The sequence below is a fragment of the Osmia lignaria genome, chromosome 4, assembly GCF_051020975.1.
Source record: "Osmia lignaria lignaria isolate PbOS001 chromosome 4, iyOsmLign1, whole genome shotgun sequence".
NCBI classification, from domain to species: domain Eukaryota; kingdom Metazoa; phylum Arthropoda; class Insecta; order Hymenoptera; family Megachilidae; genus Osmia; species Osmia lignaria.
In genome coordinates, this window is record NC_135035.1 from 10,560,038 (window position 1) to 10,703,921 (window position 143,884).

General features: G+C 39.0%; 10 protein-coding genes across 24 annotated transcripts; 5 read left to right on the plus strand and 5 right to left on the minus strand.

Moving 5' to 3' along the window:
• Positions 1–67,288: 67,288 nt before the first annotated feature.
• On the plus strand, positions 67,289–68,954 carry SrpRbeta (signal recognition particle receptor beta). Its single transcript, XM_034322578.2, has 4 exons — positions 67,289–67,525; positions 68,129–68,295; positions 68,371–68,510; positions 68,578–68,954. The coding sequence occupies exons 1-4, from the start codon at positions 67,432–67,434 to the stop codon at positions 68,909–68,911; spliced, it is 735 nt and encodes a 244-aa protein (XP_034178469.1). The 5' UTR covers positions 67,289–67,431; the 3' UTR covers positions 68,912–68,954.
• On the minus strand, positions 68,402–73,235 carry LOC117603420 (histidine protein methyltransferase 1 homolog). The gene is made up of 7 exons (XM_034322577.2): positions 72,490–73,235; positions 72,086–72,331; positions 71,850–72,010; positions 71,548–71,777; positions 71,361–71,476; positions 71,219–71,286; positions 68,402–68,542 (listed from the first exon to the last, which is right to left on the minus strand). The coding sequence occupies exons 1-6, from the start codon at positions 72,527–72,529 to the stop codon at positions 71,240–71,242; spliced, it is 840 nt and encodes a 279-aa protein (XP_034178468.2). The 5' UTR covers positions 72,530–73,235; the 3' UTR covers positions 68,402–68,542; positions 71,219–71,239.
• Positions 69,175–71,225, plus strand: LOC117603422 (pyridoxine/pyridoxamine 5'-phosphate oxidase). Of its 2 annotated transcripts, none has more exons than XM_034322579.2 (6): positions 69,175–69,669; positions 70,089–70,245; positions 70,317–70,416; positions 70,484–70,537; positions 70,728–70,927; positions 70,995–71,225. In XM_034322579.2, the coding sequence occupies exons 1-6, from the start codon at positions 69,615–69,617 to the stop codon at positions 71,158–71,160; spliced, it is 732 nt and encodes a 243-aa protein (XP_034178470.1). In that variant the 5' UTR covers positions 69,175–69,614; the 3' UTR covers positions 71,161–71,225. The 2 variants fall into 2 exon arrangements, with proteins under 2 accessions (XP_034178470.1, XP_034178471.1); XM_034322580.2 differs by lacking the exon at positions 69,175–69,669 and adding an exon at positions 69,676–69,971.
• A 791-nt stretch (positions 73,236–74,026) lies between the features above and the next one.
• Positions 74,027–77,211, plus strand: LOC117603473 (peptidoglycan recognition protein 3-like). The gene is made up of 6 exons (XM_034322678.2): positions 74,027–74,147; positions 74,252–74,578; positions 74,696–74,899; positions 76,338–76,498; positions 76,691–76,853; positions 76,937–77,211. The coding sequence occupies exons 1-6, from the start codon at positions 74,045–74,047 to the stop codon at positions 77,119–77,121; spliced, it is 1,143 nt and encodes a 380-aa protein (XP_034178569.2). The 5' UTR covers positions 74,027–74,044; the 3' UTR covers positions 77,122–77,211.
• Positions 77,203–78,275, minus strand: LOC117603423 (uncharacterized). The gene is made up of 4 exons (XM_034322581.2): positions 77,882–78,275; positions 77,668–77,810; positions 77,461–77,586; positions 77,203–77,395 (listed from the first exon to the last, which is right to left on the minus strand). Exons 1-4 carry the CDS (start codon positions 77,943–77,945, stop codon positions 77,264–77,266), a joined length of 465 nt encoding a protein of 154 aa, XP_034178472.1. The 5' UTR covers positions 77,946–78,275; the 3' UTR covers positions 77,203–77,263.
• A 9-nt stretch (positions 78,276–78,284) lies between these two features.
• On the plus strand, positions 78,285–91,574 carry LOC117603414 (uncharacterized). 6 transcript variants are annotated; one of them, XM_034322569.2, is made up of 21 exons: positions 78,285–78,406; positions 81,072–81,224; positions 81,294–81,503; positions 82,082–82,283; positions 83,829–83,998; positions 84,068–84,196; positions 84,265–84,444; positions 84,541–84,783; positions 84,848–85,315; positions 86,134–86,346; positions 86,667–86,830; positions 87,011–87,158; positions 87,246–87,360; positions 89,927–89,986; positions 90,054–90,181; positions 90,249–90,383; positions 90,456–90,660; positions 90,747–90,895; positions 90,981–91,196; positions 91,271–91,372; positions 91,433–91,574. In XM_034322569.2, exons 1-21 carry the CDS (start codon positions 78,353–78,355, stop codon positions 91,514–91,516), a joined length of 3,528 nt encoding a protein of 1,175 aa, XP_034178460.2. In that variant the 5' UTR covers positions 78,285–78,352; the 3' UTR covers positions 91,517–91,574. The 6 variants fall into 6 exon arrangements, with proteins under 6 accessions (XP_034178460.2, XP_034178461.2, XP_034178459.2 ...); XM_034322570.2 differs by having other exon boundaries at positions 83,838–83,998; XM_034322568.2 differs by having other exon boundaries at positions 91,271–91,516.
• On the minus strand, positions 86,929–94,099 carry LOC117603417 (uncharacterized). 2 transcript variants are annotated; one of them, XM_034322573.2, is made up of 6 exons: positions 93,096–94,099; positions 92,518–92,969; positions 92,321–92,461; positions 89,546–92,237; positions 87,197–89,480; positions 86,929–87,128 (listed from the first exon to the last, which is right to left on the minus strand). In XM_034322573.2, exons 1-4 carry the CDS (start codon positions 93,713–93,715, stop codon positions 92,083–92,085), a joined length of 1,368 nt encoding a protein of 455 aa, XP_034178464.1. In that variant the 5' UTR covers positions 93,716–94,099; the 3' UTR covers positions 86,929–87,128; positions 87,197–89,480; positions 89,546–92,082. The 2 variants fall into 2 exon arrangements, with proteins under 2 accessions (XP_034178464.1, XP_076544251.1); XM_076688136.1 differs by having other exon boundaries at positions 86,929–87,141.
• Positions 94,100–94,179: 80 nt separating this feature from the next.
• LOC117603419 (uncharacterized) lies at positions 94,180–96,003 on the minus strand. Its single transcript, XM_034322576.2, has 4 exons — positions 95,552–96,003; positions 95,107–95,469; positions 94,730–95,033; positions 94,180–94,653 (listed from the first exon to the last, which is right to left on the minus strand). Exons 1-4 carry the CDS (start codon positions 95,684–95,686, stop codon positions 94,394–94,396), a joined length of 1,062 nt encoding a protein of 353 aa, XP_034178467.1. The 5' UTR covers positions 95,687–96,003; the 3' UTR covers positions 94,180–94,393.
• Positions 96,004–96,673: 670 nt separating this feature from the next.
• Iml1 (GATOR complex protein Iml1) lies at positions 96,674–107,353 on the plus strand. 8 transcript variants are annotated; one of them, XM_034322559.2, is made up of 25 exons: positions 96,674–96,964; positions 97,038–97,422; positions 97,500–97,562; positions 97,692–98,163; positions 98,233–98,429; positions 98,493–98,776; positions 98,889–99,109; positions 99,187–99,399; positions 99,456–99,602; positions 99,672–99,818; positions 100,453–100,461; positions 101,383–101,600; positions 101,680–101,885; positions 101,958–102,132; positions 102,208–102,408; positions 103,098–103,193; positions 103,663–103,736; positions 104,959–105,066; positions 105,138–105,345; positions 105,412–105,520; positions 105,588–105,818; positions 105,879–106,039; positions 106,114–106,282; positions 106,354–106,670; positions 106,730–107,353. In XM_034322559.2, exons 2-25 carry the CDS (start codon positions 97,072–97,074, stop codon positions 106,925–106,927), a joined length of 4,575 nt encoding a protein of 1,524 aa, XP_034178450.2. In that variant the 5' UTR covers positions 96,674–96,964; positions 97,038–97,071; the 3' UTR covers positions 106,928–107,353. The 8 variants fall into 8 exon arrangements, with proteins under 8 accessions (XP_034178450.2, XP_034178445.2, XP_034178448.2 ...); XM_034322554.2 differs by having other exon boundaries at positions 96,675–96,964; positions 97,500–97,625; XM_034322557.2 differs by lacking the exon at positions 103,663–103,736 and adding an exon at positions 104,505–104,575 and having other exon boundaries at positions 96,675–96,964; positions 97,500–97,625.
• tum (Rac GTPase activating protein tumbleweed) lies at positions 102,206–110,758 on the minus strand. Its single transcript, XM_034322290.2, has 10 exons — positions 110,357–110,758; positions 110,058–110,260; positions 109,839–109,990; positions 109,360–109,771; positions 109,120–109,289; positions 108,931–109,057; positions 108,639–108,871; positions 108,269–108,566; positions 108,010–108,185; positions 102,206–107,931 (listed from the first exon to the last, which is right to left on the minus strand). Exons 1-10 carry the CDS (start codon positions 110,439–110,441, stop codon positions 107,868–107,870), a joined length of 1,920 nt encoding a protein of 639 aa, XP_034178181.1. The 5' UTR covers positions 110,442–110,758; the 3' UTR covers positions 102,206–107,867.
• Between the last annotated feature and the right edge of the window lie 33,126 nt (positions 110,759–143,884).

Below are 143,884 nucleotides of genomic sequence, written 5' to 3' on the forward strand. Positions count from 1 at the left end.
TTTGAAAATTAACGCGTTAAACCTCAGAAATTCAATTTAAATTTATGCAAAGAGAATCCGGTACTTCTTGATCGTCCAAATATCGGATCGAATTTATCGATACCAAAAGAAGAAAGAAAAAAAAAATAAAGGGACGGCGAGAAGAATTTCAGCGCGACACCTAGCAGGCGAACGAAATGCAGCAAGGGCATCGATGCACAGCACGGATCATGATTTATGTAGTGGTACCAGGCTATATGGCCTAGAGTATATCATTGTTGCCATCACAATGGCACGAAATGCAATACTCGTACTCTATCGGGTGCGCTTTCGCATAATGTGTCATAAATAGGCGGCACACAGTGCCGCTTGCATACCGTGCTGAAACAATAACCATTGTGGTGGATGGTGGTGGGCACTACCTATGGGGCTCCACCATCGTGCCGGCTATGAGAAGCGCAAGATTTTTATCTGAAAAGGGCCTTGACGTGCAGGTGGTCTTATCAGCTCGTCGAGAAACACCTCTGTTCGGTGACTGTAAGCTTTGTGAGCTTAAGAATTCATTCAATACTTCTATCGATCTCTTTCTATTTCCTTTATAATTAATTATTTGAAATTTGATTTATTATTTCTTTTAATGTATTCTATATTAAGAATACTATTCGATCTCAAGGACTCGATATTCGAACACTTAAGTTCGCTTTGATGTCCGTGTGTACATATTGGATTTGATTCCATCACTAACTGCAGCGAAGGGGAAACGCGGCAGCTTGCATTGCTGCACCTGCATGTTATTGCACGCCGATTAGAAGCACCGATGCAGGCTAACTGCAAGAACGCTGCTGCGTGATGCAAGAAACGTGAAATAATCGCGAGTGCAATCGCGATAGTGCGAGATGCGTGATCGTAAGGAGAATTTGTGTACACACGGCTGCGGATAGTAAGTGGAAATTAGCCGCGAAAAGGTCTTCGGCTTTTTAGACTCGTGCTTTTGCGATAACTTGCCAACCTGTCGGACGATTTTATCTTCTCCGAACTTTTTCCAGATGCGGCAGAGTATTTCGCAAATAAAATGCAAACGATCTTTACTTTTAGAGCAGTCAATCGCACTGACAGCCAATGAATTCACGCGATCGTTATTCAACTAAAAAACCATAGATAGAAAAATAGAAAAATTAATAAGAAATCATGCAGTGAAGGGTTGCAGAAAGAAAAGTGAATTCCAGAAGGATATCGGTATGCGGTGAGACCGGACGAATGTTTGATTGAAAATGAAACGCAGCGGAACTGAAACTTCCATTTAACGGTAAGAGTGCGGTCGATCGCTTAGTTTTACCTGGGGATCAGGCTTTTTGGATGACGATCGTGTTTGCGGTCGGGAACTAGTGGCGCGTGAACTTTCCTGTCCAGCCAACAGACACGATGCGTACAAGCAAGTAGAACAGGAATTCGCTGACGGTGTATCGCAAAACCTCCATTATTTCACGACTTTTTCCACCCCGTCGAGCCGCTTTGAACCGCAACCTTGTACCGAGGTTTTTGCATCGAACCCTTATTGCTTTATCGGTTCAGTAGCGAGCATTCAATTTTCAATTTCATTAGCCCGCAAAATGCCACGGACAAGATCGCGTTACAACCGTCAACATTGTAGCATCATTTCCTATTTCTAATGTTGTCGATCAAGAAAAGAAAATTTAAAAAAAGATCTTATTCAATTTATGTTCTCATGCAAAATTATCTTCTCTTCATCTCTGTCATCGTGAGACTCTATGTGTCATGCTTTAAGATTAATAAAAATGATCATAACAAGAAAGGACAACATCCTACAAAATCCACACACGTCATTAACACATTTTCGTAGAAACATGACGGTTCCGGTTCTCGCGACAACGGAGGTGAATACGTTTCAAGGAGCATCGGGGCGTAGACATTGTGAGGATTCTCTTTCCCTAAGCTCCGTCTACATCCTGAATAATCCTTTTCAACGTTCTCAGCCGGCGGCGGGCCGTAATCCTTGCAACCTCATCCTCGTTTCCAACTTCTACATCCGCGATGTGGGAGTCGACTGGTGGCCGACTGCTGAGCTCTCGTCCGTGGGTGTTGGAATCCTTTCACGGATGTTGAAGATGGTTTACGGTCTTGCAAGGCCCCCGACCTTGTTCATCGCGGCTAAAGGTCGAAACACGAGCGTGGGGAATATTAGATTTTATCGTAGCTCTCGTACGATACGTGTCGTTTTTCTTTCTACTCGAAGAAATCCAGTGAAATCATTGCAAAAATATAGTGGCCAGCTATATGTATCGTTGAATGGTGGATTTTTCTAATCCACGCATCCGGGAAGAGTTAGTAAAGGATTCGTGAATGAGGCATTATACCTGAATGAAATTTGAGCTGAATGGTTATTCTTTGAAAACACTTAACTGTGGATGATTCACAATGGAAATCAATAGCGTTAATGGAAAGGATCGAGATTTTCTTGAAACATCCTTTTGAATGACGCACGAATTTTGTAAGCGGTAATAATAAAAAAATTTGTAGTCCCAAGTATCACGAATTGAAAAATACAAAATTTATAATGTTTTACATTCGTAGAGTTCGAAAACTTTAGCAGAACGGATTTAACAGTGTCTTAGATAATCGCTAATGAGGTTTGCTACTGACCTAAGCTAATGGCCACCAGCGATAGTACCATGGTAATGACCTTCTAACTAATCGCATGATAAGTATACTTCTAGCATGATAACTATAACTTCTGCGAAGAAAATGTAGGATACACTCGTCCATTCACTGAGGAAGCAGTGAAAGTCAAAGGAGAAAACAAATTCGATAATCTTAGTAGCTCCAGAATTTCTTTTCCTGCTTCTATGTGTCGGCTAATTAACGGCACTAGTATGCAACTAGAGGTGTCCATAAACGAGGACATGACTCAAACATAGTGTCACCAACAGACCTGCTGGCGTCATCGTTGCACGGATTGACTCATGTACGTGGGTTAAAGTATGAGAAATGCGTACGACGATCGCGCGAGAAACGACACGCTGTTCCCGCCCTTTGTGGGACACCGATAAATCCGCGTGTGTGTCGATAGAATGTTTGGATCGGTGACAGTGCCGTGAGCAAACGGAGAATAAAGCGCGAAAAGGAACTCTATAGAATGTTGAATCACGATAGGATATCATATTCATATTAGGATAACAAATCTTAATGACCTGACACTTTAGAATTTTTTTTTTTTAAAGGGAAATTTTAAAATTAATTTTGATTAGTATTGAAATTTTGTAGTTTGTAATGTATATAATTGATATTTTAAAAATTTTTATCAATTTTTCTTTGCCAACGTTGAGCGAGAGGGAAACGTCTCGACTGAGAGGCAAGGTGGGTTGCAGAATCTCAGGCGTCGAGAGATCTCTCCTCGAAAAGGCAATTTTTCAACGGTTAAAGTTATGCCGATCTGAAATTGTACGAGATCAATTCACGAGCGTCGAAATATGCAAATGGTCGTATGGAAATCGCTTGATTTTCGATTCGAACGCGAGTGAGTCATAAGAGAAATGGGAATTCAATTTGAAGGCTGCACAGTCTCGCGGGTACTGCGCCAATTTATAACGGCGGCCGTTTTGAAACCGTGGGTGTGAGCAATTCTCCAGTTCATCTAACAATTCCTCAGACTCCCACGCGAATTCTGGACGACGACGACGTGACTCCGGGCGTCGACGTCTGTTCCCTTTGTGTTTGACCAGCGAGCGTAACCGAGAAACGCGCACTGACTTTATCTTCACGCGACACGGCAATTCTCCCCTTGACCCGTGTCGATCAATTAATCTCCCTGTCCAGGCTAATCCGAAAAATGAATCATGACACGCAAATTTATGTTCACCAATTGCACTTTGTCCAGTTCAATAAATTCCATTGAGCAGTTTCAATTTCTTGTTCATATTAGGTTAGCGCAAATGAAACATTATTTTTCCACTGATAATAATAGGATTTAAATGTTATTTGATAGCTTACTGTTGTATCTTGTATCGAAGAGAAAGTGAAAGGGTTCTATTCTTGAAAATGTTGTATTCTTCCTTATGGACATATTTTATACGATGGCACACACCTACAATGTAGCTCCCACATGAGAATCTTAAAGTACCTCTCCTTAGAAGGCAGCAAACGTGTGTAAAATTGTTATATGATTGCAAATCGAGCTAATGCCACTTCTAGAGGTTCGACTTTCCCTCGTGGAAAACTTAACTTTCCCACGGCCGGATACTGGCAACGCTGTTGGTAATTATTTATAGATGCCTTTTATAATACTAATTTTAACTGCGATTATAAATAATGTTCCTAATAATTCACTTTCCTCGGTCATTAGTGCTACTTTCTCTATGTATCCTCTCTACTTGCTCTAAATCCTGTCTGCATTAAACATATTCAGTCTGACAAATTTCCAGTCATTTTTATTTCAACATCTTTGAAATTTATTCGTTTTTATTATCAGTTATTCAATTAAATCTGTGCACCGAATCAAGAGAGATACTTAATTCTTCGAGAAGAGGATTAATGATTGCGACAGGACGTCTGTGACCACATTTCACGCGTGTCTCAATAATTTCGCGGAATCCGGGCCACGGCGATAAATCAGCCCGATGTAGATGAAGTTGGTCCATGGGAAACCTGTTCGAGCCAAGGCAAATGGAGACCATGATTTGTCATAGGTATGCTGACCGGCTTAATTGTACCGCGACCGTACAATTATCCGCTGCTTACGACTAATTTAGTTGATTGAGATCGCATAATCGACGCAATCCGGTGTTGCTTAGAAATCATTCTCGTTTCTTCTTCTTCTTCCTCTCATAGTCATCGTACGTCATCTAGGTGTTTTATAGTTATTCCATTAAAACAGATTTATGTGACGCGAAAGCGTTACACGAAATTTCTACCCCGCCGAACGACTTCCTCCTCGCAAAACCGTGAGAAACGCGTTTCCATGTATTCCGGGAAAGTTGATAAATGTTCCTTCTGGCGCAACTTGTCATGTGCAGCATGTAATCGGTGAAGTTGCGGGTTCGTTGATTCCTTTACTTCATTTTCTTCGCTAAATTTTAATGTTTCTTTAATGCCCGGTTCATTCGTTTCTTGCTTTCTTTCCTTGATAAAAAATGTTGACTGACAAATGACGAAGTGATATCTGAAGCTTGAAAAATTTCTCCTTCCTATTCATTTATATTTCTTCAGGTCTAAGAATAAAAATAAGTAACGAAGAGCTTATGTATTTATCAAGTTTCAACAATCGTCCAGGAGATAACGAACAATGCTACAGATAAATCGCGATCTAACCAAAGGATTAATACTCGAGGCAACCTGTCGGGTCAAGATCGAAAGCATCGATCGTCGACACAGCGCTCGGATGTCCGAAACAATGTAGCCACGATTCGATTACGATTCCACAGTTCATCTCTCATTGCCGCCTACAGGATCCGTGTCGGGAGGAGGGCTGTCTGAAATTGCCAGCTGCGGCTTCAGATTTATAAAGGACCGGTCGTTCGTTCGGTTGCTCCGAGACTCGAGCCTCTGCGATCCGATCTTGTCGATCCTCCGACTCGTTTGCGAGAGTGTGTGTCAATCGAGTAGCTCTCGCTAGCGCTGTGTTACAACCACGAAAAAAGTTGGGTTGGTTCCCATGATGCCAGTGTCGGCATGCTGCGAAAGACTCGACCCTCTCATTCGTATTCCGCGCCATTCACTCCGATGGTGTGTTCTATTTTAGGACCGACTCTATATGATTCGGACAAATTGACCGGCGTTGAGAATTCGGTGTGAAAACGTTTCTCAGAGTTTTTGTGTTGTTCGATGATCGCTGTAGCTGAATTTCAACTATATAACTTTGTGGTTTTATTTTTTAAATAAGATTTTACTGACATTACTTCTCAATTTAATTGTTCAAAAAATGTTATAATTTCATCAAAATTCAAATGCAGAAATAGTGCTCGGAATGATGAATTGTCACAACCTAGTGTCACGACATAGTCGTCGAAAGATAGTGGAAGTTGTTAAGGTAGCTCGTTGAAAGTAATTAGAACTCTTAATTATCAGAGGCGTCGCGTACTCTATCGTGCTCAAGCCGTGTTTCCACGGCATTCTCAGGGATCGTAACGAGGCAGCGACAAAAGAAAGGGCGGTGCAACGGACAAACGAGCCTTCCCCGATAGAACGAAGAGGAAAAATAAAAGAAACGAGCTAACCGATAAGCGAAGGCGCTGCTGCCGATGAAGTGGCTCTGGCCTAATTGGCTTCCGTTGCTTTCTTCATGGGCCGCTACTTTTCCCATAAATTAACTTTGCGCCACGCTTTAATTAAAGCGCCGTAGCTCGCCAACACGAGTGCATTTCAGCGGGAAAATGAGACATCCTACACCCGAATCGCATACCTTTCATTTAAGTACAAATCCTAGGTTGTCTGAGTGAACCTTAATTTTATCATTCGATGGTAGTCACAATCTTAATGACGGGACCCCATAGACACCGGTAGCCTTCGTTTTTTTTTTTCTATTTAAAAACTGAGAGAAGAAACAGTCGATTAAGAGACTTGATAAAATATATTTTTTGCTAACCATTGATTTGTTGAAGAAATAAAATAAAAATCGTAGAAGTAACTGTATCGAATTCTGATATATTAATTATTAACTCATCAACGCAAACAGTCAAGGTAAATCAGTTTCATCAATCAAAGCCGAATATCTAATGAAACCTTTCGACTGGAAACTTTCAGACCTACCTGGTCCGAAGGAAAAAGTTCAAACGTCAGAACGAATTACCATTCGACGTATGATGAATTTATCTTGGTCGTCGGCGTAAATTGAGAGTTTTTTAAGGATGGAAGACGTCGCGGTCCGGTTAGACGAGCGTGTCAGCTGGTGCTCGCGAGGGACACTGCTCTACGGAAGGTCCTACATCACGTGTGTATAGAATTCCTTGTCGTATACTAAATTAACTTGGACGAGCTACTTTCGGTCTGCCCTGTATCGAGTTCCACGCTACCGGTATACACCGGGGTCATTCGATCCCCACGAAGTTTCACCAATCTGGCCACCTGTCATCAGCACACGCCTAATCCGTCGACGCAACATGATAGAAAACGTGCTTGCAAAAAGAGGACCAATAGCGTGCAAAAAACGAGCTGACATTTCCATTCGATATGCTTAGCGAAGTAAATTATAATTATGGCAATGATAATTTGCAATAAATAATAAAATTAATTTACGATTAATATAAAAATTAAATCCTTCCAGTACAGAATTTACCTTTTCCCTGAAATAACCTTTCCCAACTTCCTAGCTCGATACTTCCAAGAGAACTTAAGTCCCTTTATCTCACACCCTCATCCCCTTACCCTTATCGAGCCACCCTGGTTGCTCGCGTTTACAAGTCAGCAGTGGCTGCCTGTTCCTTTCAGGCTCGGCTTTATCCACTGAAAATCAGCCGCACCCGCGCACAGCGTGCATCAACGGCGAGATAAACGCTCGAAAAACGAGCAGGAAGAGGTCGCGCGGGTCTGTGAAGGGTTAAAAGAGGACGTGACGAGGGGATCCGGCCGAAAACGAAGCGGAGATCGGGCAAGATGGTGGAAAAAGTGGGGAAGAAAGGTACCTCGGCTACTACCGCTACCGGCGATAGCATGCCAACATGGAGCCCAATTAAGGGTCCTCCAGGTCCTATCTATTCGAAGAGAAGAGACACCACGAGCACTGCGGAGCAAACTCGGAAATGTCGAGCGAACGCGTCGTTAGATCGTTAAAATACCGCTCGACCGTAGAACTACCGAAAACTGGAGGCATTCTAACGGCTAAGATCTTGTTTTCATGACCGTCGTTCTGCTGGATAGTTCATAGATGTTCAAGATAAGGAAATTAATTTCCCAACACTCCATGATCTCAAAATCTTGTCTTACCGACACGCGATTGCAATGCAACATGGATCATAGTTACCATGAGGGAACTATTAAATACGCCTTTTGGAATTCTTGCAGAATGTTTAAAAGAATCGATCTACGTAAAAAAAAAATCCAAAAATTCGTTTTTAAAAAAGTAACAATTTTTTCTTTTTTCAATATTTTACCCTATTGTGTTATTATCCTGACTTTGAAATGAAATGTATTAACTTTCCTTAGCTAAGGATTAAATGATTTTTAATGTGCCACTTTCTATCTAAATATAGCATAATATCTACGTTTATGCTAAAATGCTATAAACTGTGAATTTGCTTGATTCCAACAGTAATTACAAGAAAATGAACCCTCGAAGACATTATCTCACTGTTCATAAATATAGTACTTCAGCTAAATAATCATTTAAGATGATTTAGATGTGCACCATTTCTCGGTGATGAGTTTCGCAATCAATGGAATCGGCAACTTTATGCAGAATTATCATTTCCTTCGGACAACTTGTCTTTTTTAAATCAATCATATTATTATATTATTATGGAACATTTATAGTCTGTTTTAAAAGAAAAACAAATGATGAATTGAAGTTTTCAAATCATATTCAAATCATAATCTTTCAAAGCACAGCTACCAAAGACAGTTTGTTCCTAGAAGGAAACTCAATTATCCCAAATTGCCGATGGACATTAAATTTTAATATAAAACCCACAAGCATTAACCCTAAAATAATAATATATATTAAACATTCTCATCAAACTCTCAATTCTCACCACGATCATCCCAGCTATCCAAGCGTGGACCAGAAATGATCCTTTCCGAAAGTATTAAAGTTGCTTAAAGTCGGCTCAATGCTTTCATGTATAAAATATATCTCCCTCCCTCCCCCCGGGCCGGGTCGTAGACAGTGTTCCCGAAATCCCAGGATCTTCGAAACCGCGGTTATTTATTATGCAAAGCGTGGCGAAGCCCGGGCCTACGGTCCCGTGCTCTCTCAAATTGAAATTCTGGATAGCCCTTCCGCGGAACCTTTACGGTACGAGGAACTATTAGAGGGTAATGAGTTTCTCCGGAGCTATCCTATCTCTATGCTGCATGGTAGCACGGTAGTGGCTCCTCTTATCTTACCTGGGATCCAGTTCAGCCACTCCTTTCTCTAGTATCCTTCAGGCGTCTTTTGATCCCTGCGAGGACTCCAACCACGTAGGACCGTACACGATTCTGTCCCGACAATTTAAGGCGGCCATTCCGAGCTTGTTGTTCAACCTCTCTAGGATGGAACGGCCAAATATCACGTATTTCGTCTCCGATAAATTCTCCGACCCTCTTTGTCGGCGCTCGAACGCCTTTGGCTTCTGCATTAAGGATGATAATCTACCACCGATGTGTCCCGGTCAATGTTTCGAATAGCTTTTTCGTGTTACTTTCACCATCCGGTCCGGCATTCACTTACTAATTTCTCGACATTCTGATCGTTTAAAGATCTCCGATACTGTTCGTTTCCTCATTTCCCGATTGGTAAGCACAACTCCTTAGGATCTTACGAAACAAAAGAACCGTTGTTCATCAAACCGGACAACAAACCCTGAGTCACCCTTTGAGCCGATGAATCCGTTCGATAACAGCACGTGTCCAAACCAATTGGCAAGTGGCCATTGCTTGCGGATCGGCGTCGATCATGGATCGATCGAGTTAAGTCGTATCCCGAGGTACAGGTGGCTGCGAGAGCGGAGGGCGAGGATCCTTTTCCCCCCGGGGGCAAAAGGATTAATATTTCGGGCACGCTCGCGCAAATACAATGACTCGCGTAAAAAGGCCCAGGTGAGGCAGCGTTCGCAAGGATCGCCGACAACTGTGACTGTGAAAGAGGTGGGCAAAGGGTGGAGAAGAGGGTGCTGGGGATCGTTGAGAACGCGGCGTGCAAGATTGTACCAGTTTTTCGATCGGCTATTGATACCATTCAAGCGGTTCCCCCCCCTGTATATGCATGAGCTTGCGAATTTCTTTCGTGCCCGCACGCCCTTCGTGGCCGTAAAACGAATCGCCGTCTACGTACAGCTTTATGCGCGTTTTTCGACGATTCCACGTCAAGCTGTCCTGCGCAAGATGGCCGTGGAAAGAGAGAAAAAAGGGCACCGAGCGAGAACAGATACCATCTCTCAGCCGGTGCTTGTTGCGCGATGAAATTTAAATGTCTCCGCGAGGACGGCAATATTTGTTCGACTTAAATGTTGCGACTGTTGCCTGTTTTACTGAGCTTTTTGCGCTTTTCTCTTTCGAGACGATACGAGAAGAGGGACGTGATTGAACGCGCCATCGAAGGACCATTTTGATCATCCAGGAGTTATAGCTGTTGGATTATAACTTCTGTCTGAGAGTATTTGAAGAAGTTACATATTCTGTACTTTTTTGATAGGGTTTTTTAGAAATAAATTACGAAGACAGAAAACTAGGTGTGATCAAGTTCACACAGAGTGTCATTAATGTTCCTCAACATTCAGGCAACAGGATGTGTGAATAACAATGGTTCTCCATTTTCTCACATTCGACGATCTTCCACCGTGAGAAATCACACTCCTCTCGACTCGTGTGAAGTAGTTTTACGATCGCTAACCAGCGACACGACATTTTCATTAATGGTAAACGTTAACCAACCCACGCGTAATTAACCCCTTCGTATCTCTCGAAGACTGTAGGTTTATAAATTCGGAATACCCGAAACCAATTATTTATTCCTGGTCACGAATACAAGAGCATGTTTCTCTCGTTCTTCAACGTGTCCTACGCGAGTTCGTGTCTCTGAATCTTTGTCCGGACGGCAAAGAAGTTGAACAACTGCATTCGACACCTTCGCGGCCTCATTAACACCGGCCGTGTTAATTATGTTCTCGAGAAACCGCCTAATTGCCGACGATCTTCGATGGAATGGGACCGTGGGGCGGTTTGGGAGGAGGTTGCACGATCGAACGAGGAAATACCGTTCCGAGTTGTCTCTAAACGAGATCTTGTTACGTGTTTACGTCCTAAGCAGCCTAATAGAAGAGATCCAGAAACTGGTCATCTTGCTGATTTCTAGGAAACGATGACTTCCAGAGAATTTAATTGTATACACTACAACTACCGTCGATTGATGTGCACTTATTTCAAAGTAGAAAACAACGTAGAAAATTAAATAAATGTCAACAAAAATACCTCGATAAAATTTGTAATTTAAAATAAGAAAGTTGAAACCAGTCATTTTGACTGGTTTGGTAGTTCTAGTGTTAATAGGAAGATTCCTGATACAAATTTTTCATTGTCGAAAGGTCTCGATACAAAAAACTCATTTCGACCTTACAATCGATTTCTATCTATGATTTGACGTGGGCCACGTGCATCATATTTCGCGGGCCAACATCGATGAATTAAAGATACAACGCAGGTGTCGATGGAACCTCTCCTCGACCGTTCGATACGTGAATCTTGATTTATTGCTCGCGTCGTGTCTCGTGTACTTTTATTAAAATGCATAAAACGTGAACAAGTTGTTTCGCGTTCTGTTCTCAAATAAAAAACGAATCTGAAAATCATCAAAAATCTCCAGAACTTATGAGAATCCCTGGTTTTGAACGAGGACTATAAACGCTTCAGGCATCGTCAGGTGCGTTAAGAATTAATAGGTTACATCTTTACAAGACCTCCTTCAGATAACTCGAGTATATTTTTATCAGGAATCGAGAACGTAAACGGAATAAGAACAAGTGAATGACGATAAGAAGATGCGGGCTCTTGAGGGACAAAAAAAGAAAGGTGTCTCTCGTATTCTGGGGTGAAAGAGTGCCATTTTTGCGCCGGCTAACTTCGTCCAGTTGAAATAAGAGATACTGGAGCATTTATTAGGTGCGTTTAAACGGAGATACTACCAACGAATCCTGGACGAAATTGGAGGGAATTTGGCGAGAAGTTGGCTCGTTTCGAGCTCTCTTCCAAGCGTAACGACGCACTTCGAATTCATTAGGACGCTCGAAAATGAATTCCTCCCGACTCGAGTCCGCTTCACGCTCGTCTCTCCTGCAATTTCCGCGCCCCAATTAAAGCGAACAGACAGTTTAACCCCTCTTACTTAAATCTGTCAACGATACGAATCGACAACGCGAATACCCGGTGATTCCGTGGACCGTTCTCGATTTTTATTCTTCTCGATTCTCCTATTAACTCTTGGCACCTCGTATCGCATTCGTTATTATACTTTCTTCGAAATTATCGCCCGTGGCCGACAAATTGCCTCATCAAATACAGGGAATTATCGAGTGCTTACTGCGAAAGCTACGAAACGTAATGAATCAAACGACAAGAAAATAGGAGTAAATTATCGAAAAACCGAGATATTTCAAATCGCCTTGCCAATTTCTCACACAAAGGATGCTTCTTCGAACTATGCACCTGCTAACACGCTATTATACCGTTTCTTTTTTCCCCAAAAGAAATGTGTTATAACTAAAGAGGCTGTTTAAAAAGAAGACTTAAACGCGTGGAGAACCGATGACTTGCATAGAGAGACGTACGAGCGTTCCCATTCAAATCACAATTACCTTGACCTGGACACGGAATAAAGTATTGCCGATCTCGAAACACGGTTTTCTAGTCGAAAGGAGTGCAGCTGTTAGGTCGATTTAGAAAATTATCGACGATCCTGAAGCGCCTCTGTGCACGTAACTTGGCGTGACTATCGCACGCGACCACAGCCGCACAATGGCCAACCATAATCGTTTACCTCGAAAAAAGGAAGCCGCTCGTGGCCCGGAGCTCTCTTTATTATAATAGGAGGAACGATCTTGACAGGTTCTGTCCCTCCGACGCGAGCCACACGACTGCGAATCAACTTCGACAAAAGAAATCGTTCGTGTTTCTTGGATTTCCTCACAAAGATATATAGTTTTTTATGGATCCGCTCCTGGATCGGGATTACGCAAACGAAGCGTTATGTAAGAGAGAAAAAGAAGTGGAGATTTAATGGTAATTGGATCATTTACCAGAATTGGAATACAGGATCGAAGAAACGTTTTTACTTTCGAACACTTTGTGCCCCAGTTTCTTGTCCCTCTATTTTGTGAGGAACTTATATTTTTGGCCTTCGGTACCATTAGATGGTACCCTACCAAGAATGCGTCCGGAAGGTCGGCGACGCACGGTACTTAGAATCCTTTCCCTCTGTCTCCAGATTCTAGACTTTGGGACTCAAAATATAAAACTGGTGCAACTTGCAAAAGCACTTGCGAGGAGAAAGGAACTTATGGTGTTTACAGGTTCACTGTCAGCCACGGTTATGGGTGGTAGTTTATACCCGCACTTGCTGGGTCAGATAGCCGTGTTTAAAGGAGCGATGTCTGGGCGTAGTGTTACGAGGATTCGTGGGGCAGAGCGGTTGTTCTTTACACCTCGTTGTTTCTCGCAAATTCTCATGCTCGAGAGTGGTAAATCACCGAGGCAGACAGTCGTCGAGTTGTAAAGCTTGCCAGTTGGCTAACCGGCGTAAGTTCCGAGCCAGAAGCCCCCTCGTACTGATGGAAGGATGCACCATGGTCCGTGTAAAAAGCGTAAGAAAGTATCCGGGAAAAATACTGATACTTGAGAAAGTCTGCAGCCTTACGACTCCCAAGGGTTACCTTGCGTTAATGGGCTCGGTATGAAGCAACCTTCGACGATTTTTTTTTTCTTTCACTGGTATCATTATACCACTTGCTGCATTAATAAGACCGAGAGTGAACATACGCATCACTTATCATATTTCTCTACTTCGAACAAGAAATTTGGATTTTTAATGGAACGAGGCATTTAAAATTAAAACAGCACATTACATAGTGATTTGCATCGGTTTTGTCGCGATACAGTGTTATTAAATGCTAACCTGTTTGCAGCAGGGTGCATAATGACGAACACCTAAGATAATAGAGCAAAGAAAATGAGAGGCGAAAATAATTTCAAGCTTCGAGCCATTTATTACGGGATTCCGACTGTCGGAATCTCTGGTTCGAGTGCAGGTGATGAATACCTCAGAAATGTTTAGTAACGAGGGTATCAAAATTACGCTGGTCCATTCAGTTTCACCTGCCCTCCGGTCCACTTTTCAAGCTTATCATTTGCAGCATTAATATTCACACTTTTTTCGTATGCAACAAAATTTCCTCAAATTTTACTTAACCTACCATTATTCAAAGTGTGGCCAATCTTGTGATTCAATTTTCGTTCGATAAGTATGCGTGAATGAACGGTAATGGGTCTTCATTACCAAACGGATGAATAATTTAGAGTTTCATTACTTAATAAATTATCATTCGAATTTTCTCTTATAAATTTCGAAGAGAAGTGATTAAAAAGAAGACTACGATATTAATACCAAAGTAATTATGAATTGTTATAATCACAATGTCTTCATTAACACAGTTGCTCAAAACACAATCATCCACAAAATTAAAAAATCAAGTCTTTTCAAAGGAACCCTATATTCTTTCCTCCAGCAAGACCCATTAATCCTCGTAACATTCTATAATTAATTCGCCTGTACACGCGACCAACATCAAGAATAACCCACTTCCTTAACGAGAAATTTCTTTTCCTGTCCAACCTGATCTTCCCTTTAATCCCATTTCAAAAGTGCGGATGTTCTGTATAACCTATCTACGATTCTTTCATCGATGATCGTTCGACGATCACAGTGATCGAGAATCATCGACAAATCGCGTAATTGATGCGGTCGGATCCTCGCGTCGATATTAAAATTGATCAATTAACCGTCGTTAGCGAAGGCAGTTGGCTTGAGGCGTTGCACGCGAGCCGCACATTTCATCCAGACCATATAAGTCATCGAATCAATGCTGGTAATAGAGAAGAGATTCGCGGGTAACGCGTTTATTAGTCGGCAATTCCCTCGGGAATGATACAACGAAAGGACGAAGAAATATATTTAGGCGAAATTACTACTGACCAAAGTGATTTTATACGAGAACCTGGTATTATGGAGTAGAATTTGGCTGCGTTATTTCAAATAGAATTGGGTCATCATAAAAGTTCTCGCGGTATATTATTTTTCTTCTCGCTTCACGAAAGGCAAAATTTATTACCTGCAAATAATTCTATTTGAACAGAAAATAAATTTACTTTGTCTCCAGTTGTAATATCATTTCTTTTTCCTCGGTTCAATTTTCAACAAGACCGAACTGACACATGGACAGATGGGGATTGTTGCTAACAAGGGCATCGAAGAAATTGCAGTGGCGTCGATTCGTTGGCTAAGTAGCCGAGCCCAGAGGGCCGATATGCAAACGGGCGTTTCGACGAGACCGAAAATCGCATTCGTACCCTCGTTCGTCGAAAGACAGTGCCTGTTTCTTCCTCCACCTTCTCTACCAATCTCCTTCCCTATTCACTCTCTCGCTGCAATCATCCGGCTGGATTCTGAGAGGAGCTATCATTCGCACATTTGCAAGCCCAACTGGCCGAACGGTGTGAAAATTACAGGCACGAGGACTGCCTCGCTGAACAAGCCTGTCCGCTGGGCACAGCCCTAGAACCGAGATGATTGCGCCGGCTGAAAACTGTTCGAGACACGCGTGCACTCGGAGATGTTATTCCTTTTTTACAACAATAAAAAATTTGAAAATTTGTTTTTCGGAGTTGGTACATTTGAAGAAAACTTCAGTTCTATTTCTTGATAAAAATTATGAAGGTTCCGAAATTTTTATTTGCAAAATAATCAACTTTTGTATCTTCCTCTAGAATCGAAACCCAGCATTATATTTTTTCAATGGCTTTGGAAACAATCTCAGGTATACACCGTATAATCTTTCACCGATAATGGTCTTATTTCTTTGCCAGACGTGCAACCTCAGTTTCTAAGGTACAGTTCTGCACGTGTTAGAACTTCAGCAGATTAGCCACCATTAGCTAGTACCTACATACCACTTAGCCTGATTGTTCCAGACTGACCCACTGTTTAGAAACTCGTATTTGACCGATCCGGTTGCGTGCAACCGCGGGATCTCGCTGGCCGTTTCGTGTTTTACCACCCTTGCGTTTGTTTTATACGCTTTTAATTAGGACGGCGAGCTGAGTTAACATCAGAAATTAAAACGGTGCGTGCGGAGTCCTGCGGGATTAATTTAATGCGCGGACAATTACCGAACGAAACTCGACCCAGGCTCGTGGAAATCAGATTTTCTCGCGTGTTTCGCGAGAAATACAACCGCCCGGGTTCGTTAATCTCGCTGTGTACAATTTTGTCAAAAGCGTCGGTGAAAGGAACGCGTACAAAGTTGACTGTAGTCGTAAAACATCGCGGATGCTGAAACTGGTTCGTGCCGAGTATGCAAATAGTATAATCAGCCTTAGTAATTTATTACGAAAATTATATAAATTACATTAGCGAGCTGCGTCGTAAATTATCGTGCTCTGTAATTTTCGTGGCCGAGCAGGATCGTTCGATCGGTTACGCTAGAAAATATATCAATGTTAAGATTTTCGGCCGAAGCGTCTTGTCACGCTGAAACTTTATTGCAAACGTGACCTTTCCTTTTTATGTGAGCCCCGAAGACGAGCTCCCTTCGTCAATGACTAATGAGACACTTTCGTCCCGAGATAAAATCGTGCAGAGATAAAAAATCAAAGGACGAAACCGTCTCGAAGGAGCCAATGACGAGACGAAGACAATTTGTCAGCGACGAGAACCTTCTTACTTTCTGACAGGATCCTTTTCCCTCCTCGATCCTACGAAAATATACCGAAGAATAATAGATCTCGATCGGTGACTCCTCGCGGACTAATGATCCCATTCATCCTGCAGCAGGACTTTTCCGAGGCGAAAGGAAAACAGCAGGTCCTATTCAGTGAAACCTCTTCAGAGCTTTTCTCTCGCCATTGTCGATTGCCAATTCTGACAGGTAGCATTGTCCTTGGCCACGCTTCGCCCACTTCGTGGCAAGCTTGGTGCGTTTTTCTTTGTACCCGAAACAATGCAGGAAAACGAGGAAGATCCTCTGTGTGATTTGCATGATCTTAAAACGTTGAACACCTTTGGTTTTGGGAATCATTGGGCCGGGTTTGCACCCCGCAGAAATGTGTAGTGACTCCTTCGATACTCCAAGATTCTAAGATTCTAAAATTCTAAGGTTTTTAAATTGAAAAATTCCAATATTCTATAATTCTGAAGAACCTGTTCCACCCCCTAAAAAATCCTAGTCACGCCAATGAGTGGCATCCTTTCCAAAGGATAATGGAACAGGTGCTCGAATGTATAGCTGAACGCGTCATAAATTTCATTCTGAAATTATCTGAAAATTGCAAAGGGAAAGAATCGAAGAAGCAAAATACAGCTCGATGGCCTGAAGCAATTTTCTGACAAACTTATTGTTGAAGCATCTGTTACGTAAAATGAAGCACGAATTTGCCAATGATATATTCGAGTAAAAAAGGGGAGCACGCAACGAGATGTTCGTATGAGGAATCATATAAAAGCGAGCGGGAACGATTTCCTTTTAAACCGATACCAGACCAGTCTGCAGGCACACGTGTATAACGGTGATCCATTTGGTACTCGTTAAGAAGGCGTATTGAAGCCACGGTGAAAGAAAGATTAATCTCGTTGTAATTACTCCCTCTTGGTCAGTTTCTGCTCGCACCTTCATGATTTTTCATTTGTAATCGCCGGTAATATTCCATCTGGATGGACCGTTAGGACCATTCCGGGCGACTTTCTAAACCGGAGGCAATGTGGCCTCCGAAAAAATATGTACTCGTATATATATAAACGTACAATAACACGAACGGGTTTACATTATTGATACGTTGTTGGATCAAGAGTGTCGTTCATTAGCATGCTTCCAGGCGATGAAAGAGAACATGGAATAGAGTTACGAGGAGTATATCCCATTTGTTATACGTTCTTTATGAAGAGGTTGCTGTTTAAGGATGTGCTGAGAAGAGATAAAATTAAAGTGGTACCATGTACCTACTAATTTTTATTCCCATGAAATTTTAAATTCACGGTGATATTTTAAAGATAACATTCAGTCGTTCGTGTAAGAGATTTTTTTAACATCTGAACACCTCCCATCGTACATGCCTACGTTGGTATAAAGTTATTTTTCCCGACGGTTTTTTTTCACACATAGGCATCTTTTAAATTCTCATTCTCAAGATCGATAAGTTATCCCTAATCACCCCAATCGATAGCTCGTCGAATCTTCGACAAGATCTATTAAAATCATAGACAGTCGACGGTGTCCGCAATGAAACGCACGTAGCCGTTGATCACAGGCAACTATCGAGCTGCATCGTCCTCGTAATAAGTCGATAATAACGGTAATGACCGCGATAAGAGGGCCCCTAAACGCCCCTAAACGAGGTCTAATTGCAGATCCAGCCCGGCGTATCGTCGCCGTAGCAAATCGGCCGAAAATTGAAGCGAAAGAGAAAGCGAAGCCTGGAAGATTTCACGGGCCCGGTGTGTCATTAATTTGAACACCTTCCGCTAAATCGCGACGGAGAAACCTAACCGCGACAGCGGAACGAGCCGTGGCTCGATCGGATACCAAAACGAGCCACGGATCCGTTGCTCCTCGACGTGAAGATAATCTGTGTGCCCCTAAGTGGCGGGTATAACCACTTAACGGAGTACAGGTGGCACTCACGCATTAAGGACAAAGTGGGCAAGGGACGTATTTTTAATAAAGATTATCACCGCCTCGAGCTCATCCCTGATACGATGTAAATGCTTTCCGCGACGAGTGGCCTCGATTTGTCTTCCCTGAACATCCGTTTCTGACGGATCACGAAATAGAACATTCATATTCCGGGCAAGATAATTAAGATTTTAAATGAAATTTACTTTCGACCAAGGGTGCATTGAAAATTACAATGTAATTTTCTGTTTTTAAATTTTCTGATATTAAGTTGTAATCGTTTCTGGGTACATCAATTTCCATGCCAATAAGAGTTTGATTGCAACTCAGCCAGATCCATTTACGATAAAATAATCTTAAAGATTATGTACTTCAGTTTCCTGATACGTTACTCGCCCATAATATTATTACGAAGCACGTAAACCTATAACATTTCCCACTTTTTAAAAACTTTCTCGATGCACGAGAGAGACAAGATACAGAAATTAAATAGATTAGTATCGAAATCATTACAAGGTTGAACAACCCTAAAGATTAATAAAATCAAAATTTCAAATTTTATCTTTTCGATGAATAATAATAATTTTCTTGTTCTAACGTAATTAAAACATTGATCGTTACAGGACAGGTAAACTAGTAGAGTTGTTGATTAAATTTATGGAAAGCTGTATCAGAAATGAAATTTGAATATCATTACGTGATTATGTACGAGAAACCTGTCGAATTAAAATAAATCGGTGTAGCGTTAAACAGGAACGATCGAGCCACCGTTTCAGACAAATTGGAACGAAAAGAAAAGTACATATATGGAAGATACACATACGCGAGTGTACAGCTACTTGGAATCGATCTACCTGTTCGCGTATCTTCATTATCAATGATTATCATTCATTATCGCATATTTGCCCTTAAACGGTCCAATCGGCTCTCTTGAAAGGCGTTTCGTGCTGGTTCATGTAAATTCAATGCACCTGTCGATGCTCGGGCGACACAACAGGGGTTCCTTATCAATTTACTCACGCAATTTGCGTTAAACTATTCGATGCAATTGGATAAAAAGAATGTTAAAGTGTTTTAAGGTAATGGAAAATAATAAATTTTCGAAGGATTGAAAATTATATCGTGGGAAATCGAATCGTGAAACGATAGTTTGAAGCAAGCTGGATAAAAATCTTGTAACTTAGCGACGTTGTTGGGCGTGACTCCTGGGGAGAGGCTTTTCTATAGATCTGACCCTGTTCACCTGCCAGCAGCACGACCAGAAGAGACAATGAGACTTTGACGAAATAAAGGCAAGAAGGTGCAGCCTCGTGGATCAAGAACAGTCCGAAAGACCTTTGTTAGTCGAACAATAAGGGTCGGGAAGAAAGTGCAGGGGGTGTGATGCAAGGTGCCACCAGCTGCATTGTTTCATTGCAGGTGGACAATGGTTGCTCGCGTGACACCAAATGCTTCGAGCACCGACGACTTTGGCCTCGAAACCGGAAATCGTAAGTAAGGGTTGACACTCTTACCCTCGTTTAAAGGGAAGAAATCAATGCATTCATATCGTTCGTTCAGAAACAGTCCAAAAAATCCTCCAACAACGTTCTTGTAAGAAGAAGAAAAGAAAAAGAAATATCAAAGACCTTCGGTTCTTCGTTAAATAAAAAAAAAAAAAATACGACGTTAAGGAGCGCTCGTAGTTCGCGCGCCCTTTTAAGGTGCCGATCAATGGCGACCAGAGGGCCCGCTAAATAATAGCCACTGATTAGAAGGCCAGGAGGCGATAATAATTCAGAAGGTGGTAGTTAGGTGGCCCGCTGCTCCCGTTACCTGTTCCTTCTCGCGTTCGGTCATCCTTAGGCCTCGTTAAGGAACACCTTTGCTCTGATCTCGATAGAAATTAATATTTCGGCGAGATGAAACGGCCTTCCTAGGGCGATGTCAAAGGAGCCACGTTAGCCGCCAATGAATACGATCTTTGTAATTAACGCGGGCCCCAACTAATGACCAACCGATCCACCTGTAACGTCGGCTACCACTCGAATCAAAGGCGGATTCGAGGGTATTAAGCCGAATGACTCCGCGCCTAGACACCGACGTGACCCCCTACGGTAGTCCGAACGGTTAATATCTAATTATTTCGAGCATGCTCGCTCCCACGTGAAAGATGATTCCGGAATAATCACCGGGATTCGGGATGATATCACAAAAAATTCAACACCCTGTGGTTATCAAGCGGGGGAAGCTTGTGAAGTATCGTGACTTTCAGAAGGAAGATCCCTTTGTTTCGATGTTTCTGGAGCAAGAATTATGTTCTTCTTTAAGATAAATAAATATAAAATTCTGGGCACCTACGTCTCTGACATCTTCATGAATAACGATCGAATCAAAGGATGAATCAAACTCCAACCCTCATTCTAACAACAAGAATAGGGGATGTATAGTGGAAAGAAGAAAATCCCTGACAAAGGGTCGCGAACGCGAACGAATTCGTCTCATTGTGACGAAGACATCCCCGACGCCCCCTACCTTCCTGCCCGAACGAATTTGCTGCAAGTGCGGTTTATTGTAAACTGTCTAGGTCCACCAGCTGCCCCGTAATCCACCACCCCCTCCAGACCTGGCCCTCTGAGAGCACGTCAGAGGTCTGTTCGCGGTGAAAAGAGGGGTTGTTATCGTGGTCCTATCTGCGATCGGTCGGCACGATATTTCTAACAGGGCCCCTGGGTCCTAGTCCGTGGCCCATAGATCATGGGCAGATAAGGTGGTGCGGTGTTCGCGGGGCCCACCAGGGGGCCACACCGCCTGTCCATTGTGTTCCGTGTCTTCTACGTCCTCCGCAAGGATCGTACAGCCGAGGCCGACACTCGTACCTCTTTCCACCTGGATCACCGCTGATTGCTCGCGTGCAATTACACGTCTCTCCGATCGTACCGTTCACCATTCGTATCGGATTCCATTCCTTTTACTCGATTTCCATCGCTTTCAGATCTCGTTTAGTCGGCTTTAGTCTCGCGTGATTGCTGGTTAATTCGAGAGGAAGCGGGTAGGGGTATCTTTCGACGAGGATGGCTGCTCTCATTCGATTTGGAGAGTAAATATGTTGATGAATTGTAAGATTGTTTGCTTGTTTCTTTTAATTAACTGTAGATCTTTTGATTATTCTCCTCTTAGATCGTACTATACTCTTGATTGATTTATGATTTTGAAATTGGGTGTATGGGTGGTGTGTTTGAAAAAAAATTTAAGAGAATTTTTAATTAATTCAAAAATCTATACCCTATATGCCACTTAGAGTAGATCCCTTTCAAGTCCAGTTTACCATTCCTGGCTCCAGAGTTGCTCGAGATAAAGATAAGGACTGTATGATAGTCGCCGAGCAATGGCTTCGAAAAGATCAACATCAGCAGCATCGATCGAGACGATCGCAGACGGCTTTTGCGGTACTCTCTTGGTGCAAATATAACAGTATCTGGCAGATAACGAAAGGTGTCTAAAGCGTAAGGATCCAAGGATACTTTGGTCCCCTATTTCTCGGTATCTCGGATCGCAATCTCGAGAACGTGGGTGTTTCAATGATGCGACCGGTCACGATGCCGATGATCAGATAGCGTTCATGACACCGCGACAGTTCAACAGCGGCGGCTTATTGACGAAACTCAATCCCTGTTCTTGCACAACTTGTGCCAAAAATTTACATAATACACTTTTTTATTTTTATTCAAATTTACAACGAAAGCTATTGATAATTTTGTGCAAATACAGCTACTGATTATATCTTGAGTAGTCGAAAACAAAAATAGTCAGACTAATTTATTTGATAGAAAAGGAAGAGGAAAAGAATCATCTCACAAAACGTATTAGATTTCGACAGGGACGTAGCGATCGTGGGGCCATTTCTGGAGCTACTCGACTGTGTCCGCCCTTTCACGGATAATTTGATCTCGTTGACGATAAAGACGTACAATGCCCGGCCCATTCGCCCCTCGACGATCAGATATCTCGTTGGATAACGAGCGGATTGTACGAAGACTAATTGGTAAAGTGGCGAGACGATGCCGCGTGTTTCGCATTTTGAACGCGGAAGCGACGAAGAACAGGGAAGTCGTTTCGCCTTGGCTACGTTCTAGAGGTCGACACGATCTTCCGGCTCCTTCGTTTCAAAGGACAGAGATCGGTGAAAGGAAATCGGTGAAACACGACTAAACTATAATTCATCGAGAACTATCATTTACCAAGATAATTAAGCAAACCTGTGAAGAAAGCAAACATTTTCAAATAAAAAAATAGTGCACCCTGATAATTTCCTTCTGAATTTAAAATAGGAAAAATTCATAATTTGTCGAATAAAATTACTCAGCTGCGTTTTCATAACATAGTACACAATTTCATTAATTATTGACCTATAGTATGATTATATAAATGGTAACTTTGCAATCGTGTACACTCACCATTATCATTAACGACCTAAAACCATTAAAACAGTATCGAGGTTCCTAATGACCGCGGTTACTATTAATAAAATAAATACGACATAAAGGAGAACGAGTTGGAGCTCTGGGTTTCTAACTGAAATGGCATCGTTAACTCTCATAGAACGAGTTTCGAGCAAACATTCATCGCGCAGATGGTAACGCCCAAAGGACAAGCGAGCTCGAGGTGCGTCGCTTCCTTGGAAGTGCAATTAAAACTGAAAACGCCACAACGATGGCACGTACGTGTCGTAAAACGAAAAGAGGAGCGACTGGTTTGAAAGCTTAGAAACTCGAACGCGTACGCGGGAATAAAAGCGACGATTTCGAGCAGAGTTTCCCTCGGCCAGGAAATTTAAATCTTCTTCCAGCCAGCCACGTGCCTTTACGGTCGGCTATAAAAATCTTTTCGGACGGATGGAACGAATATGATCTGGTTAACGGGGGTTTACGTAACACCGGTTCTCACGATTCCATTTCCTGTGAAATATCGCGAAACTAGAGAAATTATACCCGCTGCTTCAAAGGAGTGCTTTTACATATTTCTAATAGAATAAAATTTATCTCTTTGAAAATGAAGGAAAATAAAATTTTTAATTTCTACCGCAAGAGAAGGTATCTGGAATTCCAAGAACCCGAAGATGGAGAATGACAAATTTCCGACACGTCGGCTGTCGTTATAGACAGGCGTAGAAAAGTGTCCGGTGTTGTGAGAAAATAGAGGCTAAATATTTTCTCGAGAATAGAATCGACGACAAGCGACACAATAACCAGGACAATGACGAACTTTTAACGCGGTCGTACGACAAGCACGTCGTACAGGCATAATCCACGGGGTTCCCTCTGCTATCTTCGCTCGATCTTGATCCTGCCCTCGGATCTCCAGGCACAAGATCGCTCCAGATAGACCCAACTACTTCACCAGCTGCTCCCTGCTCAAAGTCGACCCCTCTGAGGCCGCATACAAAAGAGAAAATCGCGAACTGCTTGCAGATTTCACGATAAAGCTCAACTTTCAAAGTCGAACTTGTCCGGTTGCCTGCTCTCTTAATCAACGACGATTAGGTGTGATTTATATTTCATCGATTTCTTTCATTTTTTTTTTAATAATTCAGTAACCCAAATCCCATATAATATTAACATTCGAACTACCGACGAAAAAATTGAAAATATTATTTAACATATAAAATAATATAGAAAATTTTAAATAGATAAAGGATAGAATAAGAAAGTTGATGACAGTCATTTTGACTGGTTTGGTAGTTCTAGTGTTAAACAGTGTTCCTGGTAGCAGGAACCCGACCACCGTTCGCGAAGGTCTCGCGATCACCGTCGTCCCTTTGCCCTTCTGCTCTTTTTTATTCTTTCCCTCTAACAAGGGGAACAACCAAGCGGGTCTCTGTTCGCGTGTACGTTGGCCACATTACGCGAGATTTAAGGTCGCCCTTAGCCATCGACAGCGTCCAAGGGGTCCGAACAATGGCTGACCATTTTAAGAGAGAACCTCCTGGAGGAACATTTTATTCCTCCAGGAGCGTAACGAGCGACGCACGTGAACGGGGCACCATCTTGAAATGCTACGAATTCCACGATCGTATTCGTGAGACGAAAATAAAAGGTATCGAACTGTTAGGTTCCGGTTGGAATCTGAATTCGACCCACCGCTGCTTCGTTGCTTCTGAATTATACGGAGACGAGGAGGGAACAAAAGGCTCGATATGCAAACAAACGTTTCAATTATTCAAGTCTGCCGGGCGTCGTTTATTCGATTCCTTAAAATTACCCCGATTACGAAACCGGCAACACAATGTGTCCTCAGTGACCCGGACCGCGATCGATTTTAAAGGGAACACTGCCATTCGTGAGATATTTGCATAATTACGAACGAATACCTCCGATACGACGATGTTTCGGAATATTTTCTTAAATCCATTCAATTCAGAGGATGCTTGAAATGCGTTTAACCCTCGTGCACCTCGATAAAAGTTTCGTAAACGTAGATTCGTTAATTTCACGATCATCAAGATTACACTTTACTATTTTCGCTGACTTGTATAATCCTCCAAGTCTACAAGTCCCTAGTTACCCGCATCCCCAGGCTCTTTATATTCGCAATCGGATAGGGTGAGAGGTTGAACGAGTGGCTAGGATTATCCATAGCAATCAGACTCGGCGATCTATCGCCGAGGAGAGATCGGAAATCAGCCGATGCAAGTGTCGCGAAAAATCTGATAATCTTCGAAGGTATCGGACGAAGATACGTTCCGAGAGATAATCGTTAAAGTCTATCCGCTACCAATTAAGAATCCAGTCAATAAATGAGTCGTATAAATGAAAATCAGTCTCTAATGAGTCAAATCACCCACGTCATCAACTTCTAAGAACAGGTATACTAACCTAGATCTCCTCCGTAGCTATCAAAAAATGATTATGAAAAGTAGTCGAACTAGAATCAAGGGCCTGTAGTCGCCACGCGGCACTAATTCGAAGGAATGATATTAAAAAGAAAAAGAAACGTTGCACCTGTTTGAAAAGCAGGAAATTGATACCCCTTTGTAACCTGGGTTTCAATCAGACGCCATAGCGCTCCGAGGCGTCCGCATCTCGTCAGTCGTTTAGATGTCATTAAGATTTAAAACTCCACGGAATCGCTTTGTTTTCAACAGGTTCGCGAGTTTCTGCCGTTTTGCAGGCCTTGCGGCCTCGTTCCTCGACACCTCCGAAGCGAGAATGTATGACATTAACGATCGGAATTGCGCGAACCGAATAACGGGCTGCGTGGCCGGTCACCTTGATGCTGGTAATTTATGCTAATGGCCGAGCAGAAAATTTCGGGGCCCTTACGAATTTGGCACCGGCTATCCGCTCGATGATGATTGTTAGATCTGGTTTCGAACCATGTTCGATATAATGATGGGACACCTGACTATGGTACAGTGTTGCTTTCAAATATTTTCCTGTATTTATTAATCAGGTGTTTTTGAAAAATTGTTGAATCGAAAGCAAACGTTGTGCAATCCTCCGAAAACAATGCAACAAATCATGATGATTGATTCTGATAGAAAGTAGGGTTTAAAAGGGACAAAATCGAGTTTACCTGCAGCAAGGTATGATAAACGGTTCGAAAGTTACAGGGTCCTCTCTATAAAACGAGCAGGAAGATGGTCAGTCAGTGTATGAAATTCATAATGGACGTCGGCCCTTTTCAAAGCGTGATCTTCCCTCTCTCTTCCCTCTGCCGTCATAGTATTCAAACATCGACTAAAATTGGAATCTATCGCGTAATCGAGCGAGGGACCGGGGTCATTAAGTAAATTCCAAAATTACGCTTGCAAATTTCGAAATGCAAATGTTCCATCCACGGATAGGGGTAGGGGTAAGGGGGTTGGGGGTGGTTTACGAAAGGGACTCGTCTACGCTTTTTGCGACTATAAATTTCCGGTTTAATTGGATCGGATTATTGTAATTCCGTCGGGGCTTATTTATGAGGCCGTTTCAGACTTTAAACATGGAACAACCTCGCTCTTCATTCTACTCGGCTCTCGTCGCTGCCGTCTCAAAACTAAAGGCCGAATCGGTTATTAAATTATGGTTAAAGCTTCGATCTCGTTTTTGTCGGCAGGTGAACACACGGTTCTGCCCTCTTTATGCATACCGAGGACGAGAGCTTTGTTAAAGGCCAATTTATGGAAGAACCGAGGAGCGAGGGGGGATTAAATCGCGTTCTGATGCCGTCGTGAATCAGGATCGCTCGTGTCGATGGATGATTTTCGAGACTTGACGTGTCCATCTTGCCAAGCTACGCTAACTACCATAGCCATCATCGTGAATTTATTATGTACATGGCAGCTTTAAGAGGTGAGACCTAACGACGAGGAAACGCGGTTGACACCTTTCGTAAAACGATACCACCGTTCGAGCAATTTATGGTGGTTGCTTCTTAAATACGATATTTGTAACTCCAGATCGTGCAAGTGTTCAAAATTTATATAGAAAAAATCATTATGGGCTGAAAGATATTTTAATTATTCCCAATCCCATTAAAAAGATATTAAAAGATAATTTTATCTTTAAAATGACAAATATCTTATTAGTTCATGAAATACTTCGAATATTTATAACTACATTAAAAATAAATTTCACCCCAGCCAAAGTTTCGGTACCTATGCAACCGTTTCCACGTTCGTACATTAATGATCGTCAACGGTAAGTTTTACTACTCGGGGTAAAAAGCGAGCGTCTCCTAGTATTCTGCATGACTAAACGTCGGAACAAAATAGTGGCACCCTTTTACAAGCCATCAATCAATAAATAAGAGAAAAGGTTGATCGTCGAACCGGTCGAAGTATCGTGAACTTGGATGGTGTCTTCCCATGCTGACTTGCACTAATAAACCCCATTTATCCGTTAGGGTGAAGCACTCGCAACGAGGAAATTTTTAATGGCACCATTTCGCTCGTTTAAACACAATAAACGTCAACAGATCGGGTTGAGCGTCCTTTTTACCCGATATTTTTCTTTTTTTTTTTTCGCGAGTCATTACGATCCGGTCGCGCGAAGAAGCATCTGGCCGGAGGCGTAGAAATCTTACGGAACCCCCTTTTACAGCGGGCTGATATTCAAATGCGCGAAAATTATAATGGCACCGTGATATTGGAGTTTCGTTGAATCGTTCTAATGACGCTTCCGTGGAAAAGGGGTTGCTTCGATGAAATATTAAAATTCATGAATGCCGCGAACCGAGAGGTGCGCCGAATGAATCGAACCACCGTCTGTTCATGATTTCTAATGGATTCTTTTTGCATCGAACAATATTGCATCTGGATGCGTGTGGAAAGTTATGCAGATGTTCAGATCTGAATCATCGTTGCTACGTCACGAACGATCATGAAATTTATAAATGCTATTTTTTATTATTCCTCGAATAAGGAAGGCAAATTCGATTCGAAGAAAGAACGAAAAGCTGTAGGTATCCCTGCGGAATTATTTTACATGTACATAGTATAATATGAACGTCACGCGTTGAAGGAAAGAAAAACGCTTGGATATTATGCCACGCAACTGGACTCGTGCCAGCTCGGAAATGGAAAGTAGACGGAGAAGCAAAAGGGGAAACGGTTACATAAGAAACACTTCGTTGACTGCATTTTGCTGCGTCTACTGCATAGCAGAGACTATCCTGCTGGTGTTTTACACGGGTCGGTGCATCGATTAACCTGCATTACGAGGGGTACGTCGCTAGTCATGCAGGCTGCATCGGTAAGTCACGAGTACAATAATGTGTATGGTAGAAAAAGGAAATCGTCGAATCTACAGGGTGTGATTTTGATATCTCTCAAATAAAATTCTGTTAATTATCACTTCTCTCTGTCCTTATGCAATCAAGCCATCAAGCCAAAAACTAAATAAAAATCTGAACTATTAAACTTCCGTCGTGCGTCATTTTAAGAAGCAGCAAAAAATTAAAGTGCAAAATCATATAAAACTTTTCCTACTAATTTGTATTGCTATCTCGATTGTATCAGAATTCTATAAAAAACGTTTTAAATATGCAGAAAGAAATACATTTAACAGCTTCCTATGCATCAATGATATTATTTATGCTTCCACGTGCCGTTCGGACAGAAAATCGTCCTCTCACTCTCGAAAATGTCTTATGCTCATTAAAATAGATAGAGAAATAATTGTCCAAGAAGGCAAGCACGTTTCATTGGAAACAGAGAAGCAGAGATTCGATACATGGACAATATTAAAACTTCCCTGCCAGGTTGCTGCTTAGGGTGATCGAAGACACGCGTGTTCACCTGTTATGAGTCAGCTGAACCTGAACACCTTGGACCCGAGTTGAATCACGTTGTACGTAACATTTTCTGTATTGCTTCTATGCAAACGTGATAGGCTAACAACCTCCGTATCGTCGTCTGATCATGACACTACATGTTGATCCACCCATTGATTATTATTAACGCTTATATTCAGACACAATGTACTCGTTGTTTGATTCAAATCATTAATCACTTGATATGGAAACTTAATTAAAAACATTGATTGCACGGTGCTGTAAGACATGACAGTGAGTGGGTATATTAAAAATAATATTCAAATATAATGAAGAAAAATTCAAGAGCCTCTATAGAAAATATTACAGACAACTGGATATATTTTCCCTCCATCGACAGTTTGTTCCTGGTGTTCCGTTGATCGTGATAGCCGGCGTGGTGAAACACCACGAATCCGACAAAGGGCGAACCGAAAAGGTTGAAAGCTTAATTTATATGCGATTTCGCGGTCGTCCGCATTCTCACAAAACCTTCTTCCCCATACAGGGAACTGATTTCGATGCAGCTATTTCGTGGCTGCTCTAGGAGACCCAACCCGACTCTTTTTCTTCTACAGCCGGTTCCAGTACGCCTCCGATGCTAATAGAGGCGGATTTCTGGATTATTTCGCTAGCTTCGGCGAAATCGAAGGGAGCACGATAGAGAGATATGCCTGGAGCCACCCGGGTCGAGGGCGAAATACCAGGAAGGCAGATGTCGGAACTCTATATGTCTCCTAGGAACATATGGAATTTACGTTCACCGGACCTTCCGCTTTGTTCTAAGACCCTACGATCTCTCCTCGTAGTATCTAACTAGCTTTACGGGGATAATACGTTCGCGCAATGGTTCGTCGAGTGACGACGGTATCGTTGCGGAGTGGAATTCGAACGGGTGGGTGTGAACGAGGTGTCGAGGAAGTTTAGCGATCGTTAACACGTTATTTGAAATATCTAATGCTTACATTTATGGTAATCTTCCACGATATTAATTAACAATTATTTCCAATCTCACTTTATCTGACACACATTTTAAAGCCTTTCAGATACATTATTCAACCAGTGGATCGTTTGACTCCAGTCCCCTCTAATCATAAAACTAATTGAACTTCGTTGTCTCGTTCCTGCATGTCACAATTTTATCGATACTCGAACAACAATTTCCCAATGTCTTTCATCTCCGCACGGTTTTCACGAGACGGGGTTAAGTCGGTTAAATGAATCGTTAAATCCTGCTCAATATTGTGACGCATCGTAATACCGTGGATTTACATAAGAGTTCGTTAACTGGGCACAAAAGACGAACCGTCTAATGGACGAATATTATTATTCAAATGGCTGCCGGTCGTCGCGATAACCAGACGATGATGTATCGTGTATTAATGACGGGACCGAATATTATATGCAGATCGGATTATAGATTAGACGGGGCGTTAAATGCCGACCTACCTGATGAAATTAATGAGAAACTCGGTATCTTCAGCCGTCGACTAATCGATCGGTCGTATCAGTCCGTTATGCACGAAAAGCTTCGATCGTAACGTCCTGATAAATCATTCGAATTCACGGAGAATTAGAACGATTCTACGCTCATCTTCTAAGAGGATTTCGTTTAGACGTTAATCCTACCGCGCTTATTGCGATTCGAACGATCTACCACTTTGAATTATCTACCAAGTTATTGTCAGTCTTCCTATTGTACGCTTTGAGGATAATAGAGGACGACTGAGAGTAGGCGAACCTAATGTACTACTATAAGGTTGCAAATTTGCAATATTACAAAATTTATAAAAGAGCCAATTACGAGAATTAAAAAATATATTTTGTTAAAATTATGCAACGAAGGTTACCGTTCCGAAAGTTCTAAATACCCGATCTTTGCGCCCTATAAAATTCATACGTCCGCCATAAATTCGCGTTACAGCGTCGCATATTTACCAGACCAGAACAAAATCCGACCGTATAAATCTCGATGGCGTTTTTCTTTACGGCGCAACCACGGCACACCTAAGCGATCCAGCTTGAAAAACGAAAGGGTGACAGTATAAAAATCCCTCGTGTCACGGCACACGTGTCGCTTCTTTTTTCCGCTCGTCATACGTTTGCCTCACCTGCCCTCTGCCCTTTTGTCGCGCTGCCTAAAACGATCCCCGTTGGTTTCGTTTAATTGAACGAATAACGCGGGCATCGGGGTGGTTACCTAATTTCTTTCTACCCCGTCCCTCGAACGAGCATAAATTAGCGATCGGTTTTATGCATTCTTCGCCCACCGAGATCTTTCCACGCACTTGCGACTGCATTTTTTGCTCTATCGCATCGAACAGTTGTGATCAATCACGCGGCTCGTGTAACCGTTTATTCCGGCATTCATTTGCATCTCGATTCGATTTACAGTTTCTACTTTATTTGCGATCTACCTGGCTCTTCAGGAGATTCTTCAGGGTTCGGCGAAAGGCAACCCGACGTACAGGTATGCCTGCAGTCGGCTCGGATACAGGAGCTCCGAACGGATCTCTTCAATTTTTTTATCGTCGGTAGTTTTTTAATAAAATTTTGTTAAATTTAAACGGTGGCGGAGGTTCACATTGTAATTTCTTCGACGCGTGTCAAATTCGTCCCCTTCTTAAGAAACGGCAGCGACCTAACATGCCCGTCGCAGTTCCGTGAAAAATTAATTGGCAACCATTTTCTGGTCGACCTCCGTAAAGGGATACTTAACGAAATTATCGAGCTGCCCTTATTTCCAGACTTTCGTATTCCACCAGCCAGCTTCAAGATAATTCTAGCCTGTCCGGACAAAATGGTCCGCAAAATGGAGACCCATTAACGACGCTAATGACGCGCCCTATCGTTCACGATTCTTGTAAAATCGCGCAAAAGTTTGTATTATAAATGAACCTTCACGAGAAACTCGGGCTCTCTGATCATCGATGATCCAACCGCCTTCGCGAGCAATCGAATGAATCTTACGACACGATTTTGCTCCAGAAACTACGCTCGTAAATTCCGAGGTTTATTCGGTCCACTGATACAATGCCATTCGGCCGAGTTTTACTGCTACGAGATGCTGAAGAGCAGCGAAACTTTCGAAAAGAAATCGAAATTGAAAATGGATCGCTTTTGTGGGCGTCTTTTATCGAGTGGCAATTTAATTTTTAATAAAGCTAATCATTTTTAAAAATTATTTTTATCTTTCATATTCGAACGATTCAATATTTAAACACTGACTTTACAACGCTACAGTTTGAATCTATTTTAAAATGGGCGTTGATTTACGTGTATCTAATTGTTATATTTCCATCGGAACCATCAATTAACAGGCTATACCTCATTTCGCGTGTTTCTTCTAGTCTATCATTGCCCGTTTTCCAGAGATCGTAGATAAAGTCGGAGGCTACGAGTGTTTTTCTCTGGCGAACGCGATAAAGCCTCTCTACACGGGACAGGACACATCGTGTCTCCTCTAGAAGTCTGTCTAATGGGAGTTGCACAAACTACGTAATTGCTTGGGATTACAGGGCTCGGAGACCTCCTTCGTGGAGCCACGATCTTCCTGTCCGGTAGTTAAGTTGCCTTTTCCTTCGTTGCACCGTAATTACCGCAAGGTGCAAACTCGGAAAATTTTTCTCCTTCCTCCGTCGTTCCGTGTAATGTCAGGGTACATGTGCTGTTTAATGGGACGTTAGCCAGCCGAGGCTGATTTTCTCGGTTGGACGTTTAAATCAAACGCGAGATTGAACGATTAAACGAACGTCACTGCTTGATAAGACATGCAAGCATGGAAAGTTACTTTGTGGTTGAAACATGAAATTTATCATGTTTAAACATTTTTATTTTTTTGTTTTGAACGGCAATTGAAGAGCCGATAATTTAAGCCTAGACGCACCGAGGTTAATAATTTCAAAAAAGGAAAAATCATCCCTCTAAGATGAGCCTAGATCGCAGAATTCGCTAGTGTCAAAAATTTACGTGAAAATTTGTTCGCCATTGATTCGAATCTCCGAAACTATTGATCGGGAAGGAAAGCGGTAACGACAGTCCCTTTACCTGTTTCAATATGTAAGCTGACGCCTGCGTTTCCTCGCGTTTTATGTTATTCAAACGTGTCGACGAGACGTCCTTACGTATCTGCTGATTAGCTTAAAAATGAGACTTTTGGCGCCTCGACGGCTACGTCCCGAACGGACGTTCGTAATCAAGTCTAGACGCACGAAAGCCCGGAGAGGGTGGCAAGGGGTTTGTTTGGGTTCCTTAATGGAATTCCGGTCTCGTACAAGCGCAACGGATCATTCATATTCTCGTTACTTCATGCCTGAACCATTGATGAAAAGGAGACAATGAAAGATTTGTATGGTTCCATTGATTATGAAGGAATTTTAATCAATAGACACATGGTGGATGAAAAAACATCAATATTTTTCAAAAATTAAGTCTACAATTTAAATTAATCATAAATTTCATTCAAAGCTTCTTAAGTCACGATTTCATAATTTCATCAATCTAAAATAATGAAAGCCAACGATGATCGTCAGAATTTCATAAGAGCCTCGCGATTAAAGCAATTTAAAATTAGTCACCGGACACGATTGCTTCTTAAACGTATGTAATTAGGGCTCGATTGGCTGGAAAGAATTTCCGGATGAGGGATACGCGTGGGCACCATAAGGGAAAGAGGTTATCGAGGAAGAATTTCTGAACAGACAGCTGCCACTTACGATGGCGTCACGACTTTAGGAAACGTCCGCGGTGAGCCCTCGGGACCGTTTCTAGGGACTTCTTTTCCCACCCTGTAATTTCCCCGTCCCGTGAAACGGGATATTTTCTAAAATTGCACATTTTCGATCGCCATCCTGCAGGCGTCGCGCCGACGCACCAGATCGCTCTCGATCGCTATGGCTTTTTAAACCGTTAAATTAATGAACACCCCTTAGCTCTGAAGCTCTACTTTCAACGAACAGACCGGAAAAATTCTTCAAGATATCCTATAATTGTCCTAGCTTTTAGAAATGTTTTGAAAATAAGGACTTTCAGCAAGTGTATCACTTTTCGGTATTAAAAATATTTTTCTTCACCAGTTACAGACGAACGAACTGCTATGCCAGGTCGCATTAACGCAACACGTCCGAAACAATTCGACCTGTTCGCAGTCTCCTCTTTCCATTGTTCGATCCTGCGTTCCTGACAGGACTCCCGGAACGTATACATCCAAGAACCACCCGGTAGTGGTGCCTCGTTACAATCCCATTGGAAAATATTGGATTACAAGCTTTGACGTTCACCGACCGATCCTGACTGCTCCAGGACACGAAGGTAATTCTCTAGGTTGAAATATGTTGGAAGAACTCTTAACAATTTATAATAATCCTGTTTGTTCATAAAATTTTTCAAAGTTATTGCACATTTTTAAAACTACTCGGGTAAAATAAGAAGATTAAAGAATGATAGGTATATAGAGGCGAAGGAGAAGATTTATGGTATTAAAGCGAACGATTTACGTCCTCGAACAGGAACACTTTAGCAGCAGGACACTTTCTGGCGCCTGGCCGAGTTCCGGGTCCTCGCGCCCACAATAATTTCGATTGAAGTCACGGGAGTCAGGTTTCCTTTTTCCGTGATTCACGGCCCTGACACGTGACGGGTGCTTCCTGGCGCCCACAAGGTATCCCACGCTTGTTTGTCCTGCCAGGATGTCCAGAAGCCGACAGATATTGCCGCGACGCGTGTCTCGACGATGATCGTTCGAACGATTCGTATTCAACCTGATCCCCCGTCACCGATTCATTAATAAATAGTTTATTGCACGGCCGCTTGTATTCCTGCTTGGGAACATCGATGAGACAAAGATTTGACGCTTCAGGAAGTCGTGTTTTACAGGGATCGTAGCTCAGGCTACCGCTTATACATGGTTGGACTTGAAGATTAGTTTCTGATTTGAATTTTTAACGAAGTTTGGATGAAACTTTATAACGAGTCTATCGAAAGAAATAATTTGAAAGCAATAGTATTATTTGGATTATTTGAAATTATAGGCTGTTTAATTAAAGGTAAATAAAAAAATTTTAATGATCTGAATATCCACCAAACTCAAAACGTCTATGAAGTCCAAACGACAACTTCCTTTTTAACCGATTTTCAGAAGCCAACCCCATACCCGATCGAGAGAAGAACGTTGGCGAAGAGGTCTAGTTATAAATATTCTTTTACAACTTCCTATCGTCTTCCTATAAATCTCGTCGGCAACGGCCTGCTTGAAACCTATCCTACCACCATCTTCGCGTTTCCAACGAGCAGGCCCTATATCGACCAGCCATTTACCCGGTGTAAACGTCTCCGGTGGAAGGGCCGCAGGGTCGAGACGAGGGAATATAAAGGTGCGAGAGGCAGCCAGGTACGTTGGGAAAGGGGGCGTAAAAGGGTGCCGTGGGGCGAAGGGAGCGCCCGCGGGTGCGGGTGTCATTGTTGATATACAACGCGGTAAGTACGCGATAAGTAGACCCCATAAATTCAACCAATCAGACGAGCCGCCTTGCGCCGTACCTTGACCACCCTACTTCCTTTCCCCTCGACCACTTGCCATTGGCACACGTGGCAGCCGCGTTACTTATGTGCAGGCAGCCGTGTACAGGTCGGTCCACATTACGCGCGTGCACCACAACCACGTGCACCATCCGCGCGAAACTCCCACGCGAAACGTGCTCGCTTCGAGGATTATTTATCTCGTTACACATCGATGTTACACCCGACCCTCCATCCAGCTAGTTTCTATGCCGTGAGCCGGTTCGTTCGATCCAGTGGTAGCTGTTCCTGTGTCTCTTTAACCGAGAGCTTGTTTCATCCGTTGTATCTGTGAATGTCTGCTTAACGAGATCACTGGAATTTGAAATTTTTTTCAAGGTACTCTGATATACTTTTTAACACACTTTAAATTCTTCTTTCATTTCACCCACACGTTTGATCGAGCAATTTAAATGGAGCAATCTTATCTAATTACCAAAAAATTCTTTCCTTTCTCTCTCTCACAATCATCAAGCAGGCCCATAAAATAGCTTCTTATCCTTTGATTAAAGCGACGGAGGGCAGAGGTGGTTGGAAAAGATTCGATGCTTCGCTCTTGCAATGACGATAACTCAGCATCGTTAATCCCGTCGGCGTATTAGTTACCCTTAACTCGCGCTCATCCAACGCGGTAATATCTCTTCTCATTAATTGCAATTAAGTAAATCCTCGTGAGTCTGCGGGCCGCGTTGATCCATTATATCGTGTTCATCTTCGCGGTGAATCTTTGCGAACCATTTCGCCGACTCTTCGGCCCTCGAGATGCAATTCGCGCGTGCACCGTATCGAGCCGCGTTAATTACGTGCCAGAGAATGCTCGTCGGAAATTATTTCGGATAAGGTGAATCGAATTCGTGACGGCAGTGTAGCCGGGGCTTTTCTGAACGTTTACTCACACCTGTTGGAACACCGAGCCCTTCGAAGGCTGATAATATTTGTAAATAAGCTCGTTTCGGAGATAGTGAACCGTATTTCATCGTCTGGAATTTGTTTGAACGATGATAAGTAGACCGTACAAATAATATAAAAATTGTTATGCTTATGGAAATTAATTGCTTTGAAATTCTTTTCTTGTTCCTTGAAAAATTTTTTTTTTTCTTCTATTAGCGTACCAAAATCTGATAATTTATGGAGGTGCGATATACTGCGGTTGAGGATTAACAAAATAAAAGACAGCCACGTGTTTCCATTGTACACGCAATTATCTATTAACAGATTTGCATTCCCCGAGTATTTGTACACCGCCAGGTGTGCGAAACCATTCTGTTTTCAAAATTCCAATGCAAGTAGAATTCTATCCGGATTATCCACCGCGATTAGACTAATACCTCTCGCGAGATATCGAACCTGTTAGCTTTCCCAATTTCATAGAAATATTTGTCAGCAAACAGCTAAGAAAGAAAGACCTCCTCAAAATATTCGGCAAAATATTCGTCGCTCGATAAGAAACTCAAATAAATTCGATTATTTCAAAGCTCGTCCGTGCATCGATTTAATACGCTGATTAATCGAGCAAGCTCGGGGCTACGAAAATATTCTTTTTTATTCGACCAGCTAATTGCTCGCATTCAGAGCCACGATTTCCCTTCCGTCTGCATTCTGTTCGGCTGACATTGAAAAAGGGTCCGTTCACAGCCAGTTAAAATGCACTCGATCAACGTGCCCTCCTTCTAACAATAAGTTATATAAGACACTGGCTCCGAGCGATCGGGAAACAAATGAAGAATGAAAAATCGCGAGGAACCTTTCACGTAACGATCCTTTGGAAACGCGGTCGAACGAGAAGGATGTTGATCGAAAAGAAGACTGTGACGTACGAGAGTTCTTTATCTTTGAGGTAGCCCTTTAATGAATTTGTAAATTTATGACGAGGTACTTTCAAATAAATATTAATCCAATTATGTTAACCCTTTCTTAACTATTCCGAAGCATTGGCGTAACTAAAATTGTTTACGGGTTGGACCAGGAGGAAATTTTAAAAATTCTGAAATTTTAACTGTTTAGCGACCGTGAAAAGGAAAAAAGAACAATTCCAAGCCTAATGGGTTAATTCCTCGGACTCTGGTCAGGTAATGGATTACGCGGCGCAGTTATCGGGCTGTCGTTGAGCGTATCGAGTGTCCCGATGGCCTTACCTGTCACCCAGTGCATAGAAGTTGCGTGCAACGCTTGGTAATCTACGGGCCATTAGCCACGATCCTCTATAAGCGGCACACGCGATACACGCTCGGAATATCGAGTGTCTCAGGGCGAAGCGGAACGCAATCGGGACACACGAGACACTTCCTCGTGCGAGCGGCCAGTCGCATCCTTTCATCACCCTTTCCTTTCCTTCGTTTTAACTCGAAAAATCCTCCTTCCCTGCCTGCCAGAAGGAGAGAAGAAGAACGGAACCGACGCGACCCAGGGACGTGCTGCATGTGACAGCTGTGACGGCAGCACGTCACGTGGCGCACGTGCAAGTGCAACGAGGGTTAAAAAGAGAATCTCGACTGAAACGAGAGAACACCGGGGGTTAACTTGAATATTTTCAGCTTGAAAAAGAGGAGAAAATTGACAACCGTTACGTGATCCTTACCATTTCCTTCGAATAAGGGCAAATGGGAAAGTTGAAGGGTTAAATAATTCAACATTTCAAAAGATCGAATAACAGAAATTAATTTAATTGACAAGGGTTAAATATGAGATCTCCTGAAATACTTCAACTCGAAAAATTCAAAATCCAAGAGAATTTAATGTTTTCTACAACTTAGGGTGCCAGCACCCCATGGATTCGAAGGAATTTCTATAATCTTCACCCAAGTCAATGTTTCCCGTCGTTCTCACCCCAGCAGCCTACGTTGCTCCGCCACTTTTTCCCCTCTACCATCCCCACCCCTTCGAAATATATAAATTAACGCACTTATGTAGCACCCTCCAGGCCTTAGGCCGTTACCCTGCTACACCTGCGTTCGGGGCGCTGAGCGCTGACAATTACCTGGCGATCGATGTATGGCCCGGGGGGGTGAAGCACCGAAAACCACCACTAAAACGAGGAACAGCCGAGCTATTGTCGGTAGAACGCGAGAGGGAGGCCACGGCGCCGGTATGTATGGCAAATTGCAGGTAATTGCCGGCCATTTGTTTGCAAGACTGCATAGTCCTCTCGTAAACCTTGCATTCTTTCTTTTTCGTGAAAAGTATCTCAGGTGTCTGGTGGCAATTTTAATAATATCATGATATATCAGCTATCCATCGATTTTTCTTTTGAATACTCTGTGTGGCTTTCGTATGCCCAAATTTTCTATACGAAAATTTCGACCAATTGTTTATGATTAGTCGTTCAAATTCCTTCAACAAGGTACTGGCTCGTTCGAGTCTGCTGGTAATAGGTCGCCTACACTTGTAACTCCTTTTTCTGTAAGCAAATTGCTGACCAGTCTACACCCGGCCGAAAATGGAACAAGAACTTTTGGTTCCATTTTTTTTGTGGCAAAAGGTTCCTCCGGTTGCTGTTAACACTTTACCGAGCAGAAACTTGTTAGCGTTGATTGCCCAGCCTGTCTAAGCTTACGCGAGTTATTATATTTTATTACTGACAATTTTACCTCAATTCAAATTTCAATTAGAAATTAATATTTGAAGTAGAAAAAATAATAATTCATGTTACAATATATGTATAAATCATCTACAAACATCTGGATTACATAACCAAGTTATCGTTCCTTGTTCCCGGACACGTCTTTGCACTTGGTAGAGCGTGAACTTGAGGAATCACTTAAGAGGTCCTTTCCAGGCGTACGCTTTGCATATTACATTGTAATATCTCTTCTCGCGAGGTGTAAGGAGAACGTAAATGGTAAGAAGAAAAAAAAAAAGAGCTCGCGGTGAAGATCGAATTTCTGCCGGGAGATCGTCGTCCAGGCGATATTTTAACCCTTATCCGAAGCAAAGCGACAGGAGCGAATCGACCGTGACTTTATTATCGTCGCGTGGGTGTACCTGGCCATCCTGACAACTATTCGCGTGCACGCGAACAAATGCAGCGTGGGTTACACGACTTCTAGAGCATTCGATTCGAATAAGCTGTAACAACGTCTAAATTGGCTCATTCTCGTATGATAATCAATTTAAGCGCGTTATTTAACCCTTCCATAAAATAGCTGCTTGATCGTCGAACACCTGGCGCTAATCGTAAGCACCTATTCATCTCGTAGAGGAATTATCAAATTACAATATCTTTCCTATTGATTCTATTTCTCTTCCCATGCGAAACTTCCGTAATTTGATTCTGACAAGGAAAAAATAAAACCTCGGACATGCTCAATAAAATAATAACGTTACTACAAGCTGCTTCTTTGTTCAACCATCTCCAGAGGTGTCCACGACGAGTGGCATGACACCATGGGGTGCGTATATCTGCCAGAGCCACCGCAAGGATTACAAGAAAAAGATATAGAAAGAAGTAACCCGAGAAGGGGGATGATGAGGTCTTCTCCAATCCCTTTTGCAGAAACAAAGTACGAAACATATTGTGCGTTTTCCCTTTCGTAAATTCGCGACGAACGAAACGTTTCGTTGGTCCGCATGGCAGCAGGACGATTTACAAAGCTGGACGCGTGTCTTTTCGGCGAGCAACCGGCCGTGGATTTGGTCGCAGCCCATTGGGCAGAGTGGAACGACGGTGCCCACGCAATGGGCATCCATCAACGGGCCAAACGGCAGAGGACTTTGTCGAGTAATGGCGAGTCTACAAAAAGTTTCGAAAAGCGAAGGGAGAAAAGGCGCGGACGAGAAGGGTGCGAGAGAGAGAGGAGGAAAGACGAAAGGGACCTGGGACCATTCTTAAGGGCCTCATAAAACCGGCAAAGTGCCACACCGCCACCCACGTGCCTTCTCGAGAAGCGAGAAAATACGTCCGAGCTACGGTTCAGACCAGGCAGCTGGTGTATCGAGTGTGCCAGTCTATTTGACTTTTTTAATTCCAACGATACGACCATCGACCATGGTGCTGACTCTGTCAGACGCGAAGAAAGATTGCGCGTTTATACGTGCAACGTGTAATGCAAAGGAATGGGCATGAGAAACGATTTTCAATTCGAGAATAGAGGAATGGATGTCGAATTGAAAAATTCATGAATCTAGGATTTGTATTTCAGGTTGACCAGTTATTTTGGTTCGAATACGATGAAGCTAGGGTGGATGATTTGAAATTAAGGGTAAATTTGACGCTCGTTGAAAACAACTTTCAGTCGAGGAACTTATTGTGTTTGTTATCTTCTATTTGAATCACCTGAATGAGCTCTAGCCATACCCTCGAGTAGTTCGCATGAAAGCAGCAGGGCGCGTCAAATCTTCAGAAAATAGTGAATGAATTGCCACTACAAAGTCACTCGAAGGAACCTTCTGAGTTTCAACCACTTCGTTTAAAATGTCCCTTGCAATGGTCCATTGATGACCCAAGATCTTGAATGAATTTTTCTTACAGCTACTTTTTGTTCAGTGGAAAAAGGAAACGGTGAAACGATTATGCACGCTCAGATGCAGAAGAAGCTACTTTAAATAAGTTTGAAAGTTCACGAATGAAAAAATAATTTAAATAAAATATGACCCCATAGTTTACGTTTTTAAAAATATTAATTAAATTTTTAGTTTCATTTTACAAACTGCTCGATTCTCCATGCAAGATTTTCCAAAATTTTCCCAGAAATGCTGGTACCAATTTCAAAGGCCAGTAGCGTTCGGCTAGCCAACAGAATTTTCAAAGGATATCAATGAAAACAGCAATAACCTTCGCCCATTTCTCGAAAAGCCACAGAATGGAGGAGGTCAATTCAAAGGTACTAGGCTCGACAATTACTTAGCTAATAAAAGCACGATGGGTGTCGATTCGCTTCGAATGGTCATACAATGTGACCGTCACGGATAAGAGTTTCGTTTGGTTGCAACAAAGTGGCTAGCTGCAGATGCACCATCTGTCAAAAATGAACTGCAAGCATCAATGAACTTGAATCCCCAAAGCGAGTCTTAACCTGAATGACTTTTCATTCAGTAGCTTTGACTCATTCTAGCCAGAAGGTTCTCAATTTTTACAAAACGAAAAATAAAGATTACTTTCGTGGTGAAAATTTTTTCTCGCGGTATTGAAAAAGAAATTAAAAATTTAGTGCAATTAGAAAAGTATAGCACAAAATATTTTCTACCAAAAATATAGATTGAAATGAAAATTCTTAGAAAAGAGGATGGAGAAAACCACTGGTATCTAAAGGTATAATAGGAATATTGGTAAGCATAATGTCTTTTGTGAAGACGAGCAATTTGAAAGTGCAACAATGAGAGGAACCGGAACGCCTTCTCGACTTCCCTGAAATTCGAGTACACTCAAATCGTCGTTTACTATACATCCTATACAATACGTTTAACTTGAAAGAATAAATTTCTTCTCCACATTTTACTCGGGGCATTTGAAACATTTATTGCACTTTTTTAAACCTTTTCCTGAAGAGAAAATAACGAAAAACCATCGAATCGAGGAAACTATAAAAAGCAGAATCGTACACCCTTCCGCAAAGGGGATTAAAAGCGTTCGCAAGAGAAGAGGACGGTGGCGAAGACAATGGCTCGATTTCTGCGAGCGGTGTTCAGTGAGAAAGGGGTAAAGGAAAAAAAACATTTGTATTCTCTTGTACCGGGTCTCCCCTAGCGAAGATGTTTGGCATATTTGTCACATTCGAGTAATTCCACGGTGGTGTGCACCTGCCGCGGCACGAAAAGCAACAGGACACCAAGAGGATTCATGGTGAACGTAGAGAATAGTAGGTAGCCCCGTCCACGCTTGTTCTTATTTGTTTGTTTCGGCCTCGTATCTTCGGGCCTAATCGCTCGGAACCAAAAACTCGCCGAATCTCGCTGGAATTTTTGGGGCAGAAGTGGTTCCTGATAAAAATCATCCGGTCGTTCGTGTCTCAGACCAGTGGTTTGTCCACGTGGTGAAACTAGAGACGAATGCTTCAAAATATTTGAAGAATACGCAAAATTAATGGTCCGGATACTTGAAAATATTCGAGTACGATTCTTAACGCGGAGATGACAAATAATCTTTTATTCAATTTCTAGCGTTTCCCGACCTCGCTTCTTATCGCAAATCACTCGAAAAAACAAGGAGAAGACACTCGGTGTCTTCCTGCAGGGTGATGCGCCGCTGCCCAGCACGACAGGAATTCGCTGGTCGACCATTTAAGGACGCCGATTAGTACGGTTGTCCTAATAGCTCCTGACGTGCGCAAAAGTAAAATAATTGCCGTCTGACGAATGTGAGGCGACCACGTGGAATCTTCCGACCGCCGATGTCAGCGTCGATTACCGGCAATGTACTCGCGTGTTTTATCGCGACAAATACCCACGGCGAGATTCACCGGTGACGACGGAGACACCCGGTATTATGGGGCCTAAATCCTTGCCAAGAACCGAAGCAAATTATTCGGAATTCCCCGAGAGCTGAGATGCCCGCGAAGATATACGCGTTGGCTCGGCTGGCCGGTGCATTCGGCACACAGCCGATAAATGCATTTGCAGTCGCATTGTGCGATAACATACTATGCATACGTGATGCGGCAGCTTTGGCAAAAAAGAGCTCGTGATTCAACGGCAGAAAGGCCGACGCAGGGGAAGGAGAAAGTCGCGACGACGTTAAAATACACGGTAAATTTTCGGCTTTCGAAAGGGACTGAAATTTTTCTCTCCTCGAGGATACTGTACAGGGTGGACCTTCGAATCTCGATTCTGTAACCCACTGACCCTCTTTCATTTTTATTTCGTAGCTCTTCTCATTTTTATACTATATCTTTTACAAACCCTAATCCAAATTCAAGCCATGACCTGGGACCGTCTAATTAAAAATTTTCCATTTCATCGATACCCTCTTGAAGAGGCGAGAATTTAATCCTTTTTAAATCAAAAACACACCATTCACCTCCCACAGGTTTCTTCCTAAATCAAAACAAGAGAAAGGATCACGAAATGATTCCCAAGGGTCGATCCCTTGGTTTAACCTGGTAGGTCCTTAATGACTTGTACAAATGAAGTTTTGGTAAAAAGGAAAGCGAACAGTTGTGGCGCCCACGGTGAAAACGGCAGCCACTTATCACGAACGTGATGGAGCCTCGAGAAAGAATAGAGGTGGACTGAAATTCAACATCGAGGCTCCATTTCACGGTATAACAACGTGCATCCTACGGAAGGATAAAAGCAACTCCCTCTAACGAGATGGCTTTGTTTATTTTCCCATTTAGACCGCTATTGATACGGGAAAGATTCGACGAGCTCGTGATGAAGACTTTAACAAGACCGAGATCGGTGATCTTTTGAAATGATCCTCGGAAGAGATCGAAATTGTCTTCTGTAAATTATATCAAGTATTTAGTATTGTTACAGGAGAATTCTTTTTCTAAAGGAAAATATATAATTTATTGAAATATTGAAAATTTATAAAAATTATTGCTAACTTTTGAATGAAATTAAACGAGAATTCCACGAATAAGATTTTACGTCGAAAAGCGCAAAAATCAAGACACCGTGACATGTGTCTACAAGATCCAAACATCTTCATAAACTTCAATCTCTTCTTTGCGAGTCGACTGGTTTTACCGAAAAACTCACGGATCCCTCCTGTGCGCGTTAATCCAATACTAGTTTTTACCGGGACCAACTTTCAGCGATCGCTCATTGTAAATCGATAGCTTGCTCACCGATGAATCGCGGTTCGGGGCAAAAACCGTATCTGCCTCCTTTCAACAGGACAAGCAAACCGCCGAAATAAATTTTTCCCAGGCTGCTCTGATATTACGGAATTCAGGAGGACAACATCATTCGTGCAGGTGCTCGATCTTCGAATTGAAACTCGGAACAAATTTCATCTTGTATATGATTAGTGATGGTATCGATTTTTCAGAGTACTCAAGAATTCACCAAAAATACTTGTGTATATTTAACCCTTTGAATAAATATAAAAATTAAAAAATAAATTAAAAAATGAAAAATGATAAGTATTATTGCCTTAATTTTTATTTTGTGCACACATAACGTTTAAGTCTGGAGTATTCAGCAGTCAAAGGGTTAAGAAAATTTCTTTGCCACCGAGTGTTAATTGAGCTAATGATGGTTCAAGATACGTTCAATGCCATCGCTAGAATCTACCCGATTGATAAACGTTCCGGCAAATTAAACGACTTTCATGATCAACGCAACGATTATCTCTAACGATTATAGTCAGACAAAATTCTTCTTACGCGTTCCATGAAAAATTGAAACGATCCGTCCTTCCTTTCTTTCGTTTCCGTTTCTCCTTAAAAACGACAGCCTCCCCTATCTCGCGTGTCAACCTAAACGACGATATAATATAGCTCGAGCTTGAAAGATAGAACGTGCAGGGAGGGTGCTCGATCCAGAACCGCAAGCGAGCAATTCGTATACAAATGCGATACTTAAGTGGCGACACTTCATAACAAGGCGATTCGAAAACTGGTCCGGAAGCGAGCTCCCCTTGCTTCATCTCGCCCCAAGTGGTACACAGACTGACAACCGGAGTTCTTTTTTTTTGTTTTCTTTTCGTGTTACCACCAACAGCAAGTGTAACGGATTCAGAATCGCTCAAAGGGTTGAGCTATTATTGAGCGAATGTACTTTGCTTGTTTCTCTGTCAGCGAGAAGAAAATAAATGATCAACGAGAAGAGAATAATCTATTTTATCAAGGCTAAGGTGAATGAAATTTAACTTTTATAAAATACTATACTTCCTTTGCCCCTTTGGATTTAGAATTAAATAAAAAATGCGTCTCTTTCTGTATAAAGTTCGTATGAAAAGAAAGAGCAAAGGTTAAACGTTAAATTATTCAAATAAAATAACAAAGTATCTCCCCCAAAAAACTCCATTCTTATATTTTACACACTGGTCACAACACGTTTGTGAAGTGAGAATTGTCACGTGTTCCGTGAAAGAAGATTACCCCACTCGAAGAACGAGTTTCGTCCAGGTAATTTCACGTTTGATAAATGATTCGCGTATTCAAATCGTTTCAACCCCAATTGAACCAGCTGGCTGCTATTTACCGCCTCTGTTTTTTACATTTTTTTTTTTTTTTTTTTCAACAAGTGTAACGGACGTGAACACATCGACTATATTTCCTTTCACCAAAAACGTCGTATGCACGAGCTGGTAAAAAATATCGACTTCATTAGAATCTCGTTTTATTTTACTATTTATTTATTTCCAAACTAAAATCGCAAATTACTTTATTCTTGAAAAAACAATATTAACTGCTCCATCTTTTATCTATTTTTCCTTTAAATCGAATATGAAAATGTGTTCGATGTACGATACAAAGGGTTAAACAAATAAACCTATCCGTAATATTAATTGCGATAGCGAAGCTCGTCTCTGTCGGGGACACCTTTTTCCCCCGGCTTTGCAGCGAAACGCTGAAAAATGACGTTGCGGCGTCGGCGTCATTAAGCTTCATTTACAATCCACACCTCATTATAATACAGCCGCAGGAAGGCTGGAGGGGATACCCGTTGGGATTAGTTCGGAAAAAGCAGCTAACGACTGGCGGCGTCGACGACACCGAGAAAAAATTGCTTTGCCAGGCAGCACCGGCTAAAGGAAGCAAGGAGATGCGTGCTGCCGCTCCAACCTGGCCAATCGCTCATGATTTCGTTGGTTTTTGCTCATCAATTCAACCTACACCGTGCCGTTCCTTTTCCAACCCTCTTTTACCATCTCTTCGAACGATAGTCGCTAACAACGCTCGGGAAAAGGATTCGAAACACTCTGCTTTTTGCCAATCATTGCTTCAAGCCTGATCGATACCATAATCGTTCAAATTATAAGAAAATTAAGAATAACACTCCAAGGTTCTAAAATTCTAAAATTCCAACAAAATCTCTAAAAAATCTCTTGAACGTAACAAAACAAAATACTCGAAACTCTTTCAAGGTTCGACAACCCCTTCTTTCGCGATAATGTTTCTGCATTCACGAACACCTGACCGCACGAACCTGCAACTTTTTTACTCGTCAGAATGCAAGGTAATGCAACGAATGCATTACGCAACGAGGAACGGACAACAACCCCTGGTGTTTGACGAGGCTTGAACTGAGGTGGCTGAAACGATTGTCGGACGAGGAGTTTCACGCCCTGGAGGAACCTTCGAGGATATTCATAAGTCCTCAGGACGTGTGTCCTTTCTCACGACACCGCAAGCCAATCACCCTATCCTGATTTCTTATTCAGATACACCGTTGTCCCTTGGTGCACCGGTTATGGCCCCCCGTCGATTCGGATAAACCCGTTTAATTGGGATCATCCTTACGCGTCAAACAGACGATCTTCGGTTGGATTGAAAGACGAGGAAAAGAGATGAAACGTAAGAGAATTGTATAAACGATCGAGCCGATGTATTGCTACACAAATACGTAAGATAGAAACAGATTAATTTTTAAATAAATTCCGAGTTGGGTAATAGATCAAATTGTCGTCCAACAACGATGAAGTAACATTCAAGTTCTCATGCAAGATCGCGTCACGTTATCTATCTTTCCTCCTTTCACGAGGCTGACACGATATTCCTCGCAGGATCGGATCGAAATAAACACATCGAAGCGTACGGATGGCACGTCACGTAGGATCGTATTATTCTTAAACGACGTAGTGAAAGATCAAGCGAAATTGAAGATGTCATTCACGTCTAGACGCTGTCTCGTCAAACTACCCGCGCCGACACTTTATCCAATTGGCAATAATAAGTGTCATTGCCGCTGTCAGCGACGGAAATGCGTATTATCCTACAACAAACCCTTGTATATTTCACGAGCGAAAGAGATCTCACACGGATCGTTGATCGACGTTTCAACTGATTCTTCGACCTTTCAGACGCGAATGTACAAAAATTTCAAGTTTCGCAATCCGTTTCCCAACCATCGAGCGTTCCCATGTTTCCTCTTTTTCTTTTTCCACGAAGATATAATGGAAAAATAACGATCTCTTCCTACGCGTAATTCCCGAGTTAATAAATAGCCTTGGGTAACATGTCGTACGACGATCAAGCGCACGCGAACTGAAATTCACCGTGTAACCCGCGAGTTTCGCGAACGAAACGGAAGAGAAATGAGTAGAGAAAAAGGTACCGGTGATCCTCCGAAAAAAACCGACGATTTTATCGTCGTGTGTTTGGACCGGCACGGTATACGGATCCTGACATTTTTTCAATGATATCTTCTTACGCCTCCCAATTTGTAATGCAAGTCTTAATAAATAAAGTCCTCCGGACACCGTGGTCCTTCGCTTGTAAGCCGAGAAGATACGCGGACTAAGATTAACAGAAGCAGAAAAGGGAAAGAGGAGAGCATCGGTGATGGAAGAGGGACGCGTTGAAAGAGGAGAAGGTACGAGCTGCTCGGAAGCCAAATTGATCAACTGCATAAAATAAAAAATAAAAAAAATTAGTGTTAAAAATATTATTTTTCGTCTACACGAATATCTTCTGCGTGTAAAATTACGAGCGATGTCACAATATAATAAAGTAAATCCATTATAAATAAAAATATAGTTGATCAGTTTGCTTTTCGAGCAGTTCATATCCTGGTTCGAGGCAAGAAGACACGAGACGAAGACGAAGATGGGCAACGAGGAAGAGCAGAGGGCGAAGAGAAGATTCGCGTAATCTACGTTTCCATCTTGTGGCGCGCGCGTGTCCGTCGAGATTCTCATCCTCGCAAAAGCCATGGACGGGGGCCCCATGAGTCGGGGCCACCTGCCGGCTAAGGCCTCCGTCACCCTTCTCCTTCTACTCTTTTTCCATTGGTCTTATACCGCTTACCTCTTCGCTTATGGTGGGGCACACCGGGCCCTCTGGGGAACGGTCTCAACCCCTTTACAGGAGAACGCACCGCTACAGCATTCTCGCGTTATGCTTCTCGACTCCGGTGATCCTCGCGAATGATTACGCGGTCTGAATTTTTGCCTGACCCAACGGGAATCTCCAGGAACGTCCCCGTGCTGGACACCGTTGGGTCCGGGGTTGGGTGCCTTCAGGTGGCAATGAGTGGAATTTGGGTGAGAAAAATGACGATTCGATTGTACGGTTACGATAAGGTTCGGTGGGTCATTTTTTAGGACCATCAGAATTTAATGGTGGTTGCCAAAGAAATTATGCTTTCAATAAAATAAGCCAGAACCTTTTCCCTATAATATCGAGTTACACTCGTGACGCAATTTACAATTCTATTTTCTTTAATTACTTTAAAATTCAAGCAATAAATGATTAACTCTGACTAACGCAACTACCGAAAAAATCATAGCAGAATGGATTAATCACATTATAATCCTAAACGGTCTATCAAACCCTCATCATCGAGTAGAGGAGCAAATGATCATTTCCACGTTGCAGAACTTAGCCCCATACATCTCCTCGAATAAAGCGGTCTACGAGACACGTTCGGTAGCAGGATTTTACAAAATGCCCCCATGGAAGAGCAGCCACGTATCCCGTGCAGATCGTTTGAACGGTAACGATCAATTTACTAATACAGACGCAGAGGAGACAGGCTGATAGGGAACGAGGTGCGCAGACCAGCAATTACAGCCCTCGGTAATACCCTGATAATTTGCGGCAGGAAATTACCGGCGCAGGTGATAATCTCCCACAGCGATAATCCGCGAGAACGTGACACGCGGTTGGGTCTAACATGGCCTCTTGGAAGCTGGACTCTCGCTTTCGAAGGCTCGTTGAAAATAAGAGGGCGACCGAGAGGAAAGGGGGTCAGAAAAGTGTGTTCGTGGCAGGGGAACCCCCGCTAGGGTGACCTCCGGGCACCCAACGCAGTAAATCCCCATGGTGGTTGGAGAAACGCGAGACCCGTAAATTACGTACTTTTCTCATGCAGAAAGGATCGCGTTCAGGTGCAGAGGTCAGCTGAAATAATGACGGCGTGCCGGTGGAGATGATCTATCCCGTAATATCTTATGGCGTAGCTCGCGGTCATCACGTGGCGTTCAACCCCCGCGCGTCTCTCTCGCGAGCTCCTTTAAACGAGCTTCCTGTCTTTTCGTAGGTTCATGCAAACGACCGTCGTTGATTAAACGACGCGAAGGACATCGAGGTGAACGAACCCGATGGGAAAGTTCGCCAGCGGGCAGACGTTTGTCAACGAACGTCCTGCTAGAATTGATTGGACGCGAATGAAGATGCGAGCTCGAGGTAATTTTCTACGCGATGAAGACAGATGCGCCTCGAAAATAGAAATATTAAAGTTGCGTATAATTTTGTACGACGGTTGGAAGTCAAGCACAGCTATCATGAAAAGTGATGACAATATTTGAAATTCTAATAATAAAGGTATTCGATATAATATTAATTTAAACGTAAGACTGAAACTTATGGACGGTTTACCTTTATTCATCAGACGAGCTCGCTGCTTGTCGATGAACGAATAGCCGGTTTTCGTGACTCGAATACGAGCTAGACTATTTCTTCTGCTCGCCAACGAGAGAACCGAAACGGTCGGCACACGTCCCTTAACAAAACGACATTACTTCCCGTCGCGTGGGTTCGTCGGTGCAGTCGCAACGATGCACCGCGAGAACCGAGTGCATTCACACGCGGCTCCCTCTTCGACGCGGCACGAATGAATGAAATCGCGTAAATATTTATAGAACGTCGAGACACGACGAGCCACGGACGGATGCCGTGCGAATTGCTCGTTTTGTCGTGTGTTTACAATTCGATTACAACCGTGTCGAGCGGCGACCAGGCGCCACGAATCTGCGGATAGGTTCTAACAAGGTTTTCATCAAATCGATGCATTTGTTTGATTTTCGCAACACAATCAATGCCGTCCGATTTAGTTTTTGATCTTAAAAATTAATTGAATTTATTCTATTTTAATTAAAGCGTTTAATAAATTACGCTTATCCCATAGGAGAAAACGTTCGAAAATTTTTTCCCCTGAAGGGAAAGGCGTATGATTCGTTAAAACGCGTGACAACCATGCTTTCCACGGCTATGAAACTCGACATTTAATAATAAGGCAAAAGTGAACAGGCAGTTTGAGGCCAGTTTCTTTTGGTATCTCTCTGGTTTCCGAGAGCAGCCTAACAGTCCGTTCGCGTGAACATTTTTTTCTTTCAGCCAAGCCTCGTGCCTCATCTGATGACGTGACATCGTGATTACATGGGAAGAAGGGCACCATAGGTGATCACGAAGCTTATTTCTCATGAAACGTGCACCGGTATACATAGATGCAACCCGAAGGAATTTCGCATGACTAGCGTACGGATTTCATCGATCACTTTGTTATTAAGATGAATTCGCAAAGAATTAATTGTATAGATAATTTTTCAAATAAATATTTCGATATTTCGAAGTTACCCTAATCTAATTCATTCTTCGCCAAGAAAAAATAATTGAAAAAAATTATTTGCACCTTCCTGAAAGGATTCTATGTTCAGACATTTACTCCTTGCTCGTTACAAAAGGGTGCCCGAAGAAGGATGGTAAGGAAATATGTAAATCCTTTTTCAGAAAAAAAAGGAAAACCGTATCCTAATCCTTCCGCCACTGACTGATTGGCGTATGCAAATTTCTTAATGACGGATCAGCCGGAATACTGCTGTGACGTGTGACGTCATGCTGTGCCGAGTAGGTATCAAAATGATTTTGATAAATTCGAACGTTAGATCCCCCTTTTTCGTAGCATCGAGATGGCTGCAGCTCATCTATCAATATTATACGAGCCGTGGGAAGAAGACACGGGATAACTCTTTTATTTGTACCTATAATCAATTCGAATCGGATAGCTAAAGCCTAAGAGACAGTCAATGATACTCCACATTTACTCTCTGAATATTCATTAACTAAATAATGCAACGTGTATAAAAGTAAAAATTGACAAGCTACAATGAAACTTTGAATATCCTTTAGATTATTGATTGATGGTGACTGGGGATGTTTATGCATTTATGACACCTGAAGGTGCATTATAAAATCCTAATGAGACAGGTACACTGATGATCAAAAGTAGAAGCATCTTATTTAAAATTTCAAGATAAAATGAAATTATTGTCCCAGTCAATACCTTCGATTCTTTAATTCTAAAATTCTTATGGTATCAAGGATCCATGACAGATCAAGAACCAGATCTACCGGATTCGCACAAGTGAACAAAGAGAAACGTCGCCACGTGGATCAACGATTCGTCTCCCCGTTTTTATCCCTCTGGAAACAGTATAAACACCGTTCTCGTTTGCATGCAGGGTGAGGGATCGATCGTGAAAGATCGACACGATATTCTACGAACCCTCGTAGGTGACAGTGATTTACATTTGAATGAGTCTGCTTGCTTTGCAACCGATTCGTCGGGGAAAAGCCTCGGAAGCGAAGGGTGAAAACAGAGGGATAGAAAGGGAGAGAGATAAGTTAAGCAAGGATCGTTTCGAGTCATCGCAAACTAATAGACGTCTGATTGCGGTAACCGCGAGTTTTGACTCGTCAGTACAAATATTTATCTTCATCCCTGCGTGCATTCACGCACAGCGTGCAACGCTCTAAGGCGCCGATCGTGCTATCGATGCATATAAATGCATTAATCTTGATCGGTAAACCTTCCAGGTTGTTCCGTTGCCACGCACGTACGTATTCATTCCGCGTACCCGCCGTACGCGGGGGGTTCAGTCAATATTTAAATTATTGATATTGACCCGGGGGGTGATTAATGGATCGAAGACGAAGGAAAATCTCGAGTTTCTATGAATAGAAATTGCAGGAATTTTAAAGAAACGAGAAAAATCATTGTGCACTCGACTGATTCGTCGGAAGTGATCGAAACAAGAAATATTTTTTTTTTTTATCTTATTCTTTAAAAGTGTCCTCGATTTTTCCAACATCCTCCTCGACACAATGAGCATACCTTTCTCCCCAGCGAAGAAACCGATAAAACGCGTCGTGTAATCAAACCGCGCATTTCAGATTACGGTGTCAGCTGCCTCCTCTCAAGCGCGAGGGGGGACGAAATATTTCTATAAAGCCACCCACGCGAATATTTCACTCCGGCAAATATCGCGTGGATCTTAATGCGGTCAGAAACAATCGTCCGATGCGATATACTCGACGCAATATTCCGAGAAAGCGTACGGTGGCGAGGAGGCTTTCGTGATCGTATATCTGCAACTGTTCCAGACGAAGCCTCCTCGGAGAACACGGAACTTTATCGTGGCCATACAGGACCCGCTCTCGCCATGGTATGCTTATAGATGTATAGCGGGCAACTTTTTATTTTCTTCTTCTTTCCTCTCTTATTTTTTTCTTTTCTTTTATTTTTTTATTCGACGAACCAGCACGAGAACGTATTCGAAGCCACGTATGCATATACGAGGCACGTTACACGGTAGCAAGCAAGGGCCATGTCCGGGTCAATGTTGCATACCTGTGGGATGCACACCGATGCACATGTATGCACCGCCGCGTTGCTCTCGCATCTCGCGCTGCCTAGGAGAACAGGATCGCCTGGATGCACGGGAAAATTTACCAGTTTATAGATTGTAACTCTGGCTTATTGTATCCTGGTTATTGCCACGTGGTTCGTGTTCATGGTTCGCTCGATGGTTCCAAGGTTTTATTTCTTTCAGAAACGTGCACACTTCTCATTGGACGGTTATAGTAGGGAAAGAGTTATTCAAATATTAATCCAAACCGGTGTAAATCATCGGGTTCTTTAAAATTTTAAATCATCCGAACAAATACGCCAATCGAGAGGCTCGAAAGCGGAGAAATCGCGTTCCGGAATATCTCGTGTTGCACGCCAGTGCATCGGCGGTCCCTTGGGGATTCAGCGAGATCTTTGAAAATCAACTCTCGAAGGGAAGACACGTCTTCTGAAGTGGATCGAAGGATCGTCGACGGTCGAGCGAAGAAAAAGCGTGCATTGTCGATGCGCTCAGGGGACCGTGGACCCTGTCAGCCATAACAAATTGTGACTTCGGTAGCCGGACGACGGTGTTGTGGCTCCGCCACGGTCACGTGATTAATTGTAACGTCCTGGACGCATGGTCGGTCGATTTTTTCCACGAATTATTTGCATGTCAAGCCGGATTGATGGAAACGTAGGAATGGTAGCGGCCAGGCTCGATGCAACGTGTTGACCACGCGCGTACCAGAATGGCAAGGAACTCTTTCTCTCTCTTGTCCTGCTCGGTTGAATTTAACTTTCAAATGTGCCGCCGATCAAACGCGACACCGAAGCAAGGATTTTTTCGAGAGCGCATAATTTTCGCTTGAAATGCGAATTTCCGTGATGTCGTTGCCCGATATGCGGTGCAGCCTCCGCTTGAGCTCACTCCGGATTCGGAGTCGCGAATTAATGGTCAGGAAGTAGGTTTCCAGTACGAAAAATCTTCAGTTCGCTCGACGAGACACGGATCCGTATGTATTATTGAAAATCATAGGAGATCGATGAATTTATGATAGCAATCCTGCGGTCAGGTTGGTCCACGTGATTTCTTCAAGAGAAGAAAGAAGCGCGCACTCTTCTGTCTTGGCTGCCCTTCGATTTCTTGCGCTATTGGCGCACAACCGAAGATTCGGGGCCCATAAAGAACGGCCGGAAGACAATGCAACGACACAACTCACAAAGAGACAAAGCCCCCAACTGGCGGTCGGCCACGAAGATGATATCACATGCTTTACGATCGTTCCATGGATACTTTATGCCCCTCTCCGCCCCCTCGAACAGTGTGTGCTTCGACGTGTGCGCCGTTTTCTTTCGTTTTCGACTCGCCACTGGCTTGATATAGGAATATGCAGATGTCGCGTGATGAAATATCTTCGCCGTTGGCCCTTCTTCCTACCTTCGTTCGCCCTTACTTCGCCGACTTCTTCTTCGTTTCCCTTCCACCGCGCGGACATAAGGGGCAGTTACGCGCCTCCCTTTTACCTTCCACCGTCCCCACAACATTCCCTAAGATCTTGACGTTTCTATTTATAAGGGACGTTCGGGATTTACGAATATCCTTGCAAGTTACGCAATTATGCGTTTCAACGATGGTTACCTTGTATGAAAATATGGAAGAATGGAATGATGGAGGAGACGTCTGACTGGGATTATTCATATCTGATCGAAAAATATTCGAGATTGAATCGATAAACGACAATCTGTGGTAATAGAAGGATTGGAATGAAGAAGTAGCTTGATTTTGTTCCCCCCTTTACGATGGTTTGTATTTTTGGGAATAAATAGTCTGACCGTCGTTGAAATCATCTGGAATATAGAATTTATGGAAATGTAATTCCATTTAAAAAATGAAGAGAACCACTGGACAGAACTTCCATCCCTTCGTCATTGTCTTCCCCATCAAAACCTTTCGAACAATGACAGTCGCGATGAATTCCATCACGAATCTTATTCCCAAGCACTTCGTGTCTGGATAACTTACAATAGGCAGCAGCAGCAGCAGCAACCTCGAAAGGACGTTCGACATCTCGCCATAGTACTCGCAGGACGTATGACAATCACGTAACTCATTTCCTACACGATAACGTCATCGTGGAATTTCATTATTGAAGAATCGATTGAGGGATCGCGGAGCCGCGAATCTTTCTGTGAGGGACATGAACGGCGACCGTCAAAGAACCGATGTGAATCATCGTACGCGCCACCAAGCGTGTGCAAATTAATACGCACAGTGCTGTTTCAACTACGTCATTCATGATTATTATCGTTTTCCCTTAGTCGTGATGATATTTTCAATGGAAACCAAGTTTTAGCGACTATGGCTCTCATTCTTTCCCTTTTCATTAAAACAAGGGTGTATTTGTTAATTAAAGTCCTTCGATCCTTAATTAAGATCCTTGATCCTCCGATCGAGTCATTTAAAAAATGTCCTCGTCTTTAAAAATAACTCAGTCTAGCAATATCGAGCGGAATGTTTCGTTTAACCCTAATTACCACCTCGACATCTGTTTCCCGCCCTAGGCATGTGTCTCCAGATTTCTCGCCCAAGAGTAGTAAAATGAAAAGCCTACTCTAGTATCACAGAATTTTCCAGCTGATAGTCTGAAAAAATCCAAGGGCTTCTAATTGAGATCTCCTGATCCACTTAATGACATTGCCACGTTACTACTTGCCTCCTTCATCGCCAAAGATAACAAACATTTTCTTTCGATCGAAGTATCATCCACTTGGAAGGATCCATTTAACGAATAATCGAGGCTACGTTTGTTCTTCGAGTGCAAGAAAAAAAAAAAGGTCCTCTCAAAGGTTCAGCAACAATGGATCCTCATCGTTCTCCCTTGTGATTCGATATGCGTTTGATGGACGTGAAGATGGCCAAGCTTTCTTTAACCTCGACCCCTCGCATCAAGAGCTACCTTCTTCTCTTTTTTCACTAACTATCACCGAGATATCACCTGCTGTTTGGAAAGCCGACCTCGAAATATTGACTTCGAGGGGAGGATGATTTAAAAGAAGATACACGTATCATGTTAATCACGCGGTTGTTAAATTGTTAATAATAGGTTCGAATTTTTCTATACGATATTCGTTTAAACTCAGGGCTAAATTGGTCCTCTATCTTCTTCAGAGAATCTGAAGGATGTTGCTGGCAATGATTAGTGCATTAGACCACATACTGCGCTCACCATTTTCTTAGAATTGAATTTTGAATACATTGAATTAGTAAACATAGATTATTCAGGGAACAATATTTCATATTCTCAAAGTGGTACTTTGAAATAATTTAAAATTATTTTGCTGAACAGAAACTCAAGTTCTCTTCTTATTCAAAGAACTTTCACGTAGGGAGAAAAATAAAATACCATCTCGCGTCATTAATTTTCCCGAAGGAAGCTGAACGGTGTTCGATTGAGCCGTACAGCCGTGTCTCGTGGCAGCTTCCGGTTACAGAAACGAATCGAAATACGCTCGTAATTCAAGCGAAGAGCCGGGGCTGTCGCGCGTCGTCCACTCGTGAATTTATTAAACTACTCTTAATGCAGTGTGCCTAGTAACGCGGAATAAACGACCGTGACCAGCTACTCGATACTCGTTCGTACACCCACGCGACTTTTGCCGTTGCTTACTCGAACGTACGCGAAGACGAAGTGAGATATCTAAGATAGCTCTCGAACAAGATCGGTCCGCATCGTTATTCTTTAAACCGTGGAAGGTAGGATGCGACTGCGTCCAGGAAATACAGAAGCTGTCCTGGTTAAGTAGTTCGCCCACACTGGGCTTCGTTTAAATACATCCAGAGGTCCGATCAATTTCTCACAATGTCCCGAAGTCATTTGGACAGAAGAGTTATGAAGTTGATTTTAAGAAACGAAATTGATGGTGCTTGAATTTAATGAAAGAAAGTAACGAAGGAACCTCAGCAAACCATCTAACAATTTACATTCTCCATAAGAAAATGAATTATAAATCAAAAAATTAACAAGATCAAGAGATCCAGATGTGAAAATGAGAAAATAGTAGACGTGCTAGTTTCCTTTCTACCGGACCCGCAGTCTAGTAGCAAGTCCGACGATGGTTACAACATGGAACACCAACAACGGCAACTGGCAGCAACGTGATAACAGAGAACGGGAAGCCGAGCAAAGGCCTGCCAAGGGAGTAGAACGTGTTCGTCAAAGAGTTTCATTCATCCGCGCGGCAAACTTCACTCGCGCGAACACGTGTGCCCGTAGGGCCAGCATTGTAAACGGGGATTTATGCCCTTTCGGCGACACTCGAGCCTCGCTTTTACGCGCTTCATCCTCTTCCTCTGTTTTTCTCGTTAGCTCGTTTGCGACTGCTGCCTTCCGGACCACTTTCAACCTCCTTCCTTCGTTTATTTAACGTTGTCCATTAGGTATCGTTTGTTTGATATTTAGAAAGATACAATTAGATGGCATAAACAGAAAATGGCTGATGAAGTATACTTTGATGGCTTCGTGTTTTGATTTTCTTATTTTATACTTCTTTTTATATGTAAAGAGGGCATACTGATAGGATCATGTTTAAGAGCTTCTGACATCAACCTGAATATCCGATACGGTAGATTCGATGAAATCGTCAGAGAGAATACCTCTGGTAAGAAACAGTAGAAGGGATAAGATCTTGTGTATTTTAATGGACCCCGGGCAGAAGCGTTTTCGCTGATATTCAGTCCTCGATTCGAGTTCTTTTAGGTCGACCATTGGACAAAAGGGACACTTTCGAACCTTTGCTTCGCATATTGACGTGTCCTTATCGATCGACTTCACATTTGGACCTTGCGTCTCGCTTTGAAAACATATTCAAGCATACAAACAGTGACAATGGACTCAGTTTCTTATCGTGCTTTCTATCGCCTCCACAAGAGACTATAATTTATCTCCATCTTCCGAATGGAGTCGCACTACTTGGAAGTCATTAAGAAAATTACATATAATAACAACATAGTTGCGTTTGGTGAGTGACTTTGGGTGAACGAAATCCAAAGTAACTGTTTGTAAATATAATAATGTATAAAATATTTTAATTCTTCACAAAGGACACTAAAGGACACTAAAGAAAAAAGAATCTATAATTGCATAATATCCTAAATAACACAAACGAAACATACTATTTCTCCAATTCTCTCTTCACTAAATTACCTATCTACACTCTACCATCAGCTCCTCGATTCCTGCAAACTGTTTAGCATCTCGAAGAGAAACAGTCTTTCATTAAGCTTCATTACGTTAAACGGTCTCTTTATAGGGGCTCCGTTGCAGCAAGACACCAGAAGAAATTATGCATTCGTATTATGCACCGAAGCATCGGGTCGCCCACGTGTCTCCCCTTATCCCGACCTCTCTCACACGTTCCCGCTTAAATTCCATCCCCTACTAGCTCGCCAAGGTCTGAGAACGTTAATGAGTAAGCGATGCTACTCTCTCAGCATCTTTTATTCATTTCACGAAGAGAAGCGAAAAGCACGGTCGCCGATTTTAAGCTATAAGCCTGCTAGCTCGTAGCTGGCCCTCGATCCTTCCCTATCACGACCTGTACGCGACTGCCCACGTGCGCCGGCCATATTGCATTTCCGGTTCGTGAAATGTTATAAAGTTGGCGGTGCGCTCGCTCCTATACCCGTGGCTATCGCGATTTCCTGTCTGTGATCTGTTGCGGGTAGTCGGCCCGCTCGTTTCCACAAAGCCGTTTCCCCTATCGGTTTCTAGTATCGTCAATTTTTCCGATTCCCCGATTCGAGCTACGATTTAAAGATCCAACCGAAGACGATACGCGATGTCGTTGGAATTTAAATCGCGAGGATCCCTCGAATGCCATGGATATTGGAATATCGGTTAACCCGACTCACTGGGAGATATCAGGATGCGGGTCATGAATTTTTTAATCAAATTTAAAATAAATCATAGAGACGATGAGGATTAACAATTTTGATAAATTTTTATCTTCTTTAAGTTCACGGAAAATCTTTTCGCCAGAAGAAATATATCTGATCTCGACTCGAGAGAGATAGAATTCCTTTCTATGATATCACAAAAACGGGGTACGTGGAGAAGGTGAAAAAAAGTTCCGGTGAATGGCTGCTACGATGATTCCCGCACAAAAGGTTTAACCTCTTCACGAGTGTGTCCGATTTTCGGACGTTTTACGAGAAATCGGTGCACCGTATAGGGGTCGTCGGAGGAAAGGAAAAAAAAAATTGTCCGGTTCAATCGAACGGATGGGATAAGTCCGTGGACAAAAGGCTCATTGTATCCGGAATTTTTATAAGGACTCTCGAGACGCTCCATTGTGCGAAAATTGGGGGTTTACGTTAGACGAGAATCGCGGGGGCGGAAAGGGATAGCGAAACGAGTCCTTCGACCGTAAAAATGTAAAAAAAATTGATCTCGCGTTGACGTTCGATCGCTAACAATGAACTTTATAAAAATTACTCTCAGTAAGTTCCATAAAATCTGTTGTTAAACGAATAGTCAGACCTCAACCCTTTCATGCATTAAAATATAATTAATATTTTTAAATTACAAGTCGTCCAACTAGCTTGATTAGTTTGAAACCAATTACCAGATTTTATAAGAAATTAGATATCTTAAATTCCTAAACCAATTCCTATTCCAAAAGCAGGTAATTAAAACGTCTGAGAAATCCGATCAAAGGCGATCAATATTTAGACCGATCGCGATCAAACAACGGATCAATATTTCCAAATAATCAGAACAAGGAGCTCAACTTCCCAACCCTATTTTCCAGAGAACGAGGGTGAAATCCTTTCGGAACCCTACAATGGCGTCTGTACGTGGACCCCATGTCACTCCGTACACGACAAAGCAGCATTGACGAGATGTATGATATAGAATTTCCAGAAATCTGGATTCCTCGCGAGAAAGGAGGATCCAGATTGGGGTTTCTTAAGGGTTCGCTGCGTTTCTTGGTGAAATAAAGGGGAGGTTAGCTAGACTTCACATCACCTGCGAGGAAAATGTTTTCCGTCTAAAAGAACGACGTTACGTGAACTTTCTCACGAGGAAACACCACCTGCCTTTTCGATCAACCCTTATCGAAAGTATTATGTACGTGTATTGTATAAAGTTAACTGCATTGCTGGTGAAACACTAAACACTTTCTTAAATCAACCCTGAATGTCTACAATTTAATATCACGTGCTTCGAAATTCTATATTATTTCTCAGTCTTGCAAAATTATCATTTATTTCAGAATCACCTTGTACACTTTTCATCGACGGTCATTAAAACGGAGGATAAAAAGTTACGTGAAAACGTTGACGACGTATTCTATGGGAGCGTATAAAGCGGCTCGAGATTCTTCCTTGTTCAGACTTAGGGGTATCGTTTTAAGATGCCGCAATAAAAATTAATCCCTGATCGTTAAGAACCGCTATAACTGTCAAAATATATGACCCCTATATTGGCTGAGTGAAATCCTTCTGCTGTAGGTATGAAACAGCCTTAAACGATGAAACTGATCGAATAATTTCTCATGATTTTTTAAGGGGTTAATCAAGTTTTTATAGAAAATAAATGTAGTGCTTCCGGATGAAATAGATAAGCACTGAGGATGTCTAATTTGATAATAACAAGTTTAATTTGATTACGAAGAGTTTCGATTAGACATAACAATATCCTTCGCTGGCTTCAACAAAACTCTCTCTATTGATCGATAAAATACAGCCACATAATTTATTGATATCTTCCGGTATACGAACCCGAAGCAACCTCTTAAAAGCTTCAAATCGACCACCAACTTTGTAACAATTTTACTACAAAATTGATACCTCGAAAGCCACCGGCAGTTGCAAAAGGTCATCTAAACGAAACCTACACAACCTTGTGATTTACAACCTCGAACGTCCACAAAGAAACTCCCTCCTCGAACTTCCATATACAGGGTGGGTCGTAACTGTTATAAGTATACATAAAACCAAAAAAAGCATGTATCTTTAAGAATTTTCTTAAACTTATGAGCTTCTTGGACAAAAGTTTGCTTATTTTAAAAGCTATATTTTCATAAATTTCTTCTGAAATATTAAAAGAAGAAATTTATTTTTCCATCTGGTATCCCACGACACCCTGTATATTTCCGTCTCGTAAAACCAGCGAGAGCTTAACCCGGCGTGAATCTCGATTCATCTCGCGCGAATTAAATCGATTTAACCCACACGTTGTCCTGGCACCAAGGACAGTCGTTAATGCACGGACCACAAAACCCGCGGGGGTTATAAAGAGCCAGCGAGGGCCTTTAGATTCATCCGATGAAGGCCTCACACGCGCCATAAACTACCCTCCGTGCAACGAATTTGTAACATTTTATTAGCGAGCCTAGCATCAATGTCCGCGAGAGATCTCGCAAAAGCTACTTTGTCGAGGATAGAAGGATTTTAATGGGCAGACTTTGTTCTCATGGGGGCCCTGTTAGGCGGTTATGCCCTGCCGGTTGCATTCATCCGGATGGAGATTTATGCCCGTTGCCCATACGAGAGGTAGGATACTGGAATGGCACTTTTATGATCGGTTCTGTTACAAAGTTGACTCTTTATGTCGGCTGAAGCACCGCGAAACTCGTGGGGAATAAGGGATGAAAGGAGACACCTCTAGTGAAATAAATTTTTGAAAATGCAGACGGTTAAATTATTCTGTACCTGGATAAAAAATTACCTGGATATCTTGTGGATTTATAAGTAAAATTGAAAATAAAGAAATAAGGACAGGAATGAAGTGGAGTACTATAATATCCGAAGAGTAGAATTTAGAATTTAAAGAACGATCCTAAATAAAATGAATAAGAATCCAATACAAAAAGTAATGTTATGCACATGCAAGATATATCAATCTTATTTAAAATTCATGATACAATTACGCATAAAATTGATGACAGACACACTAGGTATTAATGGACTAAAGAATGAAAGTTACAAATACGCGGCACCGTTGGTGAAAGCCTGAAGAAATCGAACTGTAATCAGTTACACGTCATTTTGTCGGGTAATCTCTCTCGATTCCATCGTGCGATGGTCTTTAAAAAGTAACGAGAGGGCGTGGAACGGAATCGCGGTTAATGGTCGATTTACGCGCGATAAAGTCGTACAGCAGAGAGGGCAGCTCGATATATATTAACGCGCGATCCGTTTAGTGGCAATTACAGGCTAATTCGCGCCTTCGTAAATCAGCCGTTGATTCGCGGATCCGTAGCTCCTTTTTTCACCGCATCGTACGTGACCGGTTTTCATGAGATATTGCAAAGATACACCCTTCCTGTTCTCGGCTCTCTTATCTGATTAACGACGCGTTTCCATCTGCGACGATAAGCTAATGATCAACAGGAGGTTGTAAAGAAACTCTGTCATTTCGAATTAACTCATCCCGGAGCAAGGATCATTTGGAAAATTATGTGATTACAGATTGACAGCGATTTTTCTTAAACAAAATACTCTTGATACATTCATTTTCTTATCTCGAAATTCATCCTACCCACGAGAACTAGCCGCCAAACAAAACGCTCTTAGAAAAAGAACCCTTAATTAACCCCCTAGTTGGTTGCGCTTGCAAAAAATCGTTTAACAGGGGGCCTCGGACCGAGGGGTCCGCTCGTTTCGTTGCATCCTTGTTAACGTTTGCCAAAGCAGCGTCTCAATAAGCGGTACGATGCAGCCCGATCGTAAAGTTCGATTGCAGAAAGGAATTCCTTCTGCTGGCCAATAATTTATGATAACCCGTGCACAGAGGAACGAGCTCGTGTCAAGTCGTAACCGGATATCGGCCCGCTGCCATGGCGGTGTAATTATTTCTCAGCGAGAACAAAAGAAGGAACGAGAATAACATACACACACACACACATGGGTTGAGTGGAAAAAGGGTGACGAGAAGAGAGAGGACTCGAGGGCGAGAAAGGTTGGAGTGTTCGCGCGAGATTTCGCGCTTTAACCCATAATTACGCGATGCTGAGAATTCATTAGCGCGTTAACCAGGTGCGAGCACCAGGCGCCTGATAATCGAGAAAGAGCTCGCTCGGCCTCGGGAACAAAATTAATCCCATCAGATTAACCGCGCCATTATAATTACGAGCGAAGCGTTAACGCGACCACCGCTTCCAACGGGTAGATTTACCGACGAACGGGCCACGTCTACGCCTCGAAATTCGCGGTACCAGAACTCTCGCGATACACTCAGATTAATTAGGTTCCTCTTTTATCGAGACCCTCCCACAGGAATCACCTATCGAACGTATATTTCAATCGAACGAGCATTAAAATAATCTCACGCCTGTTTCGCGCGCAACGCGGGCATCGGACCGGGGGATAAAACGTTAATTTATGATCGACGAAAGTTCGATGGAGTTAATAGGATTTGGTTGTCGGCCTCGACCTCTGCTGGAACCTTTGGTGTTCCGGAGTGTCTGATAGCATGGGAAGTCGAGAAATTTTCTGCAGATACGGAGAATTATGGCAAGGAGTTTAAAGTAACGCGGGGGTAGATTGCAGATTGAAATTGCTGAAGAAATTATGAGCGAAGGTTTGAATACCTGAACTGCAAATGAAATTTCAGACTTTCCAAATAATATAATATTTCAATTGCTTTTTCGTTATTCTGTTTGTAGAATAAATCTTACGGGAGATCCTTCGACTAACAAACAGACCCAATTATATCCTTCCCGAAGACAGGGAACAAAAAATCTGAACGTCGTGAATTAAGTATTCCAAAGTCTGATCATCGGCATTAAACGCCTCGGTCGGAGCTCATAAAAATTTTATGTCTGCATCCCGATTCGGCGAATCGATCAGTAATTGTCCAGACACGAAAATCGATCTCCAATAAAAGTTCACGTCGACGTCCATTACGGTCAGTCAAGCTCTCAATTAAAACATTTCATTTTTTGAAATGTCTGACTTTCGTTCAAAAATTCTAAGATAATTTTTACAATGCTAATAATGAAGTAATTTATATAAATCATTCCCAACTCAGAAACTTTCGGGTATCTGCCCCTATATGGGAAACGATTTATAAAGAGAAAGAAGTATACAACATTTTTTAACAGTTTCATTAAAATCGATGATTCGATACACCTCTCCAGGTAGGATGATCAAGAAAATTACTTACGAGTTCGATTAAACAGAACTGATATATCAAGCAACATTCATCTGGCGCGGATCGATGCGTATACCAATAAGAAACTTTATATCGCGATATCCGAACTCGTAAATCCGAATCTCCTTCAAGCTGGTCTCATCCTCCCGATTCCATCCCATCGAGCTTTTCAGCGGTGGAATAAAGAGTTTAGCGATCGATTGGCTTTTTATCGTACGATTGGGACGCGGCTCGGTAGCTTCTCGCACGAGCACGCCGGCCAAACAGCAACCGAGCCCGGCGAAACCAGCGAACGGCTACGATTTATGCCCGCCGACTTATTTGGCAGCATTGTTTACGGGCCAGGAAGCAGTTTGTCCCGGACACTCGGCTCCTTTTTTGCGATATAATTGCAGATTCTGCGCGTCCACGCAGCCAGGGCGGTCCTTTTTTGCGGCGGATCTTTCTGTCCCACCGCGCCGTAAGAAACTCTGATCGGCGCGACCATGCTCTCACCCCCTCCATCCCTCGGTTCGAGCACATCCTCTCCTATCTTCTTGCCGTACTTTATCACGACGCCCTCCTTTTTCTACCAGCCAACGATATCTTCTGCCTTCTTTCTGGCTCTCTCTCTCCTGTTCGCTTTTACGGTAGCCCGAAACCCGACGTGTCCCGATTTTTTTTTTTTAACCCTTCTACCTTTACCTTAACTCTTCCGACCTCCCCCTTTCACTCTGATTCGATCGGTAAACGCACGACGGGACAAAAGCACGGTGAAAGTATACAGGGAGGGCCAGACAACTGTTTCAGGCGATAACTCCGTTATTAACGCATTCACGAGAAAATGGCAAAGGAGGGAGATAAATGGTTCGAATAGGACTAACAAGGAGAATTAACAGGGGAATCGATCTGTGCAAAAGAATAGCGCAGTTAATAGCACTTAATAGCGAAGTTATCACCTGAAACAATTGCATGGCCCACCCTGTATATGTATGTGAAGGAAATCAAAGATCCTTAATAGCCGTCCCGCTAAGGACCCGGTAATAAAGAACTGAAACTGATTGCGGATTTAAAGAGACTCCTCCACTTGTTTCCGCGACACGATTCATTCATTAAGTCATTGGTTCCGTGAATCAAGTTGCGAACATTTTTTGCTCCCGTTCCCGAGGAATCGTTTTCCTGTGGACGATGTACATTCGCCTCCATAAGTTATGGGATATTTAACCCGTACAGAATAAAAATTATATGGTGGACCCCAAGTACCGTGTTAAAATATTTGAAAAATTAACCCTTTAAAATTTTGAACCTATTACTTCGACTATAATTAATATCTCCAATCTCTGCTCTCAAGGAGGATATCACGTTTTATAATTTATTATTCAAACACTCGAGTTTAACAAACTAATGATCATCGGGTTGAAGGAAATATATACCTATTACATTTCATTGCGTTAACGAGGATACCATCGTCAAAAAACATACCGAAATGACATTATCTGATGTACAGTCGTGTCTCGGATGATGACGATCTAACATTAAGCTAATTAAGAAGTATGTTCTGCGAAGATGACATACCTTCCCCGTGCAATAGAAGCAAGATGTATTTGGATGATGAAACCCATCATCTTCTCACCGTTTATATAACCCGATCGACTCAATGATAATTGATATGCATTTAATAACGAGGGATACACGAGGTAATTAAGAACAAGCTGGCGAATTTATCAAGATCCTTCCAGACACGCTATTAATGTCCAGACGTCCTCTGTCAACGTATCACAGACATGCCATCAGTGATTATGGATAAATGAACTGATCCCAGATTAAGTGACGTATAATTTAAATAAATTAAAGCAATGGTTTACAAAATATCTTGTCGAAAAGATTAAGGGATGCTTATTCGACGGAATTAGATAAGTAGATAATTTACGTAAGGTATACATTATACTATAAATATGAATAAATGGTATGAAAATAATGAACAGAAAATTCAACTAGGTAAAAGAAAAAAAAAAAAAGAAACATTTCATGAACGCGAACTGGTTAGCAAGCTGAAGGAGCGTTCTGGTTGTATGGAAACCTCGAGGGAGGACAGATAATCGATGAGGGGAACCAAGTGTCTTGACCATAGCGAGGAATTGACAGACAAGGCGCTATCCTAAAGGGAATTCTCGGCGAGAGATCGTGCTCTCCCGCCTCTGCCAGGAAGCGAAGCAATAAATTCGCGGATACGTCGCCGACAGAAAGATCTGATAGCGGCGAAACTTGCTCGCACAAAACCCTTTTTTTCGCCGTCCACCGAATATGGAAACGCACGACCCCTCGTTAAAACGATTGAAACAACCGTGACCGTGGCGCAAGTGCTTTCTACTTTCTTTTTTTCTATTTCAATAAAGAGATAGAAGTGTAAAGGTAACAGTACTTACCCTTTCGCGTGCAAAGAAGGGGTCCAATGTGAGGCTGTCCTCAGGATCTCCTCAGATTCTCCTCAGGATCTCTCCAGGCTCCTCCTCAATTTTCCCAAAACTGAAACAAACAAAAACAATTTTATTAGAAACTGGATATTAATTAAGTTTCATGGAATTCTTCAATTATTAATTAAGAAAATTGTGATTTGCAGTAGATAACTGAAAAACAAAATGGTGTCAGAGCCTGCCATCTGTTAACGCATAGTGGAAGCTAAATATACTGACAAAAGATGCAACCTATATAACCTACAATACACAGGGTATTTCCGGATTAAACGATCAATTTGCACCAATATGTTCTGCAGACCTATGTTTATATAACATTTTTACTTATTTTTACTCATAGAACATAATAGTGCAGTTTGATCGTTTAATCCGGGGACATCCTGTATAGACCTTTTCTACCTTATCCACAATTGTTATAGAAACTTATGTACACCAAAGACGAAATATAAAAGAGATCTACCATGTTTTTGATCTTAATTCCTACCACCAAAAGCATTATGGTAAAATTTCAATCGTGTTAATTATTCGTTCAAAGTGAGGCCATACGTACTTATATTGCGCATCTCAGCTAACTTCAGTAAACTCGCCCTCACTTAGCACTAACCCATTACTATACACTTTTCACCCCAACGATCATATACACGGTAGACAAAAATATATGAATAAAGGACAAACGCGGAGATATTGATGGGTATACTAAATAAAAGGCCACCGGATACGACGCTTGGTGACGCTACACCTTTGCGCAGACGGCGCGCGCATGAACGAATTATAGATGTCATGCGCAGAACGGAAACTCGTCGTTCAATAGGTATGATCTCTCGTGGAATGAATAATAGCTGGTATAGCAGGATATGATAGAGATTTTTACATTGCATCGTAGATCTACCTTACACCTCGTTTATGATATATCCATATACAATTACTAATGTGATTTTACAGAATCCACGTCCACGAGGTGATCTAACGTAAATATAAAACACTACCACGATGGAAAAATATGTAAAACCGCTAACAGATCACAACGTGGATTCGCAGTTTATGGGCATAGTAGCTGCCGTAATTGCCATTATAGTAACTATAGGTAGGCAAATACATACTTGTAGGTTATAACTTACTTATGCTTGCTGTGCAGCATGTCCAAGTCCAGTGGTTTCATGTATTAAACACTTCATTACACTTCACAGTAATACCTGATGGAGACAAGAAATAATATCTTCTACTTATTTATGATCATATTATTCAAAATAACATCACAGTTCTTTTTTGTACTTACACTTAGCAGAACTAAAAATATGTTTAGCTACTACACATTTGTATATCACACACAGCATGAAAGATATAGACATTGTCTCATTCATACTCCATCTCATATATACTCTCATCATTTGTAAACTCTCACATACATCATGTTTTGTCTTTATTTAAGATTAATGAATGTGATAATATCTGCTACAGTACAAACAGTCCTAAAAAACACAACAGATGTTACCAAAAATGTGATAAACATACTTCTGTGATTATATATGTAATACAAAAATAGATTCATTATTGTATGAAAATTTCTTTAGACTGCAAATTTAATATTCATACATTTAAGTCTGTGGAATCATTTTCTTGGTACTAATGGTTCAGATGTAGGCATTACTATATTGTTTATAATCTGCTATTTTATTTCTTTGTTCAGTTTTGTTTGCCATATGGAGAAGGAGAAGGTCTATAGGAAACAATATACTCTTAACTGGCCTCAGTGATGCTGGTAAAACACTGATATATGCACGTCTGCTGTGTTCCAAATTTATTAAAACACATACATCTGTGAAAGAAAATACAGGAGATATCATAATAAATAATGTAAGTCTCTGTAAATATATTTTTTAACATGATACAAACCATTACATACTTAAACACATTTGTTCATGTATTCAGCATTCCTTGAAAATCGTTGACATACCGGGTCACGAGAGATTGCGCTACAAATATTTCGATCAATTCAAGTTATCTGCAAAGGGACTTGTCTATGTGATTGATTCTGTGACTTTCCAAAAGGATATCCGAGACGTAGCAGAGTAAGTACCCATAAGTAATGCTTCATCACATTCTAAAACAGAAATAACAAGAGCTTTAATCCTTTAGGTTTTTATATAATTTACTATCCGATCCCGGTATACAGAAAAGGTCTGTACTTATTTTGTGCAATAAACAAGATCAGACTATGGCAAAAGGTTCTACTGTTATAAAAGCTTTATTAGAAAAGGAAATAAACTTATTACGTATGTCGAAAACAAGTCAATTGGAAGCTACAGATGCATCATCAACAAATGTCTTTCTTGGGAAACAAGGAAAAGATTTTGAATTTTCCCACTTAGATACAAATATTGAATTTGCGGAATGCAGTGCGTTTAACAAAGATCCGGATACTGCTGCTGATATTGAACAATTAAACAGTTGGTTAAAGAGAATTGTATGAAAATGTATGTTTTATTTTTTCAAATAAATTATTTGTTTGTACTCTTTTAAATTATTTCATTATTATATATAGCTGTATGGAAGTATTATTAATTGCCGATTAATAATACTTTAATTAATCTCTCACGAAAACGCGTGATATATAGCGGGAAATATTACCGTATTGAATAAGAATTACGCAATCGAAAAATAATATCTTAAGATTATTTACACATATCATACCACACGCTATTATAATGTAATGGCGTACCACGTACCTTCTGAAAATTCAATTGTATACTGCATCAATTACGAAGATAATAAACATGTATGAAATAAACATCAAATAACATGAAAATGAAAATAGAACAAAAGATAATTTCTACAGAAATTGGATAAATAAAAGATACAAATAATTAACTTCTACAATAAATAAAAATGTAGAAAGATACATGGTGCGCAAAAATGGTGCGCCATCTTTCGTTAGAAAGCAAGGCAAGTAAGTATATAAGTACAAAGAAAAACGAGGATAACCTCTAATCATACCGAAGGCTATACAAATAATACGAGTAACATAAATTACAGCAATTGTACTATATATAATCTTTTTTATCAATTCATGCTCTGACGAGTTTCCTCGTAGTCATAATCTGTGTCAGTGACGTTTAGCCTTTCATTGAATATCAGCTGTACCACTGTCAAAGGATCGAACAGTATACCGCATAATGTCATCTATAAAACCTACCACTCAGGAGACGAAGTATACTGTTGACATCGGAGGTAAAGTTGTCATTATAAATTTCCTTTTCCTATAATTATTGTCCTTAGAGAAAAAGAATTTTTCTCACAACCATAACGTGACTCTAAAGTGGATGTACACATATCATGTTGTCAATTAAATCAATCGGATTAATACTTTAAATATCGAAAAAGATAACAAACAAAATGATTGTTACGTATAAGCACTTTAACCTGGACTTACTTTTTCTACTTTAAACAGTCACACAAATCAAATTTGAGACCGGAAAACGTGTTTCTGTAGTTACCGTTGACACACCTGTTATCGATCCTAAGGCGTGGTAGTAGGTGTAATATTTTACCGCAAGAATGCGTTACTAATGATTTCGATGATGATAACTATTACCGATAGTGCAGTTAAAAATAATAAATTACTGTTAATTAACAAATTTTTCTTACAGGTATGCGAGTTAAGTACAAAGACAAATGTGAAACCTTTACAGAGGATTGTCTTGTAAGTAAGGAACCTATTGGTCAGTTCAAAGCATGGTTTGACGAGGCTTGTAAGATGCCGCAAATTTTTGAAGCAAACGCTATGTTTCTTGCCACAGCAACCAAGTAATATTAAACAAATGATGTATCTATTTATTATTCAAAAGATATTTAATATAAATCGATCCTATTTACAGAGATGGCATTCCATCGGTTCGAGCGGTATTACTTAAGGGTTACGGTACAGAGGGTTTCAAATTCTACACAAACTATGAGAGCAGAAAGGGTCGCGAACTAGTGAGTTGAATTTATATAAATGAATTTCTCACGGTCATGATAAATAATTAATTAAATTGACTTTCAGGCTGAAAACCCAAACGCCGCTCTGACGTTTTACTGGGAACCTTTGAGACGAGGCGTAAGAACCGATATCGATATATGGTTTTGTAGGGAGAAATTGAATCAATTGATTGAATGTATATATGTATTATTGTGTTAGAAGCCTATATGGTTCAATTTAATCTAATGAAAATTTTGCCTATCTTCTATCGTTTCAAAATTTGGCTCAGCTACATAGGGCACTCTACATTATTAATATTTTCTGTTAGATACGCATAGAAGGCAAAGTGGAAAAAACATCATCTGAAGATTCGGATCACTACTTCCTCAGTCGACCATACTCGAATCAGATTGGATCAATGGCTAGCAAACAAAGTACTGTGATAGCAAGTAGACAAACGCTCATTGTAAAGGAAAGGGAGTTAATAGCCCAGTTTCCGGAAGGACAAGTTAAACGGCCCAACTGGTGGTAATTAATCATCAAAAAATTGCATTAATCTATAGACTCTCTTATACTACAGACAGAGATATTTCAGGGGTGGTTACATCGTTATTCCACATTCGGTGGAATTCTGGCAAGGGCAAAGCGATCGTTTACACGATAGAATTCGTTTTAGACGACCAAAGCCAAAGGAAAAGATTGATAACGTGCTCGTTCATCAAGGAGACGACGGATGGATTTACGAAAGGCTATCCCCATAGATATTAAAAATAAATTAAAATTATTTATTTTGTGCAAATGCAAAATGTATAATGTTACCTTATTAGGTGTTGGGTGAGTCTACAATTGTGGTTTCCTTGCTATCTTCAAGATTTCCCTTTGCAATCCTGAAATGTATGCACAATTGTTGTTCTGAACAATTAGGAAAATATATTTATGCCATAACAAAATGATTAATTACCCTCTTGACTTTTCCATACTATATCAATGTTAAAAACACCATCCTCCTCTACAAGATATTGAAATTGCCTCATTCCTCCTCCAACACCAAAATAATAACTTTTACCGCCGATATACCTAAAAATATTCGTACAAAATTATTTTTAACTTCCTATATAAACCTAATCTGTCCTAACAGTTATACTTGCCCCACGCCATTTTGTTTAAGTCTCTGTTTGAAAACCTCATACAATTTTCTATGATTGTCAGGATTATAAATTGTCTCACTGGTGAAAATCAGATCGTATTTCTCAGACTCTAATTTCGTAAACGATTCCCAATCACCGCTAAAAAACTTACATTTTTTCAATATACTTTCCCGATTTTCAAAATTCAACAAAACGTTTGGAATCGTTACGGTTCTGATCACTTCTACATTCTGTAATAAAATTTATTTATATGTACGATTTTGTAAAAAATTCGTCGTGAATATTAGGACAAACACACGCACGTAATCTTGAAAATGAACGGTGGAATCTTTCAAAAGAGCAATAAGACCAATGATACCGGTACCGCATCCCAAATCCAATACAACCTTATCTTGAAATTCGATGTTATTTTCGAATATATAACGACCCAGATCGTAACTGCATTCCCAAACTTTTAAACCACCTTCATACAAAAATTCGAATGATTTATTGCTATCAATGAAGAATTAATCAAGCAAGATCTTTCCGAAAAAACTACCTTCGTATCGAGCTGGAATAAGATCAGAATGCTGTAACTCTGCATCTATAATATTTCTACAATTTTCCTCGGTCAAATTTTGTAAAGCTTTCTCAGAACGAATTAACCTTAATTTAGAGCCCGGAAATACGAGATTTTCAGTGTAATCGTTTGGATCATAATTGGTTTCGATTTCTGATTTGGATACCTCTATCATCGAGGCAGGTAGCCAATTAATTGACAATTTTTTAGTATCAACATTTTTTTCTGAAATAATTATCCTAATAAAATTCTAATTCCATCTTAATACTAAGAAATAAATTTAAAAACGATTAGTCCGTAGAAACAAGACAATGCAAGGATAACCTTAAAATTAAGTTCATAACGTGGAGCCAGATTAATGAATTAAAGAAGAATGAAAATACCTTCAGTTTCGCTGTCTTTTGAGAAGCCAAACTTGAACATCCTGATTCTAATTATAGTCCGTCCAACGAGACGAGTTAGGATACACTGGTATATTTATATTTGATGCCACAAGAGTCCATAACTAACGACGCGCAGGTTGGATGAGGGTTGGGGGAACGCAGCGAGCTCTCCGCCAATCGCTTTCCACTTCCTCTGGGGGTATCGCCAATCAGAGCGACGATGCGCAGAAAAGAACGAAAACTGGTCTTTTCGCAATTATGGACTCTCGTGACATACAAATTCACGCGCTCGATGCAGTTTTTTAAATGCCACAGTCATAATTTTCGCTGTGAATCGAGCCTGCTTCGAACACATGAATTTATACACATTTACTGTCTCATCTTGTTGGATGGATTCACGTTATGAAAAGTAATAAAAGACAAAATTAATTGGAGACCGAAGAGAACTACCTCACCACAGATAAGTTAGGTATCTACTGAAATCGAAGTTCTGCGATTGCGGCGGCCTCTATCGATGTATCGATTAATCGATAAATGTTTAAAAAAGATGCGCGAAATGTATACTTAGCATTTCACTAACAACATAGTTTATTTCTCCATTTATAATGACTCATTTGTATAGGTAATATAATTTTCAGGTTTTTTAACCATTATTAATGATCATTGAATGATAATAATTCAATGAATCCGGACATCTATCACCTTTCGTTTTCATTAATCTAATCTTTTAGCGTTAATACAAAAAACAACTGAACATACAAGGTTATCTCGATGATAACATCTTGATGACTATCATAACACTATTAGTATTTTCATTTATGGATCACGATCATTCAGTATGCAAAATTATTATTGAATTAAAGTTTATCTGACTTCAAAACCACCAAAACAACATGGGCCATATCATTTTAATGTCTTATCACTGAACTGTGTCCGGTATTTCGCCGTTAAATCCTTATCTCTCAATCATTAAAACAGTTCACTACACATGTTCATTGAATTTTTGATAATAAATTCATTTAGTGCATTCATACACTCCTAGACATAAGCACCACTACATGACTTTATCAAGTCACACGGCAATGACTCAGATAATTGAAAATTCTTTTTAATATTATGAAAAAAGAATCACTTGCTGATGGAATCACTTTTCTCTTAGAAAATCATGTAATACGTCTATTACTGAATGCACATTTCTATCTGATACAACAAGCATACATTTATCAAACGTTGTATCTTATCGTTGCAACGTTTTGCAACACCTCGGTATTGTTTCTAATTTTTATATCCATCACTGATTGCGATTTTACGTTTTTTTTGTTTCACGATATTCGTAGGGTCAGAACAGATTATCGACTGGTAGCTCGCGAATTGACCAGCAGGTTTATTCTTGTTTTCGTAACAGAACGATCTATAGAGCGGGGAGGGTTAAAAGACCCAACGTGAGTTTCCGAGGGACTCCCCGGTCACGTTCAATTTTTCGTTTAAAAGCCGACGTCCTCTCATCGTTCCCATTCAGTTACACTTTCGACTACGTATTACCGTGTTACTATCAATGATGGGTTCGTCTATTTTTCATTTTTTAATCTTGATTCTAACGCTGCAAAATATTGTTTCCGCCTTACAAATCAGTTGGAATAACTTCGAAAACGATACTGGTAAGCAATACATTTTCTTTGACAAACATTTGATGCCCAAAAATTGAAGGAAATGCATCGAATACTGATTGAAGTTGATACTCATTTTTTGTTCCTTTCTTTAGAGATACCAAGGATCGTAAGTAGAGAAGAATGGGGAGCCAGAGCACCGGCATTTCGTGAAGAAATGAAGGTGTCACCAACACCGTACGTGGTGATCCATCACGGGGGCATCCCTTGTTACTGTCACACTCAGAACGAGTGCTCTGAGATCGTGAGGTATTATCAAAATCTTCATATGGATGGTAGAGTTTGGTTCGACATTGGTTACAGCTTCCTTATCGGCGAAGATGGGAATGTTTACGAGGGTCGAGGCTGGAATTCGTCTGGAGCCCATGCACCTGGTTACAACAACCAGAGCATTGGGATATGTATAATCGGTGATTTTAGCGGTGGGTGATCTATTCGTTATCTCAATTTTTCATTCCTCGTGCTATTAATCTATATAGCTATTGATTGCAATTCAAAGAAGTTGGTCGATTTATAGATATGTATATGATTTTATACAGATTCTCTGCCTAACGCAGCTGCTCTAAAAGCTCTGAATGCTCTCATCGAATACGGAGTGACACTTGGTAAAATAAATGAAAATTATCAAGTCATTGGACATCGACAAGTAAGAAATACCGAGTGCCCAGGAGAAGAATTGTATAAGTATGTTCAGACACATCCGCGATGGACATCGACGCCTATACCGAGATTTTCCTACCAGTAACAACAGATACAACAAGTTGAATAAGAACGAAATCATTTGTTAGGACAATTACATGGAATATGTAATCTAGATAGAAATTGTTTTGATATAAAAATATAATGAATAATTCAGTAATTAAAAAATCGCCATAGTATTTGTATGGTCTCCGAAGGAAACTGTACTTAACAGTATTCAAGTGTTGACAGTAATTATATTTTCTGATGCATTCCTTTACGTAGATAATTTTCAATCGTTATTTATAGTATTTCTAGTAAATTAAGATGAATAAAAAGTTCCTAATTTATATAAGTATGAACTGTACGAGAATAAATTAAGAATATGTAACTTTTGTAATATCTGTTTTCCGTCATTCTTTCCTCTATGATAAGAAAGTATAATAAATTCAATTATATTAATCATTTTATCCAAAGCTGGAACATATCCACTCTTCTCGATGGCCAAAGAAAAACAAATAAATGTTCACGGAGTTCCCCAATCAAAGAGTATCGCACGAATCAATTAATCAATCTCTGGGCCATTTACTTTATGCATTTATGATACAAAGAGAGATAAATTTAAATTGAACACAAGTAGTGCGGTAAAACCCCTCTTCCCTGCTTCTGTTGTGATCAAAGATCAAGAAATGGGTTTCGTGCATACTATATATTAATGTTGCTTGAAGTTCCAGTGTCAGTATCAAACGAACAACGAAGATGGAGAAATTGGCAATTACGCTCATTTTATTCGCACTTGGTCAGTTAGTGATCTCCTCTGAACAGGAGACATTCGGTAATAAACCTTCCACGTTTCTTTGCTGTGATTCAACGTTATAAATTGTTTTAAAAAAAAGTGCAAGTGCATTTTTTTATTTTGTCAAATGAATAATTCATACTCGACTGTAGATGTTCAATGTACATTATAATATATATTTTTCTTAATGAATATTTATTGATAGCATATTACGCTTCAATTTGCATGAAATTCTTGGAATGATCAATTCACTGATTAGACTGGCAACTTATTGATCCTTGCAACAATACGATGACACTGTTCACATAATTATTTGCGAGAAATTCTTCCATCGCCTTTAATTACACGCGAGATCCGATCTTTCTAAGGAAATCATTATTTTCTTGCTGACAAGTTCTGCTGCAGGCCATGACGTTTGTCATCAAACACATTTATCAAACGAACAGAAGTATTGCAAAAAATAACTGTTGCTTGTAAAATGACTTGTATGGATGATTGTAAAAGAACTACTTCGATGAACATCTGTTTTAATTAATTCATTAAAATCCATCTCGATTTCACTAATCACTTATATAAGATACTTTAGATGCATAATTACGATACGATGTTATTCTTAAAATGTTTTCGAGCGTTACACGATAATTTCTATAAACACTATAGATAAAGTTTCCTTACGACAGCAATTGATCGTCTCTGAATTCCTTCAGCTCAGCCGAATATAATATCAAGATCAGAATGGGGTGCAAAACCACCGACGGGAAGAGTCGGCAATCTTGGAATCACACCATCATATGTGATCATCCATCATTCAGCGACTGATGGGTGCACGACTCAAGCGATTTGCCAATCCAGAGTACGAAGTTTCCAGGTAAATAACTCATAAAATTTAGCAAACGCAATTGCAAATACCATTTTTTCATTGGAAAAATAAGATTAACCTGGGTAAAATAATTATGTTTAAAATGAATAATAATTTGCTTGAATGAAATTAAAGGTCAAGCAGATAACCATGGAAATTCCAGAAATCTTGTTTTTAATTAACTTAATCGTTTCGTTGCAGAATTATCACATGAACACCAACAAATGGTCTGACATCGGCTATAATTTTGTGGTCGGAGAAGACGGAAACGTGTACGAAGGCAGAGGATGGGGTAAAATTGGTTCACATGCTCCTAACTACAACTCGAAGAGCATAGGAATTTGCATAATCGGCAACTTTGTCAGTAAGTACACAGGCGTTTTCAATAACTAATATGGAATTGATTAAAGAAAATCGTTTAAAATTCACTGATAAAAATATTTGCAGATCGCAATCCAAATTCAGCAGCGATCAATGCGGTACAGAATTTGATATCTTACGGTGTGTCCATGGGAAAAATAACGTCAACCTACACATTACTTGGACATCGTCAAACGAAACAAACCACCTGCCCAGGTGACAGCCTTTACAATCTGATCCAGACCTGGCCTCATTGGTCTTCAAGCCCATGATTATGTTAATAAAACGTGATATTCTATGTTATGTGTTCAATCAACGATTTCTTGGTACTTCTGCAAAATAAAGTTATTCTAATTCCTATTGCAATATTGTGTATTATTTTTCTTCTGAAAATTTTCTGTAATTATTTTACAATCACACATAAAGCGTCACAATGCCGTTCACGGAATTATCATAAGTGTCTTCTTCGGTTCTGACACAAATGTCTACATGGGAGAAGTCTGGTAACTTGGATTTAACATCGTCGTAGTGACTCCTGTCCCTGACCTGAAGAATAGAATGCATTATTTGAAAGATATATTATTAAACGATGTATATGTTGAAAATAATACCTGAAGTGGAATTTGACGTTGAAATTTCGCGTTCAATTCAGGTATGCACACTTTCGTTCCATATGGTATTCCTGAATCCAGGTCCATTGAAACTGTCACAAAGGCGTTTCGTCCATCAAGAAAATCCTGTAATTAAATAATATTGATATTATTAATGGGTTAATAGGAAAATTGAGACTGTAATTTACAATGATTTTAGGAAGCAACCTGCAAAGTCCTCAATTTCTTCATTCTAGCATCCAAGTAATCAGACTCATTGTCACTATTAAAATCAGGGTAATAAGCAGCCATGGTCACATTATGGTAAGCACGACCACTGCAATTAAAGTCTGATCTATTTAGACTTCTTTCTGCAATTAACAAAGTGACATCAAAATCAAGGAAGAATATGGAACGCAACAAAATATTGAATTATAATTACCACTTGCGAATACAACTGATATGATGATTAAAATAAATGAAGTAATTAAAACTTTCTTTTCCATTTTTATTAAAATTTTATACCGCAACCTCGATCACCTAAGGACAACGAAATACTGACTGACTTCGTTCTTGCATTTTGTAAAACATATTAATTGCTGATGTCAGCGTGACACACATTTGGAATTTGTCAGTCTGTCAGCAATAAAAAAGAACAATATTTTAATAACAGTGCTGAAACTTCATTAAACGACGCTGTCACGTTTGATTGGTCGCATTGATTGACAGAATCTTAGTCTTCATTGCAACGCCAAGGCATAAGTGCCATTGTGCTATACTCTTCTTAAATAATAAAAAGCATGCTTGACTAGGACACGTGGAAAAATATGCATCGTCAGTCGAACGAAAGACACCGTGACTTTCGTACGTATTTCATCGTGAAAAACCTTTTAAATCATGGCTACCGATTTTCATGAAATTGAGAAACATTCCAGAGAAATGGTATAATTTGGAAAACGCAGAAATGGTTCGTTCAGTCACACAATTGTTATTTTCAAGTACCAATCAATATGTATTGATATACGAAAAAATACGTGTCATTTATTTTTTATCAATAACACAATACGTAAAAATTGTTTTGATGTAAAAATAAGATCGAAAGTACTGATTGATTTTCTCGATGATTCATTGATCGATTTCGGAAACTCTCGAGAATAAAAAAGTATTTTTGGCAATCGAACGAAATTCTGATTTCACGCATTCGAACACGTGCCTCCACCGGCTATTACAATGTTTAATGATTGTGTATCTGGATCATTAGGGAACACGATACACGCGTGATCGATGTGTCATTGCACCAAGGAATATCGATTCCAACATGCTGGCCAGCAGGTTAAATAAGTAAACGAGGTAAACGACTAGCGAACGAGGGAAATAATCGGGCATGGCATCGTAAGTCGAATATAAAAGTCGATAATAGTTTGTCTGAAAACCTTTCCAGAAATAAAGGAAACGTTGATAATGAACGAGGGTTCATTTGAATTCTTATCAACCCTTCAATTAGACTCAAAAAATTAGAAGGACAGTAATTATATTTTAAAATTCATGGAAAATATTTATTTTCCACTTTACATTATGCAAATATTCAAATTATTCACGGAACTAATTATTTCCAATATACATATAAAAATTACTTTGAATGATTTTGGGAAAGTTTGTCACGGACTGACGACGTTGTTGAACAACTTTCCTCGTTGCTAGTATCGTTTGACAAAAATCATTATCAAGTCACTGTTACGAACACTGTTGTGTAAGCACTTCCGCAATTTCCTGCATTACAATTATCGTCCGATTTACAATTTCTCGTGGAGTGTAAATGGTTCGATTACAGGGGCTTCACCAGAAGCAAGTTGGCCTCGCGCACGTTTCTTACAAGTTTCTTCTTATTAAGTGACGTGGAATCAAGGTTCCGCAATGTGATTCCTCTTGAAGAGGATGACTAATCGCACCTATCTGTTTTTTTTTCTTTTTTTATAATTTTGAATAGGCTTGAATCTCCTTTCAATTTTAAATTAAGTAATCAACATCATAAATTTCTTTCGAATAATTGTGAGATAGCAAACTGCCCAAGAAATAATTAAAAAATATGACCATTACAAATTCACGATCGATGCTATTAGCCTGATGGAACAGGAAGAAGAATGGGCGTGTTCCATGCTCGTTTCCTAGTTCGTTTCCCGCAAGAAACGAATGTCCAGCCTGGATGACCCTAAATCTATGGAAACGAGTTCGCAGGTGGCGTCGCGACGCCTACTATCCGCTTCATTTGCCGCGCGACGCTTCCTCGTATCGCACGTTCCTTTTGGATTTCCTTTTACGGTTTGTGAAAATTTGCACCATGTTGCGAATAATGATCTCAACATGACGTGCTTACTGTGATTCGATATCCGTCAGGTAATTACACGTTTCAAGGACGATTATGGTGAACACGATGGCATCGATAGCACGGTGTTCACACGCTTTATCGATGCTTTTTCCACGGATTTTTGTTTGTTGATCGTAATCACTGTCGTTGTAAAATCTGCACTCTTTGTTTATTCAGTCAATTGCTTTTTCTTTTTAATATATTAGCTGTCACTGTAAAAACGATCATGTATGGCAAACGATAATATGAACTATTAAGGACATTAAAGAATAGTTTTTTCATTTATTGTACTGAATCAATAGTTTCACATTTATTAATATTCAGCTAACACATCCACTTCAGAGTTGTACAATTTCCATAATTAATGCTTTCCTACAACTTTCCTTAACAGATAATGTACTAGTGTTTGTATTTAAAAAAAAAGCAGAGTCACTCAACCATTAGTCACACAGCTATTCATTATTCTGCAATTAGTTTCGATCAATCTTCGCGATAATTGTTCACCATTTACTTTACTGTCACAAGCTTTTATTTGGTAAGAGTGTAAAATTAAAAATAAAAAGTTTCTTCGAACGAAATTACTACGTTGACACGTGTCATGCTTCCAAAGACATTATGGTGAACAGCGTTCTTTAAACAAAATGAAAAATAATATGATAATAGCCCAATTTTTTAACGATTTTAAGTTGTTTACGAACCGATTTTTTTCATGAATAAATAAAGTACCCACAAATCATGTGATTTACCGGTTTGGTTTATTGCAAGAGGAAAAGACATTCTTCGATCATTAACATTTATTTGACCTTTTCAGCGAGGCAGTGATATGACTCAATATTATCTCCTTTCAGAAAATTAATGTTTGACCAGTGTAAATAAATGGAAATCGTAGTTATTTTCATACTCTCTGTATTCTGAATGAAGAATTGTTGGCTGTTTTAATTTTGGAAACTATTTTTATGGGTAAATCGCCCTGTGTCGAGTAATCCTCGTGTCAATACGAACCTAAATCGGGAAACTTAAACACATATGGTTTCGATTCTCTAAGCTTGATGGAGAATCAATAACGAATGTTTGAGGACTCGTGATTCGTGACGTATGTTAAAGAATATTGATAGATCAAACCATATTTTTATGGGAAAAACACAAAGACTTGTCGTTTCATTTCAAGTTTTGATAGTCTTCAGCCAAATTTTCAAATCCTTGGAATACTCTTTAATTGAAAAGTCTTTAAATGAAAAGACCTCGTAATAATCGAAATATTTCACAGATGAACCCAACAACAATAAAGTCCTGGTTGCTACGTGGTGAACTCGAAAAATTGGAACATGTCGTTTTGGAAGGACGTGGAGCTCGTCTGTTAGGTGAACACTCTCCAGATCTCCGAACTCGAGTCTTCCTGAAAGGACTCCCAAATTACTTGGTAAATTATCGTTAGAAAACCCCGGAATATACAAGAGGAAGATAATTCTACAAAATTTCTTTATTTCAGACGAAAATTTCTCAGGTGCACGAAGCAGCTGTACGCGGTTCCTTGGGAGAAACGCAGAGACTGATATTGGAGGAGCCCAAAAAGAAACTGGCCATCGCGAAGGATCCTTCTGGCATCCCTTTGCTTCATAAAGCAGTCTACTACGATCAACTGGACATCGTCGAGTGGCTGGTGCAAAATTATCCCATTACCGTTCAACAGAAGGACAAAGTAATAATCGCAAATCGATCGCATTATCTTCATCGTCGGTACGAAGAATCAATCGCGAGATCATTGAAGCTCAGGTTACCACGTATCGTGACAAGGATGTTTGAGCATGATATTCGGCTCGTGAATAATCGAAAAGTCATTTTTCGTAACTACGATCGCGTGACAGGGCTAATAACGAAGTGTAAACCACCTGTTCTTCCCCTGCAGTCATCCGACTTTGCGTTCTGGTACACGCAGCACGTGAAATACGGCAAACGCCAACTTTTCACCCCCTTTCTCCACCCTCGATCTCAATTCAACCCTAACACATTCTCCGTTCAACTGTCGTCGACTTCGCGTTTACGCCCCTATTCTCTTGGCATGTTCGTTCCTTAATAGTGGCAATATTTCTTGCTCCTCTTTTTCCATTTGAAACTTTTTCAAGAGAAAAATAGTTTGATGAGTCACTGGGGCAGGTAGTTGATCTACTTTCAAACACATTTTTCTTTCTTTTGATTCCATTAGAAGGATATTAAATGCATCAAGATTTTTCTTTAAATAATAATAAATGGTTTATACCGTTTGCATTCAATTTTCAGGAAGGTAGAACAGCATTGCATTACTGTGCTGGTTGCAAGAATCCTGGGGTCATTTGGGATGTTCTGATAGAAAACGACTGCGACTCGAGCATCTGCGATAAGAAGGGCAATCCTGCGTCCTATTATCTGGAACATAGGTCAGAAATTGAATTATCCGAAGTGGAGATCATGTCCCGGAGGAAGGCGAGCACCGTCAGGGAATGTAAGTAATTATAAATTGAATAGTTCCCACAAATTCGCCGCGCACGAGGGTTAAATATAGTTAAAGACAAGGATTAATGTCAACCTTGTAAAATCAATGAATGTAGATTCCTTGACTTATACCCTACAGAATCTTCTTAGTAATGACCCGGAAGAATCGATAGAACTTAAATGCACAAGGCAAGGAAAACTGCTGGGATCGATAGAATGACATGGTCTGCTCGATCGAGGAAGGAATTATTTAAGAATGTTCAAAAACTATAATTCGTGGAACCTCTTATTGACATTTTAACGATGTAAAGAAGTAACCTTCTAATTCTTTCGTTAGTCATTCAGAATATTAAACTGTTTCAAGAAAATCTGAATAATAGTTTAGAAAAGCAAAAGATCAATTTTCACGATAAATCAATTATGACTACAGGGTATCGTGATGTAATCATTACGTTCTGTGCGGTAGAAATAAATTGTAAATTAATTGGTATCATGTAGTGAATAACTGGTACCATGTAATTATGTTACGCAAAATTTATGCAAAATGTCTACCAAGTGCACCAGCATTTCCGCCTCTGTTGATTGATCTATTTACCAAGAAAATAGCTGGTGTAGGTACAGTGTAAACGTGTCAGTGAGCGAGGGGGCCCGTGGACTTGGCTGGCTTTTCAAAAATTTATTAATCCACCGTGGAACACGCAATCCAGGTCGAAACGAAACATTATGGCTGACGTGCACCTTCTTTATAATTTAAATCAAGTAAAACAGGCTCATATGATATACATGTACGCTTAAATTGAAAGTATACGATAATTGAACCATGAGATACGTGGCGCAATTATCAATTTAATTTTTACTAGACACCTCATTTAATTACCTGAACATCGGTGTATTATTACAGTTATGTAAAAATCGATGAATCATTTATTGATTCTTCAATTGCAATATGATTGTTTCTTTCAGGCACGTTGAATTTTTCTTGTAAGATTAATATATTTATTCAGAACAGGAAGGATTAAAAATTGATAGGTTTCTGTCAGAACAACATTGTTACAGACAAAATCGATGCCCGTTGGTCAGAGGATTCCTTCGGGTGTCTAAAATATTAATGATACTGTTCTAACATGCGACGCGGACTTGCAAATCTTATTCCTTCTGAATTTTTCAAAAGCAGGACCATGTCAAACATTATAGAGGACCTTATGTAAAATGATCGCTGTATAAATTATTAAAGCTTGAAATTAATTGAAACTACAGCAAAATTCAAAAAATTATATACATTTCGAACTACTTCAAATTACAATGTATTCCCTAGATTATTTCCTGCATTATGCCTTCCTTTACATTATTCAAAGTTCAATACTCTAATTGAAATGAAAAATGGAGTTTTAATACGAGTTATCCACGCACTTTCTATGATGAAGTTGTTTCATAACGTGTTACAAGAAATGGATAAATGTTATTTGAAGCAACGAAAGAATAGATGGGAAGGTCATTGTTTTAAAATAGAACTGCCTTTGGTGTTTAATTAATTGCTGTTGCAAAGAAAGGAAAGTTATTCCAGGTTCGGACTTCAAACCTTCTACTATAAGAATATGGATCCACAACCGAGACCTTGGGAAATTGCAACAAGTTTTATGGGAAGGTCATGGAAACAGGTTGCGTATGGAGACCAGCAACAATACTCGTGTCAAAAGGTTTCTGGAAGCTGTGCCCTTTATAATGGTTCGTGTAATATTCGAATTTTACTTTTTATCCCAACAAAAGTATTTAATTTATAAATTTTGATTATAGGGTACCGTGAAAGATGTCCACGCAGCTACAGTAAATAATGATTTGGATGAGCTCAGGAATAAAGTTGATTCCTCGTCGCCCATCATTCTGTGCAGCAAAGACAGCAATGGTTTAAATGTCTTACACAAGGTCTGCAACAAATAAAAATATAATTTTGTTGGTTATTATTTAATTCTTCTTTTTTATTAATTAAACAGGCTGCTGGATTGGGACATACAGAAATCGTACGAGAGATTCTTGCGAAATATCCATCGACTGTTGAAGCGCAAGACAATGACGGAAAAACACCGTTGCATTATGCAGCTGCAGCAAAGGATGATGGAGTTTTGTATAATTTATTAGTGGAGCATGGTGCTGATGAAAGTAAATTAGACAATGTAAGTCGGTCATTAAATTATATTATACACGACCTGAAATTGAAAATTACAAATTACAAGTAATGAATATAAGTAATTTGCTGATTCGTCAATTAGAGACACAAAGCAGCAGCCTTCTACAAGAACAGACCATCGGATATAGACCAATCGCTATTGACCGTGATACCGGAAGCGCCTAGAGTCGCCAGCACATCTTATCCTAAGCACTGGGACTGGAGAATCCTCGAAGTCGAAGAATCTCTATCCAGAGGAATGAGGAAAGTTAACAGTGCAGATATTGACAGTGCATTTGGCAGTGCTGAATCGGCTTCAAAAAGCTTCAGCAAATCAATGGAGCAGGTAAAGTGCATATTCACAACATCAAACATTAAATACCAGATTAATAAATAATTTAACGTGACAGATAAAAAACGTGGAAGAAGATTCACAGAAAGAGGAGCAGGAGGAAGCAGAGAAACCAGAGAATACAGAAACCCAAGAAGATACGGAAAACCCAGAGAATGCAGAAAATGCAGAGAATGCTGAGGACTCGAAAGACCCAGAGACCGCAGAGAAAGACGATGAGCAAACTGTGGAAGAAACAAAAGCCGAGGATACAGAAGAAAGATCCTCGGATGACGATGTGGTAACTGGTACAATGGCGCAGGAGACTGAAGAGGAAGAAGCAAATCCAGAGAAAGAGGAAGCGGAAGCAGAGAAATCAGAAGAAGAAAATGAAACTGAGGAGAAGAATGAATCGAAAAGCCCGGATCCCATAAAGGCAGACGAGGTCGTCCAACAGGAGGAGGAAAACAAGGTGGAACAAGAGGAGAGAAACGAGCCGAGCACAGGTGATTCTGGTGTCGATGATCCAGGAAACGACGAAGATCAGGTACAGTCACAGCATAACACTTAGACGAATCCGATTTTCAAGAATCCTCTAATCTAAACGTGATATCTATGAGTGAAAAGTATAAGGGATATTCTAGTGTGACACGAGTATAAGTGATTAAACACTGTTTAGATACTTAGGGTTCAATTGATAGTTCGTGTATAGTTAGTAACAGTGGTTGGAAATAGTCAGGAGATAGTTAGGGTATCGTGTGTACTGAAATTATAAAACGATCGATACAGTGTTATAGAGTATGTTCTTTGTCACGCACAATTATACCAATAAATAAATAACTGAGCAAAGAACTTCTGTCGTGTGAATTCCGAATGCAACAGACCCATGACTCGATGGCAAACATTCAGACGATCGCTATTCTTTTTTCATTTTCTTTGACACGTTAAGATTATTCAATTAAATAATTGGACGATTAATAAAATTAATTCTGTATTCAAATTATTGATCAGCAAATAGTTTGTATATTAATCAAAATACCCTATTAATCTTTTTTTATAATTTTCATAACTTTTTCATAAAAAGTCACAGAATTATTCATGCTTCTTTTTTCACATAAAACTATTCTCAAATTGCTCTCCCATAAAAAATCATTGGACAATCATAGAAAAACTGTTGCAAGGGATAATAACACGTCGAACCATCGGTCACGTCGAATCGTGCCACGCAAAGTCACGCAATGTAAAGTCCATATGAAAACAACGAGCGATCGATTCGCGCGTAGATTGCAAAGTATGATTAATATTTCCTCTATCGATCGGCATCGGTCGTCTGTGCGCATGGTTTTCCACCAAGGCATGATTTAGCAGGTGATCGTTGGTGAACACGAGGAACCACCGGACACAGAAGTGAACGAGGCAAGCATGACGGCAGATCCGGAAATCGAGAAGCTGTTGGAGAACGGAAATATGGAGCAATTGGCGGGATTGGTTCTGAACGGGGATGGGAGAAGATTGGTCGGCCGGCGTTCGGGGAATCCTGAACTTCAGGCATTCATCGATCGTGTTCCTTCTTATATGGTATTACGCGTAACATAAAAAGAAGAATTCATTTTTGCTTACCTCATCTTATCTGCAAATTGCCATCTCGTTTTTTTTGTAGATCCATTAAGTAATTAAGTGAACAAGTTGTTGACTGAGGATTCCGATTAAATCGATTCCGTTTGTGTGATGGTTCTAGAATTGCTGACTCATGCTTCGAGTTGAAAATGTTTGAAGACTTTGAAAATTATTTTCTTTATTATTTATTTCGCGATTAAGATGGTGACGAGAATGACCCTTTTTCTGCAAAAGAAAATTTGAAAATCTTATTTATTGATAATATTATTAATCATTGCCAGGGAAAAATTCACGCTGTTCACATGGCAGCACGAGAAGGAAACCTCAGAGATTTGCAAAGTGCATTAGATCGTCGCAAATTTGCAGTTGCAAGGGATGGTTCCTCGCCGCATGGTGCAACACCCCTTCACGTTGCAGTCGTGTTTGGAAATACCACCATCATCAGGTATTTTAATAAGAATTAAAATAAAAGGAATATTTTTGGTAAAAATATGAATTTATTAATTCAACGTTGATGTTTAACGAGGACTCATTAGAACGTACCTTAGAAATTATGTTGTCAGCTTTCCATCAAGTTCTATCGATTTCCATCGCCTGTTCCGTTAATTATTTCTGTTTTCGTTAGATATCTGGCAGGGAGGTTTCCAGAAACCGCGAATGCAATCGATTTAGATGGTCGAACACCCTTGCATTATGCGGCCACCCTCGCAGACAATGGCCATTACTACAATCTTCTGCTTCATCTGGGTGCCAATCCTTTAGTTCAAGATAACGTAAGTACAATTATTTTAATAAAAAATTCAAAACTTACAATTATTCATTGATGTATGATTTTATCTTCATGCAACTTCGTCACGCAGTTCGGACAAAAGGCAGATTACTACAAACAAAATCAATCAGAATTGTCTCACAAATCGCTCCTCCGCGATTTCGGTGCTAACGAGAACCTCGCCGACGAGATGTTGACCGACAAAGGTATTTCATTCGACGAAACACTCGCAAGCACCATCGATCACGTTACAACAAAATTGTACCATCGTCCAGAGCACCGTTGTTTTCATTTTTCAAACAATTCGATTCAATCTAGACTACATTTCAAATAATACTATCACGTTGCTTTCTCACATGTGTTAATTTTACCATCGTTTAATATCATATTAATCACAGAATCACATAAGTGAAATTACCGATAGGTACTTGTTGAAATATGTTGAGAGACATCTTAGAAACCTAAGACCCTAAAATATTCACATATTTAATTAATTAAATCCCCGTCACAACTAACGATTCTGACAAATTTCCCGTATCCGCGGATCCACGCATTTCCGCACTTCATCTTCTCTCTCTGGACCATCCCCTGTGCTGACAATGGCCGGGTCAAACAGTTCCTGGAGGGGACACGTACTCCGCGCGTCGTGACATAACCGAACCAGAGACGTTAGCCACCTTGGAGAGGTGTTTCCGTCTTCTAGCTGGTACAAGGCACGGTGCGACACCGAAATCGGCTGGGAACTCCGGTACACTGATCGGCCGTTGCCTGAAACGGCCCATATTCGATCGTATCAAGCACCGTGTGACACGCATGGACCACAATCTCTTTGATGTGATCTGGCTCGCTTTAAAGAAATACGGTAACTCGAGTAGCAGCGGCGATACGAGCAGCGCTTACTCGTACGTCGGCAACGTCGAAGAAGACGACTCTCTTTTATTGATCGCACCTGATTACGAAAGTTACATCGTCTTCGCGGAGTTCTTCGATCCTCTGATCAGAGACATTCATTGCGTGACTGCAAGCGGCGACCTGCCCGATCATCCGCCTCCTAGATACTTCCACGACGAGGACGAGGGCGAAGAGAATCCCGACTCGATCGACGAGGTGACCATTTCCACGATCGAAGGCTACGACCTCGATCCCCCGGCTAAGTACGTTCAAGCTGCAGTGATGGAGTGTTGCAGGAACCTCGAGGATTACACGTTCCCTTTGACTCTGACGGTGAATCAATTGGAGGAAGTGGAACGAGTGATCACCAGCGAGCTGATGAGCCAGTATATCTCGGAGATGATGGCCGAAGGGAGCAGCGAAGATGAGCCAGGAACTTATTTCACCCTTAACGAGATCCTGGACCAACCGAGTCCGATCAGAGCCCAATTGGCGGCTTCTGGATTGTTGTTACCGATCGCAGACTCCGACCCCCAGGATGATCGACGTCTTCATGGAAGACACTGGCCATACGGACGAGGTGTTTACGTGTCCTCTGCTGGAGATCTTGCTGCATGGGTGAATGTCCAGGATCACCTGAGGATCGTGTGTCGTACTACCGATAGCAGACCTGGTCTGATCGGTCGCACCTACGTCAGACTGGCAAAAGTGATGGTGATCCTCGATGAAAGATTGAAGTTTAAACGGGACCAGAAGCTGGGCTTCCTTAGCTCGCGACCGTACGCCATCGGCAATACCCTTAGATTCAACGTGATCGTTAGATTTCCAGAACTGTCCAAGAAATTCGATCATCTGAAACATCTGTGCGTGGTACGTGGATTAAGTATTCGTGAAACGGCTAGAAAGGACACGGTGCGGATCGGTAATCAACAGTCGTTGAGCATCAGCGAACTGCAAACCCTTCAAGACTTTTCTAGGGCTGTTCTGAACATCCTAGCCTTGGAGAAGGAACTGTCGATAAATAGTTCCTTGAAAATCGCCAATCTACTGGCGGGAATATTTCGCAAACGTAACAGCGCGAAACGTTTCCAGACTTAACGGACAAGAAAGGAGCGGATGCAACTTTCAAACTTAATTTACGTCAATTTCTATTTCTTTTGATTCTTTTTGTGGACCGATACGCTTACACGTGGAAACTTTCTGTGATAATTCATGAGCCAATGCGTTCGACTGCCAATTTAATCCTCGTAGACTGAAACTGTAGAGGGAAGAATGTTGGAAAGACGTGTGTGAACGTTGTTCTCTGTCCTCGATGATAATTGAACGAAAAATTTAACTACTCGGACGAAGGCTGGATTGATTGACCTTAGGTTAGTAGAAACGAACGTTATTGCTACATGTTGTCGCACGTACGTTCGTCAGTGTATATGTGTATCTAGAATGAAAAACATTCGTTACAGAGATGAAATTTTTCGAGGAGAACTTAAATGAACCTTTTACCAGAGCTTCTTTATGTGTCACGCACGAGTTCGATGTTCACACGAGACCAGAAATGGCGTAGCACGTGTCTTTCCAACTTCCGTTGTATTCGATTCTACAACAAACGGTGTATTTTTATAAATAATCCAACTGTATGTAAAATACTATAAATTGAAAGAAAAAAAAAATATCCTTCATTTTTTCCGACGAGGCTGTTGTGTAAATGTGCTTCTGTATTTGGAATTATACGTTCAACCCTCTTCTGTCTGTAATGTGTACACGTTTTTCAGAGTGAAATTCACTGTGCTTTTCACGATGCGTTTATTCGTTAGAAGAAGAATTAATGTCATTGTTTTTACGAGTCGTTCGATTAATAGAAAATGAAATGAAATTGTTTTTCAGACGACAGTCAACTGGAGATACCAATATTTCAAGAGGAGGAGGGTCGCTACTTGGCATCGTGTAAGTTAAGATCAAAATAATAAAGAGAATGAAATGAAGCAGAATTTTTAATGAATTATCCTCCTAGCTCTTGGTGATCCACTGATCAAAGGTTTGACAGAAGTGGCGAACAATAGACCAAAGGATCCAGTTACTTATCTGGCAACTTATTTGTACAATTTTGCCAATAGAAGCAAGCATAGCGCACAGGAACAGGTAAATTACTTTATACACATTTCTGACGTTACTTCTAATATAAGGAAAAAACTTGAAAATATTATAGGAACCCAATGTATTGATCATTCCCGACGCCGGAGAAGAGAACATAGAAAATATTGAAAATGAAAATGAGGATGCTGGTTATCCACAAAGTCCAGGCTCCGACATACCAGAATCAGCTTTCACCAATACAAACAGAGTAAATATAAATTCTTGATTTATATTTAGTGTATCTGAATTGTTGAAACGATTGTTACTTCCGTTTGTTCAGGACGAACACGGACAAACCGTGGTCCATTTCGCTGCCATACGATCTTATACGAAAGATGGATTACTTCATTTGCTTCAGGAAAGTCAAATAAACGTTGGTTTCAGAGATGAATTGTACAGGACAGCTAGAGACGTCGCTGACTTGGCTAACATCAAAGAAAATGTCGATGAGATTGATCGTTACGTGGCTTACTTAGCGGCTAGGGGTGAGATTTAACATCAATCCCTGAAAATGATCTTAAAATGCTTATGACAAGCTATCAGTAATTTTATAATATCAATATCTGCACAGGTGAAACAGAAAAATTGGTAGAACTACTATTAGAAGGATACGATCACATTTTGGACGTGACAGACGAGGATGTCAACATCGTGGACATAGCTGCAGAAAGAGGACGACAGGCTACAGTACAATTTTTGCAATCCATTCCAAATTACGTGGTAAAATACCAAAGATTATCATCTAACATCCAGAATACACAAATTTATTACTGAAGGTAAGATACTGAGGAAAGACTTTTTACAGACACAACGAGAAGAGGTGCATCACGAGATCAGAATGGGTAACGTACCAAAAGTAAAAGAATTACTGAACAAAAACAACGGAGGAGGAAAATTATTAGCGATGGGGAAGAACTTTCTGAGCAGATGTGCTCTTCATATCGCGGTGCTTCATGAAAATAAAGAACTGGTCGAGTATATTGCGAAAACGTATCCGGAAACTCTGCGGATTGGCGATAATGTGAGAAATAACTAATTATAATTACACACAGACTCTAATTTCATAAGAAAATAAAAGAGAATTGTTTGTCTCAGTTGGAAAGAACTGCTTTACATTACGCAATGGGACTACCCTCGGTCGAAGAGCTTAGCAACATCCTTATCAAAGCTGGAGCGAAACGGATCACTAAAGATTTAGTGAGTTGTGTGTTCATATTAAACAAATATTTAATAATAACCCATGCTGTACGTTTTCAGAAATCGAGACAACCATCGTATTACTTTATGAACAAATCGGATATTGAGAGGCTCCAAGAAGAAGAGGAGACTTTGGTCAAGTAAATCTACTGGACGATGCTAAATATGCAGTCGTTTAGGTACACCTTTGAAAATTTATACGAATGCGATATACATTCAGTAGGAACAAATGAAAACATGTGCCACTTTGTACGTTCTGGTCTGTCAGGATTACCAATCCTTTTTTCAAGGTATGAACGAGTAGAGAGCACTTTCCTACTCTCGTGTAATGAATCGTTGTGTAATATACAGTATCAATAGTACAAATAATAAGAGTATTCAACTTTTCCATACACGTTTCTTTTAATTGCCTTTGCGTAAGTATACTTTCTTCTCTTTTTTATTATCTATTATGATTCTGTTCTTTTTTCTCTACTTTATCTAAATAATGATCGAAGAACGCTATTAGCTTGGAGGATATGTTAATACTAAGATTGTAAAATGTATCAAAGAATATCTGCTATGAAATGAAGGTAATATGATTCTAATTGTACATATCCTGCGTTAAGATAGACCGCGATATGCGGGTATATAATTCAAAGGTTTCTCTCTTCATCCATGACCTTTTTATAATTCTATTTTTCTGTCAAGATTAAGAGAAGTTCTCTCAATTAATCATAATATATAGCGTTTCTCCTGGTGCTAATCTTCGACTGACTTTGTGTTTTCTTGCTGTTCAATCCATCTTCATCAACATCCTCGGTGTCCTCGACAATTCGCTGCCAAGGTGTAGGGTTCACATACGCTGGCTTTGCTTTCTGATGAGCTGGTAAGGATAACATTTATGCATAATTACATTACTCCTAACAGCAATCATCAAAATGTTAAAATAAAATTAAATGAACTAACGTAGAAGTCCTTGGGTAGCTGGTTTAGGTTTGTTCTTCGCCATTTTTCGCCAATTTTCATATGCCTTCGTGCTCTCTTCTAATCTCTTCTGCTTCTCTTCCTCCAGTCGTTTCTGCTTTAGCTCCTCCTTTCTTCGACGTGCTGTATAAACATTGAAGAAATGAAATTTGAAACAAATGGAAAGATATCTCTATTACCTTTCTCTTCTTCCTTCTTTTTACGAGCCCACTGGCTAAGATTCATATTCTTCGCAACAGCAGCTTTATCCTCGATCTCTTTCAACTGTTTCTGCACTTGCAATTCTTTTTCAATCATAGCCTTCTTCCTCTCTTCTTCTCGTTTCTTCCTCTCGGACCATTTTAAAAAATTCTCACGCTCTCTTAATTCTCTTTCCTCCTTCTCGCGTGCCAATCTCTCTGACTCCATTCGCTTCTTCCTCTCAGCCATCTCTTCTTCCTCCTTCTTCCGTCGAATCGTTTCCTGTTTTCTTCGAATCCACTCGCTGTAAGTGATCTTCTTCATGAACTCGCAGTCGTTCGAAGTGTTCTCGGAAATTTTAATACCGGACAACGACGCCGTGGACACTCGTAAGAGTCGATGTCCGTTCAACGTGTATCTGCAGGATACGTCGTAACTTTCATCGCGTTCCCTTTGAAATTAAAAAATAATTTGAATATCATGGTGACACGCCTACCCTGGGCCGGAATGTAGGCTTCCTTTAATTAAAGATAAGTTTTACTTCTCTTAACAGAAGGAAGCCTAAATTACAATGTACCTCTGCACTTCCGTTTGCCTGACAGGACAAAGTTGATCATTATCTGCCGCCATGTCGACGATTTTGCATCGTCTCTCAACACGGCCAGAGGGTCTACAGGAAGTAACGGACTTGGAACGCATCACGTCGGATTTATAGGACGAGAATGTAGTCGGAGAATTCAAGGAATAACAACGATATGTTTCTTGGGCTGAAGCTTGGTCCCCGGCTTGGTCCACGAAGGAGGTGGCCAGGTCATTGTTAACAGACAACGTGGTCATCATATCGGTCATTTGCGTAAAATCACCGTGATTACCGATCCGTCCATCCTCCTTTGATCTGACCTTCACTCTAATCTCAACCTCTTGCTCTTCATCCTCTTCGTTGTCTAGAGTTTCCGCGTATATCGCCGGATTGATGAAACGGACCTCCGGGTTGAATCTAGAGCTCGTAGAAGTCGCATCGTAGCAGATCAGTCCGTTGCTCGTGGAAGGCTCTTTTCGGTAATCATCGGACTGCAAGTGACTTAATGATCTAGAGCCGATCAGTTGCATATCATTCGTACTCATCGCCGAGTGCGTTTCATTAAAATCATCTCCTCGCTTCCATTCGTACCAACTGTCAACGTCGCTGTCTAGCATGATCGAGTAACCCTAATCAGATAATGCGATGAAGATTACAACGGACGAAATGTATGTTAAATTTTGTAAACTTGTCACATATCGCTGATCTGCGATACCGTCTTCCAATTAATTGATACGAGTCCGGACGGAACTCGAGGAATTATGTTCGTCCATGATCAACGCGATGCTGCGCTTTTCGTTTACAAACAACGACGAATCCCTTTGAGTACAGTCGCAATTACAGTACAATATAAAACTTTTCCAAGGCCAATTAACGGAAAAGACGTTCACGGAGTTTCGTGTACGGATTTGGAATTTGATGGAGGTGTCGCATTCAAGCTGATACACCCTCCATTAAGAGGGAGATTCGATCGCGTCTTTAATGACTTTCTGTGGATAATTTCAACAATTGACCAGAAGGAAAAACAGAGCACGCTCGATGCTTTTCGATATTCACGGTCGATTTTTACAATAAAATTGACAACATTGAAAATGTTTATTTTGATAATCATTTAAAAGTAGACAAATTAAATAATAATAAAAAAATAACTTGAATTTCTTACAGATACCACAATGCAGTTTCTTGGTTGAAATCTTTATTTGTTTCTTAACTTATTAATTATACTTATATTAACTTGTGCTTGATCGACGTATCACTTAATTCTTGATTTAAAATAAATCGAGATCTTAGAGAAATTAACGTTCAGTTGATATGCTATTTCTCAAGTTCAACTCGGTCGCATTGTTCTGTCTCGTGATCAGAAGATACTCTTCCGTGATTTCCTCCGGTTGGATTTTATTAAAGTACGTTTCTCGTTCTTGATGAACATAATATGTATCGTCGAAATTGAAATGTAATCCGAGTACGATATTTAGTGCAGAAGCGTCATACGCGTGACAACCGGAATACCGGTACTGTGGTTTCTTGTTAAATCGACAACCTGCTGACTGAGCACCTACAGTAATATTAAAAAATTGCTTATATAATAATTATATTAACACGTTGCATATATCAATAAAATGAATACGTACCAATGGGACAAATACAATCTCTCGTTAGCGCGCATTGTACCCATGGCAACATTATTTTTTCCCTGATTTCTTTAACATTCCTAATTACTAAATGTGATGCTCTTATTAAAGGAAGAAAGAAAAAACTTTCAGCGGAAACGTGAAAATATTCGTACATCTTTGGATGCGTTAAAGAGCTAATTGCATGCCTTGTAGGCCAGGCCAAAATTCCAGATTTTGGTAAAAGGTATTTTGAGATGTCAGATGAATTCAAACGTATATTTGAATCCATATACAATATGTTTCCTAGTGTGTTTAAAGCTGTCTGCAACACACAAAAAGAATATCCAAGTTATATCAATTGTGTTAAAATATTACACATTTCTAATGGTACCTACCTGAATAACTAGAGGTCTATAAACATGCAGTCTATCATCTTCAACATGAGTTGGAAATGGACTTATGTCAAAATGAATCACATTACATTTTGTAGAATTACAAGCTGCTCTAATATTTTGCAAAGAATCATCATTCAATCCAACACTATAAATGATAATACTATTATTTGGCAAAAAATGACTGACATTTCTCACAAAGCCATAAATATTTTGTTCATTTCCAGGCCTTATAAGAGAGACAACAGTCACATTTTGAGATTTATAACTAAAAGGTGTTGTGCTAGTTTGTCCATCCAGCCCAAGCATTGCAAGATACTTAGAGTCTGTTACCAACCTCTTCTCCTCGACATCTTTCAAGTTCTCCTACAAAAACACCCAGAACCAATTATGTCCATGTATATTAAGTATAAAATAAAATGAAATACAGTGTTATAAATACATTTACCTGGAAGTTCCGTAATTGCTTGTGTGTCTCTGTAACCAGAGTTTGAATGGAAGGTCGTTGATTACTGAAAGCAATAAAAGTGATGCTGCTCCCTGCTATGCAGATAAGCAACAATAGCAGACCTTTGGTACGCATCTCTCATCATTTGATCAGATGGTTGTTTAATTTTTAAATGATAATTATGTTGATACGTTACGTTAGAAACATCACACGTAGGTTATACATTATTTGTGACATGACTAATCGTTATAACTCGGATAACATTTTAAGTAGAATGTATATTGCTAATATATAATGTCGAGGAAATACATTGATTATCTGATCAATGATTCAGTTTCATGAGAAATAATGCTTAAAATCTATATAATAATAGATTAGATTAAACTTTTCTTTTTTCTTTGATAACAAAACACTGTCAGAGCTCTAGCAGACGCCGCATTTCTAGAAACTTTTGATCGGTTGGTAGGAATATGATAAAAAATAACTATGGCATCACTGCATTTGCAAGTCCCAAGAAAATTTGAAACTTATATAAATAAAATGATTTCCTGTAAACCTCTCTAATTTTATTTAAATATATCGTTAATGTATTGAATTTGTTTTGTATATGATGCATTTTTTGGAATATAGCGAACAAGATCTTAAGGGCACAGACTCCTTCGAGGCCTCCTCCGAATCGTTGTAAGCGCCATTGGAAAGAATAGGGCAATAGTTTTGTGTAACTTAGGCTTTCTCTAGTTATGGAGAACTGTAGATGAAAATATGTTCATCATTTGCTTTATTTGTCCACATTTTATCTTTAAAGATAGAAGGCTGCAAATTAAGCTTTCCTGGCTCTACTCGTCTCTCCCTGTCTCTCCAAGGCTTTATCTGTCCCTCCTCGTCTTTCCATAAGTTTTCCCAAGATCGGAAGCAAATCGAAAAATCTCTTTGCACCAAAATATACTTTGATACATGATTAAATTGGTCCTTAAACCCATTCATCCTTTTTCGTTTCTATACGATTATCATTTAACAATAAAATATGCAGTTGATACATAGGAGAATGCCAAATGATATTGATCGTATAAGAGAAGCACACGGCTAGTAACATTCCTCTGTATAAAACAAATGCGTGTTACCAAAATTCTGTAGAATAAAGTATATTGAAAATCTTGTTGAGTTTTATGTTAATTTTTATCCCTCTAGTGTAGTGTTAACACTTCCTTTAAAGACTACATAAGAAATAAATAAATTTTATATAATATCAACGCAAAATTTAGTTCATATACAAAAAAAACAAAGTAGGACCTTATGTTTGTAAATTATTACTTTTTAATAATACATCATTGACAGTACATATAGATGATTTATTTGCATAACAATTGTTTTGCATACCTTGAAGGAATATTTTATATTGAGTGAAGATTAATAGTAAGTTACTTGCTTCATTTAATGCATGTAAAATGCTTGGGTAATTTCAATTAACTTACATCATTCATTACAGTTAAGTTTACTATCCAAAGAGTAATGGGTTAAAAATGAAGCTTTACAAGTTAATAGTACATCAAAAGACCTTTAGTGAAGAAGATTTAATAATTAATCCAAAAGATCATCCTGGAATAAAGACTGGAGATGTTGTTGAAATTTATCAGCCAGAAGTTGAATTTAGCCGGCTTCTTCTTCAAGTCACCTCCTTCAAAGAAGATTTACAAGGACGTGAAACAATTAGTGTAGAAAATAATGTAGCAACAATGTTTCAACTGAGAACATTTGGAGATGTTTATATGAATGTTGTAAATCCAGATGATGTAGCCTTGGATTCTGTTGAACTTACCTTCAAAGATCAATATCTAGGCCGTAGTGAAATGTGGAGACTCAAAAACAGCTTGGTACAATATATTTATTTCCACATGTATACTAAACTATTATAATATTATAATTTTATAATTTATTATTTTTTTACCAGGTTAACACTTGTGTATATATGAACAAAAAGATTGAATTTTGTGGAGGCTGCATAAGATGTCAGGTATATGAAATGTGGTCACAGGGTGATAGAGTTGCTTGTGGTGTTATAACCAATGATACTAAGGTTTACATTTAAACATAACATGAAAATACAGATATAGAACATTTTTTTAAAGAACATAACTTTCAGGTTGTATTTCGTTCTTCAACTAGCATGGTCTACCTTTTTATTCAAATGAGTTCTGAAATGTGGGATTTTGACATTCATGGTGATTTATATTTTGAAAAAGCTGTTAATGGATTTTTAGCTGACTTGTTTCAAAAATGGAAAAAGAATGGCAGCAATCATGAAGTAACAATAGTTCTATTCTCAAGGACATTTTATAATGCCATCAATTTGGAAGAATTTCCAAACCATATGCGCGAATGTTTACAACATGATTATAGGGGAAGATTTTATGAAGATTTCTATAGAGTAGTTGTACAAAATGAAAGATTTGAAGATTGGAGTAATGTGTTGGTACAGTTAAGAAAACTATTCACAGACTATCAAAAGATTGTATTAGAATATCATCAAAAACCGGGCGTTACTATACCAAAAGCAGTGAATTCAACAGCTGCACAAGGCAATTTTTTAGAAGTTTTAAACATGTCCTTAAATGGTAATAGTTGTTCACATACACTTAAATACGCGGTAAAATATATCTTTCTTAATAAATGCTTTGTTACAGTGTTTGAGAAACATTATTTAGATCGTAGTTTTGATAGAACTGGTCAATTATCAGTAGTAATTACACCTGGTGTAGGTGTATTTGAAGTTGACAGAGAACTAACAAATGTTACAAAACAAAGAATTATTGATAATGGTGTTGGTAGTGATTTAGTGTGTGTTGGAGAACAGCCATTACATGCAGTTCCTTTATTAAAGGTATTAAACAATAACGTAATAATTTCATATATATATACTTTAATATTTATTACACGATTTCAGTTTCATAATAAGGATACATCCATCAATGCACCTGATGATTATAGTATGCCACATTGGATAAACCTTAGCTTTTATTCAACAAACAAAAAAATTCCTTATTCAACATTTATACCTCGTATAAAACTTCCGCAAAGGGTATCAAAACAACCAGTGGAAAACGGCAAATTACAATGTAAAAATAAACTATTACAAGAAGATCCAAGAGAATGTCTGCACAATACCCTATTTGACTATGATGCATATGATGCACAAGTTTTTCAATTACCTTCAGTTCATACCTCGAGGTAAATTTGTTTTTAAATACAGTAATGCTCAAATGTGTGGTGCAGAGTCATCTCTCTATACTATTACTAAGAACTTAAAACTAAAACTTTGAACTTCGAAATTTTATGTAAGTAGTTTGCAACGGGTTACAACAAGAACCAAAAAGACGAGTGTTGCAAGTATGGAGACACACAATACCGTGCATATGTTAAAACTAAAGAGAAAAATGTCAGATCCTGACATTCATCATCCACCGCCTGAATCACATTCACCTCCAACTACAACAAGGAGTGCGGCAATCTCAATACCTCACAGAACAGATAATATCAGTGAATCTAATGGAGAAATTAATGGCATGTATTTAAAGGATATTTATCAATCACATATGTAATTCGTAGATGATAAATCTGAAGAAATTTTTATTAAGCAGAATCAAGGACGTCGGTGAAAAGTGATTTAACAGATTCTGAAATATCTCCACCATTCAGGCCAGTTGTTGGGAGTGCCGGAAGTCCAACAAATACAATATCACAACCAACAAGTATTAGACCTAGTAGAGCACTTATCAATCCTTTTGATCCGTCTCATGTTACAATTAAACTGACTAGTAACAGACGAAGATGGACACATATTTTCCCTAAAGGTACATATTAAAAAAAATATGTGAGTTGTTATAATTCAATTCAATTAACATTACAGGACCAACAGGTGTGCTTATACAGCAACATCATTATCAGGCTGTACCAACACAAATGTGTGCAGGTTCACAATCCGATGCCACTTCCACTTTAAGCGGATCTCCCTTGGAACATAATGATATCTCTAATTCAAATCACTTTCAAGATCGTTAGTATTTCATATGAAGTATATATGCTATATGGTACCATAGTACAGCCAAAATTATATTTTTCATAGACACAAAAGGTAAACCCCAGAGGTTAAATCTTTCATTATCGAGCGGTGATAAGAGCGGACATCCAATATCTTCTACCGGGAATAAGTCATTGACATTATTATGGGGTGCTACTGGTGAACAAGAATGGACACCAGCACTTACAACAGGTTTGCATACGTTTTGATAAGGACATTAAAGGGAACTACTTAACTACTGGCAAATAATATTTTATAACATATTGAAATAACAGTATTAGTCACATTGTTTTCACAAATGATTACAAAATGAGTTTACAGTTTGAAGAAAATATTTTAATTAAGTAAATAACCATTTTTACGATACCAAAATATTAACTGCATATTATATATAAAACATAATGCTTCTTGGCTGTTCTAAGGAAACAGTAAAAGCATTGATGATATGTAGGTGTAGTATTGTAAATTATTGGATTAATATGAATTCATGTGAAAAAAACTTTCACTCATACCAAGAAGGATTAATGAATTTAATTTTAATATATATATATATTTTTAAAGAATGAAAATAGCTGGTGTACGCTCAAAAGAAAAATACTGTTTTCCATGTAGATTGAATGAAAGTTTGATACACAATCACACAGTCATCATGCATAAGGAATATTTTCATTCTTGGACATACTCATATTTATTTTTGAAATTCATTGATCATTTAAATGAATAATATTATTACATTTATTTCCATGCTATGGTACGTCTTATTGGGATGCAACGCTGGACGCATTGACGCGTGTGTGATGTACAACTATGATGTCACATTAAACAGCAATCATAGGTTAGCGCTATACGTTATTGGGGGTTGATTCGGTTATGGTATACATTTACTTATAAAGCATTAAATTTAGAATAATTTTTGTTCTTCATAGTTCTACCTTTATGATTCTTCAGTGCATGTAAATTCTCTGTTGCAAATTAGTAATTCTAATTTCAATATAATTCCTTCAGACCTATTCAATCTTTTAAATATGTATTCATTAGTATTATACACCTACATAAAGACTTATTATATTCTGTTTTCATCTCTTGTATGGAAAGTTTACATTCTAATGTAATTTATTTTTGTTTCAAATGATTTCATATACACTATAGTTAACTTTTTGTAATTCACAAATTCTTCAAACATTTTCTCATCTGCTTTGTATTCTTTTTCACTTTATCACTTCACTTTAATCGGCGCATTTTCTTGCACTGTTAGCAAGAAATGGTATGTATTAGTATTTGGTAGAATCTGTTACTAATGTATAGCAACATAATACTGTGAGAGCTTGATAATAGTTACTTTTTTTGTAATTCTATCTGACATTGCAACATAATTTATTTTGCACCAACAAATATCTAGATACATACATATTTATTCAACATTACTCTTGTAAGTTATATCGCATGTTTAAATATCTAATCATACTCATTTTGGACTTCATACACTAGAAACACATACCATAACACTTGCTTCTTCAACTGGGGTACATGTACAGACTATGCAATACATATTTTCATTATTGAAATAATTTTATAAAAACTTCTTTCATATAGCATATTTATGTATTTTTGTATTAACTGCTATAAATACTTAGATTTAGTATTTATGTAGTAACAAAATTAATATTATACATTAAATAGATTATTTGTTCTTTACTTTTAGTCATTTTTAATGTATAGAATGCTTTTCACGGATATTTTATATCGTATTTTTTAGGCGTAGATTGGAAGTCGTTGACAATTCCAGCATGTTTGCCCATTACCACAGATTACTTCCCAGATAAAAGAAGTCTGCAGAACGATTATGTTGTATCAGATTATAATCTTCTACCTGATGATGTTAACACAGATTTCGCACAACAACGAGCGATATATAAAAAGCCTTTAACAACTGCGGAAGTGTTTAAAGAGCTTGTGTCGCAACGATTAGCACAGGTATTACATCAGAGGAAAATTAATCATAAAAATGATTGATAATTCTTTCATATAAATAATTGGTATCTTTTTCATTAAGGGTTTTCAATTAATTATCTTGCCGCAAAATAATAAAAATCAAAGCAATACACCAGGTAGTAATGCTATCCCAGCAATAAGTTCTGTTATGCGGGGGCGGCAAATAGAATCAGAACCCAAAGAGGAATATTTGTTAAGCATTGGTAGGATATTTCATAAAATATCTTTGTTTGACAATTGTATAACGGTTACTAGATATCGTCCAAGGTAAATAATTATAATACGTACTATTGCATTATAAGTCAAACAAAAAATATTGGTAATGTGTAATTTTCATAGGCATCCTTATCCTCCATTCAATATTCATTATCTGTACCGATTTCATGCACCCCATCATGACACGTATGAAGTTTCTTGGGTATCTTTTACAACGGAAAAACTTGAAAATTATAATTGGAATTATTTAGATCATTACATTTGCACTAGAGGTCATACTGATTTTTTTTTAGTAGAGGTAAGATTTAAAATGAAGAAATATATATAATGTTTGCGCAATCGTAATTTGTTAGTTACGATGCAATTTTTGTAGGCACTTAAATATTGGAGATTTCGAGTTTTTCTACTACCCTTACATAATTCAGCAACTCGAAAATTTTTAGAGGGATCATCGAGATGTGACATATACACACCTCTCACTACTTCCGAACAAGTTTCCTTTATGGACGGGTTTCTGCGTTTCATCGAATTATGGCCAAATAAAATACGACGTCCGAATCCAAACAAAAATTGGGTAATTTTTTATTTATAACAATTTTACAAATACAATATTAACTGATTTGTCTATTTATCAATGGCTATAAGATAGAGAAGTTTTATCTAGGTTGAAAGATGAGGAAAGATAACTTTCTTTCAAACAGACTCGTGTATATATACGAGGAATTTAATATTATATTTTTTGTTTAACCCAAATTTTAAACCACTTTAGTTTAACAATTTAGTTTGTATTATATTATGCTGTATTATTGCACTGTAGAATTGGATGTCGCATGCCTCCTGATGTACAATGCCTTAAATAATGCAATTTATTTTTATGCTTTCGTTAGTTTTGAAAATTTATTATTATTTCATTTAATATCAGAAATTGTACATTTTTTTAATTTACGTTATGCAACATTTTGTATACAGTGTCACTGCAATATTTAGTGTTGTGTGGTACCTTACAACATAACAATAACACGAGGGCTAGTTTCAATTGAAAAGAGCACGATTTGTCCGTAAGCTTCTTTGATATAATATTTTTTAAATGGCAATATTATGTAAGGACTAATTTTTCTTACAATAACATATTGTATAAAGTCAGTGGATCGCCAATACCGGCAGTACACACACACATATACACACGGTTAAATAAAATATACACGTTTAATTATAGGGAGAAATTAGATTAGTTAGAGGGGTATTTAGCATGATATGTTTCAGAATCCTTCAACTCTAGGTGGTGTTCCTCAGAGAGATTCCGCCTCTCACTTGACCAGACGCAGGCACAGCACGAGCCTGATTTTCCTCACTAACCAGGTATATCCTCGCATCCTGTAGCCTCGATACGCTGATCCAGATGTTAATGAAATCATTATCATGTTTAGCCCTCACTCTTGTCTTCTTTATAATTAGGAACAACTTCGAAGTCTTGATATTTTTCTGCCTTCACGTATATACAGTATTTAATTCGTCACTTTTCAGTAATATGTATTAGACTTTTAATTACGTAGAATGTTCAGACAGCTTGTACAACATATTACACAATGAATGCAGCCATGCTTAACATTTGCCTTGAATGCGCACATGACTTAGCAAGCTTCCATATAATGCTGACCACCGACATTTGATTTATTCCTTATTTCTTTTCATAATGTAATAACGCTCTCTAAATATTATGTTAATAATGATGCCATTACAGTCAAACAAACCAGAGATATACTTCTTCATGATCATCAGCTTATTCGTTACATTTACAGTTACCCATACTCTTCATCATGCTTTTCAGACCAGTCTAGTTGGCAGTTCTCCCTTCAGGGAGAGACTTGGAAGCAATCGCCTACCAGAGAAACCAAGACCAAGGTTTGAACAAGCTTAGATTGATGATTTCAGCATTGTTGCCTTTTGCAAATGTAATGGTATAGCTTGCAGCCTATTCATTTTGTGATGGCAGGTCATTGAAATTTGATATTTGATGGTTTCTTACTTTATTTCTTGCTTTCTGCTATGTGTGTTTTATTATTAATGCATAATTATTTATAACTAAATATACTACAAACATATTCATTCTTCTAACATAGCTTTGCAGAAATTATGACAGTTAATTATTATTTAATATCTATATAATAATGGAATTGAATAAATTAAAATTATACACATAATTTCTGACAAACTGCAAATCTGCATGTTTTATGAGAACACAATACAACAATTACAACTCTTTACACACATGCTTCGTGTAATGTTTATGTTGCATCAAGAAGGGCTTAATTTGAAAATTTCAAATATGTTTGAAATTATTACATGCTTCAACTCTGGTGACGAATATGAAGGTACTTCCTAATGCATCCTATTTCTGGAAAGGGTGTGTTCATAAAGTAAAAGAAAATTGTACACATATTGAGAGTATCTTTGTACATATACAGGCTATTCTATACTTTTCAGCTGCTTTCATTTAGTTTTCATCATTTAGTAAATGTAAAATACAGAGTACTCGTATCATTTTGCTGTATGCTTAAGAAAATGGTGTTGTAGCAAATTGCTAAGTATTTAATTATACATTTGTACGAATGCTCTGTATAATAGAAAATATTGGTAGTGAGTGAGGGAGTGACGGGGTTCTCTGTACAGGAGAGGCATGTAGTGAATACCGCTGCGACTGCCCGCACGTGCCTCGACACTCCTCGCCACGTGCCAAACAGGTTGGTTTTACTCTTTTAAATTTTTTCAATTCAGCAATAAGCTTAAATACTCGTTATCACTGATAAAATATGTATGTACATGTTAGGATTCAAGTGTTGAAGCAATCAGTACTGATCCATAACAGCTTTAAGTTAGAAGGTTTTATGGACAATTTTTTAATTTTCATTATGATGTACATACATATAAATTCAAGATATAACTTTATTGATTGTTTGAAATCAATGCAAACGGTATTGCGCATATGCAAATAAGTTTTGTGGCTTTTCGTATTGCAATCTTAGATATTCCTTAATCTTCTATTCGCTACGTGTTTCTTCGCTATGCATCATTTTAGCAGCTTGAACAAAATATAATCATTTCGTTTCATCCCTGTTTTTGTCAGGTCAGGTTCTAAGGTGATGGATAGAGGTAGAGTCTCACCAGCGAGTGAAGCTGTCCTACCCCTTTCACTCGAGCAACAACAAGATCATTTTGACTCTAATGAAGACAGGTAAATTGAATCTCCAGTTGCATTTAGTTGTTTAAACGAACCCTGGACTAACGTTTAAACTTCATTGGCAGTGCAAATATGGAACTGACAAAATTGAAGAACACCGCGCCAAATACTGAAATTCTAGAGGCAATGAAACATTCGCAAACTGGTGTAGGATTTCTCACACACCACCCATCTCTACCGAGTCAAACATTTGTTAGCGCTGACGCGGTACAATGGTTAAATAATCACATAGAGGGAGGAGTAACGGTAGAAGGTGCTATTAACATCATGAATGTAAGAATAATTTTTCGGTATATTAGAAAATGATTGATCCCACTGTAATAACATACTTTCATTCAGGGCATGATACAAGACAAATTAATATGCCATGCATCCGGTGATTTTTCCAAACCGTTTATTTTAGGATTTTACTTGTATCACATAGTACAAGATAAAGAAAACCAAAGAGGTAAGATGAAATGGTTCCCATTAAGTAACATGTATCAATTTGTAATTCACTTTTGGATCATCTTTAGGAGATTACTTTTCGCCTTTGGGTGATTTGCAAAGTTTCGAAAACGAGTGGGTGGAGGTCGAAATTAAAGCGCCAAAAGGGTGGTGTGAGCCTACTTCCCCAGGAACACTTCCATCAGTAACATCTCCGATGACTATACCTAGCTGCGATACCGTTGACGAATCAAATGTACCATCATTTCTCAAGGATGATTTAGACTTACTAAGTTTCGAGGATGACAGAGATTGGCAAAGTAATTAAATATTTTCTGAAAATTGTTTCTAACTCTATATAAGAATTACTTATTTTTTAGTTCCATCATATAAGCATACTCATTTAGACATTGACATAAATAATAGAAGCGATAGAATTGAATGGGGTCATTTAAGGTATCAGTCTATATACAAAGTGGATCATTCGTATGAACTTGTGGTACAATGGGTAGCATCGTCTGGTAGCATAGTTGCTGATCTCGTAAGTACCATTACTTTCTTAGGGTGTTTCAAGATGATAAATTATTTTTGAAACCTCGGTTTTATTTTGAAAAGATATTTGTGTGGCAACGTAAAGCCCAAATGTGTGGAATTCAAATGGTACCTATCCCTAGTGATCTGTTAGCACTACCGTTCACTTTGAAAAGTGATCCTTTAAGGGGGCCTATTTTTATACCACTAAACACGGAGTGTCTTTTGGAAAACAAACAACATGTCTTTGAAGGTTTAACATTAATCTAACATTAATCAAAGTTTTAATTTTCTAAGACTCTAAGTGTCTGTGATAACTTACAGAATTTCAAGAAGACACGCACGCACAAAGACTTTACCTACTTCAAGAAGCAATTGTACAAAGATTTGGCTTTGTTCCTTGCTTGATAGAAAGTACAGAGAACGACCATCAGTATGTTCATATGACTGGCAATGCATTTATACTGATTCCTTCTACATCAAATACAAAATCACGTCCACGAACTGCTACAAATATTGTAAGACGAAATACAGGACAGAAAGGATATCCGATTCATTCTGAACAGCCTAGTCCCCATGAAGCTTATATTACAAGGCACGTCAGTGGGAAAAATAAAGATGATTACAGTAAGGATAAAAGGGTAAGTATCTGTGATTGATTTCAGAAAGTAGTTGGGTAAATAATTTTTGTTTCGTTTAGATTGGATTTCTTTGGTCATGGAATCATATGGTTAGTCGAAAATGGAAATCGTCATCTACCTTAGCCGGTGACGAATTATTTCAGAAGAAACTCATTCAGGATTTTAGACACTTTTGTTCAAACGGGGATAATAGACTGAGACAGTTTTGGGAATCTTGTTGGGAAATAAAAGAAAAATCCTGCACAAAAACATCATAAGGTATCAGAATAAAAAATATCATAATATATAGCGTATTGTTTTATAAGCTTGTAGTTTAATTACCACAATCACGAAATTTAATTTCGCCATAATTAAAAAATTAGTACCTCGTTTTTTACGGTTAAAGAATCATTTTAAATGTAATATGTACTTGTGATACGATTATTATTATGATAACGAAAGTATGTACAAATTAAAAATATTTTCTAATGCTTGAAAGATATGATGTAAATGGATTTAAAAAGCAATGTTTGTAATATATATTTCGAGTTTACTTAGTTTGCATAAGACGTATATTGTTTTTACGAAACTAGAAATAATAAATTTATAATTTTTGTTACGAATACGTGTATTTATAAATTTACGATAAAAAAGAAGGAATGAAGTTATATTAAAGAAGGTTTGCTGATTAATCTAAAAAAAAATCTTAAACATGTTTCAAACGAAAAATATTGACAAATTTTTGCACACATAAATATGCAATGTCAACTTCTATATTTGATGTCACGAGAGTCCATAACTAACAATAAGACGCTCAGGTTGGAAGATGGTGGGGGAACGCAGCGAGCTCTCCGCCAATCGCTTTTCACTTCCTCTGGAAGTATCGCCAATCAGAGCGACAATGCGCAGAAAAGAACGAAAACTGGTCTTTTCACAGTTATGGACTCTCGTGACATCAGGTATAAATATATAATTATATTTTAATTTCAAAATAGAAAAATATTGAGATTCTATTATCATAATTTGTTTATTATTTAATATATTATTCAGATTTTAATTCTTTTAATTTCTAATATTGTACTTTTAATAACCTAACAGTATCTTATGTTCGACGTTATGCAACAGAATATGGAAACATTATGCTGAGTATTGAAAAGAATGAGTAGAAAATGATTTATATCTTAAAGTAACTGTAACTTAATTACATACCTATCTTCTTTAGAAACCTATTCTAGAAGGAGGTGTAGCAAAATATTTTTTGTTTTTCCTCATGAACGTTCGACTATAACAAACAAAAAATTAAATCGATATATTTAGTGTAATCGATACTTAATATTAAGAATAGTAGTAAAATAGGAACCTAGAAGCAAGTGGAGTGTTAAAGAAGCCACGGGAAGTGCTACGCTTAAGTAAAGATTCCGTGGATGGCGTGTGCCTTAGTTCTCCAGTTCTATGGGTACCGATACCATTTAAGTTTTCGGGGTTAACAAAATTTGCCCAGTAATCCGAAGGAATTTTCAATAAACTTTCCACTATCTGTAAAAAGATAAAAATTTAATACATTAAGAACCATTTGGCAAGAAACAGCCCAAATAAACCCTTTGTATTATAATACTTACAGCAGCTTGGTTCTTTGTCTCGGTAAGCAAAGAAGTGGGCGATGGTTCTTGACAACTATAACCCACCAAAGTAGGACCAAAAACTTTAGCCAAATTACTAATAGGCATTTTACATTCGGGACTACTTGACACTCTTTGTAAATGTAATATTAGAAAAGCAAGTGTATCTCTATTGGGTTGGGGCAATTCTGAAATTGCTTGATACAAAGCAGCATCTGCATCTTGTTTATCCTGAATTGTAGCGGCGCGAACAAAATCAGCCCATAATCCCACGGTAATTAATGGCTCCCGTAATGATCTAAACATAGTAAAAATGTCAAAGGAAATTATCCCTTTTTAATTCCAAAAAAATACCCAGGGACAAACATACCTGAGGAAGTCTTTGAGAGTAGAACATATGGTTGGTATGTCAACATCAGAAAGATTAGGAGCTCCTTTACCTTTAAGAAACTTTTCTTTCAAACATTTCACTTCAGTTGATCCACCATTTACCCTGTATAATCCTTGCTCACTCATTCCTCTCAATTCCACTTCATTGATACAATGAACAACTAATGATGGAACCATTGGCGGGATCATAGGTGTATAATCCGCTATAGTTCCCTAAGAACATGCATTGTGATAAATTAGAAATAAAAATGTTTGAAATATAAAACACTTACTGATGTGCCACGTAATGTCGGTGTATTTCCCGTTGGTATACATGGTAATGGTACTAAGTCTTTACATTCTGTGTGAGCAGTAGCTCTGCAGTCTTTACATTTCAGAGCTACTTTTCCAAAACGAATCCTGAAATATTATATATGCAATTGATATCTAATGTAACTAATTACTCGTGTAAATGTTTATACCTTTTATCGCAGGGTGTACAAATTTCCGGTTTGATCACTGTCTTCGCTATAAAACTATGACCTCGAGCAGATTTCGTGTTCAAAGTATATCCTCCTATGTTTGGACTAGGTTTGAAAATTCCTTCTGAATCTGATCCTGAAGTAAGATTGTCAGCTTTTGGTGCAGAGGGCTGTAATATAATTATTTAAAATAAAGCCTATCAAAGAAATGTGTAGCTAAATATCTTGTATAATATTTACCGCAGTATCGATTTGCATTTCATTTGTATTAACTGGTGCCAATTTCGATTTACTACGATCACCGCTTTTACGTCGTTTACGGGCGCTGTGTAAAGGACCTTGGGGATCTGTATTCTCATCTCTAGGTATAGCCTCAATTACTGAGGATGCAGTGATATTGCCTTCTTTGGGCATTACTACTGTAGTTGTAGCCACTATTCTATCAGAAGAATTTAATTCCGCAATCTTTTGTACTGTACTATGACGTTTTCTTGTGGAATATTCACCACTAGGTCTATGTTCTTTCCATTCACGTTTTTTCTGATGTTGCTGAATAATTACACTAGTATCTAAGTCATCTTCTGACTTTGAAAAGCAACTTAGGTCACTTAAAATAGAGCCAGTGGAGTCCAGCTCCGCTATGGTATTTAATCTGAAATGATTATTAATTGAGATTCTCTTGAATAATTAAAAAACTTCATTTAAGAAAAGAAGCTCACTTGTCATTTTGTAAATCTTTAATGTGCATGTTACTGTGACGACCATTTAATGTAGTGTTATTTAAAAACTGTAACTTTTCTCTTGTTTCATCATTAAAGTTTTTCCCACCATCATTAAATAAAAGATCTCTGGTCATAGCAATTTGTCTTTCCTATAAATACATAGGCATTGAAAATAAAATCTTGTATGTTCTTTAACTAAAAAGCTGTTACATTTACCAATGCATTTCTTTGTTCCTCAACAGTCCTTCTTTTTCTTTTTTCCTCATCTAAAAGTCTTCTGGCATGACTTAGTTTTCTATCCAGGTCTGCTGCTTCTTGATGAGCTTTCTCTAAGGCTGAATGAAGACGCTGACATTCTTGTATAGATGCTAGCCATTTTTGTCTCATTTCTTCCTGGTTTATTGCAAATTGTAAGAATTCTATAAAAAAAAGACATTATACTTTTAGTATATTGCTGAGGCTGGGTATATTGAATAGGGGCAACATTGCAGGAGGTAAATGAGTAAAGTCCAAACCTTCTTCACATGCTCCGTTTACGAGTACGTCCGTACAACGTACCACTTCATCGTGGCTAGCTAATAATGATAACGAAGCACTCATTTTGGGTGTAATACAGAATCTGTTCGAATGAAAGTTTTAATGTTTATGAAGTACTAAAATCACGTAATAGGTTCACCGCGATTTTCTTCGACTTTCCTTGGGTCTTATTTATTCTACTTGTACCGTTGATAATGTTAATTTTCTGAGCCTTTAGTTACAAACTTAACAATACGGCGTGCGTAATACATTTCTATCGCACGCAATATCGCGCCATAAAGCCGTTGACATCGCACGTTGAGCCCTGAACAAACGCTTTCTTTTTGTGATTCAAACTTAACCAATGAAAGGGACGCGTATCAGTGGCTACAAATTTATAGTTAGAGGTGTTGGAAGCAACTAGCGAAAATAAGGTTTTACGTTACGTCGGTAATTCAGAAAGTTTGGCTCCGACGAGAGACTACGTTTTTTTCCTATCTCTCGTTGATGAGACTATGAACGAAATAAATAGGGTACCATGGCAAAAAAATGATTAATTCTCGAGGTATTTTCAATAAATTACTTTATTTAAGGGATAACAGTTTACCGTTGGGTCGTTTGGGCTCGAAAACTGGAAAATGACCAATTATAGAGACAGCATCATGCACATATCCTTAGATGGCGCTATCGGTATCATTTTTGCACTACCCCTTAACTTTTAATTAAAAAACATAATAATGCGGCTTTTTCGTACGTTTTTGGTTTTGTTAATTAATTATTAAATAATAATTCTACCATCATCCCGGTAAAATGGGGGACGGGGGTACGTCGCTATTGATCTTGGGGAAGCCTGTTATGCCCGATGCTATATAAAAATGGCTTACATTTCTTTTTCTTTTTTTTTTAGAAAATGCATTAATTTTTTTACGGAAATATAGAACTGTGTCCATTGACAAATCTTTTTTGAATTTTCGATCACAAATCTTGTTATTAATTTTAAATTCAAAGTACAGACATGATGTTCGGAAAGGGGGATTGAACTGAAACGTTGAATGCGTGCTGATACGATTTCAAATTCCGCAATCGATTCAAAGTCCAACGATGATACCCACCAATATCATTCGAATTCCAACTGTACTTGATGTCTATTATTCCATTACGCCATTATTGAAACAAGTACTGCTTGACTTGTAACCAGATCTGTACACTTCAGTTGCAGAGGTTAACGATACGGATAAATAGTGGCCAATAGAAAATGATTTATTATCGCCACAGTACAGGGCCTTTGAGTTAATTAATTTGCTCGTTAAGGTTGAATAGGGTTGATATCAGATCTTTAAATGCTGCAAAATGAATTCGTTTGCACTTAGCCATTCGGTAAAATGGTAATTGTACAAAATATTGGCTTAATAATCTAACTTTTATATAAAGCGAAATTGAAGCGGCGATGAGGAGGTCGCATTTTATTCTAGGTCAAACTTCTCATATTGAGAAGTAATTACTGTGTTTTGATTTAAGTTCGATTTTCACGTGTATTATGTTTTTAATTTATTAAAGATCAAGCAGTTATTGAATGTTGTATATACTATAAATAAATTAAATAAATAAATAACTTTGTAAAGAATATTTGGCAAATGATATTTAGCAATCGATAGATGTTATCTAGGAAAAAAGTCTTCTGGTTAATTTATCTGAACAACATTCAGGTTTGGCACCAGATTTTTTTGGCATCTTTTCATTGTGCTACAAATCACTGCTCACGACAAACTGCATACAATAAAAGCAGGTTTTTTCTGCTGCATTTTTACTCGTAAACAGTTATATCTTTCAAGTTGCAAAGAGGATAAATTCATCCAAATGTTCCATTTTCTCTGTACATAATAACAACACATGTATGTACATTACTTTCTATAAAAAATTAGTTTTCGTGTAATAAAAAAATAAAAAAAAGCAGAAGTGTATACAATGAAAACAATCACAACCAAGCTTTTGAAAGACAATTGTTTCCAGTTCCAATCAGAAGTAAAAACACCCCAACCCTTTCACTATTATTAAAAACAAATCTACAATAAAAGAATAACATTTTCATTTGAAAGGCAATTATTTTACAATCCTTTAAAAATAAATAAATATTAAGAATCATGAAAGAATAACTGTTACAGATAACAATGGATCGATCAACGTTCTCATCACTTTCTCCACCGAATTCTAAATTTACTCGGCCAGTTCGTGGTCATTCTTTTTAATTACCCTTCAGCGAGTTCACGCTGGTACAGGGATCTAACCGTGTTAACTGAGCGTCGGATGGTTCCTTTGATACACCGGGTATAGGGCATGTTCAGCATGTCGTTGCCTTTAATTCACGTATGGTAGCCGCTTTCTGGACGGTTAAACGGACAGAGAGGCGGGTTTTAATAAATTTTGCACCAGAGTTCACCCTCTACTCTCCATTCCTATTAAGATGTATATATTCTCGCTCGTGTAAAACGTGGTGGCCTTCTGGGTATCGGACAGAGAGTTTGCGGGATGAACTTTTTATTGCGTGAAGGTATTCGTACGATTGCCGGAGCGAATTTCAATATTTCCTGTTCCGTTTAACTTCCGGCAAATTTGTTGAACGGAAATCAATTATTCAGGTAGTTTTTTCAAAAGTTTTTTTAAAACTCTCCTATTATTTTTATTTTTGTATTATTTAATTTAATTAAATTTCTAATGTGAGTCACCAATGTTAATACCTATTTAACTTTATATCTTTGGTTCCTTATCATAACTGTTAATCATTAACATCAGTTATTATCCCTGCTTTCTTGGAAATAATTTTGCTTTTCGTCACGTTATCCCATCGTAATTAAAAGACTTCAGGAACCGGGATCTAATAAATCTTGTGACTCACGTTGTCTTTCCGCCCTGATTCTCACCGGATCACACTTTAATCCCTCTTCGTTCCACGCGTCCCTTCTTCTTTCACCACCCCACCTGACATTTTCTTCTCCCATTCTTATTTTTGTCCTTTGTATTTCTGTCGTTGGCTGATGTTCGTTAGCGAATAACTTCTTTTCAACCGATGTCGAAACTTCTAACGAATGGTTGCGTCATCGTTTACTAAAAGCTCAAGCTGTTGGCTAAAATAATGTTCCATTTTAGGAAATGTATTTTGATTTTTATTAAAACAAAATAATATGTAGTGAAAAATGTAGAAAATAGAAAATAAAAATAAAATTGAGGCTCTCTCTATGGTCCGTCATAGGGTTAATATGAAATAGACTTCACGGAACATGATGAAAAAGCGATTCTATTCAAAGCAATATCATGCACACGCAAACTAGAACCAATTCATTCCGATTGAACGGTTCGGAAATCAAAACTCAATATTTTGTTGCCTTCCCATCTGTCTTTCATCTCCATCTACGTTCAATTTCTTTTTCCTTTTTCGCGTGTCTTCCTTCGGATCTATCTGTACGTTCCCAATCCTCGTGCCCTCTCTCCGCCTGTATAGGTATGTACGCCATGTTCAATTTTATGAGGGGAAACGTATACGGCGAGGCGGCGACGGGCGACGTTTAATAAAGGCGTGGGTGTGTGTGCTAGGGGTGCTAGTTAGCACGGCGCTTGGCGCCGGCGACGACGTCGCCGTCTGGACGCCTATGGCCTCCTCTCAACGTCCTACACTGACGACGACGACGACGACGACGACGACGACGACGACGACGACGACGACGACGACGACTTCGTCTCACTCCCTTCAGGCACGTACCGACACAAAGTGGTCGTTCTTTAAAAATCCAAAGAACGTCCCGGTGGTTTGAAATAATATCAGCGTTCCTTAGCTGGCCTTGAATTTCCTTCAACCACTTAACATTCATGAGTATCATATTAACCCGTAACTGGTATGGTGGAGAGATGCATTTCAGTAATTTTTAATAAAAGTAGTGCAATTGCAAGTAAGAAATTTTTAAATAAAAATAAGGAAAATTGATAAATATTAATTTATTATTACATATGCAAATTCAAGTTTAGGGTTTCAAATAATTTAATTAATTTATACTTTGCTGTATTATTCTTTTTTTTTTGTAAAGATTTTTATATGGTTAATGAGATTTTAATCAGGTACACAGTTGGTCGAATTCGAAGAGGTAAAAATAAAAAGTAAAATCTCGAAACTGTGTGATTTTCTGATGGAACAATTTGAAGTCATTTACTTGTTAATTGCACGCTAGCTGACTTTTGTATTTCACGAATAGCCTGGATGGCGTTGAAAGGAGTCAACGAGAAGCGATTTCATGGAAATCTTGGCTCAGTCTTATGGAACAGAGTGCTTCATACACTCGTTGGGACTTTATTAGTCGCTTGTAATGAGAGTGGGCTGTCGTAGGGTGATTCAGGTTAACATTCGACGAACAAGGAGATTTCTCATCCCCTGTATCTTCTTTCCTATTTTTAGGATATCCATTGGCGTAATTAGGTAGAAACAAGTTTGAGTCTGATCCACCCTCCCCAAAATAGTAATTGGACCCTCTATTAAAAATAATTGGAACAAATAAGAAAATATTCAGTAATTGGTAAAATATTATTTTAACACTGTGCTAGCAAGACAAAGAATAATAATATAAAGTAAAGATTTCAATATTTCAAATATGTATCAAAATAGTAATAAGTATCTAAATCTAAAATATGAAATAATAATTTTATTATTTAAAATTAAAAATAATACTTGAAACATTTTGTGACCCTAGATAAAAATCCTCGTTACGCCAATGATGCCATCTCTCCTCCATTTTTCATTTTCCTCGTCTTTTTTCTCTCATTTTGCTTTTTCGACCTGTTGTATTATTTCGCGTTTCTTCTCTCGTTTCCCACGGATCGGTTCTCCAGTCGAACAGCTCGCGCTTCAGCGTATTTAGCGGGCAGTAAAAGCCTTAATGAAAGGGATCTCGACTTCATGAGGCAGTAAAATCGGTTATATCGAGATACTGAGGGAAACAGAAGGGTAAGAGAGAAATGGAACGGACGCAATTTATCGCGCAATCATATAAACGCTCCCTTGATCGTTTCTTACCGCGATCTTGCGGCCAGGTAAACTTTCGATTAAAATCGTTTAATCGGAAATGAGTTGCGGTTCGTTTATGCCCCTAGAAATAACGGGAAATAATGTTGGACGACCTTTAAACGGAATTCATAGGATTATTAACGAGGAGAGATCATTGAAGAGTATTTGTAAATTTAATCATTCTCTCAGGTACTTATAGGTAACCCTTTCTCCGGATTTCCGACCTCGCTCCTAGGCTTTCTCCTATATCAATTTGAATTAATATTCACTTTGTTATTCGTACTTTCCAGTTATATACAATTTTATAAATTGTACAAATTTCATAGAGAATAAAAAACACACAAAAAAAGATATTCCCTGCTTCCGTTCAGGAAAACGCTTAAACTCGACATTCTATAACCCCAGAGAATAGCGTACTATTCTTGAAATGGATGGCATCGGTCGTCTCAAAACACCACGGCCATATGGCGTCAGAAACAACATTGAACCATCGGGAAGCCCTGCATTTTCTCTTTTTTTCTCTTCTTCCCTGTTCCTTTTGCCTTTTTCCTATCTATGAAGCCCGTTGAACGCATCCAATAAAGGTAAGGTTAACGATGGATCGTTAACTTAATGAACGATGGGAACACACCGTTAAACACGCGCGCCCACACGTGCCGAGAGTAAAAACGTTTGCGAAGAAATTACAGTTGACAGACATTGTCCTCGTCATCTTTGGTTCAGCGATATAATGGTCGATCGAATACGTCCTGATATTGATCATTCAACATGTGTGTACCAATGTGTGAAAAAATATTGTTTGGAATTCTTTCTGACACTTTTTTTAATGGAGTTGGATGACAGGAGAAATGGAGGTGTTAGGTATCCTGGGTGATTTTTATATGATCGATTGAAAAAATTTTATTCTGATGACAGTGATGTAATTAGGAAGGGTTCAAAGTGGGCCTGATACATCCGCATAAAGAATTATTAAAAGTATATATTTATATCATTATTAATCTTTAAATTATATAATAAAATCAAGATTCAAAGTACCTATGAAATAATATATTATTTTCATGAAATGTCTTTAATCATCGAAGAATCGTCCACGAAATCATTGATTGCATTGAGAAACGGAGAAAAGTGTAGGGCTGCAGCGTAATTTGCTGTCAAAGCTAATACACTCTTCTCGTACGGTTAAATGACAGATTTCCAGGACGGTTGAAATAAAAAAGTTTCACGAGAAGTTTCTGTCGCGAAGCATCGTCGGAAGATGAACCACAGTACCATGAGGACACTGATCTTCGTAAGGATAGCGAAGGAAACACGAGGAAAAAGGGGGAAAATTACAGATGAGAGCGTGTACTATCACTCGAGGAGCCTCTTCATTTGTGTCATCTTCTTTTGCCTCTCTTTCGCTGTTTCTCACGTGGGAATAATACACGTTTCTGTCTTCTTTCAGCGTCGTTTAGAAACCCAGCCAAACTTTCTTTCTTCGTGGCTTGCCTTGTTTGATAAAATTGAAATTTATTCTAAACAATTTCATCGTAAAGAAAAAGAATGATTAAAAGGAGACTCGAATTTAAATTCCTTTGATTGTTAATTTTCAACATTCAAATTCCTAGTTTCCATCAATCTTTCCATTTCTCTGTTTTTCCGTTGCTTCGTTTTCCATTGCCCTCCTTTTGGCAGTATAATCCGCAAATTACTAACCTAACCCCCGCGAGCGTCTTAAAGAGCAACCCTTGTTCGTGGTAGATTCAAAGGACGTAATACCCGGGCCAGACTTGGCAAAGATCCGGTAGGGAAAGCCTTGAAAGAAGGATGAAATACTTTTCTCCTTGCTATCTTTTCCTCTTTCATTCCGCGTACGCGTCCCTCTTTTCGATGCCTCGGCAAACATTTATTACATGGAAAAATACGGTATTCTGTTTCGTCCTTCTGGCAGGAAATGGAGTAACTTGGTAATTTATGTCGTATTTACAGAAGTTTGTCAAAAAAAACTTTTAAGTTAACACGGTGATTGCCACAGTAGAAATGGACATATCTAGTCAGACATTCAAAATACTAATTACTAGGTATACAATTAGTTGATTTTCAAATTTAACATTTTAATTTAATATCTTGGTGAGGAGATCAATCTATATTTTTATGTTCCCATTTAAATGGTCCACCCTGTATAGTACGATTAATACCACGGTAAAGAAAAAACAAGCAGTAATATCGAAATAAGTGATTTATGCTGGCGCAGCGAAGGGGTTGAGCTTCGGTACACGGGTATCATCGAAATAACCTAATTTTTCGATTACTTCAGCCGGCGAGGCCACTTCACAGATACTCGAGCCCCTTGGTCTTTCTTCTCGTTAATAAAAAATCGATTGCTTCTTTCACCCTATTCCCTCGTGTCATTCCTGCACACGATGAAGGAAAAAGCCTGTGTATCCCGCAGCTTTTTCCTGTGTTTCGAGATGGCCTCACACCAGGAATTGAGTGCCTCTAAATGCGATCTATTTACAGTAGCAATATCTGAAGAATGTTCTAACACAAAATTACTCGAATCCTGCTGCGACTTAATGCACGAAACAATTTTTATTTCACGATTCTTTTTGCCATGTTGAGATACCTTGATATTAATGACAAAATGTAGTTTTTTGAAAATACAATTACAGTTAAGGATTCTTTTATCTTCTTGTGCCTTGGTAATTGGCGGATGGAACTTTACTTTGGTAGACACAGCGGGGTAAAACATTTTCCATACACGCAATACGAATACCACGTATCCCAACATAAATATCCCCCATTCATAGAGGGTGAAATATCCTTTATCGAGCGTTCACGGGGTCGTAATGGGCGCGTATGAGCGAGGACAAGCCGCGAATAAACCGCAGAAATTTATCGTGGCAAGCAACACGGTGCCTTAATCGTCCGTCGCGCGGTTTGGGATACGAAGAAGTTAATTGACTTAAAGGCCGAATTACTACGGGTTGGTTCGGAGTTAACAGCCGTCAGAGGTTTGCCGGGGAAAATTTATCTCTGGAATACTCACGCACGCGGTGTGCTACAGTGTCCCCGGGAAATATGCTTAACTTCTCCCTCGTTCGTCGAATGCGCCATTAAATTCTGTTGCGAGCAAATGAACGCGAAACGTGTGCCTCCACTGTCATTCATAAACGTCACATGTTTGAGAGCTGGTTTACCTGTTCTGACCCAAACCACACATTGCAGAGAAACTTGTGTCCCTTTGTGTAAGTGGAAATGGCAACATAGATGGTTCAGTGAATTAATAATGACATTCTTTTTAATTAATTATTCGCAGAGGAAAGAGTGGTAACGTTCCCTCCCCATAATTTTCAATTCCTCCCTAAAATTTGATTTATATATAAAATTTCATACTATTCCTTTAACCTCTTTTTTTAGATTGGCGTCTTTGACTTTAGTTGAAACATCGTTGCATCTGTTTTGGGTCACAATTGACCCAGCTACATCGTCTAAGGGTTAAAATAGGCCTCAAGTTATCGCAGAGAATAATCATCTCAAAGAACCGAAGGTAAAACACGTTGAAACACTCTTGCGACACGAGTGAAGTCACGATGACACTTTTAATTCCTACACTCAGCAAATTTTTCTCCCTCCCGTGGAGGGACGGTGAATGTAACCAGTACCGTAGAAACAGCGATCGTAGCCGCGAAATTAAAGTCTCCTTCTGCGAGTTTAATTAGAGCGTGCCGAAATATCGGTGAACGAAAGCCACGGAATGATTGCAATCGATTGAAAAGCGGAACTGTGACGCATGGTGTTCCCAGACAGTTTTTCAAAGCATTTTCTCGCGAAAAATCAACCTCCCAGTGGAAACAGTTTATTCGAACAGGTAGACTTGCTTTTTGATTAGGAATTTTGATTTCGAAATTAAAATTACTAATATCAAGAATTTCTGAGAGTTTATTTGCGTTAATGATCGCTGAGAATGTTTAATCTGACGATTAATTTTTCATTTTGTGGTCATATTTTTCTCTATTTTGGCAATCGTTTGAGTATCTCATTGCGACACGCGGCGTTTCGTCGGCTTATTTCAGGGAATCAATTAAAAGGTCCGCGCCGGCTTACGCGCTGACTCGAACTACTGGCTGCCTCCGCCTGCTGAATATTCAAAGCCGAAGTTCCCGGCTGCGGGTAATTATAACGACATTACCGTTACTTGTCCCTCGGCTGCGATGAGCAACGCAGTTGATATCGGCAAATTAGCGTTGCACGGGCCTGGTTAATAACTTTGGAAATATTACGATGGCCAGCACGGGAATCGTGCACCTTTTGTATAGGTAACTCTCTTAAACGTTCTCAAGAACAATTATTTAAGGACATTTTGAGGAAAAAGTTAAAGCTCAAAAATCCATCCAACTTCCTAATCAGAAACAGATCATTGGACCCAAGAAAAACCATCCGTTTCACGTTTGCTCGTAATCTCTTGTAAACGAACGACCCAAATAACAGGGACGGCGACAAAGAAACTCAGCCACCCTTTCTGCACCGCGGTCACGTACAAACGTAGCCGCAAATTGTTCGAGCAAACAACATTCCCTTCATTCCTGCCCCCGTGTACCTATAGGTATATATGGGGGCAAAAATCAAATTACAATCGAAAGCAGCGGCGCAGTGTCATCTGTTGCTCCCGTGCACCGCCAACAAGTGGTACGAGCCGAAATTTAAGGAGTCGAGAAAACTGTGTTCATTCACCCTCGCGTACTGTCATTATCCTGCAGGTCTGCCTTCCACATACATTTGTACGATGGCTCTCAGGTCTTCCGGCCTTTAATTGTGTTCCGGAAGGAGATCCTCTCGGACTAGATATCCGGTACGATGTAATGATCCGCAAAGAACGAGGGAAAAGGAAGAAGTATCTTACGTTCTATATCCTTGGCACGATCCTGTGTGTTCGTACGGGGTTGGAGTTGCGATCAACTTGATGGAAAATCGAGGGGTTGTTAAGGATAATTCATTTATGGGAGGAATGTTATTTTTCTTAACACTTTTATTCATTGTCGTGAGTAGGATTTCTTGCGGAAATTTGGAAAATTTTGAAAGGTATCGAATACTCGAGAAATTTAATCGATCCATCCAACAATCGTTGCTCGATGCGAATTATCCCACGCAAAATTCAACCGCGTTAATCATAACGTCACAAGCATCCATCCCAACAGACTGACGAAGCACGTCCATGAGCGCTTAATGAATCCCCTTGTGCTCAATGTGTCCGCGACGAAACGCGCGCAAAACGTGTGCGTACACGCGAAGAGAGATGGGACTGTTGGTGGCATCTGTTTGCTACCTCGTATGGGACACTTTATGGTATCACGAAATTGTTGTAATACATTAGATGACCAAAAAGCGGTTATGGAAAGTTAAAATCTAGGTGAGAATCAGCTGGAATTTTAGATAGGATATTTTGAAAAATGGATTACAATTGTCACCAGTATAAATGTATAATCATTTCTAAATTTTTCTGTTAGAGAAGTCTGGTGTCTGTAGGAATTTGATGAAAAATTCAAAAGTGGAGAGCTTAGGGTATGAGGGGTTAGAATCCAGGTCAGAAAATGAATTGAAAATGTGTAGATATTTTATGTACTTTTAGATGGAACATTTTCTGAAAAACAATTTTTAAAATATCCTTCGTTCCATTAATTTCTCAATTTGATAATTATGTTAAATATTTATTTATTTATTTATCATACATAAATGTATAAGAGACGATTCCTTTGATACCTCTATTGATGAATTTGCATACAATAAAATATATTTAATATTTGCATATTTTGAGAACACAATTCTTAAGGAAAATTATCTGTCGTATTGTATCATCTCTGATTGCTGCAATTTGATGCAGCTCCTATTCAAAACTGAAGATACGATCCAATCACATTGGATCATGAACGTCGACGATAATACCAGAAACATTGGAATATGATTGTAAATGGGTGAATTCGGGCTGGTATCGCGTAATAAATACTCGATAAAAATGATTGCGCACGGGCAAGGATTTGTCTAGCACAGCGTTTATTGATCGAGACACAATGACCCATAATAGTGACAAATACTCACAAGACTCTTCCAAGAAACGGGCTCGTGCCCCATTTAAATTTTTATTGCTACATTAACTAGTTATGAGGTGAATTTTAGTCCAGCTATGTACTTGAGAGTGCAGTTAGCTGAATATTTCAATATGCATTACAATATCAATTTCTTTGATTAATTAGGAGTTAAAATATTGATAAGATATAATGTATAATATTGCATTAATATATCAAGACAATCTAACAAGAGATAAACTGAATTCTAAACCCCATAAGCATAAAAGGTTCTCATCACTATTATGTAAAAGATATAACAGTGTGAATGAAAAATCAATTAAAATTTGTAAATCAGGAAAGAGGTATTGAGATGGTATTCAGTGGTTAAACCCAATAGGAGTGAGAAATAATCATAGACGAAGTACTTGAGGAAATATCGGTGAGGGGGTTGCTGAAGATCGGCTGTTCGAAGAATTGGAAGAAAAGGCGAGAATGTCCTAGGAAGGAGATAGGGGATAGGGATGATCAAATGAAAGGAGGGTAGAAAGGAAAGAGAGGGGATGTTTCTGTTAGCGATGGGATTAACCCTTAAATACTATGGAGAGGTCAGATCTGACCCCATTAAAATTAAATCTAATCAGAACTAGGTAATGGTATGTGTTAATTACAGGAATACTTCAACATATATTTAAAAATAAAAATGATAATAAGTAGCCATTAAGTCAATTATGCAAATGCCTCTAATAATTTGATAGGCTGCAATTCAAATACAATGATGTTTTAATTATGGGTTAAAATGATGACAAGCAAAAGTTAAATAAATTTATGTATTTTTATTAAATTTTTCTTTAATGAAACCCAAGAAACTGAAAAATATTTTTCTTGAAATTTGACCCAGCTTGGGGCCATCGCTATCCGGTGTGATAGGAAAGGGCAAAGAATGAAGGAAGGGAAACACGAAGCGCGAGGACGAGGCCGAGAGGTTGGCTGAAGTAGAAATTGCACGCGCAAGCGCCATTTTGCAAACACGGCCAGCCATCTTGCGATGCGTACCACTCGTCGATGGGGGGTAGGGGCAGGGATATAACCGTTCTTGGTATCGAACTGCGCTTCAGTACCTACGGAGACAGAGACAGGGATAGAACGTCCTTCGATACTTCTCCGATCTCTTCGTGTTCCTCATTTCTTCCTCTTCTATTCTTCTATTCATTTCATCGGTCCAATTTCTTTTTTTTTTTTTTTTACGGTCACGCGAGTCGGTGTGCAAAAATAAGTCGCGAGTAAGAAGAATTAGGAGAATTATCTTTTCCTGTCTCTCTAATCCTCTCTGACTCTCTTCTCTTTAATTAAGCGTTAATTGGAAGTTGTCAGTTTGGTCCGTGTGAAATTGAAGGGGTCCACCGTGATCCGGAAGTTTCAAAACCATCCCGTGCTCTCTGATCAAAGTCTTCAGCTTTGAAACTTTCTTTGAACCTTGGAACATCTTCGAAGTGGTGATCTTCAAGTACAGCACGAGAAGTTAGTTCCTTGAAATCCTTTTTTATTTTTTAACAGCCTAATTTTGACAAATTTTTGTGCAATTTCATGGTGCAATTGTGACTGACCGTTACAAAGCGTGCGCTAAAAACTGGGTCATGCGCTTCCCATGAAAAATCGATACGATTCTTGGTCTGACCACTGGTTGACTCGTTCCACTTGAAACTGTCGGCGCCAGTCATTTGTCAGTGGTATACTCAACGAATTCGCTGCCCCGTGATACTGACAGAAATGAAACGTTGCAGAAATCGTCTTTCGCAATAACTTCCACAGTAGTTTTTCAACAAAGTACAACTAAAATTCAACAAAATTCATATTAATTGCATAAGCACTGATATTTCATCATTTTCATATTTTTTTAAAAACTATTATCAATTCTTCATTTGTGATTGAACCCTCAATCAAAGCATACAATTTTTGTAATTTTCAAAATAATACCATTAGTTGATTTAGTGCCATAGACATTGCAATTATGTGCTAAGGAAAATTTGTTGAATGACGAATTTTGAATTATTGATAGGGGTGTTCGAAAATCAGGAATATCATTTCTGGGGTGACAGGATTCAGGTGAGGCGACGTTCTCTACCTGTTGCACCTTGCTTTTATAGGAAATTACCTTACCGACATATTGAACATTGTCGTTTCTGTCTATGGACAGTAACCCAGTGTTGAAACGTGCCATCCTGGGATTACCACATTTATTGGACGCCCTTTTTGCATTTTTGCCCATAGTTATCGTTCACGCCTGCATGATCAAGTTACTAGCTTCGTGCGTGGATATCCCATTTAATAGGATTTATTGCTATTTATTCATATTATTCTTCATTTTAATCAAAGATTGTTGAGAACATTGACAATTTATTATATTTGGATTGGTGTGTGCTTCATAGAGTGAAGTAAATTTGATGAAATATTGATTTTGTATTAAGGTAATAGGCCCAATTACTAGACGTTTTTCTTGCGCCTGATTAGTCAAGAGTGTCTAATTAGTAGCCCTTACCAAACACTACTGGGTCCGTTATTGGGTAGGAAATTGTAATGAAGAAATAGATTTTTATTACAGTCTTCTTCGATTTCCTTTTTCCAATCAATTTCATTTTTATGCTGCCCTGAAAATAACTTTCAGCAGAGGAATCTTTGCGGCATACGTTGAAATTAATAATTTTCTATCTTCTCAGATTCGGTTTTTCCATTAATCTTCTGGAAGTAGGAGTGTCATCACTCCGTTTCACTCGTTTCATCCTGATAAACGCGCGTCGTGTCTAGGAAATTAATTCTGCTTCGTAGAAGGTTACTAAGTGTCTACCTGTTGCACCCTACTATCAGACGAGACGAAGCGGTCTCGATCGTTTTTGGGGAATCGTAGAAGAGAAGGAAAGGCAAACATAGTGATAGAAATAGAAAGAAAGAGTCGGAGAGAAAAGGAGAGACAGTAGGAAGAAGAAAGCACTTGGCGAATGAAAAATTTTACGCGTCTACGCGTTGGAAGAAACCTGCTGGTATGTCGTTGATTTCGCAACTTGTTGCTGGTCACCCGAAGATGTTTCAACTTTCCCATTTCCGGTGTCATCACTTGTGCAGGTATGAGTTTAGTCTTTAAATGAAAAAGATATTTTCATATGCACGGTCAGTGAGGAAAGTTTTCAATAGTTTCTGTTTGAAATATACATGGTTTGTATTTTTTCAAATATTATAATTATCATTATTCTTTTAAATACATATATTAGAGGGTATTGTAGGTGTACTTACTTTAACCATCACTATTGGCATTTCAAATACCTTTTAAATTCTTTTATCTGGATACTTTCTCAATCTATTGAATATTCTCATCAAACATATTTTAATTACAAGCAAAGCCATGGTAAATCCCTTCAGTTCGTTTTACTTCTCATCTTTTATTCGCCTTCCCCTCCTTAAAATTAATTCCTTTTTAATTACAAACACAGTGGCATCTTGTTTGCAGTGGTTCATCGTAAAAGTCGTTTCAATCTCATCGAACCTACTTCTTCCATCGAAGCTCATCTCGTTTGCCAAGAATATTTTGTTCCCTTTTTCTGCTTCCTACAATTCTCGAGATCCTTCACGGATTATCGGTTCCCTTAGCCGATCACTGAGAAAGAAACTTTTGTATGCAACGAGACTACAATTTTAGAAAGAATTCTAAGAAGATTTGTATGAAAATCCAAGTGATTTTCTTTGCAATGTTTATTTATGTTGCATATTAATTTTTAGGAAAATTATACTAATTAAATGATCTCCACTTGCAGCAAGACAAGTTTCAATTTTTGTATTATATTTAATATTATAATAGCTGACAATGAGTTTAATAATTATTAAACATTTTTTAATGGTTTAATGTTTTCTGATTGTTTATATTATTCGTAACTACCTTTTTTCCCGCGTAAAAGGTACAGCCCCACTATTGGTTAGTTTATCTACCTGCTATCAGCCAATCAGTGCCTCTGAAATTCTGCTGTCCAATCACCGGTCCGCGTATCCCTTGACGGAGCACGGAAGTAGCTTCATTAGCGGCGTCCTTTCGAAGTGTGTGGTTGAAGTAGATTTTTATTACATAAATGTGAATAAATAATCAAGAAAATAATTGAAATACATAGTGATAACGAGCTCCGCATCATGGTATCAAAAGTGGTAAGTTGATTATCGACCGATGAATTGATCTTTCGAGAAACTACATTATCAGCAAAAGAGTACCTACGCGGCTAGTTGTGGGGTTATGTTTCGTGAAGCGTCAGTTCGCTATGATTGTTCTGTTGTATTTTAATATATGAATTAGACAGCGTGAAAAGTTATTTAATACGAATCACTTTCTGTATCGCCCATATTCTCAACAATTGGTCCAGTAGGTTTGTTCGTTTACTCCATACAAGTAGGATGTGTCAAAATGACAGCGAAAAAAAGAAAGGAAAAATTCGAAATATCCGTCTCGTTGAGTTATGCGCGGACAGCGCAGAAACTCACCTGTTGCGCGTTAATTCGACGTCGACGTCGACGTCGGAGGGTGAAAAAAAAAAGGAGATCACGCCGCTTCTTTCGTGCAACATTTAAACAATTCTCTTCGACGTGCCATACACGACCTGTTGCGTCGTTAATTTAATGAAAAATTCAGCGGAGTACCAGGCAGTCGCGTCGCCCTGGTATTTCATGACAGACACGCGGAGGACGTGTTCAGGAATGTCTCTCAGGCGGACATTGTTCTCGTCGACGAGAGCCTCTGAGGCATGTTGAAAGACGGACTTATTTCGCGAAATGAAGTTTAGAAGTAGGAAATGGTCGGTGTAGGAGTCTTTTGTTCGTCTAGTGGATTTAATTTAGTTATCATGGATAAAAGAATACAGAATATCTTCTTAAATTTAAAAAAAAATTCAAATTATAATAAAACCTTTCTAACAAAATTATATACATATGATTGCAGATGGCAATTTGACTTCATGAAGCTTTAACATCATTAACATCAAGCAGCATAATTCTGGGACAATGGTCTGCATGGATATTTTGTGAGTGAAAGTTCAATCCATAATTAATTATCATAAGTACGTAATACATAATGTAAGCAAAATTAATTAAAACTATATTTCTAATGTTTAATATAAAAAAATAATTTTTTAACTTTTCTATATTTTAAACTCAAATAAAAACAAAATTTTTTCTTGGAAACAAACAATTTATTTTTTATGTAATACATCAAGAGTGTAAAAATTTCAATTTAATCCTTATTTATGTTCAATTTTTATTAATATAATAGCTATGCATACATCATGTATTACCTCTCGTAGATGCATTTAATACTTTGCAAACAACGATTTATCTTTTATCTAAACAGGAAACTTTATATCCTGAAATATAATGACACATTTTATAGCATCGGTATCAGAAACAGTTTATCGATAAATTCCTTTCGGTATAACGTTCCAACGTAAAATACTCAATAATAAATTTTATAAATTTCTATCATAGTTTAGTATTATTCTTCAGAAAGTTTAAATTTATAGACTTTTTTTATCGTTTCCATAAAATCAGGAATTAGCTTTTATCATTAAATATTTAAAAAATATCAGCTTAATGTAATGTAATTCGAATTTTAAAGTCTAATCGTAAGTAGAGATTCTGAAATGTCGAAATTTCTAAGAGATCTGGCCCATCTCAGAAAAAGATCAATAGCAACAGGAGATCAATAGAGTAGATTTCGTTTCATTCGAATCAGTCAAAATCAAACGATATCAATCGTCAATAAAAGAATGCTCAATATCAACGCTTCCAAAAACTTATAAATCAAACATGATATCTTAAAATCAATTTTTGTCGAATATTTCGCCATTCGTTTCGAGCGATCAAATTTTTCCTTTGCATCTCTATCTTTCTCTCATGGAAGAGAGAACAAAACTGTATCAACCCTGTTAGGAAAGGTTCGAACCAATTTGAAGCCGGGTCGTTTTTATCACGGGGACAAGTCGGTAGGCAGTGCAACCAACCACCCTAGGAATTTAATTTAACGAGCAATTTTTCCATCGACCTCAGCATCGAGCAGAATAAAGTTTCGGGAAGAAAAGGCTTGTCAGATGCATCCCTGTTGCTATTGATCCTAGTAGCAAATTTCAAGGATGCGAGGAGGGTGAGAAAATCTTAAAATAATGAATTATTTTGGCCAGTATCTTTATTTTATTAGATCTTAATACTGAACAATTTTTGCTTTAGTAAAGTAAATTATTTAATCATACATATCCAGTGTGATTATTTTCTGTTTTGCTCGATTCTGTATATCATCGTCGAGTAAATTAGAAACTCCGATGTATCCAGAAATGCTTTTCTATCGGATATTGGAAGTGAAGGGACGATAAAGCAGTATTTACGATGTTCACGATACTCATCTTCATTTTGACTACATCGTATACTAGAAAACGATTAAGGATGCGCGTTAGGTGGTCCCTTAACGGTGGCTATCGTGAAATTCATTAGGCGATTGTCTAATTAAGTTAATCGACTCGAGCTCGTCTTGGCATCGTAAAAGTTTGTGCGCGCCTCGACGCCGCCGGTCGTCGCGTTTTCAGCGTCAAAATTGTTACTTTACCTCGGGCTAATAGCGATAGAACTTAAGTCCGAGATTATTTGAGGAAGAGTAAAAAGGGACTAGAGTGTTGTAGGTGTATATCATTTAATCTTCGAACGACGGACCATGGACCGTGGTAACTATCATTATTTTTATTTATATTCAACACTATACTATCGACAAATACACAAATGTTCGATCCAACCATTCCGTCATCAATTACGCCAAATGATCCGTTTCGAATGCGGCCATAAATCCGCATGCTATTAGGTAGCCACGGAATTCGAATTTAAATGGTCGTTCCCAATTATATGTTGCGTTTATTCGGATACTTTTAATTAGAAATGGCGGAAAATCGAAAATCAATCGATGCTTCGAGCAAACATTGCACTGTGTTAAATAGGAGGTATATTTGTTTCTTGCTTGAAGCCTGATTGAAGTCGCTTCGACAATAACTTACTTAAATCTACGAATGGTATCTTTTAATTCTTCGAATAGAGTTAGAGCTTAATTTCACCGTCAAAGCATTTACGTAACTTTTTTTCTTATTTTTCCTTCGTTGTTCTATCGTTTCGTTCGAAGCTGGCAATCGGCTTACACGAAGCGTGCAGATGCGCGATATTTTGTTGCGAGAATAATCCTGGAACGTCAGTTTCCATTTGCACGCGTGGAATTAACACTAGAAAAACGCATCGATAGACGAGCGGATCAGCTCGTGCTTCTGATAAATTTGTCGCGGTTCTTTAGCCACGATTCTTTTCGCGACAAATAGTGAAATGCGAGCGTACGCGGATAAAAGGCTTTCAGTCGAGGCTTCTTTTTCATCGCGCTCAGATTTTCGTAAGTGACGAAGCATCGAACGAGGAGAAATATTTTTCGTCGAGAAAAGCCAAACCTTGTTTATCTCGTTACCATACTCGTAAGAAATTTTAGGCATAGACTTCGTAAGAGAAAAAAATGTAAATAATAGAATATTCTGTGATACCCAAGTGTGTTATAAATGTCTGTAGAAACCGTCTCGGTAAACCTTGCTATACCTCAACATATTATTATTTGTCGAGGACCTTCCTTCGGGGCTTTGTATACAAGAAGACTCTTACCAAAACAAATCGAGCCGCTATAGTTCAGTGTCTCTGTGACTCGCGTCGCGAATACATCTTGTGCGAATAAACGTGTTGTGATTTTGGTTTATCAGTGCTCACCGTAGCTACGTAACAAGCGAATTGCTGTTAAATGGTGAGTGTAACATTTCTTTTAACATTTACAATCTACCATGCAGCTATTTAAATTAATATAAAGAGGTTTAGATTACTGATATTATATATTAAGTTGTAATTTCTTCCTAAATATAACGAAGAATATAAAATTATAAATACCACAGCGTTAATGAAAATTCAGTACTTTATTGCAAATTGATTCTGTTAATTTATCATCGCGACCTGTTAAAGCAACAATAATGGTATTAGTTGATGTATTATTTCCTAGTATCTAATAGATAAAGCTGCTCAAATGTCAATTTTCATTAGAATGGGTTAGAATTAGCCTTATTTCACGGAACTACGTATCCAACAATTTCTATTCGCCTGTGGCTACGCTTGTGCTTTTTCACGTGGGAATACCTAGGGTTTATTTATATGTTTCGAATGGAAATTGCTGTACATAATAGCTAGCCATAGATTATATCGAGTGTAACGGATGTCGTTCGATAAATCATTATTGCGAGGGCCAATTATGATAATTACAACGGTGGAACGTCGATAACGTTATTTCGATGACCAGTCATGTATTAATGTCCGTGAACGTTGCCTCGTTCGTGTTAATTTCTACCAAATTATTTGCATCAATTGTTGCAACCGATATTCTCGTTTTTAAAACAAAGATTCTAGAATTCCCGTTAACAATTTGAGCCACAATAGTATTTGTTTAATAACAGATATTTATTATTAGTAGAAAATAAAGTTTGATTATTGTGAGGTTTATTAATAGAAAATTGGAAGACTAATTAAATTATGATAAATTTTAATGACCTAATGTTGCATTAATGGTAGAAAGTTTTAGCAATTGTTACTTCCAATTTTTGTATGACCGAACAGATGTGCTTTAAGCGTCGAGAATAAAATAAAAACCGTGTCAAACCTATACAGAAACAGTAAGAAAAATTCCAATTCGGCTTTAATCATGCTGAAAATAAAGGAAAAGAGAAAGCAGCGACCGACCTGAATACATGAACGATTCAGTGAAACATTCAACCGGGGTAAACAGTGAAATATAACGTCAGATAAGCGCGCAAAATAATGTCACGCTGATGCGACATCAAGCTCTGGTTCAGGGGATGAGGTAGATTGTAAGAGGGAGAAACTTTCTCGATGTTGCGCACACCTGGCAGCAAATATGCGGGTGAGCTAAAAAAAAAAAAAAAAAATATGAAAGAATACAAAAACAAAATATGACGATGATAGCGGTAGCGAGACACAAAAGGCAGAATAGACGGTGAAAAGTTTTTCTCGGGCGATAGGAAAGGAACGTTGGTATGTTGGTGGTAGAAAAGCGCAGGAATTCAGGTCAATGGAAAGCAGTAAAGGGGAAAGTGGGACGTGTTTGCTCCCCTTTGAAGTTTCTGCGAGTTTTCTGATCTTCCCTATTTTTCCCCTTCTGTCCACTTTCTTTAATATAATTGACTAGGAAAGGATGCATGGTTCGAAAATTCTTCACATCTACCTTCCTTCCAATCAATATCGTACTTATTATTTATCTCAAGTGAATTGAAAAATTCTCAGTCGAGTATAAATCCGGTTCGTTCCGCTTGCCAAGAACCTCTCCAATTTGTCCGGCATTAAAATCGAGAAATTTGCATTATAACGAAAACTGATCCATGAAAAGTTCGCCGTTCCATCGAAGGCTTATCAATGGTAGACCAGGTTCGCGGGAATAATCGAAAGCAACACGAGCCAGAGGGTTTCGATCGTAGTTGAATGCGAATCGGTCTTCATTCGATTCCTCGGTCCACCGATCGTTATTCCTGAAAAGCCTCAAGCGTAGGTGGTGGAGGAGGAGGATTTTCGAAAAGCAAAAGTGAATCGCGGTTCACCGATTCCGCACAATTCTAATCGACGTGTAGCATCGATAAATTCGTCCGCGTCACCGACTCTTCGTGGTCGAGCAACGATAAACCCCCTCTGGTCCGGTGAAAACCCCATTGAAAATGGCTCTGCAGAGAATCGTCGCGCGCGCGTTCGCGTTATTATCGGAGTTATGCGATGGATACACGCTCGCTGACGATTTTCATTTCCTCCTTTTTATTGGCCCGTTAAAAGTTACGTTTTGTGCCGGCATTTACGCCTGATTACGGTTCGACTCCATCTACCGAAACTCTACCCGTAACAACCGCCACCTCCCAACCCCTCGGTATTGCTCGATTTCAAATCCGATCGAATGGATGTCATTTAGACGGTTTATGCGGGAGGCGTGAATGATTCCTTTAGTGGGTTATGAGGGAAGCAGATTTTCGTATTGTTTGTTGTTTTATACGATAAAAGATTTTTAAATATTTTATGTATGAAAACTTGAAGTATATTGCAAATATCATAGGGGTGTAAATTCAAATTATTGAACATCGAAATCGATGAACGATCGGGTGTTCTACTATTTGACAGAAGGGCGCCGATCGATCTTTCGGCGTCGTCGCTTTGCAAGAGAAGAACATCCATAAACGGGGAGAATTGGAAAATAGCGATGAATGTCGAATAGAATGCTTCCAGCTTCAAATATTCAGGTTCGGTTATGATTTACAGTTGTTTGCCTGTTGATTTTTATTTTTCTTCTTCTTTCTTTCCGCCAAACATTTTCTCTGCATTGATATTAAAAACAGACGAGCGTAAGATTGCTACTGGATACCAGTGGTGAGTTGGAAATATTTGAAACTGGTTATTTCTTTTTACATATTTAAGAAAATAATATTCTTATGAATTCTTATTAGAATTGAATGCATTAGTACAGCTTACCCAACTTAAATATACTTTTTTTTATCGCCACTGTCCTTTTCTATTTACTCATGCAAAATGGAAGGGGTGAGTCCGTTGCCGGACTTGTATCCCAAGGATGAAGAAACTTTATCGGGTCATGAAGTGTGACTGGTAAATGAAACGAATAGGAAAGACGACGGTTTGGCTCGCAGATAGCTGGCAGCCAGCAAATACACGAGATAAGAAAAAAAGTTGGAAGTGAAATATAAGTTTGACGGAGAGAGATAGGGTGAAAGGAGGCGGCTGGTATTACCAGGAATTCTAGAACATGGCCAGAGAGAAGTTCGAGGGAGGAAAACACGGGGCCATGCAGACGGATAGTACATTTTTTATTCGGGGCTCAAGCTGCGCCGAGAAGAACTGATGGACCGTGGATTCGAACGATAGTTGATTGTAGCCTGAGAATCAGGATGAGAATAAATCGTGGATTCGAAGGAGATTCTTTCTCCCACTGTGGCTACATAGATGTTTTTTCTTTTTTATGTAATTCAGCTAAGAATTCGGTTCGCAATGCATTTTCTTTTTGTGATCGTATGACCAGAGGGGGAGTAGGATGAATTATATGGAAACAAAACCAGATCGGAAATAAAAATTTTCATATTAATTACATTCGTGAAACAGATTGTTTTAATGAAAATTAATTTTCCATTTGACAAACACGAAATTCCAGTTCGTAAAGCTAGAGAGTAATTATCCGACAGATCATTAAATGTACAAACTTTTAATTACGAGGACTAGGTACTTTGGAAATCAAATTGAGCGCCCTACAAACGTTTTTAAACATAATTATGACTCCGTGAATTAATTGGACTAATTATCCTACAATCCTCTTTATTACAAGCTTTTAGCAACTAAAATAAAATCAGTTTTGAGATTCTCGTAAACTGATTTTAATATTATTTTTTTTTAAAATTAAACTGAATCTTTTGCCCAAATAAAATCCTAATCGAACGACGATCGTTCAAATACAAAGCCTTCCAGAAGGAACAATTAAAAAACCGCAGAATTGCCTTTGAAAATCGCTCGCCACTTACATCTCCGTCAAAAGGCATTCTCCGAACGCACTCAGGCAGGCATTGAAGTGGCAACCTCGAAGACGGAGCACGCATCGAGCAAACAGTACTTCCCCTAAAAAAAAAAAGCAAGCAAGCACCGTAAACAAACGATTGAAAAGAATAAAAATGTCCCCTTTCTCATCGATGTTTAAAAGAACCCTTTTTCGAACACGTTCATTGTTCCACCCCCTTATTGAACGTCGAACCAGGAGACCGGATTTCGTCGCACACTTCAGACGGGTTTTGAACGCGTGAAACTGCTAAAAAAGCGGCCAGCAATTAGCTTCGACGTTGGCGGAGATTAAACGGAGGAATTTCACGGTGACGCGCCCTGTGAAGAGAAAAAGGGTGCCAGAAGGGTTGGACGCAACTCTGTCAGACGAGTGAAGTTCTGGACCGCACTGGCACAGACACGAGACCACTCGAGAGGCACGAGTGCGGCACGATGTCTCAAATTAAAGAGAAAATCCCATCCAGGTAGCTTCCTCGAGACGCTCCTCCGCGTCGCGACGCCGCCAAAGGTCACAGTCGCCTCGGGAGCACGTTGGCCGTGATTCAGACGAGGATCAATGGATGAGCAGACTTCGAGTCTGCCAACTTGCACCGTGAGGGTGATTGTTACACTATGGGGGTTGAAACGAGGGCTTGGAATCGTTGCAAGCTTTGTTTTTCTCCGGTGACACACCCCGGGCGGTGTTTCTGAGGGTTGCGAGGAATTTGGGATAAGGGAAGGTTCCGGGGGTTATTGAGGTGTTTCTTTGTCATCAGATTTTTTTAGTTACAATTATAATATAGGGTATTATGAGATATTATAAATATTCAAGTTAAAGACATTTATAATTTCATTATAGAAAATATTAGAATATTAGAAATGTGAAATTCATTTCACTTAATGCTTTAGTACGAAAACTGTTAATATCTCTTAACACAAAAAGGGTGTTTCGTTTTGAAGAGGTCAAATAAAATCCAATTTAATCACGTGTGAATAGAAGAACCTAAGACCGATCCGTTAACACCAGTAAAGAAAAGCTGTGTTCGTACGATTTCTTTTTTTTCCACTTGTACGAAGAAAAGTTTCGTGGCAAGCGAGATTTGAGGGGAAAACAGGCTTGCACAAGTATCCAAGGCTGATTACTCGCAACATCGTAGACGAGACTACTTCAAAGAGCAGCTGAAGCTGCGTCCCGAATTAAAGAGGAACGAGCTTGGCCACGGGGACACCACAAGCCGCTACAGAACCTCGTTCAACCACGTTTCCCGCCTTCAAATCTAAGTTACAGACTTCGGCCTGGATAGAAGTTTTAAGCGGCCTGCGCCACGTTTCAGCCCTCAGCTACAAAGAGTATTAGAACGGACGGCTGAGAATTATAGTTGTCGAAACCGCAGTGAGAGCCTCTTTTGTTAAGGTCCAAGGTACTTTCAAATATGAGTGGTTGAGTAAGGAAATAGAAAAGTACAGCTTTCAGCTATTGAATTAAGGTGATATTTAAAAATGTTGCGGTTTTAATTAAGATTTTTTCTAGGGTGGGTTAGGTTTTTTTACGTGTTTAATTTTGCAAGATTTTAAGTATCAGGTATTATTAGGAAATTGGATATTTGAAAATTTTAGAATTTGAGAATATAACAATTTGGGTATTCAAAAATTCTACAACTCTTCTAATGCAATTACAAATATGTATTTATTATATTTATTTGAAATATAACAGAATATTGTAAGCAGTGAAATAATATTGCTCACACAAGTATAGTCGTTGAAACTGTTGGACTGGCAGCCGCTTGTCTGACGCAACCATAGTTTTCTCTACTTGTACATATAATTCTCAAGTTGTTCACGAAATTCCCTCTCCTCGATACGAACGGTGGTTCGTGCTAAATTGGAATATTTTTCCCAAAGTCAGGCTGAATCAGCCCTGCTGGCATTTCCATTCAAATTCTTCGTCGCATTTCGAAGTGGCCGCATTAGCGGAGTCGTGAACGGGTTAATTCGTCGCGGGAACTTGGCGAATGAAATGTAAATTTCGCCTGGGAAGAAAAAAAGGAGACTCTCACAAAGAGTTGTCTTAATTATTTATTTATACGATCGAGGAAATGGGGACGCGAGGAAATGTTCCATTAAGGGTAGACACGCCTAGAAGTCGACGTTATTCGACAGGACCGAGCGATCTCTTCGAGTAAGGCTTGAACTCAATTCACTCGGAATTCAAATTACGCTCTGCACCCTTCCAGTCTGGCTTCCTTCTCTTCCGTCACGTTCTTCTTCCTTCCCTTTATTTTCCTCGGCTTTCGTTCCTCTCTGTGCGTCTACGTTGGAATGCGTCTTCTTGGAAAAAAGGTGAACAGATGGTTGTTCAAGGAGTGGTTTTGATCCAGAAATTAAAAAAAAAAAAAAAATATACACAATTAAATACACCTAAAATTTATCGGAGCAAGAATGTTCGTTTGAGTATCTTTTTAATTCACCGCTCAAAGAAACAATATAATTTTTGTTTCAATAGGGGGTTTTAAATCGTTGCGCAGCGAAGCATGAAGGTTCGATTGGACGTGATCCTGCGCGAACCTTGGTCGTTTGTATTTTTCGTACAAACACCAGTCACGATTTCGTGTTCATCCTTCCAATAACTTCAGCCGTTGCTCTTTTCAATGAAGGTTGCTGTATAGCACGTAGCCAGTCAAGCGAAAGCTATTGGGCCAAGCGGTGAAGTTGAAGGAATCAATGTCTGTTTGGACAATGGTAAATGCACATTCTTTCCAAGCTGCGGGAACAATAGATATCTTTGGGATATGCAGATACATACCTTTGGAACACCTTTCTCTGACGGTTATTGTTCAAACGTTCATTGTTTTTATAAAAAGTATGATTGAGACTTCAATACCCAAAGTTAATTGGGTTATAAATTTTTAGTTCAATTTGTAAAATGTTAACAAACCATTGCGAGAATTATTAAAATTCTGCAATCAAAGTTCTTGGAATTTCCTTATCGAAACTGCACGAGGCATTTATTATGGTCGTGATAAAGTTTTAATAGACAAGGATAATTTATGGCATATCGGATGGCGAAAGAAGATCGGAAAGGGAGCTTGTTCATCGAGAAATTCGGGCGTCGATAATTCACAAGCGTAGTTCGTTTACGAGAAGTCGACCATTAACCGCGAGAGTGCTTTTAATGTAAAGTGGGTAAAGTCGTAAAGCTCAAGGGTCTCCCCATACGTAGATCCTAGCCCTGTACTTCTTTTACGATCCTCTGACCACCATGGACCGACCCTGTCTAGAACGAGTGTACTAGAAAATCGCCTCTAACCACTTTAATGTATGTTTTCGCGAACCTTTGCTCCTTTTCGCGCCCTTTTACCATGTTTCTTTCACTGTTCCATCGTTTAACTTAGAAACGGTAGACTGAGATTTATTTCAATTGAGAGACTTCCTTCTTTTTCAAATTTAATTTTTGAGTAGAGGGAAGTTATGCTTTCAAAATGATATATGTTATTTAAAATTACATGAAATCTCAGTCTAATAAACCTTGAAAATATCAATTAAGTGGTATCATTATGCAAGTTATAATATGTTGCTTTTTGCGAGACCACAAGTTGGTGTAATCATTAACAGGGATGAAGAGAAATACTGTAACTAAGCAAGGGTAAGGTAAACTGAATGCACGATCCCGAAATTCCTTGCTGATTATAACTCTTCCCTGTCGGCGTCTTGGTTTCCGGCTTCTCTCAATTTCCCTCGGATTGAACTACTTATCGACGCTTCCCTGCTAACTATATTGCCACCGAAATTTCGTAGAAATTCAGTCATTCTATCATAAATTGAACCGTCCTTTAACTAAATATGTAGGTTCAAATCATTCATTTAGAATCCTGAATAAACCTATCGTGTTCGTTACTATACTAACATAGCTTTTTCACTGATAAAATTATTTCATTTCATTATCGTTCGAAATTGTTTTATCGTTCTTCTTATTTCTCTTACAATTAGTTCGTCGAATTTCGAGTACATATTCTGTTGCAATTACTGGAATAATCCAGACACGAAGGAACGCACTGGTTAATCAATAAATTCTTCACTGATATCAGTGCTATTCTATAGCGAATTATCAGGGTATACGTAGATCTCGAAAAGAATATTATGCGATCGTCTACCAGAACGCAGGGTTTCGAACATATTCAAATGAAGTGCACGGAGTATTCAAATTAATTCTCTTGCATGATATTCGTCTTCGATATCTTCGTGTAACAGGTTCTCGATTATTCAGAACGTTCATTCTTTTCTTTGATCGTTATCTATTCATGAGGCAATTTGTAGAGAAATTAATACTGTTAATTATTATGTTCTGATAAATTCGAGGAGTACATAAATTTTTATTTAATGAAAAGATATGAAGTTAGGGTGAAGTTTTATAACAATTTTATTTTTGGCAATTGGTTCTGAAACAGGTATTTGATATTTTTGGCCGCCATTCAAAATTTGCGAAAAAATCAAGTGTATGAAATGTTTACAAGACGGTATTGGATGTGTGTTTACGTGGACTTGGAGCAAATATTGAAGGTAGTTTGCAAGTTATATAAATTCTGCGAGGAGCCCGCGATATTCTAAATATTTATCGAAACTGTTCGATCGTAGAAAACAAGTTCAGTATATTCTGTAAAACGTTGAATATTATTCCAGCTTTCAAGCTTTAATGTAATTAATTCCATTCAAGTTAATTTTCTTTAGAATCTTCAGTGTTTAATATCTTAAATCCTCTTCAAACTTTTTAATATTATTTTTAAGAATCCTTTTAAAACTTCAGTAATTATCTCTGATTTATAGTGATATAATTATGATACGAGTTCAAATCATTGAAGATTCTATTTAAAAAAAAATATTAAACAAAACTGACAGTCTAATAGCTTATCAAATATTTTCTAATTATCATTAGAAGAATAATTTAATTACTCTTCAAGCAAAAGAGTATATAGTTTCAGAACATCATCATCTGAATATTTAAGTTTGAAATCGCTTTATGGTTTCGTTCAGTGGAAAACAAGGAAGTTACTTAAAGTGTTAGTTCACAGTGATTTACCTTGTAGGACAGAACTTACACTTCGTACGAACGCTGATACAATGCTTGCCAGCCTTTGTACTTAATGTGTACACACGTATACATACATAGGTGTAGTTGCACATAACGCAACTACGTACCTGTATATAGACGCATGAATATGCAACGGCGAAATGCGTGTAATGTTCAGCCATCGTACATAATATACGTGTTATAGTTGACGTGCATATAGACCTTACGACAGTCACAATACAGACACACAAACCTCTCTGCAAAGCTTTCAGAAGTTTCCAGCAACGTCGATCTCGTGTGTACGACCGAAATTATGGACAAAAACCATTATTTTATCGTCCATAAACTTCTGTAATAAGCTTTGTCAAGGAACTATAAACTTTCAGTAAACATTTCCAGACATAGGATATGATAGATAAAATTTTTGAAAGAGACAGTTTGTGGCTTAAAAATTTGTACTGAAGGAAGATTTTTTTTTACGGTTTATGTAAAAATAATTGCAATTTTTAATTTATGTTTCAGATGGACCAGAATGGTGGAGTTTGGTGATAGGGTGAGTTCAATTGACTATGACATTTGTAAAATATTTCATTAGCAAATTAGCCATTTTATTGTACTATATTGCTACTACTTCCTACTATGCTCTTTTGAACTGAATTTTCACAAAGAAAGATACTTATATATCCATCTTTAAACATTCCCTACCTTCATACGATACTGCGTTGTTCTCACATACAAGGGATGGTAGTTGTTTGGGCGCGTATATTGCAGCGTAGCCCAGAATAGACCCTTTACCAATTGGTTTGCATGCAAATGCACAGGATCGTAAGACGATAGAGCGATAATTAGTCGTTTGAATGTACGCAAACGTGATCTGTGACTGTAACAGGTGATTCGCAATTGCTGTAGTTGTAAATTTGGTATTGAAACTGTCTTTTGAAAATTATTAATCCATATAATGATAATAATTCATATTTTAAAATTCTCAAATTTTATTAATAATTAATGAAACCAATCAATACCAAATTACTAAATAAAATATTATAAATTACAGTGGTTTAAATAACAATAGGTAGCTTCTGAAATACATTCTATATTATAAAATATAAAATACGATATATTTTCGATTTTGCATATATCTATTTTATCAAATGCATAATAATTTTCAAAAGAATTTCTGATGCTCGTTACTCAAGTGCAAATGAATTATTTGAAATATTCTTGAACTAGTGTTATATCGTACAAAATTAATAACTTCATGATTCATGGGAACGATCAGAATGGCTCGAGCAGTTTGTCAAATTTACTTAACGACAAGTGCAGTGCATTTATTTGCATGTCAGTGATGCATATTGATACATTGCAAGTTAAGGATCGATCAGTCCATATGCAGGTGCATACAGCTGCATAACAGCCAAGAGATAATTAATGGTCCCGATGTATGTGTGTATATTTGCACGTGCATGTGCCACGTGATCAAGAATTTCGTTTACTTTGAAGCTGTTAAAGTCGTTACAATGAATTATTACGTTGTTATGATATGTTTCCTGCGTTTAGTAATTGCGTTGCGTTATTAAGGTTTCCATTTTTATAATAATATAATTAACACTTGCATGCCATAAAGTTCACTGGTGAATAACACCCATTGATGTAATTAACATTCCTTCTTGGAGTAGATGAGGACAATAGGGTTATAGAATAATAGAAAATTAGAATTTCAGAATTCTTGAAATTTAGAATGTTTTGGAATTTTCGAATTACCATAAATATAGCAAAAATTATTGGCTTCTGCTTCCTTCAGTTCAAAATTATTATTCGTTGAATTTTAATGCAAATAATTTTGTAAGCTAAAAATATAAATGTTCAGTATTTTATGAGAAATCCAAGAATTATTTTGTACAACGATTTCAATGCCCAGATGGTGCTTACAGGCTTGGAAATTTTTGATTTCATACAGTCACGCGTGATTTCACGTGTTCATCATCAAATATAGATTTTAGATATGGGATGGGTGCACGTATTTGCATGCATCAAAGTGGAATAATCTATGTAGGTGCATCACGGACTAAGGACCAACTATGTAGGTACAGGTGCACGGGAGTGTAATGCGATCAGGCATAATTAATCGTACGTACAAATCTGCGTGTGCATGCACGTCAATGATGTCGTTGAAATTTGGATATTAATTAAATCATGTAACTGATCCATGAATTATGTGAACTATATCGCATGACTTAAAAATTTCCCTCTATTCATTCAACAATTAGATTAGGCACTTGGAATCAAAAGGTCACAAGTTCCATTTTTTGACATTTTTCAATTAAAAACAAAAATTTACATTCCCAGTGCGTCTGATGTAAGTTAATTCTTTTGAGACACCTTGTACATTTATAGTAGGTTGTCACAAGGTTATTAATCGTCCAGGTTCATATGTATATGTATCGGGACGCACGTGCGTGTAACACGTGATGCCGTTACGCAGAATAATTGTTGTCATCCCCGTCGTCGCGTGACACGTTATTTTCCTCTGGACTCGTTCATAATTAACAATGGATTTGCGTTGGTTCGATAATAATCCCAAAGCTGGCTTCCACCCCGTGACGAGGTCGACGTGAAACGTGAGCTCGCTACGACTGGAAAACAATGTCAAATCTAGTTTGTATGCAAATGAATAATACCGGAAAGAATAGATGAATGTTCGTTAACTTCCTTTTTTATTAAGAAAATTATTAATCGCCTTCTAGATTCTTTTTGATTGAAAAATTAATAGAAATGAAAATTTTATGCAGGGTAACAGCTGTTAGGGTTATTGGCCCTTTAAAGTTAAAAATCTATATTTTGAAACAAGTAACATGGATCATTTCAATTGATTGAATAAAATTTCTGTTAAAAGTACATTTCTTTTTGTCACATATCGTGGCAAAAACATATTAATAACGTTGTTATTAATTGCGATGCAATTATTATGGCGATAGCGGTTCAGTCTGGCTACCATGTCGTAATTTTCGACAAAATTAGAGTAAATTGTTTAAATGAGGAGAGCGGTGGGTTGCGCTTTTATTCGCGTAATGTAATGAAATCCTTCGCGGTCTACTGATATAAAGTCTACCTCGTAATTTCACGAAAAACAGAATATTTTCATGCCTCACGGACTTAGGGGCGTGCGTTTTCATCAAAGGGGTATAAATTTTACGGAATTTTCGCGGATTATGCGCACCCGTTCATTGCGTTTCTATTAATCTTTTGAATAATAGCCGTACAACATCATGGAAATATTAATTTATGAAAATTCTTCCTTTTTTTTTTATTTATATTTATCTGATCGCTAATCGTAATATATATCATTGAAAAGATGCAAAGATTGTTGGTTTAATTTTATGAATTATTACATGGGATGGTGTTTAATGCCAATATTTATTTATTACATGTCTCGGTAATGGAGGAAAATAAATATTTATTTAGGAAATTAATAGTTTGACAATAATATTTATAGGTTGAGCTAATCCACGTACGATTAGAATTTACATTTTTTTACTGCTCATTTTTTGTTAAACATTCTCTTGTTAATGAAAGCATTAATCAAACTCATTTGGTGCCAAGAATTACGTTTGGAAATAAGATCAGAGTGAAACAGATAAACGCAACATAAATTCCGTTTAAAAAGGAGGACAGCGTTCGCGAAAGGGGTGCCTTCGAATAAAATTCACATCGTAATTTCGCGAAAGCGGGACGATGCTTTCATAAAGCACGAACGGGGAAGCTAGAGTTCCCCTTTCCTCTTGTTCTTCCGTTTTTACTTTCTTTTTTTTTTCGAGCGGAAATATAAATTTCGCGTAATTTCCGCGGATTAGTGCCGCGTATCCGGTGCAAACTCGCATCTAGTATAAGTTACGAGGAACGTGCCTCGCTCTACCGGGCAATTAACATGATGTATCGCGTAAATGTAATAACTGGCACGCAGCAGCCGTCCGTTTTAAGTGTTACGTTCGGGTACCGGTAGAAATACGGGTCGAAATATCGAGACACCTGAAAATTTTCTCACTTCATTGTTTTTTCTCAATCTCTGTTTGTTTGGATGCAAGGGGTACTTTAGTTGATTTGTTAATTTAAAAGTTGGAAAATTTGGAAGTTTATTTCTAAATAGAGAAATTTAATAATCTAATAAAAAATCTAATGGAAAAATTACGTTCAAGCTACACTTTTCCTAACATTTTTAAAGTAAAACAAGAAAAGAAAAAACATTCTTCAAAAATCAGGGAAACTTCGAGTACCGCAACAGGCGAAATTGAAGGGGTTGGTCTGCGAAGTGTGGGTGTAAGTGCGGGGTGAAGTAGAAGGGAAAAGGGTGGTAGGGGTCAGAACAAACTTTGCTGAAAAATGCTAGAGATTGTTCTGGTGTCCAAGCCGCAAACATTCCGCTTCCTTCTTTCTTTTTCCGCTACGCGGGTGCATCAACGTTCCCCGTGGCGTCGATGTACCGTGAAAAATTCCGGCTCCTTCGAGAAAAGTAGCCGGTTCTGGAGAATTTTGCAAGCGGTCGCATTGCCGAAGATTTTCTTCCGAAGTTATAGCGAGTGGGGGTTAGGTAGAAAGGGTTGGATGTGAAATACCGCGAGCCAAGGGGTGTTAAGCCAAACGCGTCGAACAATTTTCCGCTGAAACAGTAGTTCGAGCCTGCTGAGCGATGTAGTTTCGTTCGCGATTTATTTCCGGTACGGTGTTTCGCGACACCACGCTCCCTGTGTGTCGGTGAATAATTACCCGGACTGTTTTAGCGGACGCGCGTTCTTTTTTACCCTTATTGAATGCTTGGTTGGAGCGAATGGTGCTGTTCTGGAGGAAATCAAGTTTGATGTAGAAAGAGTGTGGTACTGTGGAACGATGATGAATTAAAAAATTCTAAATTGCCTCTAATAATTAATTATTATTCTGAAATCAACTCTCTCCTTTCTCTGGAAAAAAATACAAAAGAAATACAATCATTGACAAGTACCTAGTGAATATTCTGGTGACTGGACGAGGTTATCCCGACGAATTGGGAATAAAAATTCAAAGATGGCCGGAACACGTATCCAGGATAAATCCAGCATTCATACTCGCGGCGATATCAACGTAGAACGCGTTGAGAATTTCGTTATAGCAATCCAACGCGTTGCTCCTGGAAGGATGAAAACTGTGCAGGAGAGAAAGAATCCGACTGGCTGGTAGATTTATTTTCTTTTTTATTTCTCCTCGAGACGTGCATTTCCGACGTGGAGGGAGAAAGAGGAGAAAGCAAGATTAATGAATATTCAGGAGCAGAGAAGTGCAGTCAGCCTGCAGGCTGGGTTCGACGAAAAAAATAGAACGTTCAGAGACCCAGAGGAAAAGTGAGAAAGAATCCTGGCAAGAAGGAAAGGAAGAGAAACGCGTGTCCTGAGAGGCGCCAGCGAAAATATTCTGACGTTAATGCAATTAATTTACCGGGAACTTTACGTTTTAATATTCATCCCCTGACACAACCTCTCGCCAATGTTAGACCGTGCACTTTTCCAGCTGAGTTTCTTTCATTCGTTTCCACCTCTGGAGTTGTTGATTCCTTGTTCTTTCGTCTCGATTCATTTTTCGGGGTAAGGTAGTGATGGGAAAATTGGGTCATTTAATATTTCAAAGTAGCAAGTAATGAGAAAAAATTAAAAATTTAGAAACATTAGAAAATTGA

Excerpts from the sequence above, each read along its gene's own strand:
- LOC117603419 (XM_034322576.2), bottom strand. The coding sequence starts at position 95,686 with ATGCGTACCAAAGGTCTGCTATTGTTGCTTATCTGCATAGCAGGGAGC. Across the intron at positions 95,034-95,106 it reads ATAGACCTCTAGTTATTCAG|ACAGCTTTAAACACACTAGG; the intron begins GTAGGTACCATT and ends TGTGTGTTGCAG. Across the intron at positions 94,654-94,729 it reads AGATTGTATTTGTCCCATTG|GTGCTCAGTCAGCAGGTTGT; the intron begins GTACGTATTCAT and ends ATATTACTGTAG.
- LOC117603473 (XM_034322678.2), top strand. The coding sequence starts at position 74,045 with ATGATGGGTTCGTCTATTTTTCATTTTTTAATCTTGATTCTAACGCTG. Across the intron at positions 74,148-74,251 it reads TAACTTCGAAAACGATACTG|AGATACCAAGGATCGTAAGT; the intron begins GTAAGCAATACA and ends TCCTTTCTTTAG. Across the intron at positions 76,854-76,936 it reads CATAATCGGCAACTTTGTCA|ATCGCAATCCAAATTCAGCA; the intron begins GTAAGTACACAG and ends AAATATTTGCAG.
- SrpRbeta (XM_034322578.2), top strand. The coding sequence starts at position 67,432 with ATGGAAAAATATGTAAAACCGCTAACAGATCACAACGTGGATTCGCAG. Across the intron at positions 67,526-68,128 it reads TGCCATTATAGTAACTATAG|TTTTGTTTGCCATATGGAGA; the intron begins GTAGGCAAATAC and ends TTCTTTGTTCAG. Across the intron at positions 68,511-68,577 it reads GATATCCGAGACGTAGCAGA|GTTTTTATATAATTTACTAT; the intron begins GTAAGTACCCAT and ends TTAATCCTTTAG.
- LOC117603422 (XM_034322579.2), top strand. The coding sequence starts at position 69,615 with ATGTCATCTATAAAACCTACCACTCAGGAGACGAAGTATACTGTTGAC. Across the intron at positions 70,417-70,483 it reads GCAGAAAGGGTCGCGAACTA|GCTGAAAACCCAAACGCCGC; the intron begins GTGAGTTGAATT and ends ATTGACTTTCAG. Across the intron at positions 70,538-70,727 it reads GGGAACCTTTGAGACGAGGC|ATACGCATAGAAGGCAAAGT; the intron begins GTAAGAACCGAT and ends ATTTTCTGTTAG.
- tum (XM_034322290.2), bottom strand. The coding sequence starts at position 110,441 with ATGAGTGCTTCGTTATCATTATTAGCTAGCCACGATGAAGTGGTACGT. Across the intron at positions 109,991-110,057 it reads AGGAACAAAGAAATGCATTG|GAAAGACAAATTGCTATGAC; the intron begins GTAAATGTAACA and ends ATGTATTTATAG. Across the intron at positions 108,186-108,268 it reads AGACAAAGAACCAAGCTGCT|ATAGTGGAAAGTTTATTGAA; the intron begins GTAAGTATTATA and ends ATCTTTTTACAG.
- Iml1 (XM_034322554.2), top strand. The coding sequence starts at position 97,072 with ATGAAGCTTTACAAGTTAATAGTACATCAAAAGACCTTTAGTGAAGAA. Across the intron at positions 101,886-101,957 it reads GTTACTAGATATCGTCCAAG|GCATCCTTATCCTCCATTCA; the intron begins GTAAATAATTAT and ends TAATTTTCATAG. Across the intron at positions 105,819-105,878 it reads GGATGACAGAGATTGGCAAA|TTCCATCATATAAGCATACT; the intron begins GTAATTAAATAT and ends CTTATTTTTTAG.
- LOC117603423 (XM_034322581.2), bottom strand. The coding sequence starts at position 77,945 with ATGGAAAAGAAAGTTTTAATTACTTCATTTATTTTAATCATCATATCA. Across the intron at positions 77,587-77,667 it reads AGAAATTGAGGACTTTGCAG|GATTTTCTTGATGGACGAAA; the intron begins GTTGCTTCCTAA and ends ATTTAATTACAG. Across the intron at positions 77,396-77,460 it reads AACGTCAAATTCCACTTCAG|GTCAGGGACAGGAGTCACTA; the intron begins GTATTATTTTCA and ends TCTATTCTTCAG.
- LOC117603420 (XM_034322577.2), bottom strand. The coding sequence starts at position 72,529 with ATGTTCAAGTTTGGCTTCTCAAAAGACAGCGAAACTGAAG. Across the intron at positions 72,332-72,489 it reads AAAAGACAGCGAAACTGAAG|AAAAAAATGTTGATACTAAA; the intron begins GTATTTTCATTC and ends TAATTATTTCAG. Across the intron at positions 72,011-72,085 it reads TATTCCAGCTCGATACGAAG|GTGGTTTAAAAGTTTGGGAA; the intron begins GTAGTTTTTTCG and ends TTTTGTATGAAG.
- LOC117603417 (XM_034322573.2), bottom strand. The coding sequence starts at position 93,715 with ATGCTAGACAGCGACGTTGACAGTTGGTACGAATGGAAGCGAGGAGAT. Across the intron at positions 92,970-93,095 it reads AGGCAAACGGAAGTGCAGAG|GGAACGCGATGAAAGTTACG; the intron begins GTACATTGTAAT and ends TTAATTTCAAAG. Across the intron at positions 92,238-92,320 it reads AGCTACCCAAGGACTTCTAC|CTCATCAGAAAGCAAAGCCA; the intron begins GTTAGTTCATTT and ends TATCCTTACCAG.
- LOC117603414 (XM_034322564.2), top strand. The coding sequence starts at position 78,353 with ATGAAATTGAGAAACATTCCAGAGAAATGGTATAATTTGGAAAACGCA. Across the intron at positions 81,225-81,293 it reads AAGGACTCCCAAATTACTTG|ACGAAAATTTCTCAGGTGCA; the intron begins GTAAATTATCGT and ends TCTTTATTTCAG. Across the intron at positions 84,197-84,264 it reads GTTTAAATGTCTTACACAAG|GCTGCTGGATTGGGACATAC; the intron begins GTCTGCAACAAA and ends TTAATTAAACAG.